The sequence below is a fragment of the Oryza brachyantha genome, chromosome 7, assembly GCF_000231095.2.
Source record: "Oryza brachyantha chromosome 7, ObraRS2, whole genome shotgun sequence".
Classification (NCBI taxonomy): domain Eukaryota; kingdom Viridiplantae; phylum Streptophyta; class Magnoliopsida; order Poales; family Poaceae; genus Oryza; species Oryza brachyantha.
In genome coordinates, this window is record NC_023169.2 from 5,457,861 (window position 1) to 5,572,409 (window position 114,549).

At 44.1% G+C, this 114,549-nt stretch overlaps 3 protein-coding genes across 3 annotated transcripts; 2 read left to right on the top strand and 1 right to left on the bottom strand.

Moving 5' to 3' along the window:
• Nucleotides 1–49,562: 49,562 nt before the first annotated feature.
• Nucleotides 49,563–55,514, bottom strand: LOC102706300 (mitochondrial prohibitin complex protein 2). The gene is made up of 5 exons (XM_006657547.3): nucleotides 55,224–55,514; nucleotides 51,683–51,799; nucleotides 50,743–50,913; nucleotides 50,436–50,648; nucleotides 49,563–50,243 (listed from the first exon to the last, which is right to left on the bottom strand). The coding sequence occupies exons 1-5, from the start codon at nucleotides 55,395–55,397 to the stop codon at nucleotides 50,052–50,054; spliced, it is 867 nt and encodes a 288-aa protein (XP_006657610.1). The 5' UTR covers nucleotides 55,398–55,514; the 3' UTR covers nucleotides 49,563–50,051.
• Nucleotides 55,515–78,868: 23,354 nt separating this feature from the next.
• Nucleotides 78,869–84,816, top strand: LOC102706020 (hydroxypyruvate reductase). The gene is made up of 10 exons (XM_006657546.3): nucleotides 78,869–79,151; nucleotides 80,411–80,544; nucleotides 81,472–81,616; nucleotides 81,703–81,830; nucleotides 82,532–82,603; nucleotides 82,707–82,821; nucleotides 82,890–82,993; nucleotides 83,080–83,121; nucleotides 83,413–83,625; nucleotides 84,360–84,816. Exons 1-10 carry the CDS (start codon nucleotides 78,920–78,922, stop codon nucleotides 84,426–84,428), a joined length of 1,254 nt encoding a protein of 417 aa, XP_006657609.2. The 5' UTR covers nucleotides 78,869–78,919; the 3' UTR covers nucleotides 84,429–84,816.
• A 25,164-nt stretch (nucleotides 84,817–109,980) lies between these two features.
• LOC102699882 lies at nucleotides 109,981–112,410 on the top strand. Its single transcript, XM_006658394.3, has 4 exons — nucleotides 109,981–110,615; nucleotides 110,710–110,762; nucleotides 111,179–111,358; nucleotides 111,910–112,410. The coding sequence occupies exons 1-4, from the start codon at nucleotides 110,193–110,195 to the stop codon at nucleotides 112,145–112,147; spliced, it is 894 nt and encodes a 297-aa protein (XP_006658457.2). The 5' UTR covers nucleotides 109,981–110,192; the 3' UTR covers nucleotides 112,148–112,410.
• Nucleotides 112,411–114,549: the final 2,139 nt, after the last annotated feature.

Sequence of the window (114,549 nt, forward strand, 5' to 3'; positions counted from 1 at the left end):
CCCTCAGAGGTTCCTCGAATCCTTATGTCTCATTGCATGTAAGTCATGCTCAGCCACATGTCTCATTGCATGTAAGTCATGCTCAGCCACGTGTCTCTTGAAGTTCTTTGCAAATTTTCTGCAAAGATCGTCCAAAGACTTGATTGAGGAGCTAGGTAGGTGGATGAGCCATGACCTTGTGGAGCCGTTAAGAATTCTGGATAGATAGTTTCAATTGTGTTCTCATCTTGTCTTGTTGTGTTTAGGATGGTGGAATAGACTTGAAGAAATTCCTATGGGTTTGTACTTGGAGAAACTTGGACATCCACCTCACTTCTCCGAGAGAATGGATGAACTTTATACATTCTTCTCCTGGTTGATAAGTAGGAAGTCAGTTGTGGTTCTGAGGATTTCTCTATGACTCTTTGCTTACTGAAGAAGATCATGTGAAGGACGAGGATCCACTGCACAATTTGTCACGATCTCATGAAAGTCAACGTTGATCCCTCGTGGTCTCAACATCGAGATGAGTTCGAGAATCGCACCGATTACATCATTCACCCATACGGTTGGTCATTAGTAGAATCTACGAAGTTTCTTCCAACCTTTTGGTGGGTCTTCATTTGGTGAAATTGGGGTTAGGTTTCTGTGTATATGTATTGATGTGTCATCTCTACACCAATTGTATCAACAAAACGGGTCTAGCTGGCAGGAAGTTGTTTTGAAATTGGGTGCTCGCATGACCCACATCAAATGGAACAATATATAGAAGAAGAGATGACAGCTCCAGCCAAACCCAAAGGATCAAAACCTAGCTCTTTATCATTTATCTGATGTGACCTTTTTGCAGGCTCTGGTTTGGTCTTCTCTTCATATGAGTAGATATATAACAGGATATGTGCGATTTTTCTTCTGAGCAGGCACGAGCAGATATAGTTTATCTTGAACATGTATTTTAGTCACAAGTAGAACATTTGTGTATATATTTCCTCCGTCCAACAATAAAAGAACATTTGGAGTTTTTTTGGAGATATTAAAGTTGAGAGAATACAAGGTTGTGATTAGTGGAGTTCGAAAAGTATGTGAGAAAATTAAATGATGGATGGCTGCGATTAGTTGAATTGGGTTGGTAGATGTTCTTATATTTTGTGAATAGTGATAGTAATATTTATTCGGTTTTTCAAGTCCTATTGTTTTTTCATTCACGTTGTAAAGGGGCCCTAGTTATAACTGCAAAGAAAACTAATTAAAATAGAATAAATCATCCGGGTCGAAGCACTTAGTTAATTTCCTGAGTTTAAAGCACCACGTAGAAAAGAGAAGTGTGTAATATATTTGTGCATACATATATATTCTCTGCTTCCTTAATTAAATTTGAAGCTAGTAATTAACATGAGATTAGTAGTAATACGAGCAATTTGAAAAATTAGTCATACTCAGCATGTCACTAGATCATTCACGTGATGAGGATGATTTTATCCAAGGTGGAGCTTGGAGAAAACATAGGAGAAAAAGAGCATGCACTCAAGTAGCTAGTTGTCGGTCTGGTGATAAAACAAGAAAAGGCACAATTCCTTGCTTACAGCCGAAATTGTTGTAGAATATGCATTTCTGTGGGCCTTACCAAACCCCTTTTTTGGTCCCCTAGATGCTTAAGCACATCCAAGGGGTGATTGTTTGGCCTTTTCATGAAAAATAAGTTGTGAATAAAACTTTTATATACATATTCTTAATAATTTAAAAGCTAAGGCTAGAAAATAAGCTTCGGTGAAAAAACCCTAAAATCAACAATAAATATCAAGTTAAAAGTTTAAATTTTGACTTATAATTAAGCAGAAGCAAAATTGAAAAGATGGGGGTGCAAGCTGACAACTCTGCTAGATCCCTCTGCTTCATATATCTAGATTTATCTATTAACCAATGTACGTAATTTGTATATATGTGTAGATTTCTTAATATATATATGAATCTAGTTAGTGCTAGATAGAACATGGAGAGAGTGAACTAGTGCTAGAGAGCGGTACCCAGATGGAAAGGTGAGCAAAAGAGGGAAGTGGCCCTGAGAACAAAATTAGAAGATGAGGGTTAATCATCGGGATGCAAATTATTTAACGATCTTGTTGTATATATTTGGGGCTAGTGCATCTAGTTCTACTTGCTTAATTGTTAGGGACCATTTTTATATGTTAGGTTATTTAAAATACTTGTATAATTTGTTCTGTTATAATTTTTGAAAACATAGTATCAGAGACTGTTTTTAGAGAAATCTAAGTCGATCATCTTAGTAAACGTAGCTTTCAAGGGTTTTATTTGGAACACCTTTTGCATAGTTTTTTTTTGACAAACAGATACTATCTCCGTTTCATATTGTAAGACTCTGTAGCCTTGTCTAAATTCATCAATTGATGAATGTATATAATTTATATATATGTCTATTTCATTAGCATCTATATGAATCTAGGCAAGAGTAGAAAGTTACATTGTGAAATAGAGGGAGTATCATCTAAGCAATCCTCGATGGGCTCTATCCTATTAGATGGTATTTTTGTGGTTTTGTTTGGAATCTTCTCTACCAAACAATTGGCCTATTTTTCTTTCTAAAGTTGTGTTTTTCTTTTTTTTAATGTACCGACAACTCATGGTGTCATATATACTCCCTCTGCCTTTAAATGTTTGACGCCGTTGACTTTTTTATACACATTTGACTCTTCGTCTTATTAAAAAAATTACATAATTGTTAATTATTTTTATCTCATTGTATTTATTGTTAAATATACTTTTATACACATATATATAGCTTTGCATATTTGACAAAAAAGTTTGAATAAAACGAATAGTCAAACGTGTATAAAAAAAAGTCAACGGCATCAAATATTTAGGGTATTAGCTAGGAGCCAACAAACTAACAAAGAGGGTGTTCTTGAAAGGGAGATGGTGGTAGCATATATATGGCCTATGGGATTGGCTAGGAATAAAACTTTAAACAGGGGATCAGTTTCTGCTCATGTTGCTCCGTTTACATATGTTCAGCTTCGAATGCATTGGAAGACAACTGCCATCTCAGCTTTCGATATGCTCATGATGAGGGCCACACGCTGGATTGGAAAAGTAGCACGCAGTCTAAAACAACGTTATGCTTTTCAATTGAAGACCCAAGATTAGGCTGAATTTAATTAGCATTTTAATTACCTATGGTGGATGCATGCACCCTGAAATAGGCTAATAAGCTTCTGTTCCGGGTATTACTCCTCGAAGCTAATTTATCCCTAACGGTTCAAAATAATAGATTATATAGAGCTGTTAGACTTTTTGTCGGTTATTAGTATTGAGTTGCATGCATCAACCAATTCTGCCCAAAGGTTATGCTAGCTGATGACTAAAGATGGTCAATTTATTTTAAATCTCAACATTACCTCTAATCAGATGCCCCATCAAGCCACAAGCGTAGAATTAGAAGTCATGAGTGTTGCTGTTCTTTTTATTAATTAATATTATCCATACATTACGATGGAAATATATTATAAAGGAATCACCACTAACATGGTATCACCATTATTTTATGCATATATGACCCATAATCTTTTTTTATTATCCATGGAAAATACAGAACTAACGTGGATGCATGGTTGACACATGTGAGTTCCACATATAATTTCACTACTCTTTTCATAAGAGTATAGAGTTACATGTCAGCTAAGAATTAAACTCAAGACTCTCCAGCTCTGATACCATAATGTGCTCATCAATTTAACCCACAGTCTCAAGCTGACGAGAAAGACGGACAATTCAGCGTATACTCCGACAACTACACTTGACGTGCACAGCCACAAGCAAAAAGCAAGCAGATACTAGCTAGCTAGGGTCCTTTGGGTTTACACAGGAAGGGAACCAAGAGATGAGCTAGCTAGCTGCTACCCCTCCTCAGGTCGAACGACGACACGGACACAAGCACCAAAAAGGAGTAGTACTCTCCATGTTCAGGCTCGCTCGCTCGCACACAAAGCTGGGGATAAGCATATTCCATTCCATGTTCAGGCCAGAGACGGCGACGGCGACGGCGGCGAAAGCGCGGCGAAGAAGAAGATGCACCATCCCAGCGGCTGGATTGGAATAATCTGCTTTAATTTTCCCATGGCGCTAAAGCAGCTAGCTGCAAGCTCCTCCATTCCCCGCCCTGCCCCGGTTGATCCGCGTCCATGCGTTCAAATTCCGCCATTCTTTTGATTGCCGCCGCAGGGGCACCGGATGGATGTATCTTTCTCTCGCCGGCGATTGCTCCAGCCAGAATTCTTTCTGGTGGGATCCGGCCGGGGCCACACAATTCATTCACCGCGCGTGGGCTGGATCAGTTACCTGGCCGGGGAGCTGCCACACGGGCAGGGGCGGCGTCGCCGCCGGCATCTTTCTTTCTAATTCCTTTTTACTAGCTCATGCATCCATCACACACTTGCCATTGATGGACATATCGATCCTCTCTTCTCTGCCACATCTATCTATCTATCTATCTTTTGTGTATCTTTCTTTTCCTTGCTTGCTTTTTGTCTAGCTGTCTGTCGACCATCTATCTATCTACCGATCTATCTACAGGCACTCGTGCGTCCATGGAGAGACCCATTCTCCGTCCTCATCAGAATATATGTATAATTCATGTATTATTTTTCATTAATTCTAGCTATTTGTTAAATGTATAAGCACATAATGATTTAATATATCGCATAAATAAATCATGACATTGTAAAACGAAAGCATATCAACACATGGATCAACTAACATGAATAGATTTAATCTAAACATGTATGAGAAATAGCTACACACGAATAGATTAAACATAATTAACCTGTACCAAAGGTTATTCTGAAGAGGATTGGGAAGCAGCACGAATGACTCGCGGCGTAGAATGTCGACGATGTCGAGCCGCAACAGATCGACATGGAAGACGAGCCATCGTTGACGAACAGTAAGCAGTCACGCAGAGCACTTCCCAAAAACCTTATTCGCCCTCTCCCGATGCAGGACTTCACAAAGCCAACGGTTCCGAAGACCTGCTCTCCCGTTCGTCGGTGCACGCCGGCAGAGGGGATGGAGTAGACGACAGTGCCGGTGCAACACAGAGAAAAAAGGTAAACCCTAAATTTTTTTTCATATGCGTTGCAACGAGGTAGCGGTCCGATATTTATAGGACGTGTAATCAGCACACCTACCATATCGTAACTGAACGGATAGGCCGCACGTAACCTATCCAGACTCTATGCTATCTCGCGCAAGGAAGAATCCGATAAATTTTCAAAACTAATCATCGGAATTTCCGTTTCATGCAGCAAAACAAAACTGCAAAAGAAAACCGCATCTGTGCAAGCACGAGGAGCCAATTTTGGCGGACCATTCACGCGCATGTCGTGCACGCGCGCCACCTGGCTCATGCCCAAGCCAGGCGAGGTGAGGCGAGTGAGGGAGCACGCATGTTCCTCTATTTCTTTCTTGCCAAGGGCCTAGAGAACACTCTCCTATTTAAAAAGGTCTCACTCTCATAGAACTAGCAAGGTAGTACTAAAGATTCACATGCATGCTTTCATGAGGTGTGTCACGTCCAGAAATTTACACCAAATTTCTGAACAATAGCATGTATTAAATCTCGGTCCAGGAATCAACGCGAGTACACACTATGACAAATTAATACACAGTTCCACGACTTAAAAACAAATAAAAACAATTATCTATCGAAATGCAGCGGAAAAAGAAAACAAACTAAAACCATCTAATCTTCAGCTTCAGCTGGCAATGACGGCTCCACACCACAGGCATTCTTGACGGCGGACTGAACCTCACTTCAACCTTGGGAACAACCTTCTGACTTTTGACTGAAACTCTAGCACTTGCTCTGGCGGGGGAAAAATTAAGCAAGGCTGACTACAAACCACCGTACTCAACAAGTAATACCCAAGAGAGGAGAAAAATGAATGTAATAGGGTATCAAGGATAGGCTAAGATTAACTTGCACAAAACAGCAGATTTAGCAAAATAGTAGATAAAATAGACCGAATAAAAAGTAAAGTAAATATTTAAAATAATCATCCACTGTCTAATGTTACACCACGTTGCAACAGGCCCAAACCACTGCCAACGTTACACCACGTTGCGCAGGGTCAAACCAGTTTTAAGATTAATCAAGTTATGAAAGGTTCAACTAATCCCAGTGAATCTGTAAGTTCGCCCCATAACCGCGGGCACGGCTATTCGAATAGTTTTACTCTGCAAAGGTGTACAACTTTACCCAGAAGACATGGCTCCCAAGCATGTTACCATGCCCCAACGTATCACCACGATACCTCAGTACGGAAACCATGATAAGACCTTTCACCTAACCCTCCCTAGACAATCACACTACACTTCAGGTTTTGCCCCCTCCTTTACACCAAATCGGGCAGCCCCCTCTTATGCGTAGGTGAATCCGGAAGCAGCATAGGACCACCGTTACACCACGATTCCCATCCATACTCCATCACGTCCACCCTTGCCTAGGTACGTCGAATAGGGACAAGCTAGACTACAAGTCTCACCGTTGCCTACTCTGGCTTGTGGTTAGTACGTGTAAGACTTCTAGGGTTTCCTGAGAACCGGTCCTTAATTGCTATGGGCACGACTCTCAAAACCATGCACCCATAGCCCACCATAAGCAATATTTTAGTTATATTAATCCACATCGGGAAATTAACCATCACAACCATTAAAGGTCTATTAAGTCTAAAAGTAATTAAATGATGATTGGTGAGCTAGTTGAACTAAGCATGGCTAAGCATTGACTAATCCTAATTCTAGTCCAATTAACCCTGGGATGACAATAATAATGAGTCGGAATCAACGGACATAAAGGTAATTGCCCAATAGATAAAGTAAAGTAAATTTGTGTAAAGTAATGCATGTTTGAATGTAAAAGCGGGGAATTTTATAAACATGGGATCAATATGATCAAAGAAGGGTGCCACTTGCCTTGCTTAGACCCACGAGGAACTTCGGCGACGACTTCGGGAACAAACGACGCTGCGACAGGGCCAAAACCTATGACAAACAAGGCAAAACGAGCAAAAACAGACTATAAAACTACTGAAACAGAGAAAAAAACTATTTTTAATGGATTCTTGGCATTTTTCTGGATTTAATGAAATTTGAATGGACCTAAACGGAGACTAGATAAATTACCTATGAATTTTAGAAGATCAACTGTGTTTTTAAACTAAACAAAAAACCTTAATAAATTATTGCGCAATTAATTGGAGGCGATGACGTCAGCATAGGAGAGAGGAGGCTGATGGCTGGGACCCACTGGCAGTGACTGAGAGAGAAGTGGAGGGGATGACACGTGGGGCCCACGAGGAGAGAGAGAAAGGGAAAAATGATGGGTGGGGTCCACCCGTCAGAGAGAGGGAGGAGGGAGGCATCGGCTCGGCTGATGGAAGAGGGGAGCGGGGCATCGGCCGGGGCATCGGCTCGGCCGATGGTGACCAACGGAGGCCGGCGATGGCGACGGCCGGAGGCGGACGACGAAGGTGGCGCGAGCAGCCAAGGGGTGACGGGCGGCGGCCGATGGGGACATGGATGGTGGCTGGCCCCAGGAAGCGCCGACGACGGCTCGTCGGGCATGAGCACGCACCGGCGACGGCGGCAAGGAAAAGGGGAGGGGTAAGACCGGCTTCGCTTCGACCGGAGGGGAGGAAGGAGTGGGCGACCAGCAAGAGGCAGTGAGGTGGCTGGCGGCGCTACGGTGGGACAGAGGTGAGGCGAAGGGCACGGCGAGGGTGCGTGGAAGGCGAATGCGCGACGGCTAGCATGGTGGCGGGAGCGTGCAATGGCGGGGCACTCGCGTGGCTTGGCCCGACAGCGAAGATCGATCGGCGACGGCGGCGCTAGGCGACTAAGCACTCTTGCGCATGCGTGACGGTGGCAAATGACGCGGTGACATGGGCGGTGGCACAGACGAGAGGGATGGCAGTGTGGCACGGCGACGGCGAAGCACGGGCGTGAGGGCATGGCGCGGCCTACGGCAACCGGCGACAGCGACGGCCCTTGGCGGCGCACGGCGGTCAGGAGGACCAACGGCCTCGACGCGCGAGCACGAGCCGGGAGGAAGAGAGGACGGGAAGGAGGAAGAGGCGATGGCGTCGGCCGAGCGGCTCGGGTGATGGCGCGGGCTCGGCAAAGGCGAGATCAAGAGCGGCGGTGGCGCGGCCAGACAACGACAGCAATGCACAGCGCACGCATGCCCTCGGTGACGCGCGACGAAAACAGAGGAAGGGAGAGAGGTGGGAGGAGATGCTCACCGGGGTGGCGGGACGACGAGAGGCGATGGTGATGGTTGGCGGTGGCACACAGCAGCGAGGAGGGCTCGGCGACGACGGAGGCCGGGAACCCGAGGCGGCGGCGATGGCAGAAAGACGACGACGGTGACTAGAGCGCGCACGCGCGCGACGGCGACGTCGGCTCGACAGTGGCCCTCGGAGGGGAAGTAGGAGGGAGAAAAGGGACGGCGGCGGCTCACCAGCGATGAGAACGGTGGCGGTGAGTCGGCGTGGAGGAGGCGGAGGTGGCAACGGGGTTACGCGGCTCAGAGCGGCGACGAGCGACGGAATCGGGTGGCGGCGTTGTTGGCCGATTGACGCGGGCACGACGGCGAGGCGATGGCACACGCGGTGATGTCCGCCGGTGGGCGAGAGCGACGGTGGCACGCAAGATCGATCGGCGGCGAGGAGGACGAGGGTGAGCCGTGGCGGTCGGCGACATCCCAAGGCGGCGATGGCGTCGGGATGATCACGACGATGCACAGTGGGCGGTGCGAAGAGGAGCGCCGCCCGGCAGGGATCGGGTGGCGTGCGAAGGGGAAGCAGCGGCGGCACGCCAGGGGTTTTTATAGAGGGGAGAGGCGACGGCGCGCACGGGATAGGCGGTGCAACCGGGGAAGACGGGAAGGTTGTTGGCGGCGGCCGCGGAAAAGGGGGCGAGGCCGGGAGAAGTGGGAGTGGTTTGCGGTGGGCGCGGGGAATCCACGGCGACGGTTGCGTGCTTGGCGCAACGCGGGCGGCGAGGCGATGTGGCCGTTGCGTCGGCCGGGAATGGTGGGGCGGTGGTTGCGCAAGGCGCGGGCGACGGCTTGGGCTCGCGGGAGTGGTAGGCGCACGGGAGATGCGGCGGCGGATTACTAGCGCGTGTCGGCGTAGCGGCGACACGCGGGCACAACACGGCATGGCGGTGGGTGCGGCTCAACACGAGTGTAGCCGGCGCGGGCGAGGTAGTGGCCGGTGGCGAGGCGGCGGTGTGACGCAGCTCGGCGCATCGCGACGGCAAGGCAGGCACGCGGCATAGAGCGGCGACACGGCGAGGCAACGACATAGCTCGGTGGCCAGGGCACAGTGGCTGCGGGCACGGGGCAACTACGCGGCTCGGAAGCGGCGCGACGTGTGCGGCGCGGGCACGAGGGCAAGCACGGGTGCGGCCGGCGCGGCGTGTGCGGGCTGGGCACTGGCTGGAGGAAGGGGACGCCCCTGACAGTTGGGCCCCACCTGTCGGTGGCCGATGGAGAGTGGGGGAGGTGAGCCGGACCTCGGGCGCGGGTGTTGGGCCGCAGCCTGGTTCAGCCCAGACGGGAAAGGGAGAGAGGAAGAGGTGAGCGGGGCGAGCTGGGCTGCACTGGGCCGGAGAGGAGAGTTGGGCCAACCTTGGAGAAAAGAGAGGGAGGAAAGGAGGGAGTGGGAGGAGACAGGCCGAGCGGAGGGACTGGGCTGGCTGGCTGGGCCGGCGGCCTGCTGGCTGGGAGGAGAGGGAAAAGGAGGAGTGGGCCGAGGGAGGCGATGGAGACTTCGAGCGCGAACAGAACATGAGTAGATCAATAATAGATTAGAAAATCTATTATTTGGTGGATCAATAATAGATTGATTCGCATGAGTAAAATGTATGCGAACCTGATATTTGGTGGAGAGATCAGCGACGGATTGGTGTTGTTCCTCGCTGTTCGGCTAGAAAACCTAAACAATTAAACGGTAGATGAATTTAGATTGATTCGCAATAATAAAATACATGCGAACCTGAAGATCGGGGGAAGGAAACCGGCAGACGGCTGCACTGCTGCTGAACAGGAGGTGGCAGGAGGTGCACGGGAGAGGGAGACGGGGAAAACAGGCGAGGCTCTAGGGGGGTATTTATAGGGGGAGCTAGAGATAAATCTAGTTACTCATCTCCTATTAAAAAGAAATAGATAATGTTTCAAAGGGATAAAAAATAGAATTCTAATTAATAGGAATTAATTTTCTAGGTGGAGATAGAGATGTGGCTGTTTGTTTGGCCGTGGGGGAGGGAGTTGGGCTGGCTCATGGCATGGAGGAGGAGAAGAGATCGTACCAGGAGGGAGGGAGCAGGAGGTGCGACCAGGGAGGAGGAGTTCGGCCAGGGAGGAAAAAAAAGAAAATAGAAAAGAAAAGGGAAAAAGGGAGGAAGAAAGAAGGAAAAAAGAAAAGAAAAAGGAAGGAGGAAAAAAGAAATTGCCTGCAATTTTGCCGATTTTTTTAAGTTTATTTGAGCAAATTTTATTAATTGTAATTCAAGTTTAAATCCTGTTAATAATTTAAAATGCTTTCGGGATATCTTAGAAGATTCCGAAAAGCTTCCAATTAGATTAAATTAAATTGATTTGTACACTCGGTTTTCTCTTGAACTTTACTTAACAAATTATTTTTAATACATTGTTTAATTAATTCTTGGCTTGGGTAAAACTCAAGGCGTGACAAGGTGGCTTTTGTGATTTTCCTAGGAATTATTCTAGACATGGGCCTTAGCCCAATCATTAATTCCAACAACCCCCCACTAAATCATAAAAGCCTAGCATGTCCCAATGTATTGTTTATATACCAGTATTGCGATGGAGACCGATTAATGTTGAACATCCACCTATAGAACCCCAAGCTACACTTACTCACACCTTGAAAAATGGACTATGCCTTGAATTGCAAGTTTGGTGCAAGTAAGTTTCACTCACAGCCTTGACTTTGCTAGTAGCCTACCCGCGGGTGGAGCCTATAAGTCATACTCCATGGTCTATTCATGAGTTTCCTAGAAGATTCACCAAAAATCTTCATAGACTGCGACTACTAGTCAAGCTCATATAGGTGCGTTCTTTCAAGATTATTCTGTAGGATAGTATCTTCGCTAATTAAATCCAACAAAACACATTAAGGCTTTACCAACCTGCCTTGTAGCATGAGAGTACATGCATCTTTACTTAGAAAGGGTTTGTTAATTAAGAATACTCTTCTCCAGTTAACTAATGGCTTGTTCTTCCCAGGTCCTAATTCACGGGATCTTCGATCACATAGATTGGGTTGCTACCATAGATAACTCATATGTGTCTCATACCCATCTCCTTCGATGCAGTGTCTATCACATTCCGTGATAGCCCCTTAGTAAAGGGATCTGCCAGGTTTCTAGTTGTTTGGATGTAATCCAATGTTATAACTCCAGAGTTTCTCAATTTTCTAACAGACTTCAATCGTCTCTTCACATGCCTAGACGATTTCATATTATCCTTAGAACTAATCACCTTAACAATCATAGTTTGATTGTCACAGTTCATTAGGATAACTTGCATATGTTTTTCAATAATTGGTAGTTCCATTAGTAGATTCTCAACCATTCTGCCTCAACAACAGCAGTATCTAGTGCCGTAAGCTTTGCTTCTATGGTTGACCTCGTCAAAATGGTCTGTTTGCAAGACCTCCACAAAACAGCACCACCCCCTAGTGTGAAGACATATCCACTAGTTGCTTTGATCTCATCAGCATCTGAGGTTCAATTTGAATCACTATATCCCTCTAGCACCACGGGATAACCAGAATAGCAAAGTCCCAAGTTCATAGTACCTTTTAGATAGCGCATAACTCGCTTGAGCGCTTGCCGATGATCATCTCCCGGATTAGAAGTAAACCGGCTCAACTTGCTCACAGCAAAGGAGATGTCAGGCCTAGTTGCAATAGCTAGGTACATGAGTGAGCCAATGATTTGAGAATACTCAAGTTGATTTTAGTTTGTTTCTTGTTCTTACGAAGCAACAGGCTAGGATCATAAGGCGTTGGTGAAGTCTTCCTTTCAATATAGCCAAAGCGATTTAAGATCTTCTCCACATAATGAGATTGCGACAATGTAATCCCATCATCGCCCTTAATTAGCTTAATGTTTAGAATAACATCAGCTACTCCCAAATCCTTCATGTCAAAATTTTGAGACAAGAATGATTGAACCTCTTTAATTACCTCAATGTTTGTCCCAAAGATCAGTATGTCATCAACATTCAGGCATATAATAATTTCACCGCCCCCACCATGGCGATAGTATACATACTTATCTGCCTCATTGACTGAGAAGCCTGCAGATGTTAGTGTCATATCAAATTTCTCATGCCATTGCTTAGGAGCTTGTTTCAGACAGTACAAAGATTTTAGCAACTTGCATACTTTGCCTTCTTGACCTTTTACTACAAATCCATTAGGCTGGTCCATGTAAATTTCCTCATCCAACTCTCTATTGAGGAAAGCTGTCTTAATGTCCATTTGATGAACGAAAAGACCATGTGAGGCAGCCAAAGATAGTAGTACTCGAATTGTGGTCAATCGCGCCATAGGTGAGTAAGTGTCAAAGAAATCTTCGCTTTCTTTCTGAGTATAGCCCTTAGCCACAAGCCGAGCCTTATACTTTTCAATAGTACCATCAGGCCTAAGCTTCCTCTTGAATACCCACTTGTACCCTACGGGTTTGCATCCACAGGGTCGCTCTGTCACCTCCCAAGCCCCGTTAGCGATAATGGAATCCATTTCACTACGGACAACATCCTTCTAGTAGTCTGCATCTGGGGATGCATAAACTTCTGAAATTGACTTGGAAGTGTTATCCACAAGATACACAGTGAAGTCATCACCAAAGGACTTAGCCGTCCTTTGTCTCTTACTCCTCCTAGGGGCTTCACTGTCATCCTCCTCAATGACAATTTCATGTGTAGGTTCCGAATGTTCAGTTGGAGTGACTGAACTTGGAACCATCTCAGAAGATTGGCTAGAAGTGTTATGTCCATCTTTCATTGGGAAAATGTTCTCAAAGAAAATTGTATCTCAAGACTCCATAATTGTACTAACATGCATGTTAGATACCTCAGATTTAACTATTAAAAACCTATAAGCAATGCTATGATGAGCATATCCCAGAAAGACAGTCCACAGTCTTAGGTCCCAACTTATGTTTCTTAGGAATTGGTACATTGACTTTCACCAAGCACCCCCACGTACACAAGTAAGAAAGTGATGGTTTTCTCCCAATCCATACCTTGTATGGTGTTTTGTCCTTATTTGTGTTAGGAATTCTGTTAGGAACTCGAGGTCAACAATGCCTCCCCCCACCATGCCTGAGCTAGCCCCGCAGTATCTAGCATGGCATTCACCAAGTCAGTCAGCGTGTGATTCTTCCTTTCGGCAACCCCGTTGGATTAGGGAGAATAGGAAGGCGTCCTCTCATGTATTATACCATGTTCCTCACAAAATAAGTCAAATTCGTTTGAGAAAAACTCTCCACCACGATCTGACCTAAGTCTTTTTATCTTTCTGTCAATTTGGTTCTCAACTTCTGCCTTATAGATTTAAAATAGTCTAGAGCCTCATCTTTCGTTTTTAACAATACACATAGCAAAATCTAGTAGTATCATCAATCAATGTCATGAAGTATCATTTTCCACCCTTAGTAAACACCTCATTCATCTCGCATAGATGAGAATATAGGAGTTCTAATGGCGCCAAGTTTCTCTCCTCGACAACCTTGTGAGGCCTACGACGTTGCTTTGATTGCACACAACTATGGCACATAGAACCTTTGACAATGGAAAATTTAGGACTCAAACTCGTACTGGAAAGCCGAGACATCAAACCAAAATTAATATGACATAAACATGAGTACTAAACATTAGTCTCACCATCCACACTGCCACAAATATGGTTCACGGACTTATTACAAAAATCGGAAAGGGAAAAGTGAAACATGCCTCCGTACTCATAACCTTTACCAATAAAATATCCATGTTTAGAAACGACTACTTTATTAGACTCAAACACTAACATAAATCCGTCTCTACGTAGACGGGAACCACTAACGAGAGTCTTGTCAATAGTAGGGACATGCTGTACGTTCTTCAACTGCACGATCTTTCCCGAAGTAAACTTTAGATCCACTGTGCCAACACCATGAACAGAAACATGCGACCCATTCCCCATTAGGACGGAGGAATCTCGGATGGCCTGATATCAGCACAAACATGTACATTGGCTCTCGTATCAACCCACCAATTAATAGATTGACTGACTGAAAGAACAGTAGTAAAATTACCAAACCCTGTCCCATCTTAAGTCTTGCCAATGGTCACAATGACAGAGTTAGAAATCTGCAGCAGGTGCCTTCATGCCCTTTCGTCGTGGGCACTTTCTAGCCAGATGGTCAGGCATGCCACACACGGAGCAAGTCATCTTCTCTTTATTGTCATTGTTACCCTTCTTCTTGAAGTTTGTGTTCTACTTGGCTTTGAATTTCCCGTTGTTCTTATGTGAGGGCTTGTGCACCACATTAGCACTTGACTGTCCCCCATCGCCTTTAGACGCAGCATCCTTAGCCTGAGCCTTCTCTTCAACATCAAGAGACAAAATCAAACCCTCAACGGAATATTCCTGCCTCCTGTGTTTTAGTGCAGTACCGAAATTTCTCCAAGTAGGAGGAAGCTTCGCAATAATGCACACGGCCACAAACTTGTCAGGTAAGGCGCACGAGTTCGAGTTCCTTAGCGATGGTTTGTATATCATGAGCCTATTCGACCAAAGAACGGTTTTCAACCATCCTAAGATCATGAAATTGCTCCATGATATACAGCTCATTGTTAGCATCAGTAGCACGGAATTTCATATTCAGTGCATCCCACAACTCCTTAGTGTCAGTCATATGCATATATGACTCTATAAAACGATCACCAAGAACGCTTAGAATGCCTCCCACAAACATAGTAGTGGCTTCCTCGAATTCTTTCTGTTGTTTAGCAGTCAAAACCCCTTTAGGTTTGCCAGTACTAACCCAGAAGCACTTCATAGCCATCAGCCATAGAGTGATCCTGATATGTCATCTCTTAAAGTGCACACCGGTGAATTTATCCGGCTTCAGTGCATCGATAAAACCAGCCATCAAAAAATCAGAGTGCCTATAATAAGGTTTTTGGATTGTTGAATGTATAAGCACATAATGATTTAATCTATCGCATAAATAAATCACGACATTGTAAAACGAAAGCATATCAACACATGGATCAACTAACATGAGCATATTTAATCTAAACATGTATGCGGAATATCTACACACAAATAGATTAAACATAATTAACCTATACCGAAGGTTGTTCTGAGGAGGATTGGGAGCAACACGAATGACTCGCGACATAGAATGTTGACAACAGCGAGCCGCAATAGATCGACGAGGAAGACGAGCCGTCGTTGACGAACAGCGAGCAGTTACGTGGAGCGCTTCCCAAAAACCTTATTCACCCTCTCCGGATGCAGGACTTCACAAGGGCGACAGTTTCGGAGACCTACTCTCCCAATCGCCGATGCACGCCGGCGAAGGGGATGGAGTAGATGACGGTGGCGGCGCAGCATAGAGGAAAAAGGCAGATTGTTTTTTACGTATGTTTCAATGAGGTAGCAGTCCGGTATTTATAGGACGTGTGATCAGCACGTCTACTATATCGTAACCGAACTAGATAGGCCGCGGGTAACCTATCTGGACTCCACGCTATCTCGCGTAAGGAAGAATTCGATAAGTTTCCAAAACTAATCACCGAAATTTTCGTTTCATGGAACAAAACAAAACTGTAAAAGGAAGTCGCATCTGCGCAAGCACGAGGAGACAATTTTGATAGACCATTCACGCGCATATCATGTGCGCGCGCCACCCGGCCCGGTCCGTGCCCGAGCTAGGCGAGCGAGCGCGCGCGTGTGTTGCTCTATTTCTTTCTTGCTCAAGGGCCTAAAGAGCACTCTCCTTTTCAAGAAGGTCTCACTCTCATAGAACTAGCAAGGTGGTACTAAAGTTTCACATGCATGTTTCCATGAGGTGGGCTTTTATAATTTCTTAGAAATTATTCTACACATGGGCCTTAGCCTAATCATTAATTCCAACATGTGTTATGTATAGCTTGATTAATATATAGAGAACTGCACATTTACAGACTAAAGTAAATATATTAGATTTCTGCAGCAATATTAGTGGCCTAGCTATTTCAAATTGCTAAAGAAAATATGGATGAAATCATCACTGTGTCACAACCCTCAAATTGAGACACATATATGATCAGTACTCCACATCAGTGCAAGTACTCTCTCCGTCCTTAAATGATTGACGCCGTTGACTTTTTTATACACGTTTGACCATTCGTCTTATTCAATTTTTTTTGCATAATATGTAAAGTTATATATATGCATAAAGTATACTTAACAATAAATAAAATGATATAAATAAGATGAATGGTCAAACGTTATATATATGCATTAAAAAGTCAACGGCGTCAAATATTTAGGGACGGATGTAGTATTAAATTAAGCAGGTATACCGCATGCACTCCATTTCATCACACACACACACACACACACACACATATATATATATATATATATATATATATATATACTTGCTCGATCGTAGAGATATTATTTCGGTCGACCCCGTTGACTTATTAGCCAGATGAAGAATAATTAAGGGGTTGTTTAGATGGGGCTAAACTTTTTAGCCCCATGTCACATCGGATGTTTGGACACTAATTTGAAGTATTAAACATAGACTATTAATAAAACCCATCTATAATCTTGGACTAATTCGCGAGACGAATCTAATGAGCCTAATTAATCCATGATTAGCCTATGTGATGCTACAGTAAACATTCGTCTCGTAGATTAGCTCTCATTTATGAAAATAGATTTTTTTATTAATCTATGTTCAATACTTTAAATTAATGTCGAAACATCCGATGTGACTAGAGACTACCAACCAACACACGGGCGGCCTTTCCGAGACTGGGCCGGAACCACGGCCCAGGTAGCCTAGGACAAACATAGGTCCGCTAGCTTAGAGCAACACTGAAAGATCATATCTTCAGTCTTGTGTGAGCTAGGTTCAGCACGCAGCAAATGGACGAAGCAGGGCAGATTACCAACGCTTGTGCTAGTTTAAGACTAGCCCAATATTGTGCCATGGGCATAAAATTAATAGTATGTTTGATTCTAATATAGTTTTTTACTTGTGGATAATTAGTTGTATTTCAGTATCATATATATTTCCATCCCCAATTTATAAATACTCTCTCAGTTTCACATTATAAGATATTTTAATTCTATCTAAATTTATTCATAGATCAAACTATATAATTTGTATATGTTTCTAAATTTATTAGTATGCATATAAATCTAGATAGGACCACGATAACTTATACTATAAAACAGTCATAATATTATGTTGTTGCAATGTGCCTCGAAGTGAAAGGCAAAAGCAAGCAAAAAGATGCAGGAGACGGCGAGGAATAATCGTCAGCCCGGTGAGCCCACACCCTCGTGCTAAGATGGCGATGCTACATGAAAATGGCCAGGAAATAGCATATAGCAACATTTCTCAGCGAGCTCCACTGCTTTGATTCTTTTTGTTCCGTTTGATTCTTGGTATGGATGCATGATTGAGGATAGCCTGCAAGTTAAAAATACCTGTCAAACTTCGGCTATTTCCTGACTGTGTATGCTCTTGAAATTTGAAATTTAATTTTTCAAAAATAAATTAAGGTAGATTTTTTATTTTACTTGTTTCTCTTTTTTTTTGAAGTAATAATGAAAATAGAGGATCTATTCAACAGAAGTGATGAAAATACCCTGCAAATTAGTCATATAGTCAAATGCATAATTAACCCCAGGCAAGTGGAGTTTTACATAAATAGCTGAACAGCAAACCAGCAGGAGACCAGAGGGTTTCCTATATACTCCCTCCGTGGTCCCAGATTATAAGTGATTTTGATTTTTTGTTTGTAATTTTTGACTACTCGTCTTAGGCCTTGTTTTGTTCTCAAAATATTTTTTCAAAAACATCATATTGAATTTTTGGACACCTGAATAAAGCATTAAACATAGATGAACCAGAAAACTAATTGCACAGTTATGGAAGAAATCTTGAGACGAATCTTTTGAGCTTAATTAGTTCATGATTAGCTATAAGTGCTACAGTAACCAACATGTGCTAATGACGGATTAATTAGGATCAAAAGATTTGTCTCGCGGTTTCTAGGCTAGCCGTGAAATTCGTTTTTTCATTCATGTCCGAAAACCTCTTCCGATATCCGGTCAAACGTTCGATGTGATGTTTTTGCCAAAAAATTTTGGCAACTAAACACCACCTTATTCAAAAATAATTGAAAGTATTATTTATTTTGTTTATTATTTTCTTTATTATTAAAAGTAGTTTAAGTATTACTTTATAAATTTTTATATTTGTACTAAATTTTTGAATAAGACGAACGATTAAAAATTACAAGTGAATAGTAAGAATCCTCTGTAATATGGGACAGAGATAGTAATTACAAAAAGGACAATTTGACATGCATTAAACCACATTAATTATAGCTTAATGTTGCAGTGAGAAATCCATTATCTAATTTTATTTTTATTTTTCAGGGATACAGAGGGAGAACTCTGTATTCGTCGACAACGCAATAACAGGAGGTGCATCTTATAACCAGAAACACACAGCCTTCTGTCTCATATGATCAACGAATATATAGTACTAATATTCGTGGAATGTCGCTGTCAGGCAGAAAATTCGCCTGGTAAGTAACCTGTCATGTACAGGGGTTGGAACACGATGGCCCGGTGCCCATCAAACACGCATAACCCAAACCATCTGATATAAACCGCATATTGCTGGGTCGGTGACGTTGGTCTGGGTTAACATGCAAACAGTCCGCCCTACTGCTGGCATACAATGCTGTATGCAACAGTGGCCCGGCCCAACTAGGGAGAAGTGACGCTACAAAATGGAGAAAAGTAAGTGGGCTGGCGATGGAGACCGGCGGTGGAATACAGAATACTCCTTTCTGTTGTTCTTCATTTCGTTTTTTTTTTCTCTTCTTCAACTCTATCCATGGACTAGGTCGTATTGTTTTTTTGCTTGACTTAATCACATGAATATTATGAATACTAGGATAAGAATATTTGTTTCGTTTCTTTAACAAGCTTTCCAACACCTATAGAAATTATCATGTTATAAGAAAACTTTTGAGAGGGTATATTATGTTGATCGTACCGGTAGAATCAAGTCTATTAGATACAAGTGAAAATAAACTCTTCTTGCAGAGTAAAAATATATAACCTCTGATCTAAATGAAGTTGCAACGCTCTTACTGGATGTAGCCGGTTTGACCGCCTCTTTTCCTCCTATTCGACCACCTTGCTCCTACAAGTCTGACTCTCTTGCTTTAGTCAGTCTAACTGCCACACACCTACCAGTCCACAACTATCGTCTTCTCGTCAATTAGACTACTTGAAAAAAAGGACGACCAAACTAGAATATTGATGATGCTATTAAAGAATTATCAACTTTATTTTGTCATGATGGGTCAACTTTCAAATAATCTTGTTACTCAAATTAAAACACTAACTTTTTGGATCTAATAAACAATACACTAAGACCTAGACCGCCTCTTTACCTATACCCATAGGACTATTCAAAAGTCATCAAACCTAAAGGGAAAAGAACTACTAATGCCTTAAAAAACTCTTCCGTACAAATATACAACTCATCCTTTACAAGTTTGAACTTAAACTTTTAATATTGGACTCTATCCAAATTCAACTCCTTTCATATGCATACAACTTTCTTTGTATGTTATATGGAATCCTCGCCTCGACGTGTATTATTCTCTGGCTTTAATACCCCATATCATCTTCTTGGTCATTTGAACCTCAACTTCTCCCAAATTTAGTCCTGATCCATCATGGCCATACTCCCAAAGCCTCAAGGTGCAAACAAATATAGTTAAACAAACAAATTAACCATATCCAAACACAATTTCTTGCTCAACTTGACTCACATTAGCACACAAACACTAGATAATATGCATATGAGACACCTAGAACCCAAGAATGCAACGAAAACACAAAACTAAACCAAATCAGAAATGGTTCTAGACAATCTCGATCTAACCGGGCTGCCAGGTACTGTTCATGTACCGAAAAATCACAAAATCAATTCTAATGAATCATGCCAATTGTTTGCCGCTTCTATTTAAATCAAGATAATGATTTCATATGTTGCAATTAATTTACATGAAGTGAAAATGGAACATCCCTTGTTTCATTTTATACCAGGCTTAGCATAGACTTTTCACTTCACATCAGGTACATAAAGATAAATTTTACTTTGCACAGGGTCTACATACAAGAAATATAATATTTCAAAGACAGACATTTTCTTTTTTATTTTCTTAACCTTTTTCTCAATATATATTTTTTTAGAAAAAACACACTTAACATATTTTCAGGTCTACCATTCTATTCTTATTGGCATGGCATTACAACAATATAACCACACCAGAGAAGAGAAAGATGGTGGCGCACCACACATACTAACATGGTAACTAACATTTTTAAAAAGATTCACTTTTAAAACTAAGTTTTTGACAGATTATTTTTAAAATTAAAACTAAGAAAGTATTTTTAAAAGAAAATTAGATGTAAGAAATGGCTTCCATATGTCTCTCTAACGGCAGGCATACAACTAGTAAGTTTTATTGTTGAAAAAATATCGAGTTATGGGTGTGGATAATATCAACTTGTCACATAATATGTGCATGATCATGGCTTACACCATTCGGTATAACAAACAGAATTCTAATAGGAGTATAAATGGATAATCATGAGATAGGCTTGGTAGCTTGCCTCATCATACTCCAGTCGATCACTCAATGGTGGCGACCAAATAACTAATCCTTGATAATATCAATTACACACCATCCATACCCATGATCAGTTAATCCACGGGAGAAGACTATATTCACACTTTTATCTTAGCTAGCAATATTAAACTATAGGTAAGTGTTGCACTAGGCAATAAGAAATACAAGTATAGTTGTTTACTTAGCAAGATAGGTACTTGGTCTTTGGGAAGCTTGGCTACCCAAATCGCACAAGCATTCGACTAGGGATATACCCTCAGTTGATACCATCTTGGAAGTCCTAATCATCCCCATTAAACAATATCATAACCACATTCATCTATAAATAAACATACACAAAAATACACAAGACTTAGTACCTAATGTATTGGCAATGTCACTGAGAAAACTTAGGTTATTATAATTCATGACTAATTTTAAGGTGACAATATGAGTTGTTTAGAATTAAAAGAGAGCTTAGAAGATTAAACATATGTAAGTTCTAGCATGGCATTATCATTTCAATTTGCAAATCAATAATACAACTCAAATATCATCAACACAAATCATTATAAACACTTCATTTCCCAATCCTATTTTCTAAAATCATTTCATACCATAAAACTATACTCAATGAACATAACCATACCGCTCATGACCGTGAACACGGCTAATCAACTAGTTGTAACTCTGCAAAGTGTGTATATGTTTACCCACATGATGCGCTAAGAGCCACAAAGGCCACACACTCTAGTTGGATTAGTACCTATAGGTACTCCATACTCCACATGTTGAGTGCTGACTAGATGTCACAATATAGCCATCACATTTCATGTTGTCTAACCATGCACCAATGCGATATTTATTAACCCACACTGAGGAATCCACCACAACGTTGTTCGTTGTGGGCCTACACCTTAACCTAAGCCATGAGAGAAAACATCACTACCTCCATGTAGTCTTTTCCATCTCACGAGGAATGTACCGTTGTGTCGGATACACTCACACCTATTGTCATTGGTAGACCAGACCATCCCCACCCGCACACATAAGTAGTTTCCTAGAACCATCGGCTCTTACTACTTATTATGAATCCACTGTCCATGGTCCCTATGACTTATCTAAAGATGAGGTCTATCTCTTTCTCTCTTGCTGCCCTTTATTTTTTGCTTCGATGGAGTACAACACCACCACTACATCATGTTTGCTTCTCCTGATTCTGCAGCCTCAGCTCCTCATTTTACTGTGCTCCGCTGCCTCGTGGGATAACCGAATTCGCCATAGAAACTAATGGTTTCTACAAATGGTGACTCTGGGACCTCCTGGGGGTGGGATTTCTCCAATGGCAATCCTGTTCTGGATGAAGCTATCTGCAGATTCCGTTCTCCAGTTCATTTCTCACGGTATTTCTCCCGACATCCTTTCAATTTGGTCATTGATTCCACCCCCCCCCCCCATATTTGTTTCATCTTTATCCCTCCTCGGCTACTTTAGCAATCAGGGCTGCTATTGGTGGTTCTCTGGCTGATCTTAATGTTCAACATCTTTCTAGGAGAGGTTATTGTTTCTCTGTTTGTTCAAAAGCTATTGCACTCTAGATTTATGGTACTAAGGCCTTTTCTTGCAAAGATTTTGTCGTTCGTTTATTCCTTTGGAGTGATGAGATCCCAATTGGGAACGTGAATTTCGTTTTTGGCTCACATAACAAGATAGTGAATTAATGGACAGTTGTCCGCCGCAAGAAACCGGTCGGACTTTCTTCTAATTTATCTCACGAGCCAAGGAAATCTAGTATGCCTAGTGGATCTTCTTTTCAGTCTTTGATCCCGATCAAATCTGTGTTTTCACATATTACTAGAGATTTTCTAGACTCTTTGCCTATTTCTTCTCAGGCGAAGAACAAGCCGCCATTCAAGCTGGTTTCTACCAACGCGGCAATTACGGATTTTTTTGAATTCGAATTCTCTTCAGAAGCATAATCATCGGTCGGTGTCTATGTCTGGGCGTGACAGGCACCTAAAACCTGCACGAGGTGTCTGCAAATGGGCCATCTTGAAAATTCTTGTGTTAATAGAGTTAGATGTGCGGCCTGCAAAAAGCTAGACCATAGAGCAAAAGATTGCTGGTCCAAGCCCAATAAATCTACTTGGATAGTAAAGCCCAAGCGAGATCTGGTTGTTACGACCCAAAGGGAACTCGGGATTCACATAAAAAAGAATTTCTTGGCAGCATTCCGATTGCTTAATTACCTCGATTCTTGCCATCCTCTGGCTGCTTCATCGATCTTCCCTAGCTCCTCCTCATAGCCCTCCTTGCCGAAAACCTTGCCCTACTCCAATGGCGAACGTCAATTCGAACCCAGTGTTGTTCATTCCTCCGATGATGTACCTCAATGAAGCGTGGTTGCATCGACTTCCAAGGGAGGATGTGATCATCTCAAAGGAGCTGCCCCAACGCCATGAAGGTATCGTGGTGGCATCCCTTGAGCCCCAACTTCTTCTAGAGCAGTATGATCAGACTGTTCAATAGATTGTGACCCATATTCAAAATGTTCTAGGATTTCATCTTCTAGATACTAGTAGGCATGCTTCTGAGTTTGCTTGCATCCATTTTGCTTCGGCTCTTGTGTGGGATGCTCTGGTTATGGAGGGCGGTATAATGTTAATGGACACTTTATGCTCACCATGATCTTACATCCACCTGTCGAAACTCGCGGCCGACCAGAGAAAGTTGGGTTATGATGTTGGATTTTCCATTGGATATGCAAACCCATGAAATATTGGACAAAGTTGTTGCTACTTTTGGCAGATTGCTGCGATGGGTTAATGGTCTGAGGTTTAGAGGTAGAATTCTAGAGAAGTGCATTTTTTCATCTGTAGAAGAGGTTCCCAGGAAGCTGGTGCTGAAAAAGTACACTACTTTTTGTGGGGATGGCCGTTCGTGGACTATTTCAGTCTTTGTCCTCAATGGGGACTTTGCATATGCCCAGCCTACTGATGAAGACCTCCTCCAGTAAACCATTTACGGCTGCCGAAACCACTCCCTCATAACGATCATAACAATGCCCCGGTAGATGATGAGGAGATGGTGACAATGATCAGGAAGAAAGTGTGCCACATGAAGTACAATCTTATCCATATAGTGTTATTTCCCATAATGTGTCTGCTGATCATTGGGAGACTGTTCCTGTCTCCAGTCAAGGGACTGTTGATTTGGTACAAGATTTTGCAGATGAGATACCAAACTTAGTTTTTCCTCAGTTCTGGGCAATGTTGAAAGAATTAAGATCTAATGGGCTTTTGTTGACAAACTTAGTAGGCTGCAAAGAGAGCCATGTGAGCCTTTGATCCCTACCTACCTGCATGTTCTATAGATGATCCAATTCTCAATGTTTATCACAGCTCTGCTCAAGGCAAGGGAGATGTGGATCTGCAAAAGGTAGGAAAAAGAGGCAAGAGATAGAATTGGTGGATACTGGCAGAAGGAGAAGTGTCAGGATAAACAAGCTTACTGATGGTTATATGTCGTCGGATCCTTCTATTGGAATTGGCAAACTAAGAGGGAAAGCTTCCCTGAAAAGTACCAAGAAATTAAAGACGATGGCTGAAGAAAGTTGTATTCTGCTCTCGCTAAACCCTCTCCCTTCCGATTTTTTTGAATCCTATGCTGATGACAATGACACAGATTCTGTACCTATGGACTGCTCTATCCAACTTAGGGAACAAATTGGTGTTGATGTCTGCGGCTTGAGCAAGGAGGAGGTGACGGCAGAGAATCTGACCCCTCGGCCCAGAGCTGCGGGGAATGTGGCACAATCACCATGGTTCTCATGGATAGTTATATTTTGATTAATTTGATAGTGGTTAATTTTATGCTTGGTTTTGTAATAAACTATGCTTGGTTACTTTTATGCTCTGTATGACTAGAATACTGGTATTTTTGGTCGACCGTGTTATCCATGGTTGCTTGTGTTAATCTTGATCATGCTTCATGAATTATCTTAACAAAAGTTGGAATTTACTGTGTTGGAATGTCAGTGGTCTCAATTCTAAACCTAGATGTCAGGCTGTAAGGCAGAAGATTGATGAAAGTGAATTTTCAATTATCTGTCTTCAAGAGACCAAAAAAGATAGCTTTGACATGAGTTTTGTAAAATCCTTTGCCTCAAAGCGATTTGATAGCTTTTTTCTTTTCTCCGGCCATGGGTTTGTCTGGGGGGCCTTTTTGTCGGCTGGTGTGGTGCTTGTACTCCTGCTATTGTGGTGTGTTTAACCTCTCGTCATATTGGTGCTAGTTGGATTCTGGTTAATGTTTATGGCCCTTGCCAAGGAGAACCTAGGGATAATTTTATCCAGTGGATGCATGATGTTGATTTTGGTAACTATTGTATGATTTTGGGTTATTTCAATTTCTATAGATCTGTTCTAAATAGAAATAAGCCTGGAGGTAATATGAATGATATATTTATCTTCAATGCAGTGAACAGCTCTTTAGGCCTACTGAAAATTCCTCTGAAGGGCAGATCTTAAACTTGGAGTAAAATGCAAGATGATCCTCTCCAGGAACAATTACATTGGGTTTTCACTTCGTCCAACTGGATCTCTTCCTACCCGAACACTAGGGCTTTTGTTATATCTAAAACCTCTTCAAATCATGCGCCCATCAGAGTCTAGATTGCTACTAAAATTCTGAAATCCAATGTTTTTTTATTTGAAAATTACTGGCTAAATCAAGAAGGGTTTGAAGCTCAAGTAATTAATGTGTGGGATGATCTCTCTTATACCGATTATCATAAACAAATAATCTTAGCCAAATTCAAACGACTAAGGAAAACTCTTAAAATCTGGAGCTCGGGTTTTTTCAGGCTTTCTAAGCTCATTGATAATTGTAATAAAGTTATTCTATTCCTAGATAGCCTGGATGAATTACGACTGCTAACAGTCCTAGAATTATGATTTAGAATCATTGTTAAATGGCATGTTGCAAAGCTCTTAAATTGGCAAGAGCAATATTGAAACAACGGTACAAGCAAAAACTGGTACAATTTGAAGGGGAAAACGCAAAGTTCTTTCATGCCATGGCCACAGAAAGATACCGTATCAATTCTATCTCCAGCTTAGAAGACAGTGTTGGTTTTTAAACTGCGCTTGGGCATTTCATCAAATCCAGAAATGATTTTTGATCTTGCGGAACTCTACGAAAACTATCCAGGCCTTGAAACAATTTGTTCGCCTATTTTGACTAGAGAAGTCGATAGAGTCATCAAAGAAATGTCAGCTGATAAAGCGCCTGGTCCTAATGGTTTTAATGGAAAATTTTACAAGGTGACTTGGAATATCATTGCTCAAGATTTTTATAGACTCTGTGCTGATTTTAGTGCTTCTGCCGCCAATCATGAGGCTATTAATTATTCTTACATCACCATAATTCCGAAGAAGCAAAGTCCAAGGACACCAAATGATTTCAGGCCTATTTCGTTGATGAATTTCTCTATTAAAATAGTTTGCAAAATCCTAGTAGATAGGCTCCAAGTTCATATGGCAAAGCTGGTGCATCAGAATCAGTATGGATTTATCAAAGGTAAATCAATTCAAGACTGTTTAGCATGGGCCTTTGAATATATTCATCAGTGTAAATAGTCTAGAAAAGAAGTTGTGTTACTCAAGTTAAGACTTTGAAATGGCTTCTGACACTATTGAACACAAAGCAATTATCTCGGTCATGACAGCAATGGGCTTTCCTGAAACTTGGATAAAATGGATGAAAATGATATTCTCGTTAGCCTCAACGGTGGTTGTGTTAAATGGGGTTCCTGACAAATTCTTCAAGTGTCAGAGATGAGTTAGACAAGGGGACCCGCTATCTCCTCTGCTCTTTGCCTTAGGTGCTGATATGCTTCAATCCATAATTAATAAGGCTCATTCCAATGGTATTCTCTGAAGAGTTTTCTAGAATGTTCGAAATTTTCTCTGTATTCTCTTTCTCATCTCCTTACTCTATTACATATACAAGCATATGGATGCATACATGGGCCTCTTGGGCCACATGTGCCACAACACACACTCAGCCCAACACTCCCTCTCAAGATGGGCGATATATATCTATCATGCCCATCTTGTTACATAGAGATGTACACTCCCTAACGCCTAGACCCTTTGTTAGACAATCAGCCACTTGTTCTCCAGATGCCACATAACATAAATCTAAGACTCCTTCATCCAATTTTTCCTTAATGAAAAAACGATCTATCTCTACATGTTTTGTTCTATCATGCTGAACAGGGTTATTGGCAATGTTAATAGCTGACATGTTGTCGCACCACAACTCCATAGGAAAATTCTTCAAAAGCTTCAACTCAATCAACAGACTCCTCAACCATATTAATTCACTTACACTCACTGACATGGCTCTGTATTCAGCTTCAGCTATTGAGCGAGACACTGCAGGTTGTTTCCTGCTCCTCCAAGACACCAGATTACCACCAACAAATACACAATAGCCCGAAGTTGACCTTCTATCATCTGGACATCTAGCCCAATCTGCATCACAGTAACCTTCCACCTTTAGGTGTTTGTTTTTCTTGAACCACAGTCCTTTACATGGGCTTCCTTTCAAGTATCTTAGAATTCTATAAACAGCCTCCATGTGACCACTTCTTGGATCATGCATATATGGGCTGACCACACTAACAGCATATGTTATATCTGGTCGTGTATGACACAAATAGATTAGTCTTCCCACCAACCTTTGATATCTCTCTTTATTCACTGAATTTCCTGACTCGGCACATAACTTATGATTTTGCTCAATTGGTGTAGAGGCTCGTCGACAACCAAGCATGCATGTATCACTGAGTAGATCCAATGCATATTTTTGTTGTGAAAGCACTATTCCTTTAGGTGATCTTGCAATCTCAATACCTAAGAAGTACTTCAACTGACCCAAATCCTTAACTTCAAATTCCCTGCTTAGATTTTCTTTTAATCTTGCTATCTCCACAACATCATCCCCTGTGATAATCATGTCATCCACATACACAGCAAGAATAGTAGTGTGACACCTCTTATGGCTATAAAACACTGTATGGTCTCCATTGCACTGTCTATAGCCCATGCCACACATTACTCGTCTAAAACGGTCAAACCATGCTCTCGGTGACTGTTTCAGACCATACAAGGACTTCTTCAACTTCAACACTTTCCCGGCAGTTTGTGAAGTACTAAATCCAGGTGGGATATCCATATACACTTCTTCCTGAAGGTCTCCATGTAGGAATGCATTCTTGACATCTAATTGGTGCAATGGCCAGTCAAGATTGGTTGCACACGAGATAAGAGTTCTTACTGTGCTCATCTTTGCTACTGGTGCAAATGTTTCATCGTAATCAATTCCATATGTTTGGCTATACCCCTTTGCCATAAGCCTTGCTTTGTTTCTTTCCACTTGCCCATCAGGGTTTTGTTTCACTGTATAAACCTACTTACAGTTAACGACTTTCTTCCCTTTAGGAAATGGTACAAGATCCCATGTTTTGTTCCTTTCAAGTGCATCTAGTTCCTCTAGCATAGCTTGATGCCACCTTGGATCTTGCTTTGCTACTCTCCAGTCCTTTGGAATTTCTATTAAATCTAGTGATGTCGTAAATGCCTTATACGTGGATGACAAGGAGTCATAGGAAACATAATTGGATATGTTATTCTCATCATCACTCTCACTTTGAGCTTCAAAGCCATACCTTACCGGCGGTTTACCTGCATTGCTTCTTAAGCCCTTTCTGACAGCAATCGGTAAGCTAGATTCTTCAATATCTTCCTCATCCTCTCCCCCTGATTCCAATAACCCTTGCTCAAGACTTGCCTCTTCCTCTATCTGATCACCCTCTTCAACCCTTTGGGTTACTGGATGTCGTGTTCTCCTCGTGTAAACTTGAAGATTCTCCTCCTCATGTGGCTTCCTCCACTCTTGCTCTTGTACAACAGGATCACCCATAGGACATGGAATTGAACCAACCACAAACTTTTCCTTCTTTGATTGTCCATCTCCTTTTGAACTTGAGGTTTCACCTTCCATTTGTTGACCAACAAGATCTCTAGTTGAATCATCAAGATCAACGAATAAAGAACTCAAATCTGTTTTCTCACCATAGAATGGAACAGATTCTCTAAATGTAACATCCATACTTACAAAGGTTCTTCATTCTTGTGGACTCCAACATTTATATCCCTTCTCTCCAGATGAATAACCAATAAAGATGCATTTGATAGCTCGAGGATCAAGTTTTCCAACCGAAGGTCTATGATCTCGAACAAAACAGGTACAACCAAACACCTTTGGTGGGACAACAAATTCATTCTTTCCAAATATCATCTCACATGGTGCCTTCATTCCAAGTATTCTTGATGGCGTGCGGTTGATAAGATAAGTTGATGTCATTACTGCCTCACTCCAAAGAAATTTAGGTACATTCATAGTATACATTAATGAACGAGCTATCTCTAAAATATGACGATTTTTCCTTTCAGCAACACCATTTTGTGGAGGGGTATCAGGACAGGAGGTCTGATGCAATATTCCTTCTGTTGAAAGAAATCGACCAAATTCACTGTTCACATACTCCCCTCCATTATCAGTTCTAATAAACTGAGTTTTAGCATTGAAATGATTCTTTATATAAGCATAAAAATTCTGGAAACATTTAGGCACCTCATCCTTATGTCTCATAAGATATAACCATGTCATGCGAGAATAGCAATCAATAAAACTCACAAAATACTTCATTCCACTAACAGAGATGATTGGTGAGGTCCACACATCAGAGTGGATCAACATAAAAGGTTGCATACTTCGGAGTCCCCTACTCACATAAGATGCTCTTGTATGTTTCCCATACTCATATGCATCACAAACCAATTTATGTTTATCCACTCTACTTAGTTCAGCTGGGAACATCTTACTCATAGTTTCAAAAGACATGTGTCCCAATCGACAATGCAAAAGTAATACCTTAGCCTCTTCACTTGTAGAAGCCATCAATGCAAGATATACATCTTCACTCGTCTCCTTTTGATCCAAGTACCAAAGTCCATCACGCCTGACGCCAATCCCAAGCCTCCTCCTTGTTTGCCTCTCCTGAATTACACAGTTCTCACGATCAAGAGTGACCCGACAGTCCATATGGTCAACAAGAGAACTTATTGAAACCAAATTTACTGGAAAAGAAGGAACATATAATATTGATGATAAAGTGATTGAGGGGGTACATTGTACTGTACCCTCTCCCTTAACAGGGCATGATGTTCCATCAGCAATTTGAATTGTTTCTTTTCGTGTAAATGGGTACGGTTTATATGATGCGAATTCTCCACACATACCCATGACATGTCTAGATGCACCTGAATCAAGTATCCAATTTGAATGAGAGCCACTAATCGACATAAATGCTTTCTAGAGTGACCACATTAGCTTTGTGATCGCCTTTATAGTCATAGTTTCTACCTCTGTTACTTCTACCTGCATAACCTCTTCCACCTCTCACTCCACCCCTATCACCATACCTTCCTTTTCCATAACTAGGCTTGCATGGAGCGCGACAATCACGTATAATGTGCCCCATTTCACCGCAATTGAAGCATTCCCTGGACTCCTTACTTTGTGCAACTGCATAGATGGGGCTTGGTGAAGATGATGTGGTATTAGGTAATACTTTCTTCTTAAGCTCTTCCTGTGCCATAGCTGCAATAGCTTCATCTAAAGTAGGAAGAGTATGATGAAACATCGCATCTCTTCTCCCTTCAAACTCCGGATTTAGGCCCTTCAAGAACTCAATGACCCTTCTGCGCTCAATCTATTTCCTCATTTTTGCTATACAATTAGGATGCTCTAACCCGTGAGGATCATAATGATCCAAATCAGACCACAAGTGCTTCAATTCTGCAACATATTCTGCAACAGAACGCTCTCCCTGTCTCAAAGCACTTATCTTCTCCTGTGCCTCCACCATTAGCATCACATTTCCTTCTCCTGAGTAGAGATTAGTGAGTGTTTTCCACATCTCACATGCACTGGAGATGGTTTCAAACAGTTATAGCAATAGCAGGAATAAGTGAGGTTAGCAACCATGCTACCACCAATGAATTGGTAGTGCTCCAATTCTTCCATTCTACACTCTTTTGCTCTCAGGCTCCTTCACTCCTCCTGTGACATACCCTTCTAATCCCTTAGTTTTTAAGATCAATAATGCTCTTCGTGACCAGCTCAAATAATTTTTTACACCCTCCAACTTAATATCATTCTGCATCAACTCGATTTTTTGCACAGTTTCAGTATGAGTGACCACTGCATTACTTGTAGTTGGGGTCTCCCCAAGTTTCTTTGCAAACATATCCACCAATTTACCCATCACTTGTTCAAGCTCCTGATTTTCAGCCATTCTAATCAAGCAGCAGCAACAAGAACAACACCGTTTTTCTCAATTTGATGAAGAAACCACCGCTGTAGCAACAACAACAGCAGCAACACCTTTCCCTTCACTTCCCCAAACTATCCAGCAGCAGCAACAACAAAATAGCAGCTGAAAAATATATTTTTACCTCTGCCTCCTCTTCTCCCCGAGTAGCAAACAGCAGCTGCACCAGCTGCAGCTCTGCCTCTCCACCTCCACGCTGCAAGCAACAGCCGCAGCAGCCAGCAGCAGTGCTCAGCGCCAACCTGCACAGCCGCCCGCCGACAACCTACTCCGCCTCCACTGCATGCCCCTGTCAGATGCCGTCCCTGCTCCTTCCGCCTGCTGTGCCCACGGCGGTGGGCCTGCTGTGCCCACGCCTGTCACGTCCAGAAATTCCTCACACGAATTTTCGAACTTAATTGTATATTAAATCCCTGTCCAGGACCAGCCAGGGTACACAAAAAAACAATGTTGATTACATAACCATCGTTCTTAGAAACAACTGAAAATTACACTTATTCTAGCGGAAATGCAGCGGAAAGAAAAAGATAGACTAGCTCCAGCGGGTACGGCTCCAGTCCACAGGCAAAGCTTCGACGGCAGATCAGCTCACTCCTGAGAGGCACCTCCATCGGACTCAACTTCCAGCTCTGGTGGGGAAAGTTAAGCAAGGCTGAGTACAAACCACCATACTCAACAAGTAACACGGAAAAATGGATAAATGATGCATAGGGATTATCAAGGACAGGCTAGGGTTAGTTGCAGTAAAGCAGCAGTTAAACAAATAACAGAGATTAAAAAATACAGGTAATTGAATACAGTAAAGGATAAGTAAATAACAGTTGTAAAGTACCACAACACTGTCCAACGTTACACCACGTTGCAACAAGCCCAACCACTACTCAACGTTACACCACGTTGCAGTAGTCCCGAGTGAAAACCAGTTTACTCAAGTTATTAAAGGTTTGCTAATCACAGTGAAGCTGGGAGCTCGCCCGTAACCATGGGCACGGCTATTCAAATAGGTTATACTCTGATCAGAGCTGCACTACTGTACCCACAAGACACGACTCCACTACACTTCAACGTGCGCCGACATACCACCATGGTATACCGGAAAGGAGACCATGATAGGGGCCCGTCACATAACCCTCCCTATTTAATCGCACCACACTTCAGGTTTCACCCCCTCCTTTACACCAAGTCGGGCAGTCCCCTCTTGTGCCTTAGTAGATCCGGAACCAGCAGAGGCTTTCGTTACACCATGATTGCCCGTCCATACTCCATCACGCCTACCCTTGCCTCGGTACGTCAAATAGTTCAAAGTCATGCTTCAAATCCCACCTTACCCATTTCGGCATGTGGTTAGCACTTAATTACTTCTAGGGTTTCCCGTGAACCGGTCCTTGATTGCCATGGGTGCGACTCTCAAAACCATGCACCCACAGCCCACCATTATCAATATTTTAGTTGACATTAGCCTGAACCGGGTAATGAATCAATATCTCCGCTATTCAGCACTAAGCATGATTTAATGTGAACCCATGAGCTACTTGTTCTAAGCACGGCTAAGCATTAACCTAGGCCTAACTCTAATCAAGTTACCCCTGGTCTAGCAATGTATAAAGTTGGATAAACAACGGCACAATAATAAGGTTTACTTGAAGAAAATAAATATAGTAAATACTTTACTTAAAACAATGCATATTTGAATAAATAAAGCGGGGAATTTGCAATAATGGGTTCAATATGATCAAAGATGAGTGTCACTTGCCTTGCTCTGGCCCCTGGGGAACTTCCGCGACGATCTCGAAGTAAACCGGCTCTTCGGCGGGGTCCGAATCTAAGCGACAAAGCACAAAAATAAATAAAACAGGCACAAACTCTACTAAAACAGCAAAAGAAAGTATTTTTAATGGATTCTTGACAATTTTATGAATTTAATGAAATTTGAATGGGCCTAACGGAGACTAGATGAATTACTTATGAATTTTAGAAGTTTTCTAGGTTTTTTAGCTAAACAGAAAAGTCCTAAATCAATTATTGCGCAATTAATGGGGCTGCTGACGTCAGTGAGGAGAGAGGAAGCGCTGACGGCTGACAGGTGGGGACCATCTGTCGGTGGGAGAGAGGGGAGAGGAGAGACTGACACGCGGGTCCCACGGGAGGAGAGAGGGAGGAGGGGCGCGGGGCAACTGACGGGTGGGTCCCGCTCGTCAGCGAGGGGGGGGGGGGAAACAGAGAGGGGGAGGAGAGCGCGGCCGCCGGCGGGAGCTTCGGGCGGCGCGGCGGCGGCCGAGGGACGGCGGCGCTAGCGGACGGCGGCGGTGCCATGACGACGGCGACGCGGCGACGACCGCACACGAATCGACAACGCAAGGGCACGGCCGAGAGGGGGAGCGGTGGCCGGCCAACACGACGGCGACGAGCGCGCGACGCGCGCACGGCGGCGAGAGGTGGCAATGGGTGCCGGCAGCGGCGGCACGGCGAGCGCGTGGTGAAGGCGGCGACGAGGGAAACACAGCGACGGCGGAGAGGTGGCGCACGACGCCCGGCGACGGCGCGGGTGGTCCGGCGGTGACGGCGAGGACAAAGGAGAGGAGGAGAGGGAGGTGGGGACGCTCACCGGCGGAGGCGAACGCGACAGAGGGTCGGCGAGGAGGCGGGACAGGTGGCGACGTCCGACGGCGCGACGGCAACGACCGGGCGATGGGATCGGGGTGGTGGTGGTGAGGTCGGGCGCGGCGGTGCGGCGAACGGCGAGAGGATGCGCGGGCGCTGGAGATGCCCACCGTTGACGACGAAGGCGGCAGCAAGTCGGTGACGGCGATGCGGAGGTGGTGACGCAGACGAGCGGCGGCTGGCGACGCACGGTGACGAGGTCGGCAGACGGCGGCGAGGCGACGAGGCGCGGCGGTGGAGAGGATGAAGGAGCGGTGAAGGGCGCGGGGTGCTGGAGATGCCCGCCGGTGACGATCAGGGCGGCAGCAAGTCGGCGACGGCGAGGCAGAGGCGATGACGCAGCTGGACGGCGACGACGGGCGGCGGGCAGCGAGGTCGAACGGCGGCAACGACAGGGCAGCGCGGCGGCGACTCGGGCGGAGAGGAAAAAGTGGGCGGCGGCGCGGCGGCGGTGGGGATTTATAGGGTGGCGGCGCCGGCTAGGGCGGGGCGGAGGTTGGAGACCGAGTCGGGCGCGGCAATGTCTCGGTGGCGGCCGTTGCGGCGGCGGCGGTTGCGGCGCGGCGGCGGACTCAGACTCGGCCGGCGCGGCGCGGGCGAGCTGGCGAGAGCGCGGCCGCTGACAGGTGGGCCCCACCTGTCAGTGGCGCGAGGGAGGAGGGAGGCAGCGCGGACTACGCGGGCGAGCACGGCGCGCAAGCTGGGCCGAGCGATGGCCCAGGCGGAGGGAGGAGAGGCGCGCGGGAAGAGGCCGGCTCGGCTGGGCCGGGCCAGGAAGGAGGAGGGGAAAAAGAAAAAGGAAAAAGAAAAGGAAAGGGAGGAAAATTGGACTTCGGCCCAATTTGAGAAGGAAGGGAAAAAGAAAGGAAAAAGGTGGGAAAAAGGAAAACCCCACTTTTGCCGAGTTTTAAATTAATTTGTTTGGCCAAATTTTATACTTCTGCAATTTGAATTTAAGTCCAGTTAATCGATTTGCGAGCCTCGATTTAATTAAATTAGGTTCTTTTAGAGGGATTTTTCCTGAGTTAATTAAGTCAATTGTTGTTTACGAATTTCTTCTTACGATTTAAGGCTTAGGACAAAACTCCGGGCGTGACAAACCTATCCCCCTTAAACGGAATCTCGACCCCGAGATTCGGAGGTACTGGCGAAGAGGTGCGGATGGGCGGCCTTGAGCTCATCTTCTCTTTCCCATATCGCTTCTTCTTCTGAGTGGTGACTCCACTGAACTCTGCAGAATCTGATCACACGGTTCCGAGTCTTCCTTTCACTGGTTTCTAGAATCCGTGCTGGTTTCTCCACATACGTTAGATCTTCCTGTAGATCGATGTGCTCGGAGTTGGTCTGTTCTTCAGGCACGCGGAGACACTTTTTGAGCTGCGACACATGGAACACGTCATGGATTCCGGCCATGTTAGCGGGTAGTTCTAACTGATACGCAACTTCTCCCCTGCGTTCCACTATCCGGTATGGTCCCACGAAACGTGGTGCTAACTTTCCTTTGGTCTGAAACCGGTGTACTCTTCGCAAAGGTGTGACGCAGAGGTACACATAGTCTCCTGCTTCAAAGGCTATGTCCCTTCGACGATTATCTGCATAACTCTTCTGTCTGGTTTGGGCCGTTTTCAACCTTTCACGGATTATTCCGACTTTTTCTTCCGCCTGACTTAGAACTTACTTCAGTCCCGAAAACTTGACATTCTTCTGTTTGATCCCAGAAGAGGGGTGTACGACACTTTCGCCCATACAATGCTTCAAAAGGTGCCATCTGCACAGTGGCTTGATAACTGTTGTTGTATGAGAACTCTGCATACGGTAAATTCTTATCCCAAGTTCCACCAAAGTCGAGAGTGCAAGCTCTGAGCATGTCTTCAAGAATCTGATTTACCCTCTCCGTCTGACCATCTGTCTGCGGATGATAAGCCGTACTGAAATTCAGTCGGGTTCCCAATTCTTCCTGTAGCTTGTGCCAAAACTTTGAGGTAAACTGACTTCCTCGGTCAGAAACGATCTTTTTAGGTACTCCATGTAGACACATGATCCTGGCCAAGTAAATCTCAGCTAGTCTTTTTCCTGAATAGGTAGTGTGAACTGATATGGAATGAGCGACCTTTGTCAATCGGTCAATGATTACCCAAATCGAGTCATGACCGGCAGCAGTCCTTGGTAAACCAGTGATGAAATCCATCCTGATTTCTTCCCATTTCCATTTTGAAATCTGGAGAGGTTGCAACCGTCCTGTTGGCCTTTGGTGTTCTGCTTTGACTCGTTGACAAACATCGCACAAGGCGACATATTCTGCAATTTCTCTCTTCATACTGACCCACCAAAACTTTCTTTGAGGTCTTGATACATCTTGGTACTCCCGGGGTGAATAGAGTACTGGGTTTGATGAGCTTCTTGGAGTATCAACTCCTTTAACTCCTTGTTATCTGGTACACACAACCTGTTTCCCATCTAGATTGTTCCATGTTCATCTTCTGAAAAATCTCGGGCTTTACCAACTCGCATATTTTTCTTTAGCTCGGCTATCTCCGGATCATTTGCTTGGGATTGGAGAACTTGATCCACCAAAGTGGGTTGCGCTTCTAGGGCTGCCACAAAACCTTCTTCGACTAAACCCAAATTTAGTCGTTCAAACTCCTGTTGTAACTGCTCACAAACTTCCGTTGATACCGCAGCATTGCAGTAATTCTTCCGGGTCAAAGCATCTGCAACTACATTTGCTTTGCCTGGATGGTAATGGATACTTAAATCATAATCCTTGATCAATTCCAACCATCTTCGCTGGCGGAGGTTCAAATCCGGTTGTGTAAAGATATACTTTAAACTCTTATGATCCGTATACACTTCACACTTGTTACCAATTAAGTAGTGTCGCCAGATTTTTAGGGCATGCACCACAGCTGCTAGTTCCAAATCATGAGCGGGTAGTTACCCTCATGTGGTCTCAACTGACGAGAGGCATAAGCAACCACCTTTCCTTCTTGCATCAGCACACATCCAAGTCCTGATCTGGATGCATCACAGTAAACCTGAAAGTCTTTCATCTGATCTGGCAAAATCAACACGGGTGCTGACACCAACCTTTTCTTCAGCTCTTCAAAACTCTTATCGCACTCTTCTGACCATTTAAATTTCTCTTTCTTTTTCAACAACTGTGTCATTGGCTTGGCTATCTTCGAGAAATTCTCAATGAACCGGCGGTAATAGCCCGCAAGTCCTAAGAAACTCCTGATTTGGGAAACCGTCAACACAAGCTTTCCAAGAGTACAAGGACATGCAAAAAAAAAATTCAAAGCTTACACTTCTCGGAGGATAATGATAGTTGGACCTATATTTGGAATTTGGATAAGTATTCTTCCCATAAATTTTACAAGCTCAACTTCATATCAATTGTTCCACCACCGACACATAAATGGATTTGGGATAACAAGGTAAAATATGAAGCTTAGAGTTTTCAGCTGGTTGTTCTTTATGGATAGATTGAACACAAAAGATCTTTTGGACAGGAAGAAAATGATACCGCCGACAAGTAATGCATTATGTCCCATCTGCCAAACATCAATCCGGGAGACAAGAGAACATTTGTTTTTCTTTTGCAGATTCAGCTCGAGCTACTGGACTTTTCTTGGATGGTCTTGGCCTGCAAATATGGATTTCATCAAATGATTCAAATCAAGAGAAATGAATTCACACCGCCTTATTTCATGGAACTATTCTTGTTGGCTGCTTGGAACATTTGGAAAGAGAGGAATGGTCTGATTTTCCAAAATATTAGGCCTTCTCTTCAGTCCTAGTGGTCAAACTTAAATATAGATCTTAGTCTACATTTAATTAGACTAAAGGAAACTCACCATACGATTGTTCAATCATGGATTGACATTTTGTAAACACTTTAGGCCTTTGGGTCGCCTTGTAACTTTATTTTATTAATAAAAATTATACCATGGGGGCACGCCTTACTGTCTTTTGATAAAAAAAAGAGATAAAGATGGACTCTACCAAACAAAACATACGCATGCTTATCCTAATAGGACTCTCCCTATTATGTGCATATATACCAGAGAGAGGTTGAGAGAGATTGATGTATCCATCAAAAAGCAATAAAGATCATGCCTCTCCCTACATTTGCATCTATTGTTCATCTAATGTTATTGTGTGTGTATGAGCGATTCACAACAATGTCTACTCCGCATTAGAACCAATAGGACACTTGTTTCTCAACACGTTATTAGCATGAGTTCGCTCATTAACATTGTGTCGATCCAAGTAAACCTTATTTTGTATCGATTTGTTTTGGTACTCATCAGCTTGATCTACATGTTTTGCATGTGCTACAGTCTTGATTAGCTGAGGTGAAACCCTCTTCCAAGCATGAAACAGTTCATCAATGACCTGCGAGATGAGGCCGGAGCATTAGTCCATTCACAGTGGGCTCACATGGCACACAACCTCTTCCCACCACGCAGGAGAGATGGTGCCACTTGGCCTATTTCGCCCACCCCACCGAGATACTCGCACCCCTAGCGGAGGAACGCGCATCTCCTCAAGCGTGGTGAGAAAGCGTCTAGGGTTGTGCACTACACGAACTCAGCTCCCCGGTGTGTGCCGTGGGGGCGCGTAGGATATTATCTGCCAAAATTGCCCTTCCACGCAGGAGCTATTGCCCCCAATCGGCTTCCTGCGGGCTCCTGGTCACGCCCAGAAATTCCTCACCCGAATTTCTGAACTTAATTGTGTATTAAAATATCTGTCCAGGACCAGCCAGGGTACACAAAAAGACAATGTTGATTACATAACCATCGTTCTTAGAAACAACTGAAAACAACACTTATTCTAACGAAAATACAGCGGAAAGAAAGGTAGACTAGCTCTAGCAGGTACGGCTCCAGTCCACAGGCAAAGCTTCAACGGCAGACCAGCTCACTCCTGAGAGTCACCTCCATCGGACTCCACTTCTAACTCTGGAGGGGGAAAATTAGGCAAGGCTGAGTACAAACCACCGTACTCAACAAGTAACACGGAAAGGGGGGCAATAAATGATGCATAGGGATCATCAAGTACAGGCTAAGGTTAGTTGCAATAAAGCAGCAGTTAAACAAATAACAGAGATTAAAATGAATAAAAATGATTGAAAACATTAAAGGATAAGTAAATAATAATTGTAAAATACCATAACACTGTCCAACGTTACACCACGTTGCGACAGGCCCAACCCCTACTCAACGTTACACCACGTTGCAGTAGTCCCGAGTGAAAACCAGTTTACTCAAGTTATTATAGGTTCACTAATCACAGTGAAGCTGGGAGTCTGCCCGTAACTGTGGGCACGGCTATTCGAATAGATTATACTCTAATCAGAGGTGTACTACTGTACCCACAAGACACGACTCCACTACACTTGAACGTGCGCCGACATACCACCATGGTATACCGGAAAGGAGACCGTGATAGGACCCGTCACATAACCCTCCCTATTTAATCGCACCGCACTTCAGGTTTCACCCCCTTCTTTACACCAAGTCAGGCAGTCCCCTCTTGTGCCTTGGTAGATCCGGAAGCAGCAGAGGCTTTCGTTACACCACGATTGCCCGTCCATACTCCATCACGCCTACCCTTGCCTTGGTACGTCAAATAGTTCGAAGCCATGCTTCAAATCCCACCTTACCCATTTCGGCATGTGGATAGCACTTAATTACTTCCAGGGTTTCCCGTGAACCGGTCCTTAATTGCCATGGGTGCGACTCTCAAAACCATGCACCCACAGCCCACCATTATCAATATTTTAGTTGACATTAACCCGAACCGGGTAATGAATCAATATTACAGCTATTCAGAACTAAGCATGATTAAATGTGATCCCATGAGCTACTTGTTCTAAGCACGGGTAAGCGTTAACCTAGGCCAAACTCTAATCAAGTTACCCCTGGTCTAGCATGAATAAAGTTGGATAATCAACGGTATAATAATAAGGTTTACCCGAAAAATAAATACAGTAAATACTTTAATTAAAACAATGCATATTTGAATAAACAAATCAGGGAATTTGCAATAATGGGTTCAATATGCTCAAAGATGAGTGCCACTTGCCTTGCTCTGGCCCCTGGGGTACTTCGGCGACGATCTCGAAGTAAACCGGCTCTTCAGTGGGGTCCGAATCTAAGCGACAAAGCATAAAAATAAATAAAACAGGCACAAACTCTACTAAAACAGTAAAAGAAAGTATTTTAATGGATTCTTGACAATTTTATGAATTTAATGAAATTTAAATGGACCTAAACGGAGACTACATGAATTACTTATGAATTTTAGAAGTTTTCTGGGCTTTTAAACTAAACAGAAAAGTCCTAAATCAATTATTGCGCAATTAATGGGGCAGCTGACGTCAGCGAGGAGAGAGGGAGGCGGCACCGACAGATGGGGTCCACCTGTCGGTGAGGGAGAGGGGGAAGGAGGGGCTGACACGTGGGCCCAGGGAGGAGAGAGAGGAAGGAGAGTCTAGCGGGTGGGACCCGCCGGCTGGCGAGAGGGAAACAGAGAGGGGGAGGAGAGCGTGGCCGGCGGCGAACGACTCGAGCAGCGCGGCGGCGGCGCGAACCGGCGGTGGCGACGACGGCGGGCGCGGCGGCGACGACGCGACCCGCGGCAACGGCGCAGGACGGCGGCTGGCGGCAGATGCGTCGCACCGCGGCGGCACGACGGGAACGCCGAGCGGCTCGGGGAGGCAACAACGGCGCGACGAGCGTAGCGATGCGGCGAATGGCGAGCGTGCTCCGGCGGCGAATGGCGGCAACGCGGCGGTGGTGGCGAGGCGACGAGGGTGGCAGGTGATGACGCGACGGCGACGACCGGTGACTCGCGGCGCTCGGCGACGACGACGCGGCGAGGGCACAGCGGCGGCGGTGGAGGGAACGGGAGAGGGAGGAGGGGAAGCGCTCACCGGCGGCGACGGAGACGGCGACGCGTCGACGAAGGCGAGGCGGAGGTGGTGACGGCGCTCCGCGGTGGCGAACGGCGGCGAGGCACGAGATTGGACGCGACGGCGACGGAGGTTGGGGGCGGCGGCGGAACGGGAACGAGTGCGGCGGCGCGCGGCGACGGGGCTTTATGGGGAGGAGGCACCGGCTAGGGCGGAGGCGGTGGTTGGGGAGGAGACCGAGTCGGCGACGAGCCGGATTCGACGGCGGTGGTTGCGGCGGAGGAGTTGGAGTCGGCGGTGGCGCGGCGCGGGCTTGGTTCGGCCGGGCGAGGGAGGCGAGGCGGACTTCGGCGGCGCGCGGGCGCTGGGCCGAGGCGGGGGTGAGCGAGCTGGGCCGGCGACTGGCGGCCCAGGCGGAGGGGGAGGCGTGCGGGGAGACAAGGCCGGCTTGGCTGGTCTGGCCTGGAGGGAGAGGTGGGCCGGCCCAGGAAGGAAGAGGGGAAAAAGAAAAAAGGAAAAAGAAAAAGAGAGAGGAGGAAAATTGGACTTCGGCCCAATTTGAGAAGGAAGGGAAAAAAGAAAGGAAAAAGGAGGGAAAAAGAAAAGCCCCACTTTTGTTGAATTTTAAATTAGTTTGTTTGGCCAAATTTTATACTTATACGATTTGAGTTTAAATCCTATTAATTGATTTGCGAACCACGATTTAATTAAATTAATTTCTTTTAGAGGGATTTTTCCTGAGTTAATTAAGCCAATTATTATTTACAATTTCCTTTTACGATTTTAGGCTTGGGATAAAACTCCGGGTGTGACACTCCTCAAGGTCTTCCGCACTGACGGCCTCTCGAGTTGGGCAACGGGCTCACGGTGGAAGCACCAACTAGGGGTGGAAGTGTCGAATCCATCCTATAGAGGACCAGCGCAGGCTTGTGGTAGCCGTTTGCTTGAAGGTCCACATAGGTATCGCCCCTGAGCGAAACGGAAAATCACAGTTCACCTTCTCCTCCTCTTTCTTCTCCTCCTCCCCCTCATGCTCCCAGCGGCGGCAACGGCATCCTTCTGTCTAGCCTTTTTTTCTTTTCTGGTTGGGGGGATGGGAATATTGAGATGGGGGTTCGAGATGCCTTGTCTGCTTGAGGCTGTGTAGGATGTGGGGACAGTTTAGATCAAAACTTGTGGGTGGGTAGATTTATGTGTTTACTTCGTGTTGCGTAGAATGATGCTTTAGATCTATGAGATTGGTGATGAGATCATCAAATTTGGCGTTGGGTTTGATGCTTTCCTGAGTTGCTTAAGCATCGGATGTATAAGATTGGTGATGGTATAGTCTGAGGCTATGGGTTTGGGTTAACACCAAAATTTAGTAAAATTTCTTATTGGATTCGGATAAGGAAAGGCGCAATCACAGATGGAAATTTTATTCGGAAGAGTTCGAATTCAACAGGGAATCGTGAAGATCAAAGCATGGCGGCATAACTTTATTTATTAATTAGACTTAGTTTAGGATTTTTTTTATCTCTAAGAGAGTTAGAGTCCGGTCGGGACTTGTAATTTCTTTTTATCTATTAGGAAACAGTGTCGTATTCAATAGAAATTAGAGATAGAGTCCAAATAGAATTTGTTATTTCCTTTTATCTATTAGAAATCGTGTGCTGTGTCCAATATGGACTCGTATCTACCCGTGGATATAAATATATATGCCCGAGGTCATTGTAAATCGCCTAAATCATAATGCAGATCTATTACTCTCGGCACATTGCCACCCACTTCACCGAGGTTTCAACACCGGTGGAACTTGGCACCTGACGCAGGGCTGCATCGATTCGATCTCCGACGAAGGGGTAAGTCCTACATTCCGCCTTCCACGGTAATCGTATCAGCTAGATTAGAATTGTCTTGGTTTAGTCCGATCTTCTAATCTGGTTGCACGATTGCTAGCTATCATATCAGTTTCATCATAGGTTACTTCTGTATCTTGGGTTGATCTGGTCGACCACTTTGGGTGATCTACGTTGGTTTGATATTTGCTATTTGACATATTCAATTTGATATTATCTCTGTTCGGTTTGATCTATTAGATTGCATCTATCAAATAGTTTATATCATGTTGATGTATCTTGCTCACTGTTTTATCGGAGTACTAGCCGATAAGTTATCAGTCATTGGCTCATCGTCTTGATAGCAATCTAAATCTGTTTAGTATCTATCCTGGTATTGCTAGGCATAATCTTGAACTGTCTCGGTTTGGTCTGATCTTCTATGATTATTCTTAGTAATCTAGACTAGATATTTTATAGATCTTGGTCGTCTGTCAGTCGTTTATAGCCGATGATCTTTGCCGGTCTACACAATAGAGTAGCCGATTGTCGTACTACATTATTTTTACACCAATCGGCTTGATTTATTTAGATCGGTAGTTATTTATGTTACATCGGCTTATGAGATTTACATGTTAATTCATTTTGGCCGATCGTAGCAAAGGATTCACTGTTTGTTTAACTATTTGAGTTTATATGTATCGGATTCTCAACCGATCCAAGCTTTCAACAGCCGATCAATCAGCCTATCGGCTAAACTCTACTACATCAACATCCGATCGGTTGGTTTGTCGGTTATCTATCGGCTTGATAGCCGATCGGCTTGTTTTGTTGTTTATGTTGTCAGTTGCATGATCAAACTGACTGGCATACTCGCGCACCTTCTAAGAATTTAGGTCTTACACTAGAGCAGTCTTAGAGTGACTCCCAGGCCTTCATGTGTGACACATCCACGTTCATATTTTGACGTCAACAAATTCTCAAGCTTTCCCGAGTTGCTTTAGCATCGGAGGTATGGATTGTAAGATATAGTTGCTTGATGTAATTTGTTTAGGTTGATTTGAGCCTACATGCGCTTTTTTAGTTTAGTTGTTCATCCTCTTATCAAACAGAGTAGTGTGTGTTTATAAATTATTGTTTATGTTGTAGTATGCAATATCCGTGCTTTATTAGTATTGCATCTGCGTATGCTATGCTTATTTGACACCATTGCATAAGATAGATCTATATAAGCTATTTTTGCTCTTCATGCTTCATGTGACCAGCATTAATGCACAATACCACATTGGGTAGATTGTCGTCCTCGCATGGTCCATGCTGGGGCGCACCTGCATCCGATGGCGTTTAACTAACCCAAGCACCATGTTTGCAATTTGAAATAATACTCTAATTCCCTTAGGACATTAACCCTCCATATTGACAAGCATACAAGCAGAGCAACCAATAAAGATCAATGAACCATTGTTGTTACATAGATCGACTAGCCTAAACATACATAGCATATATAAATTATACAAGAGACATATGATTGACAAGCAATATATGAACTAGGCACAACAATAGGTAAAGAAGGTAATTGTATTGCTAAGCTCAAGGTAATTATATTGCTAAGCTCAAAATCTTACAACAGAGAAAGATATTAGAGTTGTACCCAAATCTCGAAGAAGACTTGGAAACCCAAGAGTACAACTACACTTAGCTTGAACTCCACTAGTTTAGACACTAAACAAATGAGGTAGAGAGTGATTGCTTCTTTAGTGCGTGTCTTGTTGAAGTGAGAGCACACCCTCCTATTTATAGTAGCAAAATTATGGTTTAGAGTAGTTGCTTTGGAAGGATTTAGCCACAACCTACTTAGGAACTTCACAATGAACCGACAAATGGAAGAGGGACAAATGGCAGCAAAAGAGGTTCAACCGACTTCTTCCTAGCCCCACTGATCACCACCTTTTGCTAGGTGTTGGCTCTGTTAGTCCTCAAGCGGGTACACGGTAAATTAGACTAGGTTATGTCAAATTGCTTCGGTGTGTGCCCTTTGATCCATGTGCTCTTCCTTGATTGGATGCATGTCTGCTACTTTGCATGTAGAGTGTGTTTTCTCCTCCATGCTAGATAATCTCTGCGTTGTACATAATCTTTAAGGACAAGTGAAATTACATTATTCTAACAAGTATGAGTGTAAGAAATTCTAGTTCTTATTTTTCAAGATAATTGATGAGAAAATTTGATACTTCACAACCATCATCAGGCAGCACCCTCAACATCCTTTTTCCCAATTCCTTAAAACACTAGGTTATAGGATGTATACATGTGATATATCTTTTCTATGTTAGAACTATGTCAATTAAATTAGACATAACATGAATTGAAATGTTTCGGCAACTGTTCACTTGGAAGTTCTAAAATTATGTACGGTGGGGACACGTGGCTTGTAGTTATGCTTTTGACATACACACTGGAAGCTTATGAACTATATATATGTTATTATTTTGTGAGGTGGATCCTGATTATAGAAGTTATGGACAATTTCCAATTTGCATATTGATATTGGTTCACGATTTTTATTTTGGTGTATTCTCCTTAGTGGCATGTGTGTGCTTTGTTGATCAAACTTTGGATGTAGGAGGCAATTTAAAATTGTGCTAAAGCAAAAGCAACAGGCCAGTGACATGAATTCACATGCTATGGTAGTTGCCTATTAGGAAGAATCATAAGAAACGGACCACCGAACCACCGACCTGGGGCGGATCCAACCCAATTAGAGACTGGGGGTTAATTGCCTTCTTCCTCATTTAGTCCCCCTACTCTTTGTCATTTTCCTCTTTTTGCTCCCTCCCCTCCTCTTATCTTCCAAGGGGATCTAGCAGGTAGGGGGCATAAGCCCCTCAGCACCCACGTCGGATCTGCCCCGGACCGTCGGCAAAACTAGATCAGAGGCATGCAAACTTCTAGTAAATGAAAAACTGTTGGAAGACATTTAATTGCCAGTAGTAACTTTATCTACCGGTAAAAGGATAGAATTATCGACAAACATATGCTAGTAAAATAAAATATCTATTAGTAAATAATTTCTGGATAGTTGGACCCCTGCAGATGCTAACGACAGCTCGAGTGTTAGCAAAAGTCATTTCTAACATCGGAAATGACATATTTGCAAATGAAATATAATTTGCGAATAAAACTTATATATATAATTTATATATATATATATATATATTCTTAGCTAAAAAATAAACGTCAGTGAAAAAAACATAAATTCGACTCCAAATTTAATGTTAAAAAATCAAATATTAGGTTATAAGTATAAGCATAAATGAAAAGATGTGGCTAATAGTTTGCCAATATTGTAGTTGAACCTTAGTAAGAATTGTATAAAACGGACTGCCGACAGGGGCAGATCTTGCCTAATGAGAGAGGGCGGCTTATCGTCTTGTTCCTTCTTTAGCCTCCCTACTCTTCATAATTTTTACTGTTTTTCCTCCCTCCCCTCCTCTTACCTTCTAAGGGGATCCAGCGGGTAGGGGGTGTTAACGCCGGATTTTGGCAAATTACCATTATGAATTGATATGCGATCAAAGACCTAATCGAACAAGAAAAGTGAATCGGCTGGAAACAGAAGATTGAGGATGATACAGATAGAGCCGATAGAGTGTCTGAATCGGACAAGGATTGGAGTCCGATTGGGCCCAGAAGCTTAGGGATAGATTCAGTATTAATCGAGAGTCCGTGTAAATTAGTTAGTTTTTTTCTTAGAGTTTGTTTAGGATTTTATATCTAATTAAAGTCTGAGTGTAATAGGTTAGTTACTAATATGAATCCTTATCCAGTTAGGTTAGTTAAATCCTGAGGGTATAAATATGTGTGCCTGGGATCATTGAAAATCATCAATGAGATCAAACACAGAAATTCGGCGTATCGCCATAACTCCCGACTGCTTGAGCTCTCGGCATGAGGTTTTTCAGCTTCGCCATGTAAGTTCAAGTTCGTCAAACCCGTCGATCGGCTAGAACAGGACTGTCTTGATTAAGTTCGATCTCCTACCTAGTTGATTGGCGGTTTGAGTTCTACTATTGCTTTAATCTATTTATAGTTTATAGTAGTAGTAGATCTCAATCAAGTCCTCGCAAGTTGCTTGATTCAATTCGTCAACACGGATCTGTTCAATTTAGGGATGTTAACGGATCGGATATATCTGATCTGATCCGAATCCGCTCAAATTGAGGATATGGCAGGGGTTTGTAACTATCCGGTGGATACGAAGTCGGATTCGGATAGTGAGTTACGGATTCGGATACGGATGTGGTATCATCAATATTCGGTGGATGCGAATTATCCGATTTTCTTATCGGATTATCTGATAGTCATTCTAGCAGATAATCCGAGTTTGTTAATCGCAAAAGCACTCAATCAAAAGTCCATCAATAGCCCAAATATTTTTCATCCATATTGAATGACAATGTATTGATAACATGTACATATCACATCCGGTCATAGTGATCTGTTTCCAAGCCGACACCGCACCGACTCCGTACCATTTCCGACATCCGCAACAATCCGCATCCGCATCCGTATCCGAAAACATCCGCATTCGTTTAAAAATTATGGTTTAGGATATGGTATGACTAGTATCCATCCGAATCCGCTCCGTTAACACCCCTAGTTCAACTTGGTTCTATCTCGGTTTGGTCCGATTAATCTGGTTGATCAGGTTCATGTTGTTAGATTGAATCGAGTGCTCGTGGGGGCTTATCACTGGAGTTGTAGCAGCATTATACTAAGTAATTCACCGATTTGTTTATTAAACTTATTGATCTTCATATTTCCTATGATTATATCGTATTCAATTGCATATTGTCTTGGTTAAGTCCGATCTATATATGTTTGGTTCGACCTGGTTATAGGAGCTCGTCCGATCAGTTAAGATTATTAAGTAAATTGGCAGATTACGTTGGTCTAATATTTAATCGCTCGTATGTTGCAATACTTTGTTGGTTTCATGCATGATCACGTTTAGATCTGAACTGTCTTGGTTAGGTCCAATCTTCTAGGTTTAGCGTGAATATGTGTATGACTGGTTAGTATAATTTTATGCTAGTAATTGCTATATTAGTCCGATTTACATTAAATTCTACCTTTAGCTTCCTATCGGCTGTTGATTACATGTGCGATAAGCATTGGATCGTTCCGATCGGCTGGTTAATCTCGAGACTATCTTGGTTAGGTCCGATCTCTTGAGATTAACTAGTTGATTGAGCTATTTGGTGATTATCCTATTTCTAATTCAGTTGATCGGGTATATTATCCTCTACCATGAAATTTCGGTAAAGCCGATTGTTTAGTTCATCGTCTAGGGTCCTGAAATGGTATCGGCTATCCGGTCGATAGAGATTTTGGGTTTAACTATTTTCCTATGTCATATGTTGGCAGTTACAGGATCAAATGATTGACACGCCTAGCAAATCTAAGAATTAGGTCCTGCACTAGAGTGGTCTTAGAGTAACTCCCAGGCCTACGTGTGTGACACGTTGTTGTTATTTTTAGCGTCAACAAGGGACTTAAGCCCTCCGGCACCCACGCCGGATCCGCCCCTGACCGTCGGTAAAACTAGATCAGAGGCATGCAAACTTCTAGTAAATGAAAAATTGCTAGAAGACATTTAATTGCCGGTAGTAACTATATCTACTGGTAAATAATTTCTGGATAGCTGCACCCCTGCAGATGCTAATGACAGATCGAGTGTTGGCAAAAGTCATTTCTGACGTAAAAAATGACATATTTGCAAAAGAAAAATTATTTACAATTAAAACTTTTATATGTGTATTCTTAGCTGAAAAATAAACTTCGGCAAAAACCCTAAATTCAACTTCAAAGTTAATGTTAAAAATGAATGTTTAGGTTATAAGTATAAGCATAAACGAAAAGACGTGGATGATAGTTTGCTGCCAATAGCTATTTATTATATTAATAGACCGAGTGATTATTGCAGCATGAGGTGTTTGGATGCAGCTGATTCTCCATCCCCTCCGTCACTATTCAGGAGTCAGGATAGATGACCCTGTGAAACTTATGATGGTGCTGCAAGAGATTGGGATATGATAGTGCTCTTTAATATGGGGGATTGGGGTAGGGCTGAGTGAGCCATGGCAAAGCCACGCCATGTGACAACGTTTCTTGACATGGGTCATATTCCATCTTCTATTTATACCCTTCGTATTCTACGTGCACAACTTTCGAAGTTATAAACATACATGTCTTTAAAAAATGTAGAAAATTTACTTTTTAAAATTATATTAGTTTATTTTTCAAGTTTTACGTAACTACTCCCTCCTTCCAAAAAAAATCTTTTTTTCCCAAATATATGTTGCGCGTACGGCGTATCCTCCCATGCATACAAGATTTGAATCAGTTACAGGACAGTTCGTTTACCATGCATAAATCAAATTGATGCGTAACGCAGCACATTGTCCTGTAGTAGATCCATCATGGAAGTTCTAAAATAAGAGGCGAATGTTTTTTCTTGAAAAAACGATTTTTTTAAGTAGTATATCGTCGACAGCAGGATTCGAACCTGCGCCGGCAAAGCCCAACAGATTTCGAGTGTCTCCTTAACCACTCGGAAATATCGACGATTTGTTCTCCGACTCGCTAGATTTCATCACCTTCACTTTCTTGGACAGATTCACTCAGCACACTACATAGTTTCTTGACATTACTTCAGCTGTGAACAATAAACTTCACGTCCAGCACATAATCAACATGACTGTAGCTGTTGGTGAACATAGCAGATTGGTCAATAGCTATAACAGTTCCCTAGGGCTACAGCGATCTCTAATAATAACCCATCCATCACAAATTGAGAACCTTAAAAACAGAACAGGATGCATATCCTCCTCTGCAGTACTGCACCTGTAGTACTGCTCACTGACAAGTAGACCCCACAGGCTGTACGGAGCAGAGGATCCCAATTCAAACAGAATGTATTCTTATTGAACTTCCTCAAGGACTAGCAGAGTCAAATGAAACCTGCAAAGTTCAGAAAAGTTTGCCGGTTGCCAAAGTTCAGTCACTCAGCCGAGTTCAGTATCATAAATGACCACTAGTGCAACTACATCGGGGATCAAGTTTTCCTCCCAATGTCTGGTATAAGTGACATCTGCTAATAACTTAGAACATGGGGCCAGAGTGACTTCATTTCTTCTTGTTTGCCACAGTGAGCTGCTGGAGATTGAGCAAGAGGTCATTGGAGTCCAGGAACACCTTGTTAGCTGAAGATGAAATCGTATGAGAGATCTCCCTTGCGGCTTCGATCTGCCTGAGGGCAAGGAAAGCAGGGTTGTTTGCAATAGCTTGACCAATCAGTTCAGCACTTTTAGCTTCACCCTGTTCATAAGAGAACATGTTTAAGAAACAATTTCAACTAGAGATGAAATGGCATCCATCATTCCAAAAACACTGTAGAATATGTAATTTCAAATTGTGGATATCCTGCAATGACTCCTTATTTCCCTTCTAATTTTCAGCAGATGACATCATGAAATGGCTTATATAAAACATAGTTTCATTTGAAATTACCTGTGCCCTAATAATTGCACTCCTCTTGTCTTGCTCAGCTTTCTCAACAATGAACTTGGCACGCTCGGCTTCTTGTGCAGCAACCTGTTTAGCTTCAATGGCATGAGTGAACTCCTTTCCAAAGCTCAGGCTTGTAATAGACACATCATCAAGGGCAATATTGAAGTTCCTGGCTCTCTCAGTCAGTATCTTCCTTATCTCCCTACTCACAGTCTGGATTTGGAGGGTGGAACAAACAGTTAGCGTCCCCAAGTAACTTTAACTCCAAAAATAACAAGACTAAGAAAAGCATATGAACCGGTCTTACCTCTCTCTGCGTGATTAGCTGACTAGCGTTGTATTGAGCGACAACAGCTTTAAGTGTTTCATGGATGATTGAAGGCAGAACTCTCTCGTTGAAGTTCTCCCCCAGAGTCCTGTACATAGTTGGTAGCTTCTCTGGCATGGGTCTTGTAAGGACACGGAGACCAATTTTCACCTGCCCAGAATAGAGTACAATACGCACATAAAGAATATGAAAACAGGTTCCAAAGAGCAATATTCCTAACAGAGAGTAATCATACAATCATAAATAAAACAGGTGTCAACAGTCCACTAATACAAGTAGATCATAAAACATTCCACAATAATACCATCAGTAAAAATAACTGTCTGGTTGTTGGCCCACAAAAAAGTTTTACCTCGGCAAAGGAGTTAAACATAACTATCTATAAACAATAATTTGCCTCCAATAAAATAAATAATCGGTCAAAAGAACTGATCCATAGGACAAAATGAACACACCACTTTAAGTAAGCTACAAACCCAATAATCATAAAATTAATAGATATGAAAACAGACATGCAAATAACACAGAAAACAAAATAAATATTCATATAGTAACACAGCTAAAGGCTGTACCATCCTAGCAACCATCAGTGAAGAGTGGGCTACTGGTTGGTTAGCTGGAAAATGTGGTTAACAGCTTCTGAAACAAACTAACTGTGACAGATTTTACTAACGTATGAATAACATGTTACTTTAATGTATGCAAAAAAACAATCTAGGACATGATGATTCATCAACAATGACACAAAGTAAGCAGCACATATGTCGGCTTAAATTCGATTTAATTTGATTGTGCGATAATAATTAAAAGATGAACATGCAGATCAAATCAAGTATATCTATCATTTACATCAAAATATATTCACATATTCCAAAAGGACGAATGGTGAAAATATAGAACTAAAAAGGTGCAAACTTACCATCTGGAGATCCCTGCTTCCAGAAGTACTCTCAACAAGATTGGGACGAGCGCGGACATCATAAATGATTGGCCTTTCAAACCATGGGATCATAAAGTGAGTCCCCTCAGGGTACACCTGCAGGTAGTACATGTTTAAAATAAATTAGTCATTCAAATATGTTAAGGAGGATGGAAACCTAAGTATTATTATTGCAGTGAAAGGAGACACCAAACTTAATTCACATGATACCACCAAAACAATAGAATTGCCTTGAGAATTACTTTACATAATAAGGAATGAGCATTTGCTTCACTACTTTACTGGCCTACCTACTCCAAAAAGCTCCTATGTTCCGATACACACTAGGAAACGGAGAAAACTTCACAACAGCTATTTTTATCATAAAATGATCAATAACTACAATAATGAAGACATCCACGAACGTCTTCCATCCTTTCAGAATACTGAATAAACTAGCTTTGTATGACTACTAACTGGAAAAGGAAAATTGTTATATTTAACTCATTCTTTCTTCCACTTTCAACAAAAAAATAATAGCAAATTAAAACAATCAAATTTGTGACATACAAAAACAAAAACATGCTGCTGAAACTTCAAATGCTCCAGCACTAACAATGAAACAATATAGCATCTAGCTATAAAAGCATTGGTAACACACCTTTAGATAAATACAACCATGTACTTAGGGAATAAAATAAGGATATTCAAAAGCTCACATCGGAATGACTAACAGAACATGGTAAAAGGTGAGAGGTGGACAACATGCAAAAATGTGATCACTTTTTTTAAAAGTAAAATCCGATTTCCTGCCCTTTTTTTTTGCACAAATAACATGCACACAACAATATTTCATATAAGATCAAGAAAAGCAAGGAAATAAGTCAAAATGACAAATTATATTTTTAAGAGATCAAAACTTAATATGGGCATGGGCCAGAGTAACCCACAGCGACGAAGATCAGCAGTTATCTAGGTTGTTGCCTTTAATTAGAAGATAAGATATATTTAGACTAGTTAGATTGGATTGTTAGGAGCTAGTCCAGTAAGTGCGTAAGTGGCATTGAGCTTGCCTATTGGAAAGGACGCAACGAAGAAGATTATAATCTAAACTATCCCACTCAAAGCCCTGCACTCATCCATAGCAATCTATACTACCAAGCAATCCTCCCAGCTGGCATTTGCAACATCATGATTTTGGTTCATGACAACTTACTATCAGAGTAAACTGCTGCTTCGATGGCTTGCAGCAGGGGTTCTGTTTGCACGCAAGATCAAGCTTCATCATTTTATCATCTAGGGTTTATGACATTTAAAACAGCAAGGAAAACCCACAATGTTAGTTCGATTCTTTTGAGCAATTCTTCGATAAGCAACAAACAATGGAGGAAGAGGACTCGCAGGCATCAGAACACCAGGAGCGCAAAGCTGCCTGGTGGTACAAACAGTGGCAGAGTTTGCACACCAATGACAATCTGTTTGTGCAGGGCTGAAAATTTAGTCCTGCTTTGATGCAGAATAGACACCATATTAGAGCTACTCGTCACATACATGTCCACATTTATGATCATAAAGATCAAGTCATCGGGATATAAAGGAAACCAAGACACGCAATCTATATCCACACATAACTATGTATCCTTTTGGAACCAACAGTAATTATTCCTATGCCTTTCTAGGAACAAAATCTGGAGATGTTTTCAAAGGAGCAGGAGACCATGTCAACCAAAGAATCGAGGAAACTAACTCTTGCATGACATATTTAGGCCACACGAAAGAAATCAAAAGGGGCATTAACATGGCCTCGTACCTTTCTATCTCTACAAGATCTAGGATGGGGTCCATCTACCGCTGGATACAGAATGATAGCACAGCAAAACAAGATGGTCCTAAATTTACTTTTAGTAAAAAATAATGCAAGGAGCAAAATGCAAATGGATTCATTCCTAGTTGTCTTTTGTTTGCACCTGTGTGTGCATATCAGGTTAGGTCTCATGCTATGCCAACAACAAAGGAATCATTGTATCTTGCATCAAAAGCCACTCTGCAGCTCAGATGAGCAGCTCACAGGGTGCGGGGAAATGTCATGTGTGGGCAAGGTAAATCATGGCCAAGAAGAACAGCAGCAGTCGCTTTAGTTATCTAGGTTGTTCCTTTAATTAGCAGATAATTAATATTAAGTTGGATTAGATTGTTAGGTACCGGCCCTAATGTTCAGTTGCTCACCATCCCAGTCTTTCCTCCTGTCGGTGTTTATCCAACAAGAATTTGGTTCATAACATGAGCAGAAAAATTAAAATAATAGATATTTTCAACAAATGCGACAAATTGAATGGTGGTTAAGTTATAGTATGAAACAGGAAAACACTATGAATGGCATTAATAACAAAACATTTTATTATCTTTTTTAAGGGGAGAGAGAGAGCATAAAAATGCAGAAAGTGAGAAAATAAAGATACAGATTTTTAAAAGGAAACAGTATTCCCCCCCTGAACCACACTTAAGGAAATTGCAAGAAAAAGATGCCTGCATGACACAACTAAAAGTGCAGTTCTTTGTGTGGAAGGGAGTATATATTTTGTTAATACATACAGCTTCAATACACCGAGATGCAGTGATGATGTGTGATATAAATGGTCACAACCAGCAAGCCAGATCAAAACCAAAAAATTCAATTGGAATTGCCCATGGTAAAATTGGTATCAACAAAACCACAATGCAGGAAACACAGGAAGAGGTCAATGGTTTTCACTTGGTCTTGGTACCATGTTCCAACCAGCACTTGACATGTGTCAATTAAATCCACTGGACTGTAGTGAATGTTACCATATCTTCAAATGGCTTTAAAGAATGATAAAACAAAACTCAAGTATAAATGCCAAATGTTCATTTACACAATTTGATTGCAGTAAATGTTTACAGCATAATCTAAATCATTTCAACAAACATACAAAATGAAGTAAAAAAAAAGACTATCATCTATCAGTTCTGAACTACACCAAAGGCATGGTTCTCATGGACCTGCAGTAGGTCAATAAATAAGAAGCTTCTTTTTAGATCCATGTAGAGGTATCTAGCGTAGGGAAATTCCATAACCACTTTGCAAACCAAACTAGGAATCACAACTAGAGCGATTGTGTTGTTTCAGTGGTAACTGTCTATATCAAGGCATGAGGTACTGGAATCAGTAGTCAACCATACTACATGGTGGAATTTTTGTACCAAGAACTTAGAATCACTTCCAGCACAAGAAATCGTTCACCCACCAAATGGTAATGCTTCAAAGCAAAGAACTGATTGGGTCTAATGACAGGCAGACACCTGATTGGGTCAGATTTACTGAATAATAATGCCTATAAATCCAAATAGATTTGCTCCAAAAGACCAAATACTCTGCAATCTATCACAAGGCATTTTTCTCAGAGCAATCTCTCTCTCTCTAAACGACCCGAGTCGCTAACGCCGCAAGCAACCAAGGGCACATCCAAGTGTACAGAAATGGAACGGGGGAGGAGGAGGCGGAGCGTGGCCTCCGGTGTACCTTGTCCTTGATTCCCTGGATGCGGTTGAAGACGATGGCGCGGTGGCCACCCTCGACGTTGTAGAGGCTGTTCACGGCGGCGTACACGGCCGTGCCGCCGAGCACCGCCAGCTTGACGAGAGTGCCGGCGCCAGCGGGGGGCACCGGGACCCGGCCTCCGCCCTTGATGTTCATTGCCGCTCGAGCTGGTTAATCGCCTGGCGGGGGAGGAGCAGGAGGAGGAGGAGGAGGTGCGCGGCGGCGGCGGGCGGCGGAGGCTAGGGTTTTGGGGGGTTTTGTTGAGGAGGCGGAGGGAAATGGGGATGGTGCGGTGGTGGTGGGTAGTCGTCTTGAGGAGGCGGGCGGCGCCGATCGAAGCCGTCGGATGTCGGATGGACGGTCCGGGATGGATGAGGCCGTGGGGGGTTCTTTCCTCCACTGCAAGAAACGGAACAAGTGCGGTGCGGCGGTGGACAGGTGGTGCCGTGCGTGCTACTGCTGCTGTGCTCCCACCAGAAACGTGTCTTTTTATCTTTTTTTTTTCCTCTCTAGATATTTGTGTGTGTATTTATATATACTAGCTGCTTTGCTACGGATTTTATGATATGTTATTAAATTTTTCATATAAAATAGTCACCTTAATTTGAATGTATATGTAGATATTAATCTATATTTAACTGGCTTTTAATATTAAAAAATTTAAGGGCTAAATTATAAACTACAACGAGGGTAGGTAGTGGTGGCCACTACCACTGCTCCTTTTAATAGGAAAATTAGATCCTATTACCAGTTGTAGCTACTCTCTATACGTCCATGATAAAAAAAAATTTCATAAAATATAGACACTATTAAATCTCATGTGAATGATATAACTACATATATAGAGTTTGTGCTTTTTGTTGAAAAAAGAGAAGAAATATGTATAGAGGTGTTTCTGCACCTTAGACGTGAAGCCTGAAGGAGTGGCGACACCTAGTATTAGGATATAGGCTTTATATATATAGTCCAGCTACGGTGAGTTGCAACTCACGGGCTGCTCCGTGAGTCGGGGTCCAAAAACATACCAAATAACCTCTAAATTTCGATTAATATAGCCCACTAGATTCTTTGTATCAATATCTTGTAGCACACAATTTTTTTTTATTTTTGGAGATTTTTAAGTATTTTTTTGAGATTTTTAAAATTGGTTGTAGATTAATATAGTTTTTTTTAATTCTTCTTTCCTTATTCATCTTAGTTTGATTTGGTCCTCTTAACGTGTGCTATACTTTTCAAACATGTGTTCTTAAAATATGCTTTGTTAACCTTGATAGGAGCGCGTGATTTAGTTAAGTTGAGATCGACCCACTGCGTTTGTGGTGGTCTCATGTTTCCTTTTTCTCATCAACAAAACAATATCACACGAAGCTTGTCCTCTGTACTTGACTTTCCCAAAAGAACAAACCACCAGCAGGCCACATAAGACAAGCACAATTACTTATTTTCTGATGACCCTATTGTCCGAGAGCAAAACTGCGGCTATAATTACCTAACGAGCAGGAATGTCATGACCATATCGGTAGGCCAGGGCAACATAAGCTTTGTGATGAAGTCGACCAACAAATATGCCAAGTCATATAGCACACAATAAGGTGAATTCGGAGGGGGAAATTATAACAAAATAACTTATGGGTGGAAATCTCAAACCTACATTGATAATTAGGATGGTTTTTTGCAAATTTTCTTTTTAGTTTACACCGGGTAAAACACCAAATTTTCACTTTATGAAAGGACTTAGGGTGAGTTTGAGAGCGAGAGAAGAAGTAGAAGATCATAAAAAAAACAAGTTATCTTTTCACTAAACTTTAAAATGAATTCATATGATTCCTTCGAGTAACTTTAGATAGATTTTTAAAAAAGAATCACACTTAATTGTTCAGAAAGCATGCTCACAGAAAGTAAGGGAGTTTCGTAGCAATAGTGCTTAGAACATCCCAATGGTACCCCTTAAATTAGAGCATCTAAATAAATAGGGACTCTCCTATCATGTGAGCCTCAAATTATTACAGTACGGCCTCATCATTTTGCTTTTCGTAAGCATAAGTAAAACAACTTATTTAACAATGAAAAAATAATTTGTGAGTGTGTTCTTAGTGATCTAAAAGAAAATGCTAGAAAATAAACTATAATGAAAAATTCCCAAATCAACTCCAAATTTAAGTTTTCAAATTTAAATTTTGGCTTACAAGCATAAGCTAAGTACCAAATCATTAAAGGCTCATCCTATCCAAAGGGCTGGGCCAGAAAAGTGGCCCAGCAAGCCTTCGTACGTTAGGGCCTTCGACAAAAGAAGACATTGGACCAAGAGAGACTTGCCAAGCTACCCAACAACTGACTATATCTTTGGCCCAACACAAATGCACAACTCTAATCCTAGAGTACAGGTGGACCTGATCAGGGGTCATAGGGCATGTTGTTACTAGGCTTCGACCAAACAACTTAGACCTATGTAAATTTCCTGTTGTAACCCTAGAATATTCCTATCAATGGGAGAATCTTATAGTCAAACATGTAACCCTAGAATCCACAGTAGCTAATATTGTCCATTTTGACAACAGTTGGCGTTGTTTGTGGGGAACCCAATCCCAAGTAGCGAAGACACATGCTACGCAAGCGAAGGTAGACACGGAGATAAGTAGTCCCAAAGTGCTTTTCTACCGCAAGCGAAGTGTTCAGAGAATGTACAAGAGTCTGGAGTCGAAGCCGAGGAAAAATCCGAGGCCATGCCTAGTTGGACGCTGGAGGGTTTTGTCGGGAAATACTTGGAAGGAAGGCGAAGCAGCGTTGAACACAGAGGATAAAGTCAGAAGGAAAAAAGCCAAGAAAGTTGTTGGGGGTTGAAGTAACACGTAGGGTAACAGAGGAATATGCTCTAGTGGAGCAAGCTACTAGCATACAAAGTATGGATTGAGCATTCCATGGGAGCGAGGAGGTGGGTCGAGCATCAGTGGAGGTGACAGTCTAGCCAAACGAGACAATCATAGTCCTAAGGGCATTCACAGTGCGGCAGATGTGATGGGTGGTCTCACCGTGCCACGTCTTCCGTCGGTTGCCGTGGAGAGGAGAGAGAGCGGGGCGAGTGGCCCAGGCAGAGGGTGGAGCAAGGGCACGACTAGTGTCTATGTTGTTGAGGTCAGGGCTCCGCCTCCTTGTGCCCCTGCATGGGCCCACTGGAGAAAACGTCGACGATGACTGAGAAGTGAGATTTACCTCATCATTGCTAGAGCTTCGCCTAGCCGAGTCCTCGTCACTCGAGCTCCGCGCCACGCCATCGGGGCTCTTGCCGCCCGATATCCACGCCACTCGAGCTCCAAGCCACCAGACCCACGCCGCTGATCCTGTCTTTTGGACACTGTTGCCAGATCAAGGCCACCCGAGGTCCACGCCGCTGAGCCCATCTTCCCGCACCATCGCCTTCAAAGGATTTTGGGGAAGGAGAGGAAAGGGTGCAGGAGGAGAGGAGTGTGCGGAGGAGAAGAGAGTGTAGGATCGAACAAGATCAAACAAACCTACCAGGGGGATGAATGGTAGGGAAAAACAAAACCCAAAAATCTTTCGCGGAATAAAGGATTACCTCTGTCAAAAAAATTGACGAAGACTTGCTACCTTGATCACGTCGCTCCTGTGTCGCCGCTACCTTGATCGCGCCGCTCATGTGCCGCCGAGCAGATCATCGAATCGCGCCACTCCTATGACGTCGATCGGATCGTCGGAATCCAAAAAAATCACCAGTAGATGAAAGCCGAAAACGTAGATTGAATGATCTTGACTTTATTGCATCAACTGGTATTTACAAAGTGCACCAACAGCACTCCTATCAAAATCGTCGATCTAGAATCAACAACTAAGTCTCACAAAAAGCACACCGGGGGCATACCCCTCGGTCTCTATTTATATCGAAAAGTCTATCACCAAATAGGAGTAGGACTCCTTATACTAATATGGCTCATCTCTTAGTTTTCCTAATCAAATCCAACATGCCAAAATCAGACACAGCCGCAGAAGTCTAAACGTGCTACAGTAATCCGATCCGGCTGCTACAGTGCCGCGCGCTACAGTAATCCGGGTGCTACAGTAATCCGATCCGGCTGCTACAGTGCCGCGCGCTACAGTAATCCGGGTGCTACAGTCCCGTGGCGCTACAGTATACGGCGCTGCTACAGTGTCCGAACCTGTAGCAAATTCCTTTCCTTTTCTCATCCAGTTTTGATCCGATTTACTTTCTGATTTTTCCGGCGCTTACACACATAACATGTGAAGCCCGTTACGATTCCATCCCACACGGTGTTGCTCCACCATGTGCCAACTCGTATTCAATATCGTCACTTGGCATTCTCGATCGTCCGGACCTCAGCTCCTCCCTGAGCCTAGTCACGATTCCACCGCCATTGACCGATATTGACCCCAAGTCACCTCCACAACTAGAGACAAACCAACCGTTTCCGAGCACAGATATCGCAACCTGACTCATATTAGTTACACACACTCGCACCAACACCTTAATTGTTTCCAAACCAAATTCAATTTATAAACCAAATCGCAAGCCAATTGTTCATCAGAAAATATTAATCATGCTTATGATCTTACAATCTCCCCCTTGATGAACACATTGGCAAACACTTCAAAATTTGTTTTGTTGTTTTTGTGAAGTAACTCCAAAAAGCATGCAATGCAAAAATCTCTCACTTTTGAAAAGAAAGAAAATCCTTTGAGTATGACAATTATGCACAAAAGTTTTTTTTTATTACCTTGTTCTCCCCTTTTGACAATGAATTCATCAATGAAGGTTTTTTATTTTCATTTTTTCTCGGAGAGCTTTGCAATGTACCAATAGTAACTCAAGAACTTGTATTGCAATAACAAGGTAGAAAAAGTGACTAGCTAACTAACAAGCATGCACTAAAGTAAAACCATGAACTTGAGATATGGCAATTAAGATCAAGTCAACATTAAGAATTCATGATTTCAAAGAGTTATAATGCAACATCGGTACCAGCACATAGATTGAAAAATAAATACTATACATATATACCCATTGTATTTATCACTCTTTCTCAAATTAGCTCTAGCACAAAATTACCAAGAGAATTTTTAACCTTTTTACTTGAGCCTTTTTGCTCAATTTTTTTTCTCTCAATTATTCCGGGTACGTCCTTGTCGTCAAGACTGTTTCCAAGGATTCGGCACCCATTATTTTTGCTCACATCGAATACGTCCTTGTCGTCAAGACTGTCCAAGGATTCGGTATTCATTTTTTCTCTCATAGATATTTTTTATTCTCTTGAGCAATTTAAAAAGCTATTGAGGAATAACAAATCAATAAAGCATATATATAAGCATTTAAAAACAACCCATATGCTAGCATCAATATTGCATATTTACTTAATTCAATTATAGAATTTAAGTGTCATGCATCATCTCCCTTAAAAGCAATATCAAAAGCTCATGTATAAACCAAAAATACAGACAAGCTAGATTACTAATCATATTCTCTAACAAGTATTGCAAGCAAGTACTACAATATAATAAAGGCACGAAACAAAGCTCTTCCTTTTTTTGATTTTTTTTTGTTTTAAAACAAACCATGTATTAATTAAAACATGTATGCAAAAACAAAATCAAAAGAGGAAAATGCAACACGGAGCCAAAAACTCCCCCTTAATTGATGCCAAAAGGATGAATAACTCCCAATTCTCCCCGAAGAAAAGAAAATCGAGAAGAATCCAAAGGTTTCGTGAAAATATCAGCCAATTGCAATGTAGTATCAACAAATTTTAATTCCACATCTCCCTTTTCAACATGATCCCTCAAAAAGTGAAAACGAATATCAATGTGCTTAGTGCGTGAGTGTTGAACAGGATTCTTAGCAATATTAATAGCACTTGTATTATCACAAAAGAGAGGAACTTTCTCAAAAGTAAGACCATAATCTCTCAAGGTTGAGATAAGCCACAAAATTTGGGAGCAACAACTAGCAGCAGCAACATATTCAGATTCAGCAGTTGATTGAGCAACATTAGATTGTTTTCGAGAAGACCATGCAATCAATGAAGTACCAAGAAAATGGCATGTACCACTGATACTCTTCCTATCAATTCTACAGCCTCCAAAATCCGCATCCGAATAACCACTCAAGCATATAGAAGATGAAGTAGAATACCAAATTCCAAATTCAAGAGTGTGTTGTAAGTACCTCATGATGCGTTTAACCGCTTGGTGATGCGAAGCTCTCGGAGAAGCTTGAAATCGAGCGCACAAACACACAGCAAATTGTATATCCGGTCTTGAAGCAGTGAGATAAAGCAATGATCCTATCATACTTCTGTATTCCTTTTGATCAACCGCTTCACCATCTTCATCAGGATCCAGCACAGTAGCACATCCTATAGGTGTAGTCATCGGCTTGCAATTGTCCATCTTGAAACGTCGTAAAAGATCCTTGGTGTATTTTGTTTGATGCACAAACGTACCTTGAGGTGTTTGTTTAATTTGCAATCCCAAAAAATAAGTCAACTCGCCCATCATACTCATTTCAAATTTCCTGTGCATCATTTCAGCAAACTCCACAACCAAAGGGTGAGATGAACAACCAAAGATGATATCATCCACATAAATCTGAACGAACAGTTGATCATCACCATGCTTAAGAACAAAGAGAGTTTTATCAATTTTTCCCATTGTAAAACCTTTAGCAAGTAAAAAGTTTTTAAGCCTATCATACCATGCTTTAGGTGCTTGTTTCAAGTCATACAAGGCTTTAGACAAACGAAAAACATGGTTGGGAAAATTAGAATTTTCAAAACCAGGTGGTTGTTTCACATAAACTTTCTCCTGTATATAGCCATTTAGAAAAGCACTTTTAACATCCATTTGAAATAATTTAAAACCTTTTGAAGCAGCAAAAGCCAACAAAAGTCTAATTGCTTCAATTCTAGCAATAGGAGCAAAAGTTTCATCATAATCCAACCCTTCCATATGAGTAAAACCCTGAGCCACAAGTCTAGCCTTGTTTCTAACAATTAAACCATCATAATTTTGTTTATTTTTGAAAACCCATTTAGTTCCAATAATATTATGACCAACAGGAGGTTCAACTAAGTACCAAACTTTATTTCTTTCAAAATTCTCAAGTTCTTTATGCATGGCATTAATCCACGATTCATCAGTTAAGGCATGAGTAACATCTTTGGGCTCAAAATTAGCAACAAAAGCAGAATTCACATGAAAATCACGAGTTATTACCTTCGACCTTGTAGTACGTTCATCCAAGTTACCTATTATTTGTTCCGGAGGATGTCGTCGTTGAATATGAAGTGGAGCAGTGGCTTCAGATGAATTTTCATGTTCTGTACCCTGTTCTAACGAACTAGAGGTTTCTGGAGGTCCACCACCATCCGCACCTGAAGCACATGAGGAAGATCCTCCAGGCCTGTTTGACCGCTCTTCTGCCTGCGGTCTGACTGACATTGTGCCACCGGTCTGACCAGCCGACACTTCGTCGTCGTCCTCGTCATCACTTTCCTCCACAAATATATCCTTCCCCTGAACCTGTGATATTGTACCTGAAATTTCGGGTCTAGTACCTGGACTAGCCTCATCAAAAGTGACTTCACAAGTCTCAACAATTTTGTTAGTTTCTAAAACAAGTACACGGTAACCTCGAGAATGGGCAGCATATCCTAACATAAGTCCATCACGAGAGCGTGATTCAAATTTATCTAAAATCCAAGACTTTAACACAAAGCACTTACACCCAAAAACACGTAAATGAGAAATCTTAGGTGTATGTCCAAAACGTAGCTCATAAGAAGTCTTTCTAAGTTTTGATCTCAAGAAAACACGATTGGAAATATAGCATGCAGTATTAACAGCTTCAGCCCAAAATTTTCTAGGTGTACTGTACTCATCAAGCATAGTTCTAGCCATCTCAACCAAAGAACGATTTTTTTTCTTTCAACCACACCATTTTGTTGAGGAACCTGGGGAGACGAAAATTGATGTTCAACACCTTTTTCATTGCAAAACCTCTCAAAAGAAGCGTTTTTAAACTCTCCACCATTATCGCTTCGGATGGTTCTTAAAGATCCAGGAAGTTGAATGGCCAACCGAAGATACAAACTTTTAAAGTGTTCAAAAGTCTCATCTTTGGTAACCATAAAGAAAACCCAAGAATAATGAGAGAAATCGTCAACTATAACCAACACATACCACTTTCCTCCAACAGATTGCACTCTAGCCGGACCGACAGTGTCCATGTGTAAGAGCTGTCCTGGTGCATCCGTCATCACAGAAAATGTAGGAGTATGCGAGCATACAACCATTTTAGCATGACGACATGGCGAGCAAACCAAATCAACATCTTTTTTAAGTTTAGGCAAACCACGAATAAGATCTGAACCAATAATCCTAGTTAGATGATCAAAGCCACTATGTCCAAGTCTGCGATGCCAAAACATCACATCTTTAGAAAACTTTGCAACAAGACATATAACTTCAGAAGAAATACTACTTTCAAAGTCAGCTTTAAAAACTCTTCCATATCGAGAAATATTAAGCACAATATCTCCAGAAAAATCAAAAATTTTACTTCCACTTTTCTTAAACAGAACATCAAAATTCTCATCCACAATTTGAGAAACGGAGAGCAAATTGTACTTTAGATTTTCAACCAAAGCGACATCATCACAGAACATCCCAGCTCGCTCGCTCGCCCGCGCAGCGAAGTCCGTCGCCGCTCCCTCCTCCCTCGCGCCACTGACAGGTGGGGCCCACCTGTCAGCGACAGTAAACCCCGCCTCCGCGCCAGCCCGCGCGCCCGCGCCGCGCCAAGTCCGAGTCCGCGCCGCCGCCGCAACCGCCGCCGCCGCATCGGCCGCCGCCGAGACCGGGTCGTGCCCGACACGGTCTCCAACCTCCGCCCCGCCCTAGCCGTGCGCCGCCACCCTATAAATTCCGAGTCGCCGCGCGCCGTCGCCCACTTTCCGCCTTCGTCCGAGCCGCCGCCGCGCTGTTGTCGTTCGCCGCCGCCAGTAGATCCAGCCGCCAGCCGCCGGTCGTCACCGTCCAGTTGCGTCACCACCTCCGCCTCGCTGTAGCCGACCTGCTGCCACCCTCGTCGCCGCTAGGGAGTCTCCCCAGCGCCGCGCACTTCACCGTCGCCCGGTCGCCGCCGCGTCCGGTCTCCTCACCGTCGCCGATCGATCTCCGTCGCCCCCGCCAATCTTCCGCTCCTACCCGCGTCGCCACCTTCGCCTCGATCTCGCCGACTCACCCGCGTGTGCGCCGCCGCCGGTGAGAATCCCCTTCCTCCTCCCGTCTCTCTCCCCCTTCCCGGCCGACCGCCGCCGAGCTGCACGCCGTCGCCGGACGCGTGCGGAGCTCCTCCTCGCCGCCACTCGCTGTGGTCGTCGTCGTCTTCGCGACGCCGTCGTCTAGCCGCCGCCGCCCGTGCCCGTCCGCACCCGCGCTCGTCGCCGGTCGTCGCCGTCGTGCCGTCGTCGCCGTGCACCCGCGCTCGGTCCCGCGCCACGCGCTGCCGCCGGTCGTCGTCGTCGCCCCGTCGTCGCCGTCGCCGTCGCCGTCGCGCCGTCGTCGCCGTCGCCGTCGCCGTCGCCGGCCGCGTTCTCCCCTCCTCTCTGCTCCAGCCTCGCTGACGAGCGGGCCCCACTCGTCAGTCACACCGCGCCCTTCCTTCCTCTGTCTCCTCCCCGCGCCCGCGTGTCAGTCTCTTTCTCCCCCTCTCTCTCACCGACAGGTGGTCCCCACCTGTCAGCCGTCAGCCTCCTCTCTCCTCGCTGACGTCAGCAGCCCCATTAATTGCGCAATAATTGGTTTAGGACTTTTCTGTTTAGTTAAAAAACCCAGAAAACTTCTAAAATTCATAAATAATTCATCTAGTCTCCGTTTAGGTCCATTCAAATTTCATTAAATTCATAAAATTGTCAAGAATCCATTAAAAATAGTTTCTTTTGCTGTTTCAGTAAAGTTTGTGCCTGTTTTATTTATTTTTGTGCTTTGTCGCTTAGATTCAGACCCCGACGAAGAGCCGGTTTACTTCGAGTTCGTCGCCGAAGTTCCCCAAGGGCCAGAGCAAGGCAAGTGACACTCATCTTTGATCATATTGAACCCATTATTGCAAATTCCCCGCTTTATTAATTCAAATATGCATTGTTTTAATTAAAGTATTTACTGTATTTATTTCCTTCGGGTAAACCTTATTATTAAGCCGTTGTTTATCCAACTTTATCCATGCTGGACCAGGGGTAAATTGATTAGAGTTAGGCTTAGGTTAATGCTTAGCCGTGCTTAGAACAAATAGCTCATTGGGATCACAATTAATCATGCTTAGTTCTGAATAGCTGAGATAATGATTCATTACCCGGTACGGGCTAATGTCAACTAAAATATTGAAAATGGTGGGCTGTGGGTGTATGGTTTTGAGAGTCGCACCCATGGCAATTAAGGACCGGTTCACGGGAAACCCTGGAAGTAATTAAGTGCTAACCACATGCCGAAATGGGTAAGGTGGGATTTGAAGCATGACTTCGAACTATTTGACGTACCGTGGCAAGGGTAGGCGTGATGGAGTATGGACGGGCAATCGTGGTGTAACGAAAGCCTCTGCTGCTTCCGGATCTGCCAAGGCACAAGAGGGGACTGCCCGACTTGGTGTAAAGGAGGGGGTGAAACCTGAAGTGTGGTACGATTAAATAGGGAGGGTTGTGTAACGGGTCCTATCACGGTCTCCTTTCCGGTATACCATGGTGGTATGTCGGCGCACGTTCAAGTGTAGTGGAGTCGTGTCTTGTGGGTACAGTAGTACACCTCTGATCAGAGTATAAACTATTCGAATAGCCGTGCCCACGGTTACGGGCGAGCTCCCAGTCTCACTGTGATTAGTGAACCTTTAATAACTTGAGTAATTGGTTTGTCACTCGGGACTACTGCAACATGGTGTAACGTTGAGTAGTGGTTGGGCCTGTTGCAACGTGGTGTAACATTGGACAGTGTTGTGGTATTTTACGACTGTTATTTACTTATCCTTTACTGTATTTAATTACCTGTATTTCTTTTTAATCTCTGTTATTTGTTTAACTGCTGCTTTATTGCAACTAACCCTAGCCTGTCCTTGTTAATCCCTATGCATCATTTATTTCTCCCCTTTCCGTGTTGCTTGTTAAGTACGGTGGTTTGTACTCAGCCTTGCTTAACTTTCCCCCCCCAGAGCGAGAAGTCGAGTCCGATGGAGGTGCCTCTTAGGAGTGAGCTGTTCCGCCGTCGAAGCGTTGCCTGTGGATTGGAGCCGTACCCGCTGGAGCTGGTCTACCTTTTTCTTTCCGCTGCATTTCCGCTAGAATAAGTGTAATTTTCAGTTGTTTCTAAGAACGATGGTTATATAATCAACATTGTCTTTTTGTGTACCCTGGCTGGTCCTGGACAGAGATTTTATTACACAATTAAGTTCAGAAATTCGTGTGAGGAATTTCTGGGCGTGACATACTCTTGTCTTCTTCTTCATCATCTTCAAACTCAACGTCACTGTTTTCTTGAACAGCTGCAAAAGCTTCATCCAGCAGTTTGAGGTTTAGCTTCTTCCTGTTTACCTCTTCCAAGCTTGGAGCACTGAGAACGGATGTGATTTGGTTGACCACATCCAAAGCATCGAATTGGTCCTCCTCTTCTCCTGATCCTGATATTACTCACAGCTCGAGAAATTCTGTTAGCAGCCAAAACCAAGTCCTCCTCACTGATCTCTTCCAGTTGATCATCGGACTAGGCGGTAAAAGCAGCAAAGGCTGCCAAAGAAATAGACTCAGAAGAAGATCCAGATGAGGATATTAAAGCCGTAGATTTCAAATCAGTCCTTTTTGAAAGAATATTCATCTCATATGTTTTCAATTTAGTATAAAGAATATCCAAAGTTAAAGCATTCATATCAACAGACTCTTGAATTGAAGTAACTTTAACATCCCAAACTTTCATATCAAGGCCATTCATAAAGTGACGAGCAATCTCAGATTGAGAATAGTTAACATCATAAGAAGTATCAACAGATCTAAGATCACTCAAGATTTTATTGAAACGAGCCAAATAGTCATCCAAGGATTCTCCAAGTTTCATCTCAAATTTTATGTACTCCTTTTTGAAAACATCCTTTCGCAACTCTTTGATATTTGAAGTTCCAGTATGAAAATCATTTAAAGCTTTCCAAATCTTATTAGCAGTTGCAAGATGCGAAACACAATCAAAATCGGAGCAAGAAATCCCATTCAGAATAATATTGCGCGCTTTGCAATTATTTTCAAATTCTAATTTTAGAGCCGGAGTATCAATGCGTTCAGGAATCTCATAAGGTTGATTAACTTTAAGCCAAATATCATAACCCTGAGATGTAATATAAGATTCCATCTTTTTCTTCCAATAGTCAAAATCAGATCCATTAAATATGTGAGGTTTGTTTGAAAACTTTTCAGCCATGGCAAACAAATCTAAAGATCGGCGAAGATCAAATAGAAAACGAGGCTCCGATACCACTTGTAGGATCGAACAAGATCAAACAAACCTACCAGAGGGGGGGTGAATGGTAGGGAAAAACAAAACCCAAAAATCTTTCGCGGAATAAAGGATTACCTCTGTCGAAAAAATTGACGAAGACTTGCTACCTTGATCACGTCGCTCCTGTGTCGCCGCTACCTTGATCGCGCCGCTCATGTGCCGCCGAGCAGATCATCGAATCGCGCCACTCCTATGACGTCGATCGGATCGTCGGAATCCAAAAAAATCACCAGTAGATGAAAGCCGAAAACGTAAATTGAATGATCTTGACTTTATTGCATCAACTGGTATTTACAAAGTGCACCAACAGCACTCCTATCAAAATCGTCGATCTAGAATCAACAACTAAGTCTCACAAAAAGCACACCGGGGGCATACCCCTCGGTCTCTATTTATATCGAAAAGTCCAAATAGGAGTAGGACTACTTATACTAATATGGCTCATCTCTTAGTTTTCCTAATCAAATCCAACATGCCAAAATCAGACACAGCCGCAGAAGTCTAAACGTGCTACAGTAATCCGATCCGGCTGCTACAGTGCCGCGCGCTACAGTAATCCGGGTGCTACAGTCCCGTGGCGCTACAGTATACGGCGCTGCTACAGTGTCCGAACCTGTAGCAAATTCCTTTCCTTTTCTCATCCAGTTTTGATCCGATTTACTTCCCGATTTTTCCGGCGCTTACACACATAACATGTGAAGCCCGTTACGATTCCATCCCACACGGTGTTGCTCCACCATGTGCCAACTCGTATTCAATATCGTCACTTGACATTCTCGATCGTCCGGACCTCAGCTCCTCCCTGAGCCTAGTCACGATCCCACCGCCATTGACCGATATTGACCCCAAGTCACCTGCACAACTAGAGACAAACCAACCGTTTCCGAGCACAAATATCGCAACCTGACTCACATTAGTTATACACACTCGCACCAACACATTAATTCTTTCCAAACCAAATTCAATTTATAAACCAAATCGCAAGCCAATTGTTCATCAGAAAATATTAATCATGCTTATGATCTTACAGAGAGGGGAGAGAGAAAGCTACAATGTAAAAGTTGGTAACATGGGTTCCACCCGTGGATAATGCACCGGGAAGATAGTGGTCTCAAAAGTGGTCTGTCCTAGTTGGCCATGAGACCACTAGTTGAGGCAGTGTGCGTGAATGACCTAGGGGCAAAGTATGAAGCGATGAGACATGATGTGGTGAAGATGCAAAGGTACTTCGCTAAATGCTGCATGAGCCCGCTCATGCAAGAAAAGACTGCAGCCGCCACCACACGGGCCCATTGTACAAAAAAACTAACACGCAGGCAACCGAAAACCTTGGACTTGGGATTTGGACCATGTACATAGAGATGATATAATTAAGAGCAAGTATAATAGCAGGTTGTAAGCCGGCTAAATACTGATGTGGAGGAGAGAGAGAAGCGGATTGTAAGCTTATAGCCAGCTTGGGCACAAGAACCAAAAAACTCTGTCAGAGAGACATGCGAGTCCTGCATTAATGATGAAGAACTGACAACTATATGAGTAGACTGAGAGAAAACTATAAAAAGTCTTATAGCCAGCTTGTTGGCTATATTATTAACCTTGCTCTAAGTCAGCTTTTAGGGCAAATTCATCCATGTATATGTTTTGTCCTTGCACGAGACGGGATTGGTTGCCATGGTTAACTTCACAAGCCAAAGTTGCCACACACACGATGAGAAAAACATTTTCCAGTCTGTGCCCAACTCGTTCCTAAGATGCTGTTAGAACTAGATAAAGCCCTATGCTTTTCTCTGCAGGAAAGTTGTATAATGACAATTGCAGGTAAAAATGAGGTGCAAAGTAGATTTGCTTTGTAGCTAGTCGGTTTCACTTCACGTGCTCAACACCATATATATGAATGACCTAAAGGCTGAAATTATTAGGGAGATAATTGACATTAACTATATTTAGTACAAAGAGATTTTATTTACTTCTCCCTTCGGTGAAAATTTTAGACTTTGTCAAATTTCTAAAATTCTGGCAACCAATTTTATGTTAGAATAAATTTATAAAATCTAATAAGTTTTGATGGTATGATAGTATTTTCTGTGAGGACGTCCCAAAGTCTAGATGGTGCAATGCTCCGAGGCATGTCAGCGCGAAATATCTGGATAGATGGGGTATCAAATAAAACTCAAATAGTTGCAAACCCTGACATGTCTTGAAGAGGGCACTACAAAGGCTCTAAGCCATCGGATATGAAATAGAAGACATAACCATTAGAATAACCACGCCAATCATCTACGTCATACGCCCGTCAACCACTTGATGGTGGCAACCAAAAACGTACCCCAGAGACTCGATCTCAACAAAGGCATATTCCCCGGTTATCTCAACCATTTCAAACCCATCCTTATGTGGGACTAGTCGCCCAAGAATACAACATAGTCTCACATAAATCATCTCAAGCATGATACCCGAATCATAAGTGGTTTTAAGCATAAAGCATAAATAGTCTTAATAAGTTTCTAAGTAGTACTTGGCGACAAGCCATACATATTGGTTCATGCGGTAAGCGTGCTACCCAAAAGCCCATAGGGAAACCGGCTAGGGTAAATCCCTAGTTAGAACCATCCTGAAAATCTGCAACATCACAAGCTGCATCAAACTCCTCATCCAAATAGTCATTACCTGCAGCAAGGTCTGAACCAAAAATAAGTAAAAGAAAGCAAGAAATAAGTACATTAATCAAATTAATGTACTGGCAAGTCGGTGACAACCCTAGCATGCTACATGTTGGCCATAATCAATAATAAGCTGTGTATAGGTTAATTTTGTATAAATGCCAATTTTAGTTCACAACATGTTTCGCAACGAAATTTTATAACAATAGTATACAGTAAGTAAAACTTGTAATGTAAATGAATAAATAACACATATCTACCCCCTCAAGGTAGATCATCACCACTTACCATCATCTCATCACTATTCACCGAACTCCCAAGTTCACCAACAAAACATTCCAACCATTTTCCAAGTTCACAAGAGTTTATCAAAATCACAAACTATACTCATGACACTTCACCATGCCGCTCATGACCGTGAGCATGGCTAATCGATTAGTTTTAGACTCTGCAGAGTTTGTACAACTTTAAACCCACATGATATGGATCGCTCTAGCTTGTCCGATACCCATCGGTATCACCACACTCTACATATTGAGTGTGATCTAGAGGTCATAACGAAACCGTTACATTGTTTATTGTCTAGCCTTGCACCAGCATGATATGTGTTTTACCCACGCTACTAGCAAAGTAGCGCCACTAGGTAGCGAGCTCATGCTTTAACCTAGCGTCGTAAGGAACCCTACCCGGAATCCCTCACGAGGCATGACACCGTTGTATTGGACAGACTGCCTGCTCAAATCATCACATACTGCATGTCATTAATAAATTTCATCATATCACAAACCATAGGAAGTTCCGATAAGTTACCAAACCTAGTAACCCCTTCGGCCTACCAAGATGCAAGGCTAAACTCTAAACAACTTAATAGGTTAAGGCCAGCCCATACTTAGCACATGTGGTTTGTACTGTATTCATTAGTTGGTGACATAGAGTGAGGTCCTTAATCGACCCGGGTGAACGCTCCCCCTATCGGTGTACAACTACCACCATATGTACACCACTCGCCGCCCAAGTCTAAAAACAAGTTATCTCCATTTTCAATTCACAAAACTCACACATCACAATTTCTGTCCAGCAACATCAAAATAACCATTTTCACATATAACAATTATCAAAACAAGAAATTTACAAGGCGGTAACCGAATATAAGCTTATAGCGGCAATATAAGCATAGTATAATCCAAAATAACACAATAATTATATTTAAAAGCACCCTATGATTACAACCAGCAATGGTTCAATATTTTCAAGGTAGATTATGCATCAATTGAGTCATATCTACCATTCCCACATTGATATAATTTCTTTTACCAAAATTAATACTAGCTAACGTATGCATGTTTGCAATAGAATCATTTAGCCCAATAAAACATAGGATCGAAGTGGTCAAAGAAGGGGCCGACTTGCCTTCGTCTGCAAACACCTGAACCTAGTCGTCAACAAACTCACTCTCTTCTTCTTCGACGTATTCTTCCTCTATGCAAAATACGCGTATACGATATATACAAAAATGCATAAAAACAAAAAAATGCATGAGACTTATGCAGTGAGTGTGTGCTGGTCTCAGGTGGTCTCTAGTGAAGGAATTTTTATTTTGTCACTTTGTTTTACAGAGATATGCATTTAATAATTAAGAAGGTTTAAAAAGGACTATGTTTTATTAAGCAACATTTTTGCACAGAATTGCTCAAAATTCCTTTTACAAAGTTACGGAGCATGATTTTAGAAAGTCAACAAAAGTGGTTTCACAATTTTTAGAGCCATATCCAATTTGTTATGAATTTAACAAGTTCTAGGCAACATTTAGGGCAAAACAAAAAAAGGAAAAGTTTGTACAGAAAGTACCAAGTTTTATATTTTTGTAAAATAGTTCATAGTTTTATGGATCTAACAAGATTGGTTTCACAATTTTCGGAGTTAAAATGAATTTTCTATAAATTTTTGAAGTTCTGCTCATTCTCAATTTTTTTTAAAAAATAGAAATCAAATTCGAAATTAAATCCCATCCGGGCCCACATGTCAGTGAAAGGTTTGTTTCTTAGTGAGAGGCGCTTTTGCAGAGAGACCCTCGGAAGATGGGGAAATCAAACCGCACTCCCTTGCTACAGTAATGTGTCTAGGCAGTTTTCAGATTAGACCCTGGAGTTGATTAAATTCAAGAAATCTAGTCCCTAGCTAGCTTAAGATTGGTGCAGCCATGGGTGAGCTCGGTCTATGGCTTGCCCGGCGGCGATCGATGCACCAAATCGGTTCGAGCACAAAAGAGAAAATATAGAGGGGGTTCTTACGCATCCGTGAGTGGTGGTGATGAGGGAAATGGTGGTCCGTAGCCCTTAGAACATGAGCTACAGCAGCGGTATGTCTCGGTATGCCCATGCATGTGCTTGCAATGGCTTGGTTAGTGCATGCAAGGGCTCGGTTAGTGCAAAAGAGTTAGTGCATGAGCTGTCTCAAGGTACTAGGGTGCTCACCAAGCGAAGAAACGAAGTAAGCGAGGTCCACGGGAGCAGCGAAGACGATGGCCGGCGGCGAGGTCGGTGACGCCCACCACGTGTTCGACAGATTGCTTCTAGGGCAAAAGAGGTAATGGTGAGCTCGGCGTGATACGTAGATCACATAGGATGAAAGAGAGAGGGACTCACCGAGGATGCAGAACGACGATGGCTAAGTTGCCGGAGCTAGGAAAGATGGCCGAGCTCCAGGCATCCGGTGCGAGGGCTGTGTTTGCTCGGACTTGGAACGCGATGTGGGGGGTATGCCCTTGCTACTGGCGCGTTTACTTGAGAAATAAGGAAGCGTGGAGTGGGGGAGCGAGAGAGAGAGGTGGCTGGTGCTATGATGGGGTTTCTTGGGCACCCATTGGGCATAGAGGACGGTGGAGGCTGTGAGGAGAGAGTGAAAGGCTGTCATGTGGATCTAGGGCGTGTGGAGCCCACTTGTAAGTGAAAAAAATTCGAAACTGGCTTAGAGGCTAAGTCAAAGAAGGTTGCCTGCCAAGGATCTTTGGAGGTGATTGAAGGGAGATTTGTGCAGCAAGAAATGTGGACTAGTGATCCTCTTGATCGGGAGTGATGTGGTGAGTAAAAGTGCTAAAGTGATTTGGTTAGAAGTCTATGGTTTAGGCTTAATAGAGTGATGGACATGGGTTGATAGTATGGTTAGCAGCAATTAACAGTGCAGTTTGTAGCTGATTAGATTTTTGGAGGGAGAGAAGAAAGGGTTAAAGAGTGATCCAAGGTGTGCCACTCCTCAGTGTGTTAGAGGAAAGTTAGTAGAAGACTTTGGCTGAAACAAAACTTTAAAAAAAAGGTTTTGAAATAAATTTTACGGAGAGAGCAAGTTTGAATCTACAAAGCAGTTTTTCAGGATTTTGGAGAGATTAAAATAGATCAACGAGTTAGCAAACCTTAAAGAAAAATTATGAAAATTTGTGGGTTGACTTCTGACATATCAAGTTATTTTTCAGAATTTTTGTAGATTTTTTGGATGCATATAATTATCAGATTAATTGTTTTTGTGCTCTAGGCCTATTATTGCATGTGATGATGAGATAATTAAGATCAAAAACAATTAAAATCACTCCACAACCACATGATACATTTAAAATAAATTTAGTTCTCAGGTTTATAGGCTTGGGTATGTTACATTTTTCAAGGACAATACGTGTATATTATTTGTTTTGTATTTCAACTTAGTATTTAAAAAATTATTGATTGTCCAAATTTTAAAATTTTGACAAAATCCTAGAGTTATATTTAAAAAGATTCGCTGTCCTCGTCTCACCTTCCCCGCCCACGCCTCGTTAATCATGCCTCACCCTGAAAAAACCAGAAAAAATAATGTTAACCCAAAAATCGATTGCTCAATGTACACGCTCCATGCATCCCCAGTCTTGTGAGGACATACTACTATAACCCATCCTTTGTCATATAGCCCATTGCAATAAACAAGCATAATACTAGTATTTTATAAATTTGGGAAATGATTCATTAATGACTCACTACAGCTTATAATAAGCATAGCGAAATGATCAGATTTTTAAATATGAAAAAGAAATAGAACACAAGAACCACCTCTAATTCTATAAACATGGGTTTGACGGTCTCAACCTACTGTTTCAATTCCAAAATTTGGGACCTTTTCAGGTTTGTATATATTATATGCAAGCTGAGACAATGGTGCACACTTGTGGATGCTTCTTAATTGGAAAGACAATATCTCAGGATTTGGCATTTTCATCCATTACAGATACAATGATTTTGTCATAGCATTATCAAGTAAATACACTTCCCCGTTCCAGGCTGAATTAGTTGCTCTCATTTTAGCCTACAAACTTTGTTGTGCTCTTCATATAGATCAGCATGTCTTTATCACAGATAATCTATTAAATATATAAGCACATAATGATTTAATTTATTCCATAAATAAATTATGAGATTAACCATATAATTATGATACTCAAATCATAGGATCTACACATATATAAACTAGACAGTAAAACATGAACATATCGCATATAAAAGACAGACGAACATTTACCAAGTGTTCAAATTTTATTGCTGATTGTGTTGACAAGAGTAGAGGTACACGAGCCGTTGTGGAAGACCAACAAGCAGTCACACAATGTGCCGCCCAAAAACCTTATTGTCGCCTTCTCCCGGTGCAGGACGTCGAAGGTGAAGGTTTCGGAGACCTGCTCTCCCGATTGCCGGTGCACACCGACGAGTGGGATGGAGTAGACTACGAGCGACGACGCAGTACAGAGGAGGAGGCAAAAAACCTAGATTGTTTTTTCGTGTTATGCGACGAGGCGGTGGCTCGGTATATATAGAGGTAACAGGTCACATGATTAGGACGTCTGCTTTATCTCTACTTCATGTCACCGAACCGGATATGTCACGCGTCATGTCACCGAACCGGATATGTCACGCGTACGACACTGCGTTGTTGCATGCACATGATATTTGGATAAAACAAAACCGAATCACAACAGAATTGTAGCAAAACATAGTTGCGTCTGCACAAGGATGATGACCTAATTTTGGCAGACCATTCATGCGCAAGTTGCGTGCGCGCGTCTAGCCAGGCCAGGCAAGGCGAGCAAGCGCGCGTGTGTTCCACTTGTTCTCTCCACCGCACATATCTCAAATAGCTATGACATCATCCCTCCTTATAAGGAGGCATTCCTCTCATAGAATAAGCAAGGTGGTACTAAACATATTCATATGCTATCCCATGAGGTGGGTTTTTGTGATTTTTCAAAGAATTAATCTTAATATGGGCTAAGGCCAATATATTAATTCAACATAATCAAGTTTAGCTCTCTCTATTCAAATTTCAAAACAATAACAACAATGCTAAAGCTAAACCCCATCACTGATATCTTTATCCTTTGTTATTCCAACTCCGACTTCCTATTGAAGGTTCCCACATGTCAATCAAATCGATATCTTGTGAATTCAACAAGGTGACAGATGATTTGTTGGGGAAGAGCATAAAAACAGGTTTCCATGGCAAACCTCAACCATGCTTGTAATGCTTCAACTTGCCCTTCTTTGGGCTTGTTATCTATCCCCTCCTTTCGGCGATGTAAACCTAACTCATGTTCTGTGTTGATAGTTTGTAATAAAATGCAAAAGTTTTCAAAACTACAATAAGACGGTCTAAACCTTGTGTGTTTGGAGTGTCTACGGTTGGCTCGTCCCAAGCTACAAACTCTTTGTTATAGCAGTGCCCCATCCACCGCCGACGGTGAATGCCAGGTAGACACACGATGAAAGATGTGGACAAAGTGATTTTTCCAGATGCCACCCATTCCAATCGATCAAGCTCAGGGAAAATTTAGTCCACCTGGGTTTCGTGGATTTGTTTTATGATCTAGCCAATACCTAGCCTGGTAGTGGAGCGGGTATAATTGGTTTAATTGTTTATTTGAATTGTGTTGGGTGGTTTTGAGTGGGCTAAGATTTCTCTTATTTTGGACTAGACAGGATTGGTTTGTTGGAAAATACGGTTTTGGCTAGAGCAGATGCGGCTGAGAAACTGAGCCAATCAATGGATTACTACGACCTACAGCCACCACACGGACTCATCCATGTCCTCCTCCTCCTTGGGTCCGCGACGTCCGCCCTCTGCCCATCACACAGTGCGTTGTTGCTGCAGTGGACTCGCCGGCTCGTCGCCCCCCTGAGTGACTCCCCACCTCCGCCCTCCCTCCTAGTGGTTGGACTCAACTATGTTCGCTGCCACCGTTCCCCTTCCTTGTTGCTCGACGGGGTTAGCGAGGCGGCAGGAAAGAAGGAGCAGTAGGACGCACAACGGGACTGCTGCTCGCAGTTGTAGGTATCACAAGTTCTAGCTACTCTCCTTATTTTTTAATGTCCCCTCCTTTCACAACACAAGCCCCTCCCATTCTCTTGTACATCTGTCCTGAAAGTACATTTAGCCCTTAAAACGGGTTTTGGATGATTAATGACAATCCTAGTCAAAGCATGTGTGCACTAACAAATTGTGGTTGCAGAGAAGTTGAGAAGTTTGACTCATGAACGGAATGCGCAAATTTGAGTAAAGCGAGAAGTGATCCAAAAGGCAAAAAGCGAATGGAGTCAAGACGATCAAAAGGCATTTTCGATTTTGCTTTTAAGTCGTAGGACAATCCGTACTATTAAGAAGGGTTGCCAAGTCGCTACATGCATCCGTGAGAGAGTCATGAGTGAGTGAGGCTTATTTGAGGGAAACTCCAAAGAACTTGGACCGGACAGTCTAGTGAGGACCGGATAGTTCGGCCCTAGGCAGTAGCTAGAGCTTAAGTGCTGGCCGGACGATCCGACCCCTGGGCCCGGACAGTTCGACTCTTGTAACTTTATCCAACATCTAGCTGACGTTTGACAGCACTATATAAGCCATCTCGGTATTCTAGCCAATGGTGAGGCTTCTAGTTCAAATTCTAGGGTTCCTAGGTGAGTTATAGCTCCTACCAAGCCTCCTTCACTAATCCTAACACCTTCTAGAGTGATTAAGGCGAGGATTAGGCCTAGATGGTGAGTTTAGGTATTAGTGAGTGATCTTGAGCATTGTTAAGCGCTCTTGAGCGATGGATGGATGTACGTGGAGACGCAGTGGCCTGTTACTCTTGGAGTTCACGCTCCTACATGGATAGGCGTCGCCCACGAGCCTCCAAGCTTTGTGGATCGCCCGAGATCTAGTTTGTGAAGGTTGGTGCCTAACCTCCGCAAGGAAACAGGTAAGATTTCTAGTGGATTTTTGTACTTCTTCATAGAAGGTTGCCGGGTAGAGCGGATTACATCTTAGGGCTAGGGGAGGCGCCTTGATCTTGACCTTAGTGGTCGATCAAGGGCTCGCTAGCGCATAGGGGTGAATTCGAAGACCCGTGTTGACCTTATGAGAGGAAGCCAAGAGAGGAAAAGGATCGAGAGGGATCCTGCTCAAAGTAGTGCCTCAACGAAGAGTAGGATCGAAGGATCCGAACTTCGGGATAAAATCTCTCGTATCCATCTTTATGTGTTTCTTGTCGTTTTGTGTGATCTTTTAGTGTTCATCTTTTGCACACACACTGCACGTTTCCAGAAACTCCACTGAGAAAGGAGGACTTAAAAGTCACTCCTTTGATTGACCAGACGGTTCGGTGTTCATAGCTAAAAGGTCCAGCCAGAGCTCTCGGCCTAACGTGAGAGCCTTGACCGGACGGTCCGGCCCTACTGACCGCTGCAATTGAAGAATTTTTTCAGGATACCTATTCACCCCTCCAGGCTGTCTCCCTGGGACTTCATATCCAAGGAAGAGGTCCACCCAAGGAGAAGCCCAGCCAAAAGGAGCAGAATGCGAGTTAGGCCCTGTTTAGTTCCTAAAATTTTTTCCGAAAAACATCACATCAAATCTTTGGACATCTAAAAGAAACATTAAATATACCTGAACATTAAAACTAATTACACAGTTATAGGAGAAATCATGAGACGAACCTTTTGAACCTACTTAGTACATTATTAGCTATAAAGTGCTACAGTAACCACTATGTGCTAATGACGGATTAATTAGACTCAAAAGATTTGTCCCACAGTTTTCAGGTGGAATCTGAAATTTGTTTTATAATTAGACTACGTTTAATACTTTAAATGTGTGATCGTACACGCTGATGTGACCACTCCTCCAAAAATTTATGGGAACTAAACAAGCCCTTAATCGAACGCCTCAAACCCTCACTCCTCATTCATACTATATTTAAACTAAGTATTATTTTTTAAAATTACCAATGATGAGATATTTAAAGTTTGACCAATGTCGAGGGGGAAGTACCAAACTTGGTGGAGAAGGAGTGCACCAACCAACCAGTAGACTCGGACTCCTATAAATCCCACGCCGAAACCTCCCAGTTGTGCGCGGAACTCGCCAAAAAACAAACTCCCAACACTGCAGTAGCACGCACGCAGGCAGGCCTCTCGAATGGTGCCAACCATGACAGCTGGGAACGTCACGAGCCAAGCGCTGTGGTTCCGACCGGTGACGCCCACTCCGACTCGCTCCAGCGGTACAGCCGCCACCCTCCCCCCCCGAATCCGAATGGCCGGAGGAGCAGCAGCCTGGCCCAGGCTCGCCACCACTCTCGCGCGCTCCCTCGCCGCCCGCCACCGTCCCCTCCCCTGCCCCGACCTCCTCACTTCCTCCTCGCCGCGAGGTACGCCCGCCTCCTCCTCCTCCGTACCTCTGCTGCTCTGGTGGTGTCTCGCCTCCTCTGCTCGGCTCGGGTTTTGTGGATCGGTTGTTTTTTTTCTTTTACACAAAAAACTATCGCAATCTTTTCGCGTCGACGCCAACGCCGCCGTGCACGGCGCTGCTGCTATGTGTTCCCTTTGCCGCCGGCTCTCGCTCGTGTCCTCCGTGTTGTCTCGCGGGGACGGACGATACCAGTTCAGTTCTGATACTGCGTAGTTCATATCATCCGATTCATAATTTTATCCCGTTTTAACGGGAATCCGTTCTGTAGTCTGTGTTTTTTTAAGACGGATTTTTGCAGATCGTTTTTGTTGAAATTGGACGGCGTTTTGGGGGGACAGGACACGTCGGGTCCAATGATGAGAGTTGTGGTGGTGGTGTTTCTGGGTCAGATGCTTGATTTTCTTGTTTAGTAGGGGGCGCCTTTCTTTGCCATTTGCGTTTCTTCCCATGGAGCTTGGTGGCAAATCCATGTGAACCATCACAGATCCTTTGTAGCTCTAGTGTTAATGTTTCGGCACGGTTTAGTGGATCAAAAGCCATTTATATTTGAAAGGAATACAAGATTACTCGCTATCTGGCATCGTGTTAGTGACGGTGGACAAGCCAGCATGGGCAGGATTCAGGGGGTGTTTTAGTCTCTTGTCCCAATCGGATTTTTGGACACTTATTATAAATAGTAAACATAGACTATTAATAAAACCTATCCATAATCTTGGACTAATTCCTGAGACGAATATATTGAGCCTAATTAATTCATGATTATCCTATGTGATGCTACAGTAAACATACACTAATTATGGATTAATTAGGCTTAAAAATTTGTCACGCGAATTAGCTCTCATTTCTGTAATTAGTTTTATAATTAGTCTATGTTTAATATTTATAATAAGTGTCCAAACATTCGATGTGACATGGGGCTAAAAAGCCCCATCGAAACACCCCCTCAATCAGATACAGGGAGTTGTAAATAAGTTATTTCATTAGAGATACAGAATCCTATAAAAAACCAATCAGGTGGTTTTTTTTATTATGTTAATCAGACCTTGGATACCCACATTTTGGTTACTTGATTCCATTATCTTGGTGATTTTTGTCTTTTCTTTCTCCACTGATGCATCCATCTTTTTTTGCTTTGTTTGTCCCCGTTCAGTCATTTTTTTTATATATTGTAATCTTTAAAGTCTTCTCTTGTTGTAAATGTCTCTCTTGAGATTGCAGGTTTTGCAAACATGGGTGATTCAGTTCAAAAGAGTGGCAGTGCCGATACTACACGGGTTTTGTTCTGTGGACCGTATTGGCCTGCTTCTACTATCTACACCAAGGAGTATCTCCAGAATCATCCATTTATCCAGGTTGCTTGCTCTTTTTACAGTTAGCTTGCATGGTTTATCAGAAGTGAAATTCTGTGAATTTAGCTGATAGATCTAATTTTAGTCTGGTTTGGACTACAAGGCCTTATAAATTTAAAACTTTTCAACTCGTATGTAAGGCTGTCGTGATAGAGATTTCTTCTTTCTTCTGTTAGCTATCAGAAGTTCAGAACTGTGCCATTAGACATGTTCAGGCAAATGGCAGGAGTTCTGACCATTCGATTAAGGAGATAGAACAATCTGTAATATATTGTTTACATGTTTTAGTTCAGCTCTGTTTACTTTTTGTTAGATGAATTCAGACAACTCTGTTTATATGTTTTAGTTCAGCTCTGTTATAATGTTGTTTGATGTTGAAATCAAGCATGTGATATACGATAATGAATGAGGTTGGGGTCATATCACATTCATTGCTTTTCCATTTCAATTAAAGGACCAAACTGATGAAATAAATTCTGGGGCTCAATGTGTTACAATGAACTTCCATTATCATTGGTTCAAAACAATGTATAATTCCCAACCTTTTTCTTCACCATCACAGCATTCAAAATCTCTGATTTTTGATGTTATTAATACCAAAACATCTGATTAATCTGCAGTTTATCGATGAAAACATGTGTTTTATTTATTTATCCAGTAACTTTGTAAGAGCTCCATCTTATTCAATTTCTGGCATACTGTCTACTATTTTAGCAAGATCTTGTTACATGGAAGGGAACATGTACACGGTACACAATTTCATTGTTACATTATCCATTGTATTATTTGCGAAAAATAATCAGGGATACTGATAATGTCATTTGATGAAAAATATGTACATATTATATTCAACAAGATCTTAATTTGAGTCACATGTGATGACGTGCATTTTTGGATTTGTGTCTTATCACAATTGAATGCATTTTTCAGGTTGATGAAGTAGGTCTGGAGGAGGTACCTGATGTTATTCAAAACTATCACTTATGTGTAGTAAAAAATCGACGTGTAGACTCAGATGTCATTGCCAAGGCAAATCAGATGAAGATCATTATGCAGTATGGTGTTGGAATAGAAGGTGATTATAAGTCTATTTTATCTTCCCTTCCAAAAATACAATGGCACAACTATCTCCTCTGATATTGAGCATACAATTCTTCACAGGTATCGATGTGAATGCTGCTACAAAACACAAAATTAAAGTTGCACGGATACCTGGAAGTACAACAGGAAATGCAATCTCTTGTGCAGAAATGGCAATCTATCTTACTCTCGGTGTTCTAAGGAAGCAAGTATGTTTTAAGATCATTCTTTTTACCACTTTAAAGTACTCCATGTTTTCTCTTTTCTGAAGCAGTTGTCACTAGATCTTTCTTACTATACATTTTTTCAGTAATTTACATAGACACAATATCTTGACATCTCAAATTAGCAAGCCTAGTTATGTATATAACTGAATATTTTTAAGAACTATGGTGGAAAAGTTAAATAAAAGCATATAATCATTGCAGAATTAAATACTTGGTTGTAAAATAAAATTTAAATGTTAATGTTCTATAGAAACAAAGAAAAGTTTTAATGACCTGCACTATTTAATTTGAGTTTCTGGTCAACACCTTGGAGTTCAGATAACAAAGAAACAAGAGTCTGCATCTCACGTGTTATTTGATTTTTGTATCTCCCTTTGTTATTTAGAATTACTGAATTTTTTCACTGCCAATTTACCAAGACATTGAACTTAAAAAACTGACACACATGGAGGTCGTGTTTTGAGCCTATCTTCACTGTGAAAATATGCACGGTGACTCTGTTAAACCTAACTATTTTTCATCGTTTGTATTTACGCAGGACATTTCCTGTTCTTTAGGATATAGTTCACCTTCCTATCTTTAGTCATCTGGCAGCTAACATGGTTGTTTTGGTTGTATAAATATAATCTATTTCTGTCGTTTATAGTGGGCCACTCATATTTTGTATGTGTCTAACCTTGCAGAAGATGATGGATACTGCTGTGAAATGTAAGGATCTGGGCATTCCAGTTGGAGATACAATATTTGGAAAATCAGTATGGTCTTTGTGTATGAGTTATTTCTTCTTCTTTTTTTTTTTTTACTTTGGATGGCAAGCATTCCATTTCTGTATTAATATGTATTTATTCTACTGTATAGGTCCTTATCTTGGGATTTGGAGCCATTGGAGTAGAAGTTGCCAAGAGGCTCAGACCTTTTGGAGTAAAAATTCTTGCTACCAAACGAAATTGGTCATCTGATACATTGCCATGTGGTGAGCTGCAGTATTTGGATTACTATTTCCAGTTTTTCTCTTCCTCTCCTCACATATTGACAGCGCAGATATAGATGAGCTGGTCGATAAGAAGGGTGGGCCAGAGGATATGTATGAATTGGCTGGAGAGGCTGACATAGTTATAACATGCTTGCTATTGACAAAAGAAACAGTTAGTTGTTCTATTGTTGTATTTATTTCCTTTATTTCAGCTAAAGCTTCTAATTGAATTTGATCACTAAATGATAAAATTTATAGGTTGGAATCGTGGATCATAAGTTCCTCTCGGCAATGAAAAAGGCATGTACATTTGTTCATGTCATTTATGTGGATGTAACCACACTTTACATGCTATTTCTATCAATTTCCATAACGACTAATTGATCCTACTCAACAATAAAGCTAATTCCTATCATTTATTCTCGAATAAATTTCAAAGTATTATCCATAACACAAAACTCCAGGTATTGTACTATGTTCTATTAGACAAGGATATTTTGGCGGGAAATATTAGCTGCAATAGAATACTATGATGTTGGATAATAATTCTATCATACATTCTATAGAAATATTAATGTTGTAGCATTGTAGGGATCATACCTGGTCAATATTGCTAGAGGAGGTCTACTGGACTACGATGCTGTATTTAATCACCTGAAATCAGGCCATTTAGGTGGTTTGGGCATTGATGTTGCTTGGACGGAACCATATGATCCAGAAGATCCAATTTTGAAGTTCCCAAATGTTATTATAACGCCGCACATTGCTGGAGTCACGGAATATTCTTATAGGACGATGGCAAAGGTTTGCACTTTTTTTCTCTGAAATGCCCATAGTTACATGACTATCATCTAATTCTCAACTTCTATAGTTAGCAACATTTTTTTTGGCATTGTTAAGAATATGACAAGACAATTAGCATCACAAAAATATCACAAAACAAAGCCTTTCTTTTATTACAAGTAAATGTATTATTTTTACATGCTATTCTTCAGCAAAAAAAAAAAACCCCACTACGGCTGCGTTCAGCATATGGTAAGTTAGGCGGCGCGGAGAACGTATTAATAGATTAGTATATGATTAATTATTAATTAATTATAAAAAAATAAAATAGATTAATATAATTTTTTAAAGCAACTTTCCTATAGAAAATTTTCGCGAAAAATACACTGGTTAGCCGTTCAGAAAGCATGCGCGTGAAAAATAAGAAAATTTGGGTTAGTAAGGGGCGGACGAGAACGCGCCAAACTCTCCCTACTTCACAACCGCTCCTTCCGTCCTCTTGAATCCTCCTTTAATCATAAAATAATTTTGTTAGGACCTTGACGTTGAACCCTTCCTTAGCTGTGCATACCATATCGTTTTACCGCAGACAATTATTTTACCTATAAAACGGATATCAAATCACCATCAACAACTGCATAGTGCATTATCATAACAAGCTTTAGCAATCGTCTGTAATAGAACACACAATGTTGCTGATTTCTGTTACCATTTTCATCCAGTCATGTTTTGCTTTGCTCCACCTTTTGATGCAGGTTGTTGGTGATGTCGCCCTCAAGCTTCATTCAGGCGAGCCAATCACCGAAGTAGAATTTGTGAACTAGGTCATGAAATGCGAGGCACAGGTGGGGCATTGTGGATTCATTCCAAACGGCCACAATTTAGTTGGTCATAGTGTCAAAAGTGCTTTGCCCCTAGGTGAATAATTGATCATTGAATCGCCTATCCCTGTAATTCATCAACTATGCCATTCTGTTGTGATATATGCTTGCATGTCCCTCTATCCATATGAACATGGCAAGAGGAGCAGCATGCATAACGACGTGTGTTGAAGAGCATTCTGCAGTAATGTTCTTTCCCTACAATTTTTTTTAGTTTTTTCTTGGCTTTTATATATGCACATATTTTTCAAACTGTTAAATGTTATATTTTTTAAAGTTTGTATGAAAAACTTCGCCTTTTCACATTTTAAAAAGAGTGAAGTTCATCAGCGGTCCCTAAACTCGTGTGCAGGTGTCATCTAGGTCCTAAACTCTCAAAATGCATTTTTTGATCCCCGTACTTGTCTGATGTGTCATATAGGTCTAAACAGGCTTTGACCTACTCCATCCGCTGACGTGACATGCTACGTTGGCGCTTATGTGTTGGTGAGGCTGTGTGGGTCCCACATGTCAGAATCTCTCTCCTTATTCTTGTCTCTCTCTTCTCGATTTCTTCACTGACATGTGGGACCCATAAAGCCTCACCAACACGTAGGCGCCACCATGGTATGCCACGTTAGCGGATGGAGCGTGTCGGAGCCTGTTTGGACCTATACGACACCCTAGACAAGTTCGCGGATCCAAAAATGTATTTTGAGAGTTCAGGAACCTAGATGACATATGATGCACTTCAACTCTTTTAAAAAAATAGATTGTACAACTTTTTAGGAGTTAATTCTATTCCTTATACCATTAAAATAACTATCACAAAAATCGTATAATAATTCAAAAACAGACTTAAAGTTTATGTACATGATTATTTTACTGGCAAATTAATTATTGCCGACCTCTGGAAATTAATTTTCAAATTATAATTATGACGGATGAGGGGGACTGAGGGAGATTGATGGTGTTTTGGTGGCTTGGTAGGTAGTAGGATTTATGAAGATCAAGATGATTTGTACTTTGGTACTGCTGTATATGCACGAGGGATGCAATAATCTGTGGGGATTGGTTGTATTTTTGTTGCAGGTAGGATTTATGAAAATGATGTTTGCCTTGGCGCATCACATGTTTATTTAAGTTAAGAAATGGCGCATGAGATCTTGACAGCGCACGTGTAAAACCAATATATTGTAAGGATGATACTAGTAATCTAGTATATTTGCATTACCATTTTATATTACTTAAAACATTCTAATATCCCTTACCTTAATTTATTGACCATAATACTTTCTATATTACAAAGTATGCAGTAATCAAATATAAACTTTGGTAATGTACTTCCTCTCATTTTTTAAGTTTCATTTAGGGCATTAAGACTGTCTGTCTAAAATAAGAGTGTATCGCAACGGTATAATGACGTTTCAAGAAGTTATACTGAATAATGCGATTTTTTTTCTTAGTATCTAAAAGGCATTTTCTCATTTTCAACTAGCTATTTCTAGATGTTCTGTTAGGAAAAATTTTGCTTCTTTGTTTCTTTCCCAAATTTAATGATCCACATACATAATATAATTAGACCATTTGAAGTCTCTCTAATTGTGTTTCGCGTGACATAGACAGCTAAACCATAATGTGAGGCACATTCATGGGTTTCGCGTGATTTTGATAGATACGACACGCCATTTATTGTCCAGAACTAAGAGGATCAGAAACCCCTCTTCAATATATTCGTATGCATATGGATGAATATAAACACATATATTAATTAATTGATAAATGTAAGAAAGATCAGAAAATGCAACGGAGACAGTAACATTGTTTTCCACTGTTGTTATAAAACTCCTTGATGGGTGAACACAAAATTCAATTAGCTAGTGTCTAAACCTCCGTTTAGTTTTGTTTTCTCTACTTTATCCTAGATTACATTGCACACCCAATACATCTTTATCTATTATTCACTCTGTTTTAGATTATAAGACTTTTGGAATTTACCTTGATTTATCCATGTTTTAATGTATATATTTTGTATATGTGTCTAGATTTATTAGTACACATATAAATATAGGTAAGGTTAGAAAGTCTTATAATCTAAAACGGAGGGAATAATAAATAAGATGAGATCTACCAAAAATAGTGTAACAACATAAACTCCAGTTCACTATTCTAACCGTAATGAAACCGTCTACATGGTGCTTGACAATATCAAAACTGTTCATAGGGTGATCAGCCGTCAGCGCAATCAACAGCCGTCAGCCGTCAGCGTAAAAAATTCGTCTCGTCGATTAGCTCTCATTTATGAAATTAGTTTTTTATTAGTCTATATTTAATACTTTAAATTAGTGTCCAAACATCCGATGCAACATGTATGGTGCTAAAAAGTTTAGCCCCATCTAAACAACCCGTAAATCAACAACCAAATTATCTAGGAGACATTAGCTGGTAGTTGAATGCAATAGTGATATAGTCCATATTCAAAATAAAACTCAAAAAGAAGTATTAAAAAACAAGTGATGTACTGTTTCCCAGCAAAACAAAATCAACACCTAAGGACATATACGACACGTCTATATAGTGCCACGTCCAGACATTTTTCCATCTATTTGTATCATTTATCACGGAGAGAAAAGGTAGTCGTTGTTTCGCTCGTCGCCGGCTCAGTATCATGCTCCAAAGCGAGGCGCTGACCTATGAGCGCGTTGTACCAATCCGTCGCTTCGGTCCTCGGCGTCTTAGATCCACTAAGTGCGCGAGAAAAATCTAGCGATGGCGGGCAGGATTGAAGGCATATGCATCTTTCCCCTTCTCCCTTCCCATCCTCCTTGTTTCCCATTTCACAGATCCTTCTTTTCCACTGGTGCTGGAGGACGATGGGGCAGGAGGAGGAGCACGCACGCAAATACGGCAGTGCTACAGAACAAGGGTGGTGCAATGGGGCGGTGTGCGGCGGGGAAAGGGGCTGTAGCCATGGCATCAAGGAAAGAAGCGGCGACTGCCACGGCCGGAGCTAGGAATGCCATGGCAGCGAGAGGTTTTTACATGTGTGCCATTAAAAAAGATGGTGCCGGTCTCTGTGCCGCTAAAAAGTTTGGTCCTCCCTCTATGCCATCGTCGAACTTTATCGCGCCCTCCACGACATTCCGTCGCTATTCTGTTAGGGTTTAACCGTTAAACAACTCTGATATGTGGGCATAGGCAGAAAAAATGTCCATCTTGTCCTTTCAGCTTGCCCTCATTTAACTGATTATTTTTATCATTCACATATATGATTGCAACACAATTATCTTTAACCAGTACCTTTTCAGCGTGATAGAAAATAGTCCAAAGAATAGATTACATGAACATATTTACTCACTTTGATATTACTCACCCAATAGATATATATAGCTGCATGCCTTTAACCAGTCCCAGTTGCCGCCCTCAAAGAGCACGCCGACCTTGCCGTAGGTGACGCACTGCAGGACAGTTCATGTGGTAGGCATTGTTGGGGTTTGTGACGAATACCACCATGCCACGGAGGAACAACAGTAGATCCTACGCCATCGGCCGCTCCACGGTCACGAGCCTGCCAGCAGCGGTGGTGAGGCCTTTCTTCTGCGGCTTGGGGGGAGACGGGTTCTTGGCGACGAAGTGTCACGCCCGGAGTTTCGTCCTAAGCCTAAATCGTAAAAAGAAATCCGTAAATAACAATTGGCTTAATTAACTCAGGAAAAATCCCTCTAAAAGGAATTAATTCAACTAAATCGAGGCTCGCAAATCGACTAACAGGATTTAAATTCAAATTGCAGAAGTATAAAATTTGGCCAAACAAATTAATTTAAAACTCGGCAAAAGTGGGGTTTTCCTTTTTCCCTTATTTTTTCTTTCTTTTTCCCTTCCTTCTCAAATTGGGCCGAAGTCCAATTTCCTCCCTCTCTCTTTTTCCTTTTCTTTTTCTTTTTCTTTTCCTTCCCGGGCCGGCCCAGCCGAGCCGGCCTCCCTCCGCCCGCCAGCGCGCGCCCCGCCTGGGCCGCGGCTTCGGCCCAGCTCCCACCCGCGCCCGCGCCGCGAGTCCGCGCCGCCTCCCTCCTCTCTCCCGCGCCACTGACAGGTGGGGCCCACCTGTCAGTGACTGCTTCGCTCGCCGCGCTCGCGCCGCGCCGCGTCCGAGCCGGACTCCGCGCCGTCGCCGCAACCGCCGCCGCCGAGACCGCGCCGTCGCCGACTCGGTCTCCAACCTCCGCCCGCCCTAGCCGGTGCCACCACCCTATAAATCCCGAGCCGCCGCGCGCCGTCGCTCACTTTCCGCCGTCCGCCCGAGTCGCCGCCGCGCTGCTGCCTCTCGCCGCCGCCGCGCAACTTCGCCGTCGGACGCCTTCGCCGCTGTCCAGCCGCGTCATCATCTCAGCGTCGCTGTCGCCGACCAGTCGCCGTCCTCGTCGTCGCCGGTGAACGTCCCCGCGCCGCGCATTCCTCCGTCGCGTCGTCGCCGTCGCGCCCGGTCGCCTCGCCGCCGCCGATCGATCTCCGCCGCCACCGCCGATCTCCCGCACCCACCCGCGTCGCCACCTCCGCCTCGGCCTCGCCGACCCGTCCGCGCCCTCGCCGCCGCCGGTGAGCACCCGCACCCTCCTCCCCTCCCTCTGCCCCTCTCCGGCCGACCGCCGCCGAGTCGCGCGCCGTCGCCGGACGAGACCGAAGCTCGCCGCTCTCGCCGGTCGCCGTGGTCGTCGTCGCCTCCGCGTCGCCGACGTCTGGCCGCCGTTGCTTGCGCCCGCGCGTGCCGTGCCGTCGCCGTCGCCGCTGTCCTTCCACCGCCGCCGTGCGTCGCCGCCTCGGCCGTCGTCGCCGTCGCGCCGTCGCCGTCGCGCCGCCGTCGCCGTGCGCCGCCGCCGCCGTGTCGCCCGCCGCTCCCGCCGGCCGCCGCCGTCCGCCCGAGCCGCGCTCTGCTCCCCTCCTCTCTGTTCCCTCTCGCTGACGAGTGGGTCCCACTCGTCAGTCGTTCCCCGCGCCCGCCTCCTCTCTCTCCTCCCCGGGCCCGCGTGTCAGTCTCTCTCTCCCTCTCTCTCTCACCGACAGGTGGTCCCCACCTGTTAGCCGTCAGCTTCCTCTCTCCTCGCTGACGTCAGCAGCCCCATTAATTGCGCAATAATTGATTTAGGACTTTTCTGTTTAGTTAAAAAACCCAGAAAACTTCTAAAATTCATAAGTAATTCATCTAGTCTCCGTTTAGGTCCATTCAAATTTCATTAAATTCATAAAATTATCAAGAATCCATTAAAAATAGTTTCTTTTGCTGTTTCAGTAGAGTTTGTGCCTGTTTTATTTATTTTTGTGCTTTGTCGCTTAGATTCGGACCCCGCCGAAGAGCCGGCTTACTTCGAGATCGTCGCCGAAGTTCCCCAAGGGCCAGAGCAAGGCAAGTGACACTCATCCTTGAACATATTGAACCCATTATTGCAAATTCCCCGCTTATTTATTTCAAATATGCATTGTTTTAATTAAAGTACTTACTTTATGCTATTTTCGGGTAAACCTTATTATTATGCCGTTGTTTATCCAACTTTATTCATTGCTGGACCAGGGGTAACTTGATTAGAGTCAGGCCTAGGTTAATGCTTAGCCATGCTTAGAACAAATAGCTCATGGGGTCACATATAATTATGCTTAGTTCTGTTTAGCTGAGATAATGATTCACTACCCAGTTCGGGTTAATGTCAACTAAAATATTGATAATGGTGGGCTGTGGGTGCATGGTTTTGAGAGTCGCACCCATGGCGATTAAGGACCGGTTCACGGGAAACCCTGGAAGTCATTAAGTGCTAACCACATGCCGAAATGGGTAAGGTGGGATTTGGAGCATGACTTCGAACTATTTGACGTACCCAGGCAAGGGTAGGCGTGATGGAGTATGGACGGGCAATCGTGGTGTAACGAAAGCTTCTCCTGCTTCCGGATCTACCAAGGCACAAGAGGGGACTGTCCGACTTGGTGTAAAGGAGGGGGTGAAACCTGAAGTGTGGTACGATTAAATAGGGAGGGTTGTGTAACGGGTCCTATCACGGTCTCCTTTCCGGTATGCCGTGGTGGTATGTCGGCACACGTTCAAGTGTAGTGGAGTCGTGTCTTGTGGGTACAGTAGTACACCTCTGATCAGAGTATAAACTATTCGAATAGCCGTGCCCACGGTTACGGGCGAACTCCCAGCTTCACTGTGATTAGTGAACCCCTAATAACTTGAGTAAATTTGTTATCACTTGGGACTACTGCAACGTGATGTAACGTTGAGTAGTGGTTGGGCCTGTTGCAACGTGGTGTAACGTTGGACAGTGTTGTGGTACTTTACAACTGCTTATTTTATTTATGCTTTACTGCTCTCAATCACCTTTGTTCTTTAAGCTCTGTTATTTATTTAAACTGCTGCTTTGTCGCAACTAACCCTAGCCTGTCCTTGTAAATCCCGTTGCATCATTTATCTCCCCCTTGTCCGTGTTATTTGTTGAGTACGGTGGTTTGTACTCAGCCTTGCTTAACTTTCCCAACCCAGAGCTAGAAGTAGAGTCCGATGGAGGTGCTTCTCAGGAGTGAGCTGTTCCGCCGTCGAAGTGTTGCCTGTGAACTGGAGCCGTACCCGCTGGAGCTAGTCTACCCCTTTGTTTTTCTTTCCGCTGCATTTCCGCTAGAATAAGTGTAATTTTCAGTTGTTTCTAAGAACGATGGTTATGTAATCAACATTGTCTTTTTGTGTACCCTGGCTGGTCCTGGACAGGGATTTAATACGCAATTAAGTTCAGAAATTCGTGTGAGGAATTTCTGGGCGTGACACGAAGTCCTCGGTCTAGGAATCAGCCCGAGTACACACTATCACAAATCAATACACAGTTTTACGACTTAAAAACAAATAAAAACAATTATCTATCGAAATGCAACGGAAAAAGAAAACAAACTAAACCATCTAATCTTTAGCTTCAGCTGACAATGACGGCTCCACACCACAGGCATTCTCGACGGCGGACTGAACCTCACTTCAACCTTGGGAACAACCTTCTGACTTCTGACTCAGGCTCTCGCACTTGCACTGGTGGGGGAAAAATTAAGCAAGGCTGAGTACAAACCACCGTACTCAACAAGTAACACCCAAGAGAGGGAAATAATGAATGCAATAGGATACAAGGAATAGGCTAAGGTTAAATTACACAAAAGATGCAGTAATTTAGCAAAACACTAGATAAAATAGATTGAAATAAAAGTAAAGTAAACATTTAAAGTAATCATCCACTGTCCAATGTTACACCACGTTGCAACAGGCCCAAACCACTGTCCAGCGTTACACCACACCGTAACAGGGTCAACCCTCTCTCCAACGTTAACCACGTTGCGACAGACCTAAACCACTACCAACGTTACACCACATTGCGCAGGGTCAAACCAGTTCCAAGATTAATCAAGTTATTTAAAAGGTTCACTAATCCCAATGAATCTGTCAGTTCGCCCAATAACCACGGGCACGGCTATTCAAATAGTTTTACTCTGCAAAGGTGTACACCTTTACCCATAAGACATGGCTCCCAAGCATGTTACCATGCCCCAACGTATCACCACGATACCTTAGTATGCAAACCATGATAAGACCTTTCACCTAACCCTACCTAGACAATCGCACCGCACTTCAGGTTTCACCCCCTTCTTTACACCAAGTCGGGCAGTCTTCTCTTGTGCCTTGGTGAATCCGGAAGCAGCAGAGGCTTTCGTTACACCACGATTGCCCGTCCATACTCCACCACGCTAACCCTTGCCTTGGTACGTCGAATAGGGACAAGCTAGATTACGAGTCTCACCATTGCCCATTTTGCTTGTGGTTAGTACGTGTAAGACTTTCAGGGTTTCCCGAGAACCGGTCCTTAATTGCCATGGGCATGACTCTCAAAACCATGCACCCACAGCCCACCATAAGCAATATTTTAGTTGAATTAATCCACATTGGAAAATTAACCATGATCACAACCATTAAGGTTTATCAAGTCTAATAAATAATTAAATAAGAATTGGTGAGCTAGTTGAACTAAGCATGGCTAAGCATTGCCTAAGCCTATTTCTAGTCAAATTAACCCTAGGATAACAATAATAATGAGTGGGGATCAACGGGTATATAAAGGTAAATGCCCAATAGATAAATAAAGTAAATACAATTGAATACAGTGCATGTTTGAATGTAAAAGCGGGAGATTTTATAATCATAGGTTCAATATGATCAAAGAAGGGTGCCACTTGCCTTGCTTAGACCCACGAGAAACTTCGGCGACGACTTCGAGAACGAACGACGCTGCGACGGGGTCAAAACCTACGACCAAAAGGCAAAACAAGCAAAAACAGACTATAAAACTACTAAAACAGAGAAAGAAACTATTTTTAATGTATTCATGGCATTTTTCTGGATTTAATGAAACTTGAATGGACCTAAACGGAGACTAGATGAATTAGCTATGAATTTTAGAAGATTAACTGTGTTTTAAATTAAATAGAAAACCTTAATGATTTATTGTGCAATTAATTGGAGGAATGATGTCAGCGAGGAGAGAGTGGCGGCTGATAGTTCGGGACCCACATGGCGGTGTGAGAGAGAGGGAGAGGGGAGGCTGACACGTGGGCCCGCACGCGAGAGAGAAAGGAGGCAGTGAGGAGAGGGAGTATGACGGGTGGGGCCCGCGGAGAGAGAGGGAGCTGGCGCCTGACAGATGGGACCCACTAGGCAGTGGCATAGCCGAGAGAGAGAGGGGACAGCGGCTGACATGTGGGGCCCGCGGGAGAGAGAGAAAGGCGGACGGAGGGGGTGGAGCGGCAGTGAGTCGACTGGCGGCGCGGGCGCGCTCGGGCATGGGCGGAGGGAGCTCGACGATGGTGTCACGAGGGCGATGGCAAAGGGGAGCGGCGCACGGCGAAGGCCGGCGGTGGGAACAAAGACGGCCGGGACGGCGGCGACCAAATACGGCACACGACAGCGACGACCGTTCGGCGCGCGCACGGAGGAAGAGGAAGGGGATGCAGTGGGGCGGCAGCGTAGGATGGCGAGGACGGCAAAATGACGGCATGACAGCGATGACGTCGGGCGGTGACCCGGCGGCGGTGGCACACGGGACCTAGCGCCTGCCGACGGCACGGGGAGAACAACGGCGGCGACACACGGGCACGGCGACGCTCCGACGACGGCGGGGTCACGTCGGCGATGACGAGGCGGGGCTGATGGCCAGCGAAGGGGCGACGACGACTGCCGGACCGCGCGAGGGCACGACGGCAGCACCGGCTCGGCGTCCACAGGCAGAGAGGAAAAGAGAGGGAGAGGGAGGATGGTGACGGCTTACCGGCGACGGGGACGACCATCAACGCGGACGCGCCAAGGCGCGGCCGGCGGCAGCTCAGGGGAGGCGTCGCGGAGGCGACGTCGGCGGGGAGTGGCGGCGATGGCGAGCGGCACACTCGGCCGGCGGCGGTGACGCGGGCGACGTCGACTGGCCGAGGAGGAGAAGGGAGATGGTAGGGCGACGCGGAGGCTTACCGACGGCGGTGGGGGCGTCGGTGCATCGGCGAGGAGGCGGGACAGGGGATGTCGGCCGGCAGCGAGCGATCCCGGCGCCGGACGGCGAGATCGATCGGCGGCAAGAGGCGATGGAGCTTGGGTGCGGGAAGGGAAAGCGAGCGGCGGCCGAGGGGAGGATTTTATAGGGAGGCGACGCATCGGGGCGCGCTTAGGGCGGAGGGGCGGTTAGCGCGACCGGGTTAGACGCGGCGCGGCAAAAGCGGGAGGTGGTTGGTGGCGGTGCGAGACGCGGCCGGGAAAAGCAGTTTGGTGGTTGCGCGCTACCGTTGCGGGACGCGGGCGGGGCGAGGCGGCACGGCGCGGACACGGGCGAGTACGGGGCGCAGACGCGTCGGCGGCGAGGTGGCACGGCGCGACCGACGTCGTGAGCGAGGCACGACCGACGAGGGAGGCGTGACAACGACGGTGCCGGCGTGGGGTGAGGCAGACGGAGGCGAGACACGTCGGCGGTGCGGGCGCGGGCGAGGCGGCGTGAAGGATGCGGTCGGCGCGGCGAACAGGTGCGACGTGGCTTGGCACGGGCGGCGATGTGCGGTGCAGCAGAGGAGAGCGGCGGCGCGCGGTGCAAGCGCGACGCAAGTGGGACAGAGCGGTTGCGCATGACGCGCGGCTTGGCGCGACTCGGCGCAAGCGCGGTCGACGAGGGTGAGGTGACGAGGCAGCGGCCGGTGGCAGCCATGGCGAGGCGGTGGCGCAACTCGGTGGCCAGGTAGCGGTGCGGCGCAGGAACGCGGCGCGACACGACGGTAGCGATGGAGGGAGGCCAGTGGCGTGGCATGGCAACAGCGGCGTGCGGCTAGGCAGAAGCGACACCGGCGTGCGCGGCAGCTGGAGGTTCCCCACCTGTCAGGGAGAGAGGAGCCCGGGGGAGGAGATCCGGACTCCGGCCGCAAGGGAGGAGGAATTTGGGCCGTAGCTCAGCCCACGCGGGAAAGAGGAGGAGGCCAATGGGAGAGTGAGAGAGGGAGATGGGCCGGGAGGAGCTGGCTGCCAGGCCGACGGAGGGAGTGGGCCGGTGGGAGAGCTAGGCCGGGAGAGGAGATGGGGACTTCGAGCGCGAGTTGGGTCACGGCTCAGAAAATTGCGAACAGAATGTGTATTCGCATGACAGCCGAAACGTGCACGAATCAGAGATTTGCACGACGAATTAGATCCGAAACGTGAAACCGTGAACTGTTAGCGGAACAACGACAGGAATTAACGACCCGTTAAATTGAGATTTAACGACTCGCTGAACTAGAATTAGACGACTTTAACGTTAAACCAATCTACGTGCACGAAATTAAAGTCCGCACTGTAGATCAATGTCACGTTAGCTAATTAGATTAGAAAATCTAAGCAATTAAACCATAGATCAAAGGTAGATTGATTCGCATGAGTAAAACGTACCCGAACCTGATATTTGGTGGAGAGATCAGCAACGGATTGCTGCTGTTCCTCGCTATTCGGCTAGAAAACCTAAACAATTAAACGGCAGATGAATTTAGATTGATTCGCAAGAACAAAATATATGCGAACCTGACGATCGGGGGAAGAAAACCGGCAGACGGCTGCACTGCTGCTGGACAGGAGGTGCACGGGAGAGGGAGACGGAGAAAAGATGCAAGGGTGTAGGAGGTATTTATAGGGGAGAGCTAGAGATAAATCTTGCTATCCATCTCTTGTTAAAAAGGAATAGATAAGGTTTCAAAGGGATAATAATTGGAGTCCCAATTGATTGGAATTAGTTTTGGGTGGAGATAGAGATAGGGCTGGTTGTTTGGCCGTGGGGGAGGGAGTTGGTGCTGCACGGCTTGGGGAGGGAGGGATGCACGCACAACGGGGAGAGGAGGAGAAGATCTTACAGGGGGAGAGGCAGAGGGGAGGTGCGACAAGGGAGGAGGAGTTCGGCCTGGAGGAGACAAAAGGAAAAGAGAAAAGGAAAATAGAAAAAGAAAGAGGAAAAAAAGGAAAAAGAAAGGAGGGAAAAAAAGGAAAAAGGAAGGAGGAAAAAAAAGGAAATTGTCTCCAATTTTGCCGATTTTTATTAAGTTTATTTAAGCAAATTTTATTGACTACAATTTAAATTTAAATCCTGTTAATAATTTAAAATGTTTTCAGGACATTTTAGAACATTCCGAAGAGCATCCAATTAAATTGGATTAAATTTACTGGGTTTTCTCTTGAACTTTAATTAACCAATTATTTTTAATGTATTATTTAATTTATTCTTGGCTAAGGTAAAACTCAGGGCGTGACAACCTACCGTTAGCACCAAAAACGGACGGAATGGCGTCGAGGGCGCGATAAAGTTTGAGGATGACATAGAGGGAGAACCAAACTTTTTAGTGGCACAGAGGCCGGCGCTATCTTTTTTAATGACACATGGGTAAAAACCTCTGGCAGCGATGGCTGCAACTATAGGGTAAGGCACAACAGCGGTGGAGGAGGAAAGGAAAAGATCGGGCACAATAGCTGCCGGCGAGCGGGATGCAGCCGATTGGTGAATGGAGGTGGGCTTCCCCTACTTTCTCCGGCTCCCTGAGCTCAACCGGCGGCCAACACTACTTGGCTAGCTCAACAATGGCTTCACCAATGGATTCATGGATACATACTCGCGTGCTTTAGATCTAGGAATCTGGTATAGCAGTCTGATTTCTCTTTTTTTTAGAAATAATGAAATTTTGAGATTGGAATACATTGAACATAAACAATGCCACACCTTTTTTTTTTGCTGATGGCAAAAAATAAGACCGGTACTGACATTCTGAACTTCACTGATGCGCTTATATGCTATTGGCATTCTGAACTATTTGAATGGTCAAATTGGCAATTAGTTGAGCTTACAAAATGAAGCCCAAGTGGATGAACTAAAAGTCCTGCTCTATAGATGCGAATGTATAATTGTTTTAGGAATATGCTATGAGGCGAGGCGAGCTTGCACCTTTCATTTCTAGCTATGAACAATAGTGTTGTATGGGTATGAATGTGAGCAGTTTTCTTACTGCACACCTATTTTAAACTGAGCATGTGAATTTGAATGGAAGTAGTTTTTTGATCTATGGGTTATGTTAACTTATTTATACTTGATAGTCACTTATTAGATTAACAAAATATCATACAAAGATCAATGTATGTTTGATCATAGATGCATGTATGAATTAAACAACATACAATAAACCAAACAGACAACAACTGTCTGAACTGATGTACAATACATCTATTTCATTGTTTGTTTGTGTCAAATAGACAACTGCTGTCTGGATCGTTGTACATGCCCTTAATGTTGCCCTCCATTTTTCCCTTTTCTAAAGTATACTTCGGGGTCCCCTTTGTTGAGATACCAAAGAAAAATATTAAATTCTAGAGTAATTGTAAGCTTTCAAAGAATGAACTTCATTGGAACAATGTGTACCAAAAAACCTTCACAATGTCAAGGACAAGGGAAAAATCTTGTTCTTTTGTGCTTTCGGAAATAAAAACACATCTTGATAAATTGTTGCATTGCACTATATATATGTGGTGCAATGTGAGATGCAAGCATGGGTGAGAATATTATTAAAGAGTAACCTTGAGAATGCACCTCGAGTTACCATAATTTATAGTGTTGATACCTCCAGTTCAGTGACTTTGTACCTTGAGGTACTAAAAATTTGAATGCAAATCTTGTTATCTAGATGTACTTTTTTAAGGATGGTAAAATAGCTATTATAAAAATCTAAAAAGATTAAAGAAAGCATCTAAAAATCAATAATAATCAGAGATAACGCAGGAGCACTGATATATTATACCTTTCACTCCTTCAGTATGTGTATTGGTTGAGGTTGGCATCATATTTCACTTGAAAAAATAGCTTTTGAAATTAGTCCATTTCTAAGCATAAAGTGTTAAGGCCATCTTCTAATTGAATTCATTATCCTTTAGTATTCACTGAATGCTAAATCAGTGAAAAAAAGAAAAAAATGAAATTATGTTTATAGACTAAAAATATATCCACAAGTTTTTTCATGCATGAAAAGATAAGGTAAACTAAAAGACGACCGTAAATATGATGTCAATGGTGGAAAGACAAAATTTATTGTAATTCCACAGCTGCACTGTGATGCCGTGAGTATATCAGAAACAACTTACAAAAGCTAAAGTACAGTATTTGCAAATGAAAAATAATTTATAAATAAAATTATATATATGTTTTTAGTGATCTAAAATCAAAGACTGAAAAATAAACTACGATGAAAAGAACCTCAAAATCAACTTCAAATTTAAGATTGAAAATTCAAATTTTAGCTAATGAGCAACAAGCGAAAAGATGAGACCTACTAAAGTAGGGAAATATAAAGACATTTGATACTTGCAATGATAATTACTTGCACGTTGCATTTTTACCCTGGTAGTATTTCATCACTCAAATTTGAACACTAGTTTCTTTCCCAACTTCAACGAAATCTGAAACACCACTATGTGATATTCATTGTTACAAGGCTAAAAATAATTTTTGACTGGTATCAGATAAGTCAGTCGTTTGCACAATTATTCTGAAATACACATATATAAAGAGGGACTTTAGAGAGCATATATATATTCTATCTACAGAGAGTTTGGTTGGCAAATTGAAAGTTGAAGCACTGGAAATATGAATGTGTCATTACATGTTTGTGCATAAAAATTGGTGTGGAGCTTCTCTATGTATTATAGTAGACAGAAGGGTAGAGATCACTATCAGTGACCACATACCATAATAATCAATCTATCTTAACATGTGCGCATACATAGAGATATGGGCCCGGGGGTATCCCCTCTGTGTGTGGCTCGCAGCTCCATGGGCCAACAAGTCGAAATCCCTATAAGGGGAGGTCGAGCCCAAAAAACCGTGTGCCCCTAGAGGACCAGGCCCGAAAGATTGTTGGGCGGCCGAGCGCCGGAGGGGTCAGGCCACCCCTGACTCGCTAGACATGGGGGTTACAAATGTGGGGCCCACCATGCGTCAGACGCGGCTAGCCCTCAGCGCCCAACCACCGTATTTATGGCGATGGGAGGGCGCCTGGCGCACGCCATGCCACACTCAGGATGGGCGCAGACGCGTGCTTGGCCGCATTAAATGTGGTTGCAGGCACGTGCCCCCATCTGTGCCCCTCCTCGAGAAAAGCGAGGGCAGGCAGGCTATCTCTGGCCGTGCATTGACATCCCTGTCATCGCAAGGATGGCCTGTCTCCCTTGCGTCGCCGTCTGTTGACATCAAAATGTGAACGTTGACGTGTCACACACGAAGGCCTGGGAGTCAATCTTAGACAGCTCCAGTGCATGACCTAAAACTTAGAATGCGCGTGGACATACCAACAAGTTTGATCCTCCAACTGACAAGATGAACAGTAAAATAAGTCGATCGGCTATCGAGCCGATAGGTGAGTAAATATCCAGCCAATCGAATGTTGATGCTGCAACGGTTAGCGGATAGGATGAACGATCGGCTGTGAAAAGCATGGATCGGTTAGAAACACCAATAGAAATAAACTTGAAATAAATATTAGACCAACATAATCCGCCATGTTACTTATTAATCTTAGTCGATCGGACAAGTCCCTATACCTAGATCGAACTAGACGTAGAAAGATTGGACTTAACCAAGACACTATGCAATCGAGCACGATATGATTATAGGAAACATGAAGATCGATAAGGCTAATAAATAAACCAACGAATTACTTGGAATAAACAATCAATCATATGTTACGATTGGCTAAACACAATTTGCGTATGATTCTCACAAGCCGATGCAACATAAATAACTACCGATTTAACTAAATCAAGCCGATTGGTACAAAAATAATGCAATAAAGCAATCGGCTACTATATTGATGTAAATATGATAAACATGTAGATCAGCAAAAATCATCGGCTATAGACAGCGGACAAACAACACAGATCTATAAAATACATAGCCCAGATTGCTAAGAATAATCATAGAAGATCGGACTCAACCGAGACAGTTCAAGATTAACCCTATCAATGTCAGGATAGATACTAAACAGATCTAGATTGCTATCAAACCTATGAGCCGATGACTTGTAACTTATCGGCTGGTACTCCAATAAAACAATGAACAAAATACATTGATCTGATATAAACCATCTGACAAACACAATCTACTAGATCGGACCAAACCGAGACAGTACTAGATTGAATATGTCAAACGACAAGTATAAAACCCAGGTAGATCGTCCAAAGTGGTCGACCAGATCAACTCAAAACACGAAAGTGACCTAAGTTGAAACTGATAACTAGTAATCGCACGACTAGATTAGAAGATCAGACCGAACCGAGATAGTTGTAATCTTGCAGATGTGATTACTGTGACTCGACGGAATGATGGACTTACCCCTTCGCCGAAGATCGAAGCGATGCAGCCCCGCATCAGGTGCCAAGTTCCACCGGAATTGAAAACCTCGGACAAGAGAGTGGCAATGCGCCGAAAGTATTTAATCTAATTGAGGTGTAGATAGTTCACAATGACCCTGGACATACATATTTATCCCCTCGGGTAGAGGTTAGGCCGTGTTGGATACGACATACAACTCCTAATAGATAAAAAGAAATAACAAACTCTATCTCTATCACGACACGGTTTCTAATAGATAAAAGAAAACAAGTCCCGATCGGACTCTAATCTCTTAAAGATAAAATAAAAACTAACTCTAACTACTAGATAAAGTTACGTTGCCATACCTTGGTCTTCTCGATTTCCTATTGAATTTAAACTCTTCCAGATAGAATTTCTATGAGCGATTGCACCTTTCCTTATCCGAATCCAATACGGAAATTTACCAAATTTTGGTGTTAACACATGCCTCCCAGTTTTGAAGTATGAGAACTCATGCTTCAAAATTATCTTCTCTGCTCCGGCTTTGACGACTCCAAAATTCCTCTTCTTTTGCACCTCGCAATCGGCTTTCATGAACTGATAGCGTTTGAGCGAGATGGGCCAAACTTGCAAACTCATGGCAAAAGAATTTTTCTTTGATTGTGTCACGTCTAGAGTTTACCCTAGCTAAAACTCAATTAAATGATGTATTAAAAATAATTTATTTAATTAAAGTTCAGGAGAAAAGAAGTGTAAATTAATTTTATTAATTGGAAGCTTTTTGGATATTCTAAAATATCCCGAAAGCATTTAAAAATTATTAACGGGATTTAAACTTGAATTGCAGATAATAAAATTTTCTCTAATAAAACTTAATAAAAATTGGCAAAATTGGAGGTAATTTCTTTTTTTCCTCCTTCCTTTTTCCTTTTTTTCCTTCTTTCTTTCTCCCTTTTTCCCTTTTCTTTTGCCCTTTTATTTTTCTCTTTTCCTTTTTTTCCCTCCCTGGCCGAACTCTCCTATGCCTCTTCCCCTGTGCGATCTCCCCCTTCCCCCTGTTGGTCGCACGCCTTCCCCACCTCTCCCTGATGTGCCGCACATCCTTCTCCCCCTAGGCCAAGCCCACCACCTCTCTCACCTAAAAACTAATTCCAATCAATTAGAATTCTATTTCTTATCCATTTGAAACTTTATCTATTCCCTTTTTATAGGAGATGGATTCCTAGATTGATCTCTAGCTCTCCCCTATAAATACACCCGCCCCTGCCTCACCGCTCGGTTGCGCCGCACCACCGCGCCGCGTCGCTGCCTCACCGCCTCATCGCCGCGCCGCGCCAGCACTCGCACCACCCTCGCGCTCGCTCGCATCCGCGCCCGTGCGCACGCCTCGACGCTGCCATGACCCGCGCCGCCTACCGCGTTCACGCGTGCATGACGCCTCCTCTGCCCGTGCCAGCCACACCCCGCTGTGTCCTCCTCCTGCCACGCTGCCACCGTGCTTGCGCCGGCCCAACGGCCGTGCCGCTTTTCCCGCCCGCGCCACACAACCGCCGCATGCGCCATGCGTGGTCCCGCTACCAACTACCTTCCCGTCTTCTCCGCGTCTGCACGCCGCCGCTACCAACCACCCCCACCCTGCACGGCGCTACCGCGCTAGCCTATCCTTTTTAAACCCAGGAGCGCTGCCGCTGCTCCCGCTTTGCGCCGTCGTTCCCCTTCTTTGCCTCTCACGCTCGCCTGTCACTGCCGCCGTAGGATGCCGTCCCCTCCGCCGTCTCGCGACGCGACGGCCGTCACCACCGCGTCGGCCTCGGGTCGCCGCCGCTACGCGTCGTCATCACCATCACGCCATCCCCGGTGAGCTCCCGCTCTCCTTCTCCCTTGCTCCTCCTTTTCTTCTCCATCCCGGTTGCCGTCACGCGCCGTCGTGAGCGCGCGTGTGTCGTCATCGTTCTGCCGCCGGTCGCCGTGCGACGTCGCACCGTCGTCACACCGACGCCACCGTCGCCGCCGTCCCTTTCTCCTTCGCTGTCCTCTCCTCTGCCTCGCGCCACCGACACCGCTCCGCATCGCGCCGCTTTGCCCCGTGGTCGCCCCGCCGTCGATCGCCGCCTCCCTCCTCGCTCTCCCTCTCTTCTCCCTGACTCGCTCCCCGCGCATCGCCTCACCCCGGCCGCTGCTCTTGCATCGCCGCCGCCGCCCCTGTCACACCCGAAGTTTTGTCCCAAGCCTAAAATCGTAAAAAGAAATCCGTAAATACAATTGGCTTAATTAACTCAGGAAAATCCCTCTAAAAGAACTTAATTTAATTAAATCGAGGTTCGCAAATCAATTAACAGGATTTAAACTCAAATCGCAGGAGTATAAAATTTGGCCAAACAAATTAATTTAAAACTCGGCAAAAGTGGGGCTTTCCTTTTTTCCTCCTTTTTCCTCTCTTTTCCCTTCCTTCTCAAATTGGGCCGAAGTCCAATTTTCCTCCCCTTCTTTTTCTTTTTCCTTTTTCTTTTTCCTCTCCTCCTTCCCGGGCCAGCCCAGCCGAGTCGGCCTCACCCGCGCGCGCCTCCCCTCCGCCTGGGCCGCTGGCAGCCGGCCCAGCTCGCTCGCCCGCGCCCGTGAAGTCTGTCGCCACCTCCCTCCTCCCTCAAGCCATTGACAGGTGGGGCCCGCCTGTCAGCGACCGCGCCTGCGCCCACGTCGGCCGAGTCCGAGTCCGTCGCATCGCCGCCCCCGAGTCCGAGTCCGCCGCGTCGCCGACTCGGTCTCCAACCACCGCCTCCGCCCTAGCCGGCCTCCCCACGCTATAAATCCCCACCGCCGCCGCGCCGTCGCCCACTTTTCCGTCTCCGCCCGAAGCTCCGTCGTGCGCGCGTCGCGCGCTCGTCGCCGTCGTGTTGGCCGGCCACCGCTCCCTCTCTCGGCCGCGCACTTGCGCCGCCGATTCATGCGCGGTCGTCACCGTGTCGCCGTCGTCGTGGCACCGCCGCCGTCGCGCCACCGTCCCTCAGCCTCCGCCGCGCTGCCTGAGCCAACCGTCGCCGGTCGCGCTCTCCTTTCCCCTCTCTGTTTCCCTCTCTCTGGCCGGACGGGCCCACTTGCCAGCCGGCTCTCCTCCCTCTCTCCTCCCGTGGGGCCCAGCCGTCAGCCTCTCCTCCCCCCTCTCTCCCACCGACAGGTGGCCCTCACCCGTCAGCGCCGCCTCCTCTCTCCTCGCTGACGTCAGCAGCCCCATTAATTATGCAATAATTGATTTAGGACTTTTCTATTTAGTTTAAAAACACAGAAAACTTCTAAAATTCATAAATAATTCATCTAGTCTCCGTTTAGGTCCATTCAAATTTCATTAAATTCATAAAATTGTCAAGAATCCATTAAAAATACTTTCTTTTGCTGTTTCAGTAGAGTTTGTGCCTGTTTTATTTATTTTTGTGCTTTGTCGCTTAGATTCGGACCCCGCCGAAGAGCTGGTTTACTTCGAGATCGTCGCTGAAGTACCCCAGGGGCCAGAGCAAGGCAAGTGGCACTCATCTTTGATCATATTGAACCCATTATTGCAAATTCCCCGCTTTCTTTATTCAAATATGCATTGTCTTAATTAAAGTATTTACTGTATTTATTTTCTTCGGATAAAATTTCTATCGGTGATTGAGCACTCCTTGAATGTAAAAGACGACGCTAGGCCAGTTAAGCAAACTCCGCCGCTTCGCATAAGACAAGAAAGACGCGATTAAGGAGGAGTTAACCAAACTGCTCGCGGCTGGCTTCATCAAAGAAGTCAAATACCCCGACTGGTTGGCCAACCCGTTATGGTCAAAAAGAAGAACGACAAATGGCGAATGTGTGTGGATTACACGGACCTTAACAAGGCATGCCCTAAGGATCCGTTTGGTCTACCGCGCATTGACCAAGTCGTAGACTCGACGGCTGGCTGCGCATTGCTCAGCTTCCTCGATTGCTACTCGGGCTACCATTAGATTAGCTTAAGACAGGCCGATTAGATGAAGACCGCCTTCATCACACCATTCAGCGCATACTACAACATCATAATGTCGTTCGGTCTGGAAAACATGGGGGCAACCTACCAACGGACTATCCAGGGGTGCCTCCATGATCAGATTGGGTGAAACGTACAAGCATATGTCGACGACGTGGTCGTGAAGTCGAGGAAGAAGGATGACCTACTAGCCGACCTAGAGGAAACGTTCAATAACCTCCAACGCTACAGGATAAAACTAAATCCTGAAAAGTGTGTGTTTGGCGTCCTCTCCGGCATGCTCCTCGGTTTCGTCGTATCCCAACGAGGCATCGAGCCAAACCCGGAAAAAGTCCAAGCCATACTCAACATGAAGCCTCCCAGCGAGCTCCGACATGCCCAGAAGTTGGCCGGATGCATGGTGGCCCTCAGCCGATTCGTATCACAACTCGGCCTCCGAGGGATGCCCTTCTTCCAGCTACTGAACAAGACTGACCACTTCACATGGACCCCAGAAGCGCAAGAAGCCTTTGAGGACTTCAAGAAATACTTACCTCTCCTCCCGTGCTAGCTTCGCCCAGCCCAAATGAGCCACTCCTACTCTACGTCTCGGCCACAGAACAAGTCGTCAGCACGGTCCTCGTGGTCGAGCGGGAAGAAGACAGACACGCTCAGCTGGTGCAGCGGCCGGTCTACTTCGTTAGCGAAGTACTTGGAGAATCCAAGCTAAAATACCCTCAAGTCCAGAAACTTCTCTACGACGTCCTGATAACGGTAAGGAAGCTTGTTCACTACTTCCAAGCCCACTAGGTTTCTGTCCTCACATCATACCCTCTCGGCGACATCATACATAATAAGGAGGTGCAAGGCCGAATCGCAAAGTGGGCACTGGAGATGATGTCGTACGACATCACCTTCAAGCTCCGCACCACGATAAAGTCACAGGCACTCACCAACTTCATGGCCAAGTGGACCGACGTACAACTGGAAACCACGCCAAAAGAGCTGCCTCACTAGACAATGTACTTCGATGACTCTCTACGCATGTCAGGGGCCAGGGCTGGAGTAATGCTTATATCGCCTAATGGCAAGAAGTTTAAGTACGTGCTCCAGATTCACTTCCCGGCCTCACACAACATAGCCGAGTACGAAGCACTCCTCCATGGGCTACGGTTGGCTATATCCCTCGGGATTAGGCGGCTGCTAGTTCGTGGGGATTCCCAGTTAGTCGTCAACAAGGTCATGAATGAGTGGACCTGCGCCGACGAAAACATGCAAGCCTACCGACAGGAGGTACACAAACTCGAAAACAAATTCGAGGGACTCAAGCTGGTTCATATCTTGCGGCACAACAACGAAGCCGCTGACGAATTAGCCAATCTCAGCTCAAAATGGCTACAGGTGCCAACTGACATATTCGTCGAACACCTCATGAAGCCTACAGTCGAGAAAAAGGACGAACCCAAACCGACCCCGAGTGAAGCAGAAGATGTGGGAGACAACGGCCGACCACCGAACTCCGACGACCGCACGGTCGTAGTCATCACTAACGATTGGAGAATTCCGTTCATCAAGTTTCTCACGGAGGAAGTCCTCCCGACTAATAAGGCTGAAGCCGAACGCGTCAGCCGACAAAGCTACTGCTACATCATGTCAGACAGAGAACTCCTTCGGCGAAGCGCGTTGGGCATTCTCATGTGCTGCGTGCTCCTTGACAAGGGCAGACGAATACTCCAGTCAATCCACTCGGGCCTCTGTGGCAACCACGCCTCGGCCAAGACGATAGTTGGAAAGGCCTACAGGCAAGGGTTCTTCTAGCCAACCACCGTAACAGACGTGTAAGAGTTGGTTAGAAAGTGCGAAGGGTGCCAATTCTTTGCAAGGCAGACACACGTGCCGGCACAAGAACTGCAAACTATCCCGATCTCCTGGTCGTTCGCCGTCTGGGGACTCGACATCGTCGGGCCCTTCAAGTGGGTACTAGGAGGGTTCACCCACCTGTTTGCTGCCATTGACAAATTCACTAAGTAGATAGAAGCAAAACTGGTCGCCACAATCGACTCGGCGCATGCGAGAGACTTCATACAGAACATTATCTACTGCTTCGACATTCCGAACCGTATCATTACGGACAACGGTAGGCAGTTCATCTCTAGAGTTTTCCAAGATTTTTGCGAAGAACATGGGATCAAGTTCGCCTTCTCCTGCTCCCTCAAGGCTACATCTTGATCTGACAAAGAGAAGATGATCTTCAGCTACGAAGAAAGAACAATGACCAAAGACAAATCGTCGCACCTTCGATCCGAGCGCTACTCGACACCAGCTCCACGCGAAGACCGGCTATCTCACCTTGCAGGTGGCTCTCCATAGCCTTCGCCCGCCCCAAGATCTCATCGCGGTCCTACCGTAGGGCGTCCATGTTCCCCAACTGAGGATCCAGCGACCGAAGGGCCTCTAACTTTGCCTTCGAGCATGCTTCGATCCCCTGAACAACACAATAAGAGTTAACAGGGTCGCGCACACATGGAAGCAGTTAAAGAGCGTACCTTCATGAGCTTCACCGACTTCTCGATGTATCGCTCAATTTGGCAATGTCCTTGAAGTCATCCGAAGGATCTATTCTGGCTCGGTCGGCGAGGCTCTCCTGGGACCTCGGGGGAAGCGTCGCCGAGGTTGTAGCTACGACCAGTGGAACGGGCACCCCGGCACTCGGCTCCATAGTGTCTGTGGGTGGGAGTGCCGCAGGCACGTCCGACTTCACAGTCGACGCTACGGTAGCGGCCGGGACGATCGCCAAAGTCGTCTCGGCGATTGGCCCCATCACGGGAATAGCCGCTGAGACCGGGGCCTGACTTGAGGCAGTGGGAAGGGCGGCTGCCGCTGGGCCCGGGGGCTTAGCATCCCCGGACCCGGTCATCACAGCCGGATCGATGTCGCTTGATTTCCTAATGGAGAGACTAGGAGATATGACCTCGGCAAGCATAAGAATCCCGCTCGGATCATGGCGAAAATGCTAGGTCATGTTACCTCGATCCCATCCTAAAGGCAGGCCTCCTCAGGCGTCTCAAAGGAGGTGGGCTTGGAGAGCGAGCCGGGGTCGGAGCGTCGTCGTCCTCGGGCTCCCCGACAAGTTCAGCGTCCGGATCAAACGCCATCCTCTTTGCGGCCAGCTCGTCAACTGAAGCCTCCGACCCCCTCTTGAGCGTGGGCAACGACCGACTTGGGGGGTAGGACAGGAACTGGTGCCGATCCTGAAGGCATGACAAGAGTCGGGTTAGGATGCAACAGGGCAATTTCCCAAGAAGAAAAGAAGAAACAAATCTTTAGAGAAACGAAGGATTCACCGGCAGTGGCGCATTCCCGGCATTAAATGGAGGCGGAAGACCGGAGGCATCGGCCGGGATGGGGGTGTTCGACGCGAACAGCCTGCGGGCTCACGACTGGATATCCGCTGGACGAAGTGTCTCCGCGGTCTCCCGAGTTGGGTCGTCACTCCCGATGTAGTCAAAGGCGAATTGGACCCGGTCCTTGAGAGGCTGGATTCGGTGATGGATGAAGTGCCGAGTTACCCAAACGTCGGTTAGGCCAGCGGTCTTCAAGTTCTCGATCAAGTTGAGGAGAGAGTTCACCTGCGGCATCTCCTCGGCGGTCGGAAGAGATGACCAGGCCTCCCGGGCTACTAGGGTGTGGCCGATGAATGAAGGAAGGGAGTCGGCATGGTTGGAACAATAGAACCATGTCGTGTGCCAGCCCTTGAGAGACGTTTTTATGGGCAAGGAAAGCCAAGCCTTTTTGCTCCCCTCACGGAGCTGGTTGCCGGCGCCGCCCACCACCGAGGGATGATTTCGGTTTGGTTGGGGCTTGATGGTGAACAAATGGCGGAAAAGGTTGAAGTGAGGGAGGATCCCAAGGAAGGTTTTGCAGGTGTATACAAACACCGCGATTTGAAGAATGGAATTGTGGTTCAAATGATGGAGTTTGATTCCATAGAAATCTAACAGACCCCGAAAAAAGGAAGACACCGGAAGCCCGAAACCCCGCTCAAAGAAAGCCTCGAATACCACTACCTCTCGCGAGTCGGGAGTAGGGAACTCCTCACCATAAGCACTGCGGTATCCGGCTACTTCCTTGCTCTGGATCAGGCCAGCTCCGGAGAGAATGGAGAGGTTTTGGTCGGTAATGATGGAAGATTGCCAGGCATGCAGCGGCAGCGCCTTCCCTGAATCCACCGGGGAAGCCATTGGGGGCTTTCTTCGGTGGGCTGGAGGAGAAAGCGCGGGTGTGATGGGTGGAGGAGAGGCTGGAACTCTAGGCACGGAGGCTAGGGTTCGGTGAGCGCGAGATCGCTAGAGCAAATTGGGGCTACAGTGGTTAGCGTGGCGGAGTAGAAGATGAACAGGTTAAGTAACGGGAAGCTTAAATGGGTTGCTGCTGGGCCTAACGGCTATAAGATTCCGTTACCAGGCTAAGTATTATTATGTTCCTTTGCGGACGGAGCGGGCCAAAATTTTCGGCGCTGGCATAACGAATACCATGCTGTATTTTAAGGAACATTACGAGTTTTATAACAGTAATATGAAATTGGTAATTTCTTTCAAATAAGGAATCGACGGAACACCTATGTTATGGGCTCATGGCCGCACTCGGGCAGGCGTCAGTCGATATCGCCCATGACACTTAATTGCGCTCTTTAACCTGTGCCTAAACTTTGAGTAAACTCGAATCAACTCGGTATTAACTACTCGGCTGTAACGATTGAGCCAGTTGGCACAACCTATCCCATAGGCAGAACATAGTTAAGCGCTGTATGTCTGGGGAAACACGGCACAAACTCACTTCCAAACCACTCGGGTCCGGAAGCACTTGAAACAATGCAGCACGAGTTGGTGAGCTCGAAAACTTCGAGAGGAAACCTTTTGGGTAACAGTCCATAGATGACTCTATGTTTAATTGTTACGCATTCAAGCATAGAGTCGGGGGCTACACCTATTAGGTGCATCTTCTATCTTCTTGCATTTGGAGTCCTCCACAGCCTCTACAATCATCACAGAGTACTCGGGATCACTCGGGAAGCACCCGGGGAGCGCATGAAAAGCACTCGGATAGTGTCAAGCATATAGCGTCAGGATACACCTACTGATCAATGATCTGCACGGATGGCCTACGCTGCTATGGACGACTCCGGGGACTGCTGTGGGATACCTATACCAGGGGTATTTGGAGACTATACAAATACGTGCGGTCAACGGGGTACCGAATAGGAAGGAGAATATATCTGTACGGTGTTGGCTAGGAGTCCGGTACGTACCGGATTGCATGCCGTGTACTTTGGGCCCGGGCCATAACTGAATTAGGATAGATCGTAGTCTTACTAGATTAGAACTCTATCATATCTGTAACCCTTCCCCCACTATATAAGGGGAACAGGGTGCCCCCCTTGAGGGCAAGCGAAAATCCATCTGAGGAATACAATCGCAAAGCAGGAGTAAGGTATTATCTCACCACGTCGAGAGCCTGAACCTGGGTAAATCGTCTTTCTCTTCATCTTAACTATCGAATTCCGAGCTTGGTAGCCACCCTATAAGTTTATTGTCAACACCGAATGTCGATAACTTTGTAATTCTTTCGACCCATACTGAAATATGAATTAATTTAGATTTCTCTCGTTGCAATTCACATAGACTTCTCTCTCTATGTAAAAGCGAGATCCACTGCTGAAAAAATCAGAGCCGTCCGATGCGTCGGGAGCGCGGATAGGAGCAGTGCGAAGGAGCAGACATCCGTCTGTCCACCGCCCCTTCCGCTAACGCCGCCGACCTCCTTCCCCTCCCGCGCTCAGCCATGGCTGTCGTCCTCCGACCATCCACGCTCCTCCCCCAACCCATCCCCTCCTCCTCCTCCTCCCCCCAGTCCAGGAGCCGCTCCGCCTCCGGGCTCAGGTTCCCCGCGGCAGTCCTCGCCCCGGCTCCTCCCGCGCCTCGCAGCAGGGCCGTCTTCTGCCGCCATGGCGTCGCGGGAAGACGCGGGAGGAGGAGAGGCCGGCGGCTCGCTTGCCTTCCCACCAAGGTGGAGGAGGAGGAGGAGGAGGCCGGCGTGGCGGGAGGCGGGGAGGAGGTGGAGGGGTACCTGGCGAGGGAGGGCGGGTGGGGGGTGCGGCGGATGGGGCGGGTCGGCGAGGAGATGCGGCGGGTGGCGCTCGTCCAGGCCGAGGCCTTCCACGTCCCCGTCGCGCTCTTCAACGACTTCTTCTTCGATTTCTTCAAAGTATGGAGTGATGCGCGTCCTGAGTTACAGTAGGAGAATTAGCAATGCGCATGTTGATGATGTTTTGTGCTTTGTACATGTTGGTCAAGATTAGGCAGAGGTGCTGTCGGCGCTCATCTACAGATTGAGGAATTCGCCGCCTGACAGGTGATAATGCTTTCTGCTTCTGGGTTCTGAAATTCTTCTCAACTAAACCTCAGCAAACATTCAGTCAATGAGCCACACCGACTAAACCAACATGTCACAGAATGCTAACACACTCTTCAGGCCAAGGTGACTTATCCAGTTATCCTGCAGAATACTAGAAAATCGAGTCCTTCAAGACAAGAGGACCTCCCGTCCATCTTGTGTGCAGCTTCTCATAGCGCCACCTCTAATGTGCATGTAAAATGCCACTTTGAACACTAACATTAGTTATTTGAGGCATGCGTGTTAGTGTCATCACTTTTGCTTTTGCTGTGCCAGCAACCAAGGATAGTCAAAACTATCGACACACAAAATCATTTTGGATCTAGCAATTCAACTGAGTGCTGGCTAAATTTATCATGATCTTGTTATGTTAGGTATGCTTGTTTGGTGGCAGAAGAAGCCGATGTGACTGGCCAGCTTTTTCAGGCACCATACGAGAAAATTGTTGGTGTGGTGGACTGCACAGTTCTGGACGAAGCCGACATCCTTAAGAACCTCCAAGATGTCAATGAGTACTTCTATGTGTCAGGAATCGCGGTGTTGCCATCATTCAGGTGATCAAGATCTCCGCTACAACTAGGGCTGGATAACGAGCCAGCTCGGCTCGGCTCAGTCCAGCTCGTTAAGATAACGAGCTGGCTCGACTCGTTATCGTAACGAGCTAAAAATCCAGCTCGGCTCGGCTCGTTATAAAGCTCGAGCTGGCTCGTTAGGCTCGTGAGCCATGCATAAAAAGTTAACCTAAATCATTTTTCAATAGGTTATACAAATAAATTTTCATTTCAAACATGCAAATCATATGAAATTGTATTTAAATATTAAAGTTTGAACCAACAAATCACATGGTGAACTTATGAAGTACTGAACACATACATTCCAGGGTGAAATCAATGAACGCCGGTGAATCTTGTGTCTTTGGTTTAGCTCGTTAGGCTCACGAGCAGCTCACGAGCCAGCTCGAGCTAGCTCGTTATCTCTAACGCCGAGTTTGTCACGAGTCGAGCGAGCTAACGAGCCACGAGCTTTCTGTCTACCCCTAGCTACAACCCAAAGTTTGCTAACATATTCAAGCTAGACCTTCTGAAATTTCGTTTCATCTCTGCAGGAGGAGGAAGGTAGGGACTACGCTGCTGAAAGCCTGCGAGGCACTAGCGCTCCAATGGAGGCAGAGATTCATGGTGCTGAGGGCTTACGAGGATGACGATGGAGCTCGAGGTCTTTACTCCAAGGCAGGGTACAGGGTGGTATCAAGGGATCCTGGCTGGGTCACCTGGGTGGGAAGGAGACGGCGTGTTCTGATGATAAAAGAGCTGCCTATCCATGACCATCAATTAGAACAGTAATGACGAGATTCTTTACCTAGCCATGAATTGATCTGTCTAAATGTCACTTTTGCTGTGAATATGAATAGTGCATATGAATATTTTGAATGGCTGTTAGCAATGGCGATCTTTTTGCCAGTATCATAGAAGTACAGAACGTTGAAGTCCCCTTGTTGCCATTTGAGATAGTGCGAGACAGAAATCACTTGAATGTGAATTAGCAATCGTTTTAATACCAACTCAACTTGGTTTTGTGGGGATTTTAGGGCAATTTTCTTTTTCCCTGTCCATCCTAAGAATTGGGTCTAAGTGAAACTTAGGGAGAGTTCATGTGGATGATTTCTGGTACTGTTGGTATCGCATCATTTTCAGCTTCCTCCTCCAAATGGTGTGCAAAACTCGTTTGCATCGCTGGATGATTTCTTATTTGCCATTAGAAGATTCAGATCATCCTAGATTAAATTTGAGTGGCATACGAAGAATTCGTCTTATACTGGGCCTTGGTCTCGTAGCTTTGTATAGGACCCTAGCACATTTCTTTAGCTGACTTATGGAGGAATTTCAAGCCCCTGGCGACAACCCTGCTCTCCCAAAATATGTTTTCAACATCATTTTGAGCGTTTTGGTTTGTTTATTAATTGCTTTCCTGTAAACAAATTGTTTCTACAAGTTAATCATCGATTGTAAGATGATTTATTCATTTTCTAGGGTCCCATATAATTTTGCTACGTGGTAGTTGTATGTCATATGTCACCATTTATTTATAGCGTGCTTGTTAAAGAGTGCCCCTTGAATAATTTTGTTATGCCATGCTAGATGGGACATTATGTCTAAAGGCGTTACGTTTGTAAATAATTCATGGAGAGTAGTTTTAGAACTATATTTAAAATCCTTCCTGTTTTTCTTTTAGAAAACCTACCGTGTGATGTGGAAGACTCCTGGTCTTATTCTTAGTCCTATGGTCTTATTCTTAAGCGCATTTTCACGCGCAAATAACAAAGGTGTCTCCAATTTTGTTTTAGTTCTTTATCTAATAAACCACAGCCACTGTATATGATTTCAAAGAACAAGTCGCAGGGTAGTGACCGTATATGATTTCAAAAACAGTTGTGAGATAATCAATCCAATACATGTATGTACACCACTTCCTACTAAATTAATACAGAGTACTTTGTATGTCAGAGCATTAGGTATTGCATAATCCATGATTATGAAAATAGACACAAGACAAGGATATATCTGTGAGCAAGGATAGAAGGTACCATGAATAACGAAAGCTTAACGTAGTCTTATTTGGGTACGACTAGGGCTGTCTTGCTTGTATACAGCAAGGATGGGGGAAATCAGCTTAGATAGCATAACTCACATCAAGTGAAGTTGTCGGGAGATATAACCTTAGTCACGGACTAAGGTCACCAACTATAGATACTGTCTTCTTGACGAGATTAGTTGGTAGACTGATACTCATCATACATTGTGCTTGGCATGATTTTCGTCTACAATTCATATAAACTTGATTAGGGCTATTAGCCATTTCAAGGGGCATAAATCAACATATATCCATGTGTTATAAGTTCTTTACAGTTGCATCTCTATGACTACCCTTTTACCAAACAACCCTATGTCTCTTGAATACCATAGCCAGGATCTGATTACATAACATACGACACACCAGGTAGAGATCTGGTGTTTCCAAATGTTTCCGTTGGGATGTCATCAATAGGTAGATTTCCAATGAGGGATGTTATGACGACTTTAGATTGGCATATGACCTGATCAAAAGTTCGGTTTCCTTCAAATTGGAATCATGACCACCATCAACTAGTCAATATGGATCCAAGATGTTTCTGCCATAGAAGACATCGGACCATGAGGCCATGTGGAGGATTCTGCCAACTACATCTTAAGTTTACATCGCAACGTTGAAGTAAAGTTGTAGAGATTTTACATTACATGCATTAAGTAGTATACACTATACCTAGTACATAGGTATGCAGTAGCCATACATGTATACTATGACCAAACATACATATGTGCACATATGTATATCAACATAGGCATGGACTAGACATGTGCATTAGTCAGTAAAAACATCACAATACATATGGAGCTCGAAACCGGCAAGGTGGATCAATTTATGTCAATCAAGTCTTGAAGAAGTCACCGCTATCTGCATAGGATGCTGGCACGTCAAGAAGCCCAAGTCGAAAGTGATCACCTTGAGCAACATTAATAGGCCAAGATGACTACCGTACAGAGAAAAATTGCTACGTTAGTTTGCTGATAAGTGGCATCGCGAGATGTAACTGTTTCTTCGCCACAAGATGTAACTCGGTATAAGACCAGTCTCAATACATGTTTCATGAGATATCATGTACATTAAATAGCGTGCCATATCAGCAAAATTGCTGACTTGACAGGGT

Coding starts and splice junctions, on each gene's coding strand:
- LOC102699882 (XM_006658394.3), top strand. CDS start 110,193: ATGGCTGTCGTCCTCCGACCATCCACGCTCCTCCCCCAACCCATCCCC. Junction 110,616..110,709: donor TCTTCTTCGATTTCTTCAAA/GTATGGAGTGAT, acceptor GGTCAAGATTAG/GCAGAGGTGCTGTCGGCGCT. Junction 111,359..111,909: donor GCGGTGTTGCCATCATTCAG/GTGATCAAGATC, acceptor TCATCTCTGCAG/GAGGAGGAAGGTAGGGACTA.
- LOC102706300 (XM_006657547.3), bottom strand. CDS start 55,397: ATGAACATCAAGGGCGGAGGCCGGGTCCCGGTGCCCCCCGCTGGCGCC. Junction 51,800..55,223: donor TCCAGGGAATCAAGGACAAG/GTACACCGGAGG, acceptor TACTACCTGCAG/GTGTACCCTGAGGGGACTCA. Junction 50,244..50,435: donor GTGCAATTATTAGGGCACAG/GTAATTTCAAAT, acceptor TCTTATGAACAG/GGTGAAGCTAAAAGTGCTGA.
- LOC102706020 (XM_006657546.3), top strand. CDS start 78,920: ATGGTGCCAACCATGACAGCTGGGAACGTCACGAGCCAAGCGCTGTGG. Junction 82,822..82,889: donor ATCTGATACATTGCCATGTG/GTGAGCTGCAGT, acceptor TTGACAGCGCAG/ATATAGATGAGCTGGTCGAT. Junction 82,994..83,079: donor TGCTATTGACAAAAGAAACA/GTTAGTTGTTCT, acceptor TAAAATTTATAG/GTTGGAATCGTGGATCATAA.